This window comes from Gossypium arboreum, chromosome 2, assembly GCF_025698485.1.
Source record: "Gossypium arboreum isolate Shixiya-1 chromosome 2, ASM2569848v2, whole genome shotgun sequence".
Classification (NCBI taxonomy): Eukaryota; Viridiplantae; Streptophyta; class Magnoliopsida; order Malvales; family Malvaceae; genus Gossypium; species Gossypium arboreum.
The window spans coordinates 104500111-104620103 of record NC_069071.1 but is presented as its reverse complement, the minus strand read 5'-3'; the positions used below and the strand labels follow the sequence as shown (position 1 = coordinate 104620103).

At 33.7% G+C, this 119993-nt stretch overlaps 9 protein-coding genes and 2 pseudogenes across 24 annotated transcripts; 1 reads left to right on the top strand and 10 right to left on the bottom strand.

Moving 5' to 3' along the window:
* Positions 1-3917: 3917 nt before the first annotated feature.
* On the bottom strand, positions 3918-8802 carry LOC108467152 (protein NLP2-like). 3 transcript variants are annotated; one of them, XM_017767691.2, is made up of 5 exons: positions 8300-8802; positions 6865-7911; positions 6531-6578; positions 5419-6439; positions 3918-5008 (listed from the first exon to the last, which is right to left on the bottom strand). In XM_017767691.2, exons 2-5 carry the CDS (start codon positions 7702-7704, stop codon positions 4122-4124), a joined length of 2796 nt encoding a protein of 931 aa, XP_017623180.1. In that variant the 5' UTR covers positions 7705-7911; positions 8300-8802; the 3' UTR covers positions 3918-4121. The 3 variants fall into 3 exon arrangements, with proteins under 3 accessions (XP_017623180.1, XP_052881055.1, XP_017623183.1); XM_053025095.1 differs by having other exon boundaries at positions 6865-7859; XM_017767694.2 differs by having other exon boundaries at positions 6865-7730.
* Positions 8803-21157: 12355 nt separating this feature from the next.
* Positions 21158-22193, bottom strand: LOC108466814 (zinc finger protein ZAT3-like). Its single transcript, XM_017767174.2, has one exon. The coding sequence runs from the start codon at positions 22191-22193 to the stop codon at positions 21279-21281; it is 915 nt and encodes a 304-aa protein (XP_017622663.1). The 3' UTR covers positions 21158-21278.
* A 675-nt stretch (positions 22194-22868) lies between these two features.
* Positions 22869-25748, bottom strand: LOC108464398 (uncharacterized). 2 transcript variants are annotated; one of them, XM_017764685.2, is made up of 4 exons: positions 25613-25748; positions 23751-24469; positions 23569-23652; positions 22869-23243 (listed from the first exon to the last, which is right to left on the bottom strand). In XM_017764685.2, exons 2-4 carry the CDS (start codon positions 24451-24453, stop codon positions 23146-23148), a joined length of 885 nt encoding a protein of 294 aa, XP_017620174.1. In that variant the 5' UTR covers positions 24454-24469; positions 25613-25748; the 3' UTR covers positions 22869-23145. The 2 variants fall into 2 exon arrangements, with proteins under 2 accessions (XP_017620174.1, XP_052877309.1); XM_053021349.1 differs by having other exon boundaries at positions 23751-24453; positions 25613-25739.
* A 740-nt stretch (positions 25749-26488) lies between these two features.
* On the bottom strand, positions 26489-31204 carry LOC108467219 (ubiquitin domain-containing protein DSK2a-like). Its single transcript, XM_017767802.2, has 8 exons — positions 30656-31204; positions 28999-29763; positions 28146-28357; positions 27952-28065; positions 27668-27726; positions 27261-27289; positions 26988-27077; positions 26489-26898 (listed from the first exon to the last, which is right to left on the bottom strand). The coding sequence occupies exons 1-8, from the start codon at positions 30891-30893 to the stop codon at positions 26750-26752; spliced, it is 1656 nt and encodes a 551-aa protein (XP_017623291.1). The 5' UTR covers positions 30894-31204; the 3' UTR covers positions 26489-26749.
* Positions 31205-34943: 3739 nt separating this feature from the next.
* On the bottom strand, positions 34944-42348 carry LOC108467288 (ubiquinone biosynthesis O-methyltransferase, mitochondrial-like). Of its 11 annotated transcripts, XM_017767890.2 has the most exons (8): positions 42105-42348; positions 38987-40286; positions 38144-38221; positions 37174-37222; positions 36284-36333; positions 35876-36025; positions 35274-35354; positions 34944-35178 (listed from the first exon to the last, which is right to left on the bottom strand). In XM_017767890.2, exons 3-8 carry the CDS (start codon positions 38207-38209, stop codon positions 35074-35076), a joined length of 501 nt encoding a protein of 166 aa, XP_017623379.1. In that variant the 5' UTR covers positions 38210-38221; positions 38987-40286; positions 42105-42348; the 3' UTR covers positions 34944-35073. The 11 variants fall into 11 exon arrangements, 1 of the variants encoding a protein (XP_017623379.1); XR_008278984.1 differs by lacking the exons at positions 34944-35178; positions 35274-35354 and adding an exon at positions 37737-37905 and having other exon boundaries at positions 35873-36006; positions 36284-36366; XR_008278983.1 differs by lacking the exons at positions 34944-35178; positions 35274-35354 and adding an exon at positions 37737-37905 and having other exon boundaries at positions 35873-36006.
* A 1611-nt stretch (positions 42349-43959) lies between these two features.
* On the bottom strand, positions 43960-47023 carry LOC108461672 (U-box domain-containing protein 15-like). The gene is made up of 4 exons (XM_017761579.2): positions 46313-47023; positions 46089-46205; positions 45280-45702; positions 43960-45192 (listed from the first exon to the last, which is right to left on the bottom strand). The coding sequence occupies exons 1-4, from the start codon at positions 46601-46603 to the stop codon at positions 44137-44139; spliced, it is 1887 nt and encodes a 628-aa protein (XP_017617068.1). The 5' UTR covers positions 46604-47023; the 3' UTR covers positions 43960-44136.
* Positions 47024-48662: 1639 nt separating this feature from the next.
* LOC128285205 (photosystem I P700 chlorophyll a apoprotein A2-like) lies at positions 48663-71665 on the bottom strand (annotated as a pseudogene).
* A 3524-nt stretch (positions 71666-75189) lies between these two features.
* Positions 75190-78423, top strand: LOC108461437 (G2/mitotic-specific cyclin-2-like). Of its 2 annotated transcripts, none has more exons than XM_017761287.2 (12): positions 75190-75486; positions 75602-75701; positions 75918-76056; positions 76143-76196; positions 76316-76361; positions 76497-76649; positions 76743-76862; positions 76975-77064; positions 77253-77474; positions 77550-77648; positions 77761-77939; positions 78036-78423. In XM_017761287.2, exons 2-12 carry the CDS (start codon positions 75653-75655, stop codon positions 78172-78174), a joined length of 1290 nt encoding a protein of 429 aa, XP_017616776.1. In that variant the 5' UTR covers positions 75190-75486; positions 75602-75652; the 3' UTR covers positions 78175-78423. The 2 variants fall into 2 exon arrangements, with proteins under 2 accessions (XP_017616776.1, XP_017616768.1); XM_017761279.2 differs by having other exon boundaries at positions 75194-75387.
* Positions 78424-78567: 144 nt separating this feature from the next.
* On the bottom strand, positions 78568-81400 carry LOC108461426 (SEC1 family transport protein SLY1-like; annotated as a pseudogene).
* A 1465-nt stretch (positions 81401-82865) lies between these two features.
* Positions 82866-91354, bottom strand: LOC108467173 (ubiquinone biosynthesis O-methyltransferase, mitochondrial). The gene is made up of 11 exons (XM_017767726.2): positions 91140-91354; positions 89620-89715; positions 87998-88239; positions 87799-87888; positions 87564-87642; positions 86237-86314; positions 85261-85309; positions 84373-84422; positions 83966-84115; positions 83359-83439; positions 82866-83263 (listed from the first exon to the last, which is right to left on the bottom strand). Exons 3-11 carry the CDS (start codon positions 88222-88224, stop codon positions 83159-83161), a joined length of 909 nt encoding a protein of 302 aa, XP_017623215.1. The 5' UTR covers positions 88225-88239; positions 89620-89715; positions 91140-91354; the 3' UTR covers positions 82866-83158.
* Positions 91355-98949: 7595 nt separating this feature from the next.
* On the bottom strand, positions 98950-103472 carry LOC108463747 (protein LAZ1-like). 2 transcript variants are annotated; one of them, XM_017763650.2, is made up of 8 exons: positions 102897-103466; positions 102735-102791; positions 102044-102152; positions 100923-101107; positions 100741-100829; positions 100141-100402; positions 99718-99969; positions 98950-99624 (listed from the first exon to the last, which is right to left on the bottom strand). In XM_017763650.2, the coding sequence occupies exons 1-8, from the start codon at positions 103032-103034 to the stop codon at positions 99298-99300; spliced, it is 1419 nt and encodes a 472-aa protein (XP_017619139.1). In that variant the 5' UTR covers positions 103035-103466; the 3' UTR covers positions 98950-99297. The 2 variants fall into 2 exon arrangements, with proteins under 2 accessions (XP_017619139.1, XP_017619148.1); XM_017763659.2 differs by lacking the exon at positions 98950-99624 and having other exon boundaries at positions 99784-99974; positions 102897-103472.
* Positions 103473-119993: the final 16521 nt, after the last annotated feature.

The following is a 119993-nucleotide window of genomic DNA, read 5'->3' as shown; positions in this document are numbered from 1 at the left end:
GATGCTTGGTGATGAATCTGGTGGATTCCACTTTCTTGATTTCGATTTCTTCTTGAGTAAACAATTAACTCCTTTGTTTGTTCTTTATTTTCATGATCAGACTCTACACCTTCATCCTCCTTTTCATTAACATTAACATCATTAATTTTTGTGTTAATTATAAATTCACCTTCTCCATTATTAGAATCCCTATGTTGTATATTCCTAGTCTCTTCTTGATCAATTATAGAATCTTCTTTAGTATAATTCCCTCCCTGAAGATTAGAATGAAAATAAGATTTTGTTTCAACAAATGTGACATCCATGGTAACTATAATCTTCCTATCAATTGGATCATAACATTTGTAACCCTTTTTATTAGAAGCATAACCAACAAAGACACATTTTTTGCTCTAGGATCTAGTTTACCTTGGTTGTGAAGATGAACAAAACACTACACCCAAAAACTCGGAGGATAAATCAGTAATCAATTTAGAGTTAGGAAAGCTATCTTTAAAGAGACTAAAAGGAGTTCTATAATTTAGAATTTTACTGGGCATTCTATTAATAAGATATGTAACTGTTAACAAGGCTTCGCCCCAAAGATAACGTGGTACTTGACTAGTGAACATCAAGGCTCTAGTTACTTCCAAAAGATGTCGGTTTTTTCTTTTTGCAATCTCATTTTGTTGTGGTGTATTTGTACAAGAACTTTGGTGGACTATTCCATGTTTGGTTAAGAAAATACCTAATTGGTCGCTAAAAAATTCCCCACCATTGTCAGTTCGAAATACTTTATTTTCACACCAAATTGTGTTTTCACCATAGCATAAAAAGATGAAACACATTTTAACTTCGGACTTATCTTTTAATAAAAACACCCAACAAAGTCGAGTATGATCATCAATAAATGTGACAAACCAACGTTTTCCTGAAAAAGTCGAGACTCTTGAAGGTCCCCAAACATCACTATGAATTAACGAAAAAGGTTTGGAGGCTTTATATTTTTGAGGTGGAAAGAATGACCGATGATGTTTAGCCAATTCACAAAATTCACAATGATATGAAGAAGGACTTTTATTTTTAAATAGATTAGGTAACAAATATCTTAAATAAAAACACCCAACAAAGTCGAGTATGATCATCAATAAATGTGACAAACCAACGTTTTCCTGAAAAAGTCGAGACTCTTGAAGGTCCCCAAACATCACTATGAATTAACGAAAAAGGTTTGGAGGCTTTATATTTTTGAGGTGGAAAGAATGACCGATGATGTTTAGCCAATTCACAAAATTCACAATGATATGAAGAAGGACTTTTATTTTAAATAGATTAGGTAACAAATATCTTAAATAATAAAAATTAGGATGTCCAAGCCTATAATGCCAAATCATAACCTTATCAAAATCAGAAACTGAATTTAAACATAAAGTAGTTGTTGGTTGACTTAGATGGTCGTCTTCAAGAAAGTAAATTCCACCAAATTCTTTAGCATTGCCAATCATCCTCCCGAGACCATGTCCTGAAACTTACACATAGAGGAGTCAAATATAACATGACAATTTGAGGATCTGGATAATTTCTTGACCGATATGAGATTACAAGCTAGATTTGGCACATGTAAAACATCATGTAAAACCAAGGAAGATGAAATTTTAATGATTGCCTTTCCGGCTATTGCCGAGAAGGACCCATCTGCTACTTTGATCTTTTTGTTTCTGCGCAAGGTGTGTAAGTTGAAAAAGAAAATGACGCTAGTCATGTGATCACTAGCTCGAATCAACGATCCATGTGCTTGTTTTACAAGGCTTGACTTTGAAAAAACAGAAAAATCAATACCGATTGGGCAAAGAGGAAGAAGGATTATTGGATGAGTTAGGAATAGAAGAATTCATCCAAATTGTGGTGATTGAAAAACTTGTGTAGATACTCTAATTGTTCCTTAGTGAATGGAGACCCTTCCAGAGAACTTTGGCCCTCATAATTTCCATTAGTTGTTTGGAAAGCTCGCTATCCCCGATTGTGAACCACGACCATTGCCATTCTTTTCCTTCCATTTGTCGGTTTCCCATGGAGCTTCCAACACGTTTCACGAGTGTGCCAATATTTTTTGCAGTGATCGTACCAAGGTTTTTTCTTTTTTTCACTATCATCATTATTTTTAATAGTTACAAGAGCATAATTATCATCATTAGCTTCAAACCCTGGCTTTAACATTACTTTTCTCCTTGTCTCCTCTCTTCTAACCTCAAAAAAAATCTCACGAAGTTTTGGAAGCGGTTTTTTCCCTAGGATCCGAGATCTCACTTCATCAAATTCTTTACTTAAACCAGCCAGAAACAAATAAGCTCTTTCATTCTCTTCTTTTTTCATAACTTTTACACCATCTCCGGGACACTCCCATTCATCATTATAACACTGATTCAGTTCTTGCCAAAGAGACATCATCTCATTATAATAAAGAGTAACTTCTTTTTCCCCTTGCCTAGCTTTCCACAGTTTTATTTTTAACTCAAAAATCTGTGAAGCGTTTTCTAAATCTGAATAGGTGTCTTTCACAGCGTCCCAAACATCTTTAGCAGTTGGGAGAAAAAGAAAAGGTTTACCTATGGAAGCTTCCATGGAATTAATAAGCCACGCAATTACCATAGAATTTTCTGACCTCCACTTGCTCATCTTTGGATCACCCACCGTGGTTGCTCAACTTCTCCATTTAAATGACCTAGCTTGCGCCCATCAATTGCTAATTTTACTGATTGCGACCATTCCAGATAATTCTTGCCATTCAACTTGTGAGATGTCGGTTGAAAAGAAAAGTGAGACGCCTCGTCCCTTGAGTCATTGTACTCTCGGTAGTTGTTTCAATCTGTAGAACTTTTTCCTCTGCTTGATTGTTGGATCTCTTATCTCCAGTGAAGGTTGTTTTAACCATGATGTTACTAGAGATTTTAACCTAGCTCAGATGCCATGAAAGATTTCAAGAGAGATTTGAATAAAATTGTACTTCACTTATTAACTAAAGAATTGAACTTAAATAGAGAAAAAAAAGTCCTAATCCTAATTGGGAAAATAGTTCCTTATTCTAATAAACTACTAAAACATAAAAAGAAAATAGTTCCCTTATTCTAGTAAACTACTAAAAGATAAAATAAAAATATTTCTAGAATATGAATAAAACTTATCTATCCAAATAAGATTTATCTACCTAATTAAATTTAAAATATATACATATTTCAACAAGAATAAGCTAGGTTTGCCATCAATCCACCTATTTGGAAAATTGCTTCTCTTATTTTGCTCTTTGAAAATGGCTTATCAAGCTCTCGAAGATGATGAAAGTTTAAGTGTTATAATATGCTTTTGATATTTTGGATGTCACCCGTGTCTTGTTGATAGAATATACTCTTGAAATGGTCCAAGAAGATTGTTTCATGGTTTGTGGTTCCTCAACCCATACATTATCAATGTTCTTTAAACACTATACTCTATTGCGTGAAAAAAATTAGTATTCCTAGACTTCTGCATCCAATGAAGTTTTTCGTATTCCTCCAAAATGTTCAGCTCATTTCTTATCTTCCTTTTGACTATGTCAACTTGAGCCTCGATTAAGAGCATTTCTAAGGCTTTCCTCCGTTGCATATTTCCAAATACCTCTTTATTCCACCTCAAGAGGAAAGTTTTCTATCAATGAAAACATTGGTGATCCCACCGGCCTCAAAATGATATGGTCTTCTTTGGAGTGGAAGGCTAACTTTAGTGGAAACAAGTACCGTACCATGGTCTAAACAGTGCAGAGGAAGATTGCAAACTGAAATACTCTCTATTTCAAAGAAAATTAGCATTCGCAAAAGCACTGTAACCTCTCCTAAACTTGATCCTTGATCCGACCCCATCTATTATTTGAAGTGCATTGAACCACACTTGAACGAAGCAGAACATTTTCACTACAACAAATGATATCAATTATGCATTCACAATCCTCAGCCAAGTTATTGACCTTCCACCCAATTTGCTTTTATTGCATGGTGTCTTATATAACTCATGATGTATTATTATTTGTTACAAATAATATAGGAAATAAAAATCATATGATCCTAAACAAACTGCTACGACCATCAAATATATCCACAAGGGAACTGATGTTATAATGGGGCACTGCTACCAAATGAACTTCCTAGATTCGGATGAGAAGCTTGATGGAGGGAGATTTTGATTGTGTGGCTTTGAGATGATTTGTATATATCTCTACACTCCTCAAGGTCAGCATCACACGTCAAAAGCACCCACTCGTTATCATCGTCCAAGTACTTGAGACACATTCTGCTGACATCTTCGATTTTGAATCGCTTTGCAATCTCTTGTTGCACATCTCTAAAACCCCAACTCGGTTGCAAGCTGAACCTTATTTTAACTTCACCAAATGTTGCTTTTACTCTGAAGGCACCCCCGGTTCGTAGATTCTGGCCACCAGTTTTTGGCCCTGGTTGTGTCTCCAAAGGTGGAAGCTCACCCAATGTTTTATGGCTTTGGGATCTTGCTAGCAGCTTAGGCTCCTCTTGATTCAACGAGTGCAATTCAGCATCACTACGAGCTCTCTTTAGTGCTCCACCAGGGTCTTCCACTATCAACCCATCTGAACTACATAATGCACTGATACTCGTACTATGCTGTTTCACTCCCATGGAACAACAGGTACTTGAACCAGAGCTCCGGCTGCATGAAGAAGATGGAGACTTCGGAGCAGCAGCTCCTTGGCTGAACATGCAGTTCTCAAGTTGAGGTTCAGATGGCTTTGAATGCCCACTGATCTTCAAAGACGAAGAAGGGCCATTACCAGAAAGGTTTGGTGAGCTAAGTTCCGGGAAGCTTGAGTAAAACGACCCTATTTGAATGGCACCCTTAGCACCTTGGACTGAATCAATCACAAGTTGGAGTTTCCTTAAAGAGTGGCCTACCTTCTTAATTTTCCGAGAAGGCCATCGAGTGATCCCATGGTGCCTGCATATCCTTTTCAAAGTAGTAGGGCACACTGCAATAGAATGAATTCTGTTAAGCTCTCTTTGAGACAAAATGGAACAAACTGCTAATGTATGGATGACAACAGCATTTGCGAATATCAATCCAAAATAAGGTACAGTGACAGAAATGTGGCGGTAAGAATGCAAAGGCAGAAACCGGGCTGAAAACATCATAGAAGGCAAGATGCCTTCCATTGTTCTATGGACACCGTATCTTGAAAATTAACTTTTCATTGTATCAATAAGAACTAGGGTGTCTTAAGTTATATAACACCTTATATATGTATATATACTAGGCTAAATCGATCTCTATCTACAAGAGATGCATTGCTGCATTTATGTGGTAACATTACTTGAGCTATATGATTATTTGAATGAGTAATAATGTGAAGCTTGTAATTCTAATTAAGTATTTCCCTACCACCGATACTCTTGGCAGCATCTTTAAGACTCCCTGCAAAGTATTGTCGAAGAACCTCCAAGCTGATTGTCTTCTCCATCTTGGTTCGTCTCTTCTCACCTGCTCTTTTACTGGGTAAAACGCCACGCCCACCAGAAGAACTGGAGTCACCCCCACCTCCCTCAACACTAGCATTGCTTTCAGCGTTTTGATGAAGCTGCTGAAAATCCGAAAGTACCTCCTTATCATGTAACTCTAATTGAGTGTCTTCCCAATGAGTTGTCACCTTAAACTCTTCTTTTGGTTCTTCCTTTTGATATTCCCACGAGACAGAAACACCTTTACCCTTCTGTTGAGCCTCCATCATGTGGGCAATCCACGATGACTCTTCCGGAGAGTTCTCTTTTGCAGAAGAAACCGTAAATTGAGTTTCTTCATTGTCTGATCTTCCGTCCGATGCAACTACAACTTCCTTAACAGGCAGGATCACTTCTTCCTCCAGCATCTTGTCCACAACTACATGCAAGCTCTGGCAAGCCTGCTGCATAAAACTGCTCAATGAGTTCAGCATCTGCTTTTGTGCTTCACTGTCATGGCAATCTTTTGGTAAGAACAACTCCAAAACAAATTCAACCAATCCAGTAAAAATGCTTTGTAGTGGAATAGCTACAGCACCACGTAATCCAAACATCCTAGCATGGTGAGAGAGAGGATAATTTGTCTTGCTGAAGGCTGTTATATCAGTTGCAAAGCATTGTTTGTTTGTCGTGAATGCTCTACCAACTACACCTTGGCCTCTGAACATGTGGTGCTCCGAGCATGCCTCAAGGAATTCTGAAAATTCTTCATCAGCTACGAAGCAAGCAGCATCCACGGTGGAGACACAATGATAAAAGTTCTCATAAGAATGTCGGCATCCACTTTTACCTTGATTCAGGCATGGAGCCCATGTCAGAGCCAAAGGCAGTTTATATGTCTTGCAAACAGATCTTAGAACCTCGGCTATCTCAGGCAATGCAGCTTGATACAACTCGTTACAAGCCTGTGCATTAGACAACTTCCTTCGGTCTCAGAAACGAATGATAAAATTTTGAACCATCAAAAACTACGGTTTTAAGATACCATTCATTTACCTCGACATTAGGAGGAGTGAAGTTGGGAGAGCTCCTTAGATCAACAGCCTGCATGTGGATATGAATTATTTAGACCCCAATAAACTGATCCATGGCAACTGGCACTTCTGAAAGGTTTTTTTTTTCCCTTAATCTATTTAATTTTCTTTTTTAAAATGAAAAGTCAAATCCTAAAGATACAATACGAGTTTAGACTTTATCGACAACTTTTATCAATAAAAAGCAGAACAAGTCCTAAAACTATATATACAGTTAGTTATTACAGTGTTAACTGATTAAACTATGACAGTTTCAGATGATAAATAAAGAAGAACAAGAAAAAAGAATAGTAGACCTCAAGAGCTTTGCAGACGTGCTCAAGTTCGGGACGATAATTGCTCTTTTGAATAGTTGTGACAATCTCAACAACACCCAAACATGTTCCGTTTGCTCGCTCGAAAACAGGAAGAGCAAGAGATCCTCCAACATTGTACTTCTCTGCAAAGCTAATACGTGGATATTCCTCACTTCTGAAGAAACGAACATCGGGTGTCCACTCAGGCAACTTCTCCAAGAATACACGGCCAGGCAACCCCACTGATTCCTTTGTATCCTCCTCGGCCGGGAAGTTATAGGATTTAGAAACATCTCTAAAGATTTCGAGACTCTTGCAATTCGAATTGAGAGAGTATGGCTGGCCTTCAGTAGTAAGAACATGTTTGCCTTCTCTGTTTACAGGCACCCAGATTTGAATAAGGAGGTCCCTATCTTTTGTAGATTCCTTCAAATATCCAATAGCCTGCATTAGTCTCTCTTTCACGGATAAAGAAGAACCGGATTCTGCGCTTGGTCCTATCCACCATCTACTGCCCAACTCAGTGCCTTGAACTATAAAAGTTCCAGGTTGTAACAATGATGAAGCATTCCCAACAGCCGACCCATCACGAGGGGGAGAAACTGATCTTTCGGTCTCCCCTTGATGCATTTGATGTAAGTTTGCATTAGAAGGAACAGTACTAGACTTATTGAGATCATTAGACGTAGAAGGAGCAGGCTGCATAAAGTTGAAATCATCATTAGTCTCTAACCAGCACCCTTCAAACAAGAGTTCATCCATAAGGTCCAAATCCATGGCAGCATCCACAAAGGTAGAATTGGGCGAAAAGTCACTGGGAACAGCACCATCGCCTTCCATGTCGACAAATTAGCTTGTAACAGAGCCTATATATTAGATTGGAATTGTAAACATGATCATCATCATGAGCCGAAACACAAAAGCACAGTAAAGATGAAAAATAAAAACAGGAATTTCCAGGAAAGGTTCCTTCTGCCAGAATCCAGAATCCCAATCTGTCCGAGGCGCAGAAACATCGTCAAGAAAAAGTTTGTTTTGAATCATGAACTGCAATCAGAAATGCATTTCAGAAGGAAGAAACCTTCCATAGTTGTTCATTCACAGTTAAAATATAAAAACGGACAATAGTACTGCTATAAAATATAGACCTCAATTGTACTTGCAGGTTTTAGTTGACTTAAAACAAATTAATCCACAAGTCAAACCATCAGCTTCCCCATACAATAATCAAACCCATCGTCCTTAGAATTTGTACTATCAATCATTTCTAAACGCCCCCTCAAACATAAACACCATGAATCCCATTTCTTAAAACCCTTAGTTTCATACAAATTCCCAAACCTTACTGTTAAAAAAACAAAACAAAAAACAAAAGCAAAAACCCTCACACATACATAAAAACAAACATACAACGAAAGAAAAGAAAGGGACTCACTTTACAAAGAATCTTTGAGAAAAATAAACCCAGTTTGGTACATTGGGTTTCGTTGTCTGTGTACTATAGAGTTTGAGTGAAGCAACCTAATAAATCTAAACAAAGATGTGTTTCTGTTCAATGAAACTTCCTTCTGTTTTCCTTCTTACAACACCCAATCACATAAAAAGGCATTAAAAAGTAAAAGAGAAAACAAAAACAAAAGCGAATATATATATATATAATACAAGCCAATTTGCAACACAGTGATCAGTTTTGGTTGGACTCTGTGGCGGTGTTATTATAAAAACTACTCTCGGAGTCATACGCGTGAACAGTATTCTCTATATGGAAAACATAAGATCCCACTTCAACAACCAATCAGATTTTGTGTACCACAATGAGTAAAAATGGATAGTAAAAACTAAAACATAAAATCTGGGTGTTTTTTCTCTTTAATTTTGGGGTTATGTTGCTTGTTCTTTAGCCTGCTCAGATTCCCTGCATTTCATCTATATATTTAATGTGTGTTTGTACTATTTTGCTTTTAAATCTAATAAGTGGACTCATTTTTTTTTTTTTTATAATTAAAAACAAAGTAGGTTATGCGAAAGAGATTCTTGACCATACCCTCTTTAATTGAACTTCATTCAGTTGACTGAACGTTCTCGGACAGCCACATATGTAACTAAATTTCATTAATGTATGCTACTTATTTTATAAAATAGATTACAAATTTTTATTTACTTGTACAAATTTTAATTTCCCAATTTTTTTTCATTTGAAATTTAACTCCAAATAATAGATTTTATTTGTAAGATGATAAAAATTTTCAAAATATAATTATATTAAACTACTATAATCACTTGGTTAAATTTTTCTTTATTTTATTTTTATAATACTAAAATTAAATTAATCTATTTAATTAATTAGATTCAATTTTTATAATAGAGTAACTTGTTATGTACTTTCAACCAGCATAAGCTCTAGCGTAGATTTTTATTTTCTTTTATAGTTGAGTTGAGTTAGATATTATACACTATAATCTATAATTTGTTTTGTTTTTATATTATTTATATATATACTTTTTTCAACATTTATAATATATAATATATTTAAAGACACGAGTTTAGAATTTTTTTGAACAGACCAACATAACCATTTTTATTCATTATACTAATGAATTAGACATTTAGATATGTTTTTCTTTTATAAGTTTTATCATTTTATTAAATGAATTTATATACAAACAAATAACTTATATTTTTATTGAATTATTTTATATTTCAATTATTTTGTTTCCATTAACCAAAAATAAAAATATTTTATTACATTATTCTTAAATAATAAATTTTAATTATTTATAAAATAGGTAACTTTATATTTCATATATAAAAATTTATAAATAATATATCTCTATAATCTAATCTACTATATTATAATTATCTTATGAACTATTATGAACTATTATAGTGAATTTATTCAATATTAAAAAATAAATAGTAAAGAGTTTAATTTTTAATATTTCAAATTTTTTATAGTTTAAACAAGAGCTTTAATAATGATTAGGATTTTTTTATTAGCGCTATTTGTGAATGATCAAAATAATTGATATATTTTATTTATGTTTATTATTTATGATTTTGAATAATATTATTTTATATTAATTATGCTAAGTAAAATTATATTCTACTTTAAATATGGTAAAAATATTTTAATTATTATTTAAAATTTTTACTATTATAATATTTAAAATGCTAAATAAGTTAATATATTTTAATTATGTTCAACTATTTGAGTGATGGATTTTATTTTGCACTAATTATATAGATTAAAAACACATTATTTAAGAAGTAATTATAAATTTGACGATAAAATCATATGATTACTTTATAGTAAAGCCAAGAAATAAAATTCTTATTTAATGAATTATATAGACATAATAAAATCACATGCAACGCATGTAGCTTTAGAAATTAGTATATTCTAAAATATGAATTTTATTATAATATTTTAATTATTAAAATAGTTTAATTGTACTTTACAATAAATCTAAGAAATAAAACTATTATTTAATGAAATAGATGAATATAGTAAAATTACTTGTAATGCATATGACATTAAAATTAGTATATATAAAAACACAAATTTTGAGAAAATTTTAAATTTGTACTAGAAAACCCTTTATTTGTTATTATATTACTAAATTGAAATTAAAAATAATTAATCAATATATTATTTAACCATTAATGAAAATGATAGCATATTAAGATAAAATTAATTAACCTGGTTTTATCTTTTAAAAGTTTTACCAAAAAAATATCATAAATTATGTTCATATATTATTAATTAATAAATTTATTAGATGTATAAAATTATTTAATATAATTAAATAAATTTAAATAAAAAATTCTAAAATTTTCTCTAAAAAGTATCATATAGACAACTATAAATTTTATTATTCTAAACAAGCAGTATATGAATATATATTTTCTTTAAAAAAAGGAAGAGTTTATTGCTCTGTGAACTTTTTTTAGTTGGGCTAAAATGGCTAAATGCAAAAGAAATGAAGAAGACATAAAACATATTTATGTATTTATGTATTCTTTTAGAAAAAAATCTATACACTATCATATTTAGGAGTGAATAATCTAAAATACTGAAAATTTTAAAAAAGTTACGAGATTAGACCGATTTTATGAAAACATTTTCAACTGGAAGCGTTTTCCTTGCGTTTCATTTTTTTAGGGTTAAAGTTTTGTTTTTTAAAGTAAAGTTAGGGTATGGTTTTGTGGATTTTAGGATTTAGGGTTTCGTAGGTTTTTTTATATTTTTTAAATTTAAAGTTTAGGGTTTTTATATATTTTAAGTTTTTTATATATATATTTTTATAATTCTTTGATATGTAAAGTTAATAATTATTTAATTCGATGTTTAGAAGCATCGTATTTACACCCATCGTATATTTGAATTATTCGAATTGCAAAATTCAATTCGATTCAAAATCGAAACTTGAACTACTTTGTTTGATTAAATCTTAGTTTTTAATTTTTTTCAATTTTTTTAAAATGCAACTAAGTTTTGATCGTTATTTACAGTGCATTATTTTCGAACATTCAGATAGGTTCAATGCATTATTTTTTCCAATGCATTATTTTTGAACATTGAGATCGGTTCAAAAAATATATCTTGGAAATCCCAGGATATTTCATGGTTGAGTAGGGAAAAGTTTGGAGTTGAAATTGCTAGAGGGAAAACGTTCCATGTAAGATGTGATACAACATCAAGAACAAGGTGAACTTCCACATTGTTAAATCTCGATCTGACAAGTTCAAGGAGAAGTGTGCAATGCGAGACATCAGATGTGCATGGAAAATCATGGCTTCTGTTAAGAAGAAGATGGGGATATGGACCATAAAGAAATACACAGCTCCGCATATACGTGTTGTAACGAGTACTGCATCAAAACTAATTGGTATTTAAAGAGTTGAATTGCTAATTTTAACGTACTCGTGTTGTTGCAAGTATTTCATGGGATTATCCAAAATTAGATTCAGAGATGATCTCAAATATAATACTACCTATAATCAAAGCGAGTCCTAAGGTTTTTGTGTCGATTTTAATTGAAAATATCTATAGCCAATTTGATTACACGTCGTCCTATCATAAGGTGTGGATCGCAAAGCAAAAGGCGTTGGAGAATATGCATAATGGGTGGGATGCGTCGTACAATGATTTATGGCAATTGTGTCAAGTACTGGAGAGGTACATTCCAGGTTGCATAACCAATCTAAGAATGATGCCTACGTACTACAATAACTGATTGTTCCATGGATGTTGAGTGTTCTATTGTTTCTTCTAGACTTTCAAACAATATTGACAAGCATTCCAATACTGTAAGCCATTGGTAAAAATCAATGGTACCTTTATGTATGGGAGATATACCCATCGATTGTTGTTGGTTATGGCATAGAACAACAATCAGAAAATCCTAATGATTGCCTTTACAATAATGCCGGGAGAGTTAATAGACGATTGGGATTTCTTCTTATCTAGGTTGGGGAGGCATGTTTGCCCCAACCTGATATATGTGTCATTTCCAACAAGGGACATGGCATACTGGCCGCAATTGAACGACAAGGAAGCCTTTGAGACCACACACACCATAGGTATTATCTAAGGCATGTTACAGTGAACTACCATGGACAATACAATTATGCAAACTGATCAACATGGGTATGTATTCACCACCATTTCAATTGTTTGATATTTAACCGGTTAGCAGATGTTGAGTATTATGGATTAACTATTCACTTTCTCGATAGGGTACGAGCTCGTTAATTAACAGTGTCGAGGCGGGGTACTTCTCTAATATGTCATTCGATCACTAAACACAATTGTACAATGGAGGTCTACGTTATGGGCACATGACGATAAATCTGGTAGAATACATCGATTCCGTATTGAAAAGAGCATGCCATTTGCCAATAACCTCGGTTGTCAAAGAAACATATTTTCGTTTGGCTGAAGTTTTTCCAAAGTGAGCGAAGAAATAGGTTGGACAAATGCAGGGAGGTTGCATCTGCAGCGATAATGTATTGAGAGAAATTAGGAAGGCTATAGCACGAGCAAACTGTATGTATCCAATGTGTCACTCGTGCAAAGACCTATTGTTTCGGGTTATGGAGTTCAATAGACCAGACCAAGGTATTAACGAGAGAGCATATCGTGTAGACCTGAAACAACGAACTTACAACTGTGGAGATTTGACGCAATTCGTTTTCCCTGCACTTATGCAATTACAGCATGTAACAATCAATGTTTGGATCACATGAACTTTATGGATGAAGTGTACAAACTAGAACACATGTATAACATGTGGAGAAACGTATTAGCATCGATCCCAGAGGAATATATGTGGACGTTTGTATCAAGTGCTCCATTCGAGTTTTTACTCTATAGATCATTGTGTCGCAAATTAAAAGGTCGACCGACATCGACTTGGATACACAACAACATGGACATTCAGGAGAAGTCAAACCAACCGAGCTTATACAGATGGTATAAGAACCCATGGCATACAATGTCGTCATGTCTACATCGACAGAATGATATTAGGACAACACCTCATTAACATATTTATTAATTTTTTAATTCATACTCAAATTTTGAAGTAACTTGTAAACACCAGATTTTATTATACCATACAAAAAAATACAACTTTGTTCTATTGTTCTAATGCATGCTTGATTTAATAATATGAAATGACAATGACAACCAATTTTGATCCAAAAATGATGTTTATTTAAAACATAAGGATGTACAACATCGATACAATAAAAAACATTTCATATTTATTTAAAAATTTACGTCACAAGTACAAAAATAAAATAAATCAATCCAATCTTCGGTCAGAATGTGTACCACATCGGTGTGGTCGACGGTTGTGAGTCAAATTCCTTCTTGGTTCAACCTCTAGTACAGTTTTAGAAGCTATCTTAAATGGATAAGATTTCGTGACTTATCGGGCATTAAGAGACCCCCGATAATCATAAGGATGTTAGTCCAAGCACGTTGTTCTCTTTAGACTTTAATCGAATCCTCATTGAGCACATTGGAATTTCTTTTTAATTAATTCATATCTATCCAAGCTCCATAAATCGTTTTTGGAACCCTCACCAAAAGTTGCTTGTATACATCTCTCCAATCAAATGCGTGAACTCGAGCTGTAACTACATCTCCTCCAGAGTGATAGTACACTCGCTGTATAGAAAATGAAATGTGTGCGTCTCGAGTCTCCACCTTTCCACCAACAAGCTTGCAAGTGTGGGGTCCAATTTACACCCCCGACCGATAAGGGCCACGTGCAAAAATCTAGCATTTCACTAGTAGAGTTCGATTAAGGGTGATGGAGGAGCGGGTAGATTATAAATATACGTATTCAAAATTCGATCTTCCACCTATATATAAAAAAACATATAAAATATTAAATTCCAATATAACAAGAAAATAGTTAAATTAAATTACATTAAATATAATAAAAAATTATTACCATTTGCAATTGATCGACAGAAATGTGCTTGCCATCCAAAAGGATTAGAGATTGTGCTACTGTTAGTTTCAAAAAACACGAAATAAATTGTAATAAAAAAATATTTTACGAAAATCTTAAGACAATTTTAATAAAAAAAAAAGAGTTGAGAGAGAAATAAATTTTGAATGATAAATTAAGAGGGAATAGAGAAATTTGATAGAGATTTGAGAATGTAAGTGAGAGTTGAGATTGAATTGAAGAAAAAATGAAATGGGGAAATTTATATAGAAAAATAAAATAGTCTTTGGAGGGGAGCCGTTAGTCCCAATGACTAATTAAATAGTCGTTGGGGTGAGTGACAGTTTAGGGAAATGCTTCCAGTTGGAAGCGTTTTCTTGCAAATACGCTAAAAACGCTTCTAACTGGAAGCGTTTTTTTTGTAAATTAGTTAAAAACGTTTTCAGTTGAAAACATTTTCATTAAATTGGCCTAATCTCGTAAGTTTTCAAAAAAAGGACCTAATTTAATTTTTTAAAATTTTGGGTATTTTTAAGTTATTCACTCCATATTTAGAGTATTCAAACATATTAGTAACTTATTATATCTATTTATTTATTAGCATCTCGTTAGATAATTTAGGAATAAATATTAAGTATATTATTAATTATTATGTGATAACAAAAAGTAATTTAACCAAATATGTAGTATATTTTAAGTTTCTTTCAAATAAATATGACAAAATTTATTAATATAAAATAATAATTAAAACGATTTTATTAATGACATTTTATTATCAACTTAAAATTATAGGCATATTTCAATAAAAAATTATTAATATAAAATTAAAATAAAGGGAAGGATCCACTTACACAATGTAAAAATTAAAGTAATTCTACGTATTTCTATAATTATTTATATGATTAGTATTTTAACAATCCAACTGTTACTTTTCATGGCCTATTCATGTAGATCATTCATGCCAAATTTGATGTAAATTTAAAACTTCTAACTATTTGTTTTATTTTTAAAAAATCAACTGTTGAATATTTATTAATATATAGAGTATTTTAGATCGATATGATAGGGATATCAAATCGGTTTGAAATTTTACATGAATGACAAGTACAATTATATTGATAAATTCAATGATTGTATCGTTAAAATATTAATCATATAAATAGTTATGGAAGTGTGTAAAACTACTTTAGTTTTTACATTGTGTAAGTGGGCCCCTCCCCTAAATTAAATATAATTATTGTTGATAAATGTACAACAAAGAGTAGAACAAGGAAGAGGATGTGGTGATGTTGAGGAGGTTGGTTCACCTTGAGAGGCAGAGATCTAGAAAAGACAAGAGGACAAGAAAAAAGTTGGGGAGAAGGTTAAGGAGGATTAATGCTCAAGAATTGCTTAAGGGCTCCAAAAGATCATTTTTCCCATTGTTTGAGAGGGTATCTATAGGAGAGATCCTCTTGTCTGTTAGTATGACATGGTAGGTCGTTGCAAAGATGTTTCTATTAGGGAGTACGTGAAGGACATGCACATTGGGGCTCATTTTGTTACGGCAATACAAGGTTGTTATGCTCAAGTGGGGTACAATGATTTTTAAGGGTGTGTGTGAACATTGTGTTCACACTTAAAAAGCGGGTGCCTGTCAAAGATACTTACCAAGTGAGTGGACTATCTATAGAAGTTCGAGGTCCATGTCTCCTAGAAAGGAGTAGGTAGCTTAGGTCCCTTGCTAAATCAAGGGTCAGAGGAAGAGAAGAAGTTCGAGAAGGTTGGCCTCCAAGGCATCGAAGTGGGAGAGGTCAGTTAATGTAGAGTCAAAGAGCTATTTCGCATATAGTTTTTCATTTGACATATGTCCAAGTCTAAAAGGAGGTATAACAATAGTCTCCTCTCCTCCCCAAAAGTCGAAAGATGGGTTACAAAATGGCTTGCCTTGACACACCAAATATTATAAACTAGGTTACAAAATGGCTTACCTTGACACACCAAATATTATAAATTGAGAGAAAGGTGTGTGATTCGGAAGGTACAGTAGTGGGTAGTTCATTACGTTGCAGAAAATGAAAAGTTGCTTAAGTGTTTCTAGAATATTTGTCATAAATGTAGGATTGAATCAATTGCGGCTAGGGAGTAGAGGCAATAATGAGCAACAGTTGAAGGGTGATGTATGGTTAATTGCTATTACTAATGTTTCTATTATCAATTTTCAATATAAAACTACTAGATAGATCATAGTTTCGATAACAAATTCTTTAAATTCTTCAAAGGATACTTTAAATTCTTTCTCTAGTAGTTGACCAACACTTATTAAATTTTGATCAATTTTAGGTACATAAAAAATATTTACTATGTTTTTGTACCTTAAATTGTTGTAATTGCAATATTTCTTGTCCCTTTTGCATAAATATAACCACAATTTCCTATTTTGACTTAATGGCTTTAGAAGGCTTCAAATTCATCAAGAGAGTTTTGTCAAAAGTCATATGATTTGTGCAACCACTAGTAACCAACTAGCTCTTCTGAAGAACTTTTAGTTGAAAAATACATTGTGACAAACATTTATTCTTCCCCGTCTTGATCAACTACATGGGCTTCTTTGTGCTTCTATAGGTTGATTTGCAAACACATGTTCATGTCCAAATTGATTGCATTTGCTACATTTTGCATCCAGTCTCTTCCAACATTCATATGGTGGATGACTTATTTTACCGCAATGCTAACAAGGTGGGTAGTTTTTCTTTGAACTTCTACCTTGCTAAGAGTTTGGTCGTTTGCAGACTTTTCAGCAAATGTCACCGAAGTCTTTCTATCATTTTTTTCTTTTTGTGCTTTCCTACCTCCTCGTGCTTGACTAGCAACAACTCTATCAAAGTAATTTTAAATAAATCTTTTGTGTTTTTAGAGGCGGTTGTTGAAGTTTCATATATTTCAAGCACTGTTACAAGATCTTTTTTCAACCATTTTGGAATCTAAAAAATGAGTGCCAAGCAACTGTACTTTGTTGGCAATGCCAAGTAATTTGTATAAGTATTGTTTAATTGTCTTAAACAATTTCATCCTCCACAACTCAAATTCCTTTATGCTCCGTTTGGGAACATAAATTAGAAAATTTGCATTTAGATTTCAATTATTATGTAAATGGTAAGAATAAAATGCATATATTATGTATAAATTTATTGAGATTAAATCTAACAAATATAAGAAATGTATAAAAACATGGATTTGTTTAATCCAAAAATATTTTAAGGATTGCAACTTCATTATTAAATAGGCTTCTAGCAAATCCATGAATTTGAAAAATGATCATGAATGTTATATTACTAAATAGTTTACTATTCAATTTACACCATTTTTTAAATCCTAATTCCGAAACATTACCTTATTAAATTCAACACATGCATGCATTGTATCCCTTCATTTGAGTTAGTCCTACACTTGTTTGGATAATTTGAGAAACATAATTATCGTGAAACTTGTTGAAACAGTAGCAAACAAGTTGCTTTTGCCTTGGACTTCTTGCCTTTTATTTTTCTTATGGCTTTTGATTCGGACCAACCAGGATAAGTTTTTTTTTTTATTTTTTATAATGGAGGATTTTTATATTCCTTTTCCATGTCCTATGAAAGATCAAAAGCCTCAAAGTAAGTCCCTACTGTTATTGTCTAAAGTTGATAATTCTTATCTTTGAATACATAAAATATTTGGAAAAAAATAGTACTTTTAGTCTCAATTACGCTCACAAATCATTAAGAAAAATAGCTCGATACCAATTAATTTTTTTAAAAAAGTAAGAAAATAATAAAGTAAAAAATTATAGTATTTAAAAGTCACTCTACAATGCTAACTAATACACAAGTGAGTTTCAATTATTCAACTATCAACTCTTTAAGATAGCTAACTTACAATAAAAAATAGATAGTTATGATACTATAAATTAGTAAATATGATCTTGAAGATCCAAAAGTTGACGAATAATTCCCTTTAAAATAGGGATATTTTATGATTATAAATCTTGATTACTAGTGTGATAATATAAGGCAAAGTTTTATTTATTGCACATGTATTATAATAGCTAGACATAAAAAAATAGTTAGTACAATCAGGGGTAAAGTCAGGAAATTTTTTTAAGAGGATCGAAATTAAATCGTAATTATTATGATAGTAAAAATACAATTTTTAAAGGATTAAATCAAAATTTTATCATTTTAGGGGGCAAAGTACAAATTTACCTTTATTAATTTATAATTTTAAAAGTTAAAAATAAAAAATTTTCTATTTTAGGGGGACTGGGACCCCTACGAGCATCCCTAGATTCAACCCTGAGTACAATTTTTAATTTGAAACTAGAAAAATAAGCAAAAAACTCTTATAAAAAAATAGAATTTTTCTTGATTTTTCAAAACAAGTCATATAAATAGCTAAAATTATCAAATAAAATAAATTTATTACTAATTCATATACTAAAATACGATAAATAAATAATACTAGTAACAAAATTAGCATCAAAGCTTGATAAAATTTTTAGTGTCAAAATAGAAATCATAATAAAGCAGATAAGTAGAGTTAATAATTTGACATGTCTCTTAATTATTAAAATATAATATAATGTAAGTCAAAAGATTATTTCAAATGAGGTCTTATTTTTAACCTTACCCATAAAGATATAAAAGAAAAATACTAATTCAATAGTTACAACAAAGATACGTGCAGAAATTGATAAATGGAGACATTGACAGAGTTTTTTTGGACAGATTTGAAATAGTTAGGAAGTTAAAGAGAATAGAATGTGCAACGAGCGAAGGGGCCATTGTTTTTATGCAGAAAATGGTTGAAAAGCTCGGCAAAATGGCTCTTACGTTCTGGGGAAGCCATGACATGACCTCTCCCTCTCTCGGGTTGCCGCATCCAAGCAATAATGCTTTGCTTCAATTTAATACTAATTATTCATTAATTAACAACATTTAATTACGATCATGATTCAGATGTGGAATCCCACTGAGTCATAATTTAGAGAAAGTAAAAGGGTTCCTTAAATCTGATTGCTTGAGCAAAGACAGGCAGACCCATGTTTGCTCTCCAGGAAACAGTACAAGTTTACCTAATAATTCTCAAATCTCCAAACTTAATTATGATAATTAAATCAATGTTTTAGCACATCCCATTGATGACTTCAGCTCTGCTACCCTAAAATATTCCAACCCTTTTTATTTTATTAACTCAACCCCCATTGATGACTTCAGCTGCTACTCATTATTTATTGTTCCTGTTTTTTTAACCTTTCTTTGTAACATGGTTGCTCCTTTGTTTATTTACATAAAAGCAACACAAATCACACTTTTATATATTATTCCTTACTTGCTTTCAAAATATTTCTCTTTTAAAATCCAAATTAAAATTCTATTATTGTATATGGTTTAAATGGCGGATGTGTTGAGGTTGGCTAACCCTAACCACATCTTTCCTCCATTTTTCTTCTTCTTGAGCTTAGCCATTGGTTTTCATGTCTGACATCAAGCATCTTGTCACGTTTTGAATTTTGCATTTCAATTAAAAGTGGGGGTCATTTTATATATGCTTCTAATTGAGCTTCTCTTTTTTTTTTTTCTTTCAAAAGTTTCTCATTTTCTTTTAGTTGATTTCTTCCCACTTTTAATTAATAATTTCTTTTTTTTAGAAAAAGGGGGTTATCAGCTATCAACTCGAAGTGATTGATGTTAATCTAATCACTAATTAAGAGCTAGAAATTAAACTTATCGAAAATGACCAAAACCAAGTAAACTTACTTTATTCTCATGTGGACACCGCTTTTATTCACCTTATATCTTAATATCTGAAAAAGAAAATTAATCTATTCTTTTCTCTTTTGTTTCTTATATATATATATATATATATTTGTAGTAGTGGAACGTTCAAAAAAATATGCAGGTTTTAACCCATTTATGAATGATGATTAAATTTGTATTTGATGATATTTGAGAAGAAAGATAATTGATATTAAAAGTGGAAAGGAGTTAGAAATATGTATTTGAAGAAAAGCAGAACTTGGTAGAGTAAGGAAAAAATATGAAAAAGGTTGTGGTTAGGAAATGGACAAATGAATCAATTAATTTAAGATTGGATAAAGCAATATTTGTTTGTGATGTATTCTTCTCTTATACAATAGGAGAGTCTGAGTTAGTGATTACGTGACGAATGGGCCGTTCATTAGTCAACTCTATCCTTTTTTGTTGAAGGGAGAAAAAAAATGAAAAAATAAAATTGTTGCTGACGATGAAAGGGAAAGGGATTCACAGTGGATATCCCCCTCCCCCCCCCCCCCAAAAAAAAAACATTTTTTATTGTTATTATAGTTTGAAAATGGAGATTCTTCTGCTTTGATAATCAATATAAGTTTTGATGGAGATGAAACCCAAGGTTTTGGTTTTATATATATCTATTATCCTTGACGAATGATTTTCATATTTGGCGATATGGGGAGATGATGGTGGATACCTACCAATTTACTGTCAAACAGGATAACGATGACATGCAGTAGTAGTGGTTGGATACATGAAAGCGCTTAGATAGATACCTGGAACATTATTATTATATGTTGGATTTAGAAATCTGGAATCAGACAAGAATAGTTGACTTTTGCTTCAGCTAAACTCCACTTATTAATAACAGATATATCAATGGTGGCAAGGTGTTTAAATGGAAACCCAGAAATTACATGGTAGAAGAAACAAACTTTTGTTCTTCCTCACCATGTTTACAGTGTGTCAACTTTAGATATCACGTTCATGAACTGTTGGATGAATTAAAGATCAAAAACAAATAAAAATTTGGAAATGTTATTTAAACATAGTACTAAGTTGGGTTTAGTGTTTAAATAAAAAGGAAATCGGTGTCAAATATATGAGTATACAGAATAATTCTAATCCTAGGTTACAAGTCACATACAACTTTAGTTCTTCAGAGACTTAACCTCAAATCCAAAGCTAAGCCTGAGGGATATGAATCATTTTGAAGAGCAGCTGGTGGTAAATTCAGATCCAATCCACAATCTTCCTTTGCTGTCAAAAGGTTGAGTGATGATGCCTCATCATCCCCTTTCTCCCAACGATACCTTTTATGCCCACCTAAGGCTTGACCACTAGACAACAACTTCCAACAAATGCTGCATTTGTGACCCAACACCATCATCATCTTATCCTCATCAAAGCTATGATCCTTGACATCGTAGCCCTCGCTTCTTGTTATCGCGAAACAACCCTTGACATTCTTGTGGCTAGCCCACTGACCCCCTAATGCTTGGTGTGACGCGAGACCTTTCTTGCAACTCGAGCATTCGAAACGGATATTTGCACCCAAATGTTGTGAAAAAGCTTCGGTTTCTTGAACCTCGGGTCGATAACTTGTACCACATTCGCTCTCACTAGCGGTGGAACCATTTGCCAGCATCAATAAGGAGGCTGCAATTTCATGATCGTCCTCAGTCATCAAGGTCTCCACATTACTTGCGGCTTTAACAGGGCGGCAATAATTAGGAGGGGGGTTAATTCCACGCCACTGTCGCTCAGGGTGACATCGCATATGTCCGAAAAGTGCTTTCCATGACCAGAACTTCTTGCCACATTCAGTGCAAGGACGTGTAATCTTTGGTGCAGCAGGGTCAGGTTTTTTGGCATATTTAGGCCTGGAAACGGTGGTGCTAGAACAAGTCGGGAATTGACCAACGTCGACCTTTACTACTTTTGTACGTTTCTTGCGGGGTTTTGGATCATAATTCACAGTATTGCTTGAAGAAGAAGGCAAGTCCAGGACGTTATGTTGGGTAACAGAAGAAAGGAATCGAAACCCATGATCAGAATCAATGTTTTCGTTCATTTTCAGTAAAAAGAAAAGAGAGAAGAAAATATCAAAGAGACAATGGAGAGTTGAAAGAAGGAAAAATTGTAAAAATGGAGGCTGTGGTGTTTTTGTAGGAGTGAGGGCAGTTACTAAGGTTATGGGACAGGGAAGTTATCAAGTGAGCGGTTTTTTTCAGTTAGGATGTTGGAAACATGGGGTGGTTTACATTTGGGTTATGCTTCACTGCTTTCACCAAGTATAATATGTTACTTGGTGCATACGGTAGACCCTATAATCATGCCACTTTCTTTATGGATAAAGTTTCTTTTTTTAAAAAAAAAAATTATTTATAAAGGAATCAAAAGTATATTTAACACACCTCAAAAATAGCCTAGTGTCACAATTGTATTTAAAAAAAAAGTAAATTTAACAAAGATAACTATATTTAAAAAAAAAAAGACAATTATTACCAATGTCTTAATAATCAGATTAATGATCAAACCGTTCAAATCACTAATTTCCAGTTCATGAAACAATATTCCATTCGATTAAGTAAAAAATGGTATAACTAACGGTCAAGGTTCTATGAAAACATTTAACAAGAAGTTTATTCTGTTTCCTGAAAAATAATTTTCGAAAAACATATATCCACTTTGTATTTAGCCAAACCCCATATAGTTAAATCTCAGAAGTAAATAGAAAAGAAGCCAATTTAGCAGGAAGGGCTGACTAGGACAAATATGAGAAAAAAAGGATCATTTCACTACAATATGACAGTACAGTTTGAATTTGATACTTTCCAGCATTTTTTCTAAGAAAAATACACAGATGGATAATCCAAGGTGAAACCCACAGAATAACATAGTCACCCCAGAGTGACCACTGCAGGAAAAAAACTAGGATGAACGAAGAACCAATCACGAGTGCAGCCACTTTCTATGGACCGGTTACAACTTACTACACTGACTACCTTGCACTTGATGCCTTTTCATTTGTGTGACTGATCTGGTTGAGTGGAGGGTGCTTTAACCATCTTCATAGTTCTTCCCATGACATTTAAAATGCTGACACGCTGCAACTCTTTTGCTGGGAAAAGAAGATCAGATTATATCAGATCCACGATGCACAGATGCAGTCATAGGTGCTAAAGGATCAACTAAAGGAAACAGATGGCACCATAAGAATGCTACTAATAACAAAGATTGTGGACATCAAACCACGTCCAGTTACAATATGCTGTCTTGGAAATAACCAATTAATTGCAAAGGTGGTATGTTATAAATATGGTATACATTTGACCTCCTAAAAACTGAATCTTTTTATATCTATACATCCGGCTATACATACTTAAATGCCACCTTTCCGCCCAAAGCCCAAACTACAAACCAAAAAAGAAAGACAGATAAATTACCTTCCTCCAGTGAGAGCTGAATTGATCTTTTTTCCAGCTCAATAGCATGTCTGCTGAGTTCAACTGCAGAAAGACATCGAAGCACTGACAAGATAACATGAATAAATTGTAAATCAGTATTGTAAGAATTTTATAACTGGAAAAGCAGTTTATCGGAAGACTGATTCATCACATGGACATACTCTGGATATAATCCTCTTGATCGGATTGGTCCAACTTTTTCAGTAGCATCTGCAATTGATAATATCGCTCTTCCCAGTGAAGTTTCCTAATTCCTTTCAGGCTATCCAACAAAGGAGAAGTAGTAACAACTGGATGTTGACTGGATTCTGAGGGTGTTAATTTCATAGCAGACTTTCCAGGAGGTAAAGGTACGGAAGGTTTGGAAGATGATCTTGTCAGTGATGCCATTGGTAGTGGTGCAAGAGCTGGAAAACAAGGAACTCTCAACTCCTTTATTTGGGATTTTAGTTTGTTACTTTCCTCCGGTTGTCTAACTTGCCTCATTTGTTGGCAATTACTTGTGCTGGTATAGTCAAAAACACTGCTTTTGCCTAATTCTGCTTCGCATTTTCTCCGGACATAGACAAGGTGCCCATTTGCAGCACAACTGCTTGGAGATTGGCATTGCGAGGGGCTCACAGGACATTCAGGGGATGGTCTCTTAGTTCCAGAAACCTTGATAGGATCAATACCAGGACCTCTATCTTTAGGAAATGGAGAGCTCCCTGCAGAGTTGGGCACAATTCTATTTTCGTTCTGGAGGTCTCTCAATGGTGTCTTCTTTGCACCAGCTGGAGGTTGCTTATCACAGATGGGTGAGTTATTCTCTGGGTTCAGCATTCCATATTCACTGAATTTAGGGTCTACCGTTTGTTGAACCATCTGATGATGTTTGATTCTGGTAAGACCATGGTCATCATAAAAGAACCCAATTTAAAACTAACCACTCAGTTCTTGAACTAAAGAAAGAAAAACAGCTTTTTGGAGACATAACGTCTGCAACCTGAATGACTAAATATACCTTTTATGCAATCTATTACATATGCTTACCATAAATAACCAGTAGAGCTCAGATTTGGCTTAAAGTGGAAAAAACAATTAAGTCAAACGAAGCAAATTCCAAAGCTATGATCAGTCCCCAGTAACAGATCAGAAAATTGACCACGCACATAGAAGAAAATCAAGCAGGCCGTGGCATCATAACTTGGACAAGAAAGGCAATACAGTAGACAGTATGAAACTAAATGGATGTTTTATCTGATTATGAAAATCTGAACTTAATTACCAGTACATCTTCTAACTATTAACAACAACCATAGACAACGAACGTATCGGTACTTGGGCTGTAACTTGAAACCAAATTAAAAATGGAACTTGTATCATTTGAGAATAAAGTTTATACTAAAATGCATTTGAAATTGAATCCTCATGTTTAAGATCAATATTTTTTTCAATTCCAAACAAAGCATGACTGTAGGTTCCCAAGGAGCTCCATTGCATCCTCCACGCATTTAGGTTTAACTTTCTTTTCACAGCAATAAGAAACAGACTTCGCATACCAAGATGTGACAGTGGTACAATTAATTTATTGCCAGTGACATTGAACGAAGAATATTTTGAATAATAAATTGTAGAATTGTGGATTACATCAACCAAAAGCAGAAACTAACTGGAAAAAACAGAAAGAATCAAAGGTGGAGACAAACATATGCAGACTAACAACACCATTCTTTCAATTTCTCTTTGATTCTATAAACAGAAACACATTACAGACTGCAAAATTCTAAAGCCCCAGTAACCTAGGCATTACATTCAACACAAATAAATAAAAAATGTTGGCACATAGGATTTGTAAAATGCATTGAAATTTGAAAGAATACTACCCATTGAATCAAAATGCGGAAATTTGAACAAAAATCGAAATATTTATACAACTAAGAAGGTTGATCAAATTCTACAAACTCAAAATTACCAAACAAAATTAAAACAAGAGAGATATGAAGAAAATCTAGAAATAAAACAAAGTCGGAAAGACAGTTACCTTAGCTCATCGAAAACACGGAGGAGCGAAAGTGAGAATGAAAGATAGGTTTCAAAAGTAAGGAACTTTGCCTCTAAACTGGGTAGTTCAATTTACCGTTTAGTCCTCTTCACTTTTCTTTATTTTCTAGTTTATCTAACGAGTCTTGGGAAATTTCCAATGTGACGCCCTAATCTTTGGAGTATTTCTGAAAGTTCCCCAAAACTTTATAGCAATTGTTTATATCACTCTTAATCTCAAATCAATACTACAAAATTATTGGATTTGTTTCTCAAAAGCAAACACTACATTTCTTCAATAGGAGTGGACGGATTGGCGCGCATTTTTATGGACTTAAATGCAACTTCAATAAGTTCAAGCTAAAAGTTTAAATCGTCAAATAAATGTTTCCTAGTTTAAATTCGATAGCTTAATCACTTTAATTAAAAATTCAAAATATATTTAAAATTTAAGAATAATTATATTTACAAAATTAAAGACAAAAACAACCAAAAAATATTCAATTTTTTTGTTAAAAATAAAATAATTTCTGGCTTTTTTGGTTTTCAACTTTTGATTTTTACCGACTTCTAATTCAACCCAGTCCAATTCTAACAATATTATATAATTATTACTTCTTATCAAGAATCTTAAAAATCGCACTTATCAAAAATATTTCACCATTAAAACTCTAAAAAGAAAAACTTTACCATCAATCTATTAATTAGTCAAAGGTGAAAATTTTAATTATTATGTCCATGTAAGTGCCACTTATCAATCCACGTCCCTTTATATACACAGGACATGACACACTAACATACATGCAACTCACAGTTCATCGACTCCGTAGAATCGAACAGCAACAGAGTGCATGAATTGAAGATGCTGGAACCATCCTTTTAAAGTTCTCAAAATTAATCCAATGTGTGTATGTACACAGCCAAGTGCGTGGGCAAAAGATGGAATGATCCAAGAATACGCATAAGCCTATATATCAAGTTCTCTGGGTACATCATCCTGTTTACCACGTCATTAAACAGTAAACGTGTGCCCAAAAAAGGAATCAGCATAATCTGTGGTTTTGCTAAGTCAGCAGGCCGAATCAACTAATCTTACATCACAGTTCTTGTTCAAATTTAAAAGCATTATCTTGAGGAATTACTGCCCCGGGTTACCTAGAAGTCTCTCAACCGCCGCATGGACATTTCCAGCAGTAGCACGTAGTGCTCTGATATTCTCTACCGTATCGTAAAACCCCATTTCTTGTAATTGTGATAATTGTGTAGCGTAGAGTTCTTCTGGGGGAACTGGAAAAGAATGAAGATAAAATTAGTAGCGGCTCATAAGTGTAGCAACTCTGATTCATAAAGACGCAGAAACATATAAGAATGCTAACCATCAGGTTGGTTGGGAACACTCAGGCTACCAGCACCTAGACCACCAAACATATTCATTAACGACTCCAGACCAGCAGTACCTGGAGCTCCTGAAAATGCAATTAAACCGAATGAATGTGTAAAACATAAAGATATATGAAAGAAGAGCTGGTAACGGAACGTGGCAAAGGAAACTAGAGAGAGCCCTTGATGGTTCAAGGAAGTTCTCTTTGTGCCCTTTGTATAGAAAATTCATAACTACAGTTTGGACACTTTTTTTTTTTTTTTCGTACCTGTAGTACCACCAGTCTCTGATGAATCCCTGCAAGAAAGCCAAGAAGTTGTAATCATTGAAGCGTGAATCATAAAAGGCACATTAAAACCTATGAAGCTAAAAATATGCCAAGATTAATCATCTTAGGGCCAAATTACCATATAAAAAACAGAGAGAGCTTAGAGAGCTTCATTCTATTTTGAAATCCCTCAAAGGGCCCAATTTAAAACAATATTTCAGAAATAATTATCTAATACTGTTGAATAGGGTACAAGATATCTACAGTTATCTAAAAAACAGACATATAAATCACTTAAGAACACAAGTCTGATATGCATGTATTGTACTTAGGACAACCTCAAAATGCAAAAAGGCAATTGATGCTTTTGTTACCAATGGAATAGATGGAGGTGTACTATCACTTACCGGGTAGTTTGTTGTTGATTGAGCTGGGATAGAAGTGATTGCTGTAAACCTAGCATTTGCTGCAAGAAATAAAAGAAAACAAGGGAAAGGTAGGAGACTTAATGTCAAAATAGTGCTTGTAAACAAAAATCTGATACTATCCAGTATGGCAGCCTTAACATGCCTAGAAGACCACGTGAGCTAGATGACCTTATAGAAAAGAAAGATTCAAAACCATTAAGTCATGTAAGAACTAAGCATTTATTACGAGAGAGCTCAGAAATGCCTAACAGCATAGAATATACCTGCATTGTCTCGGGTGAAAACATCTGATGAAGTACTTCTGGGTTTTGCATCATTTCTCTCAATTGAGGATTCAAATCAAACATTCCGCGTAGTTGCGGGTTGAGATTCATAATCTAAAAGTAAAAACAGACTCTTAACAAGATGGACCAAACCAAAATGAGAATCTCTTAACCTAAGTGATTCTTGAAAGTACCTGATTCATATATTGGGGATTAGACACTATGCTCTGCATCATCTGTGATAGAGCTGGATTTTGCAACAATTGAGTCAACTGAGAAGCATCTGGCATTCCATTCATCATGGGTGGTACATCCGGAAGTCCAAGGCCTCCCAGACCACCAAGACCTGGTGCCCTAGCATCTCCAGCAGGATTTGACCTTGCAGTAGCATTGGTCTGGGTGCCCCCTGAGAATTTGTAACATAAAAATTTTCAGTATTTTTAGTACATATTTTCAACAGTAGTAAAATGCATTTAAAGAAGACAAAGATTTAGATTTCTGCTTCACCATACATTATCCATGCTGCAATTGTGGTAAAACAGTGACGGATAAATCAACTGAAATTACAATAAATTTTTTTTCTTCTTCCTAAGTATAAAGGAATCCCATTAATATTGGAAAACTTCAAAACAAAAGATTAAAGTAATTCAAAGTCAAGCAAATATGGACAGCAACATAAATATTAGACGAGTTTCAAACAAATCATAAATCCCACAACCAAATAAACTTAGTATAACATCCATTTTAAACGATTCATATATTCTAGTTCAGTCAGATGTATTAGTTTCATGCACCATCTGTGGTAAAATATTATAGGATACATCACTTTAGCTAACTGTTCAAAATTTTCCAAACCATTAGCTTTCAGGATTATGCTTCTTTACATATTCTTTTTCTAGCTGACCAGTAGCATTTTTATTTCTACTCAGCCTTTTCTCTCTACCATAGGATTGTATGTGCATATAATAAAAAAATGTGCACATTGGACCACAGAGTATGGCTATTCAGAAAAGATGCTTTAATGAAGTAAAGAATGCCGAAACTTACCACCACCAACAGTGTTTCCCCAAGGATTAGGAAGAGGATTTGTGTTTGGGGAAGTTTGTCCATGAGTGGTTTCAGAACCATTTGTAGAAGTGTTGTTAGGTGAACCCCTAGCTTGAGAATCACCTAGATTGCCCAATAGAGCAGCAAATGGGTTTGAGCTCGGACTATTTCCATTATTTCCAGCCATAGTTGTAGCATTCATAAATGGTTCCTGAACATTTTCATACATACGCCTAAGCATGTTAAAACCCTCGGGAGAGGATTCAATATTACTCATAGCCCTGTCAGTGTTCCGCATCATTTCACGCATGAGCTCAGGGTTCCTTGCAGCTTCTAACGTCTGCCGAAGAATACTAGGATCATTAAGTATATGCCCAAGCTCCGGGTTTTGATCAATAATCTCACGCATTTGGGGATTGCTCGCAATCAAACTACGCATTAACTCTGGGTTATTCATCAAACTTTGAATAGCAGGTGTATTCATTAGTTCGCTCATCATGTTTGGATTTTGAGTTAGTTGCTGCTGTACTTGCTCAAATTCAGGAAGTCCAGACCCAAACAAACCCAAACCTCCATTGCCACCAAGTGCATTAAGTCCAGGGAAAGATGATGCTCCCAGACCAGCACCCTCATTAGAACCAACACCCCGTGTGACCCCTGGAGTAGAATTAGGAGTTGCAGTATTTGTGGTAGCTGCAGGAGGAGGTATAGATGAAGATGGGGCAAAACTACGAACCATGTGGACGGTATGATCAGCTTGCAAACCTTCAATAAGGGTGAAAAGAGTGAAATGGTCGAGCAATCATTAAGGATTATGTGCAATATCTGGGTGTACAAGTTACAAAGTTGCTTCCAACCCTCATATGAAATAGATTTATCTTCTAAAGTAATCATTACATAGGCATAATTTATTATTTTCAGTTGTTAAGGCATCATGATAGCAATTAATGAGCCTTCAAATATATAACAATGTATTATTAAGTTATCAAATACAGCTATTTCAACTAATCATTTTTGGGTTCAGACCTCATAAAAATTTTATGTATAAAGCAAGGGAATATTCAATGTAACCTAGAGTTTATGTGCTTGGATAAAAGAAACAAGGGCTTAGCAAGCACATGCACAGCATAATTCTCGTCCCCTGTTTAAAGAGCTTCTTATGTCAAATGCTAAAATTACTTGATAGTTTCCCAACCTCCTTCAGCTAGGAAGCAAAACCAGCATAACTCATCAACCAAAAAAAACTATATCATCAGTTCTCAGATGACTCGCAAATCAAAGGTAGTATTAATGGCTTAAGCTTACAAATTCTAATTCTTCGGATTACATGGATATAGTGATCCAACAGAAAACATCTGTGATCATGTCACAATCTTCAGTGACTCCTGAATAGAAAATGAAATACATGGCCATCTAAATCAGATCAAAAACAGCTCAACAAAACAATGCCAACCCATCAAAATTTGCATTTTCTCAGAGTAATAATTTCGTAAAATAAGCATTTCATTTTTACTGATACTTTCAAAACTTACAATTCAGTACTTCTTACAAGTTTCACCATTTTGAATTATTTCTATTATATTTCTATCGATATAAGAAATAAACCAACCTATATTATAAAAAAGGGGGAAAAAATCTAAAGGCGGTTAGAACTTACCATAACTTTGAAGGGTTTGGTCGTCCTTCAAGACTCGGCCTTTATAAATCAAACGTTGCTGATCAGCTGGGACATCGCAATTCTGAGCCAAAAGAGATTTGAAAACTCCAACGGTTGATTCGAGGCTGGTCCTCACCGTAAATTTTGTACCGTTTGAGCAGCGGATGTTAACCAGCACTCCCTCATCTTCTCCACTGGTACCGAGTCGTGACTCACTCGAATCGCCTTCCCCACCCATAGCCTCCCTTTCTCAGATCGACAACCCTAGAAATTTGGATAAATACGAAAAAAAAAAAAAAGAAATTCCTTTCGCTTTCCTTCTGTATAACTTTGTATTTCCCTTATATTTAGAGAATTAAAAGTATATTTAAAAATAAATGAGATATCAAAGTATTTGGTTTATTTTATAAAAATAAGATGAAAAAAGAAAAAAGAGATTTTTAATTTTAGGCTTGAAGAAATATGGGATTCCAATTTGCAAGTTTCGCACCAACAACGTTATGTTTGGGGTTATACTCCCATTATCTTTTTTATCTTATCTTTATATATTACAAACAACAATTTAATTTAATTTTTAAAATAGATTTTAAATTTATTAACATGATAAAACTTCAAGGTTTGATCTTTAATAAAAGATATTTTATTTTATTTTATTAAAATCAAAAATTAATAAATTTACAATGAATTGATTTCACATCTTAAATATAATAAATACATACATATATACATACATGTATTTTCTTTTGTACTGCTCACTTTACTTTGTTAAGATTAATGCTTGGCTTGTTAGGTGTCTGTTTTGATGGTACCTTGGTAGGCCAAAATGTGTCTATTTTCCCCTCTATTTATTGTTTCCTGTTTTACCATAGTATGTAAAGCCCTTTTTTTTTTTATTGTCGGGATTAGACATGATGATTGATGTGAAATTTTTACGTTTGACTTGAAAAATAATCTTAAAATTCTGTTCAAATTTAATTTAGATTGAAAATATTAAATCTAAACTCCACCAGCTTGTATTATTATTTTATATAAATAATAATATATTATATATATTAAAAATATTAAAATAAATATTTTTCAACAAATTAAAAATATATTAAGAAAATTTTATAGTTAAATAACATTAAGTTATAACTTAACAAGCAAATGTCTCTAAAATAGTAGTAAAATTAACAATAAAATAAAAATTATATAATATCTAAATAATAACAACAAAATAAGAATAATATAATAATAAAACGACAGCAAAACAATAATAAAATTGCAGCAGAAAGAAATCTTAGGATTATTCAAGCCAATGTCGGGCCAAAACATCCTACCCAAGACCCAATTAGTATTATTTTTTATCTAAACTCATTTATTGAGACTATATTTTTTGTTCAAATATTCTCATTTTTCAAGCAGACCTTCGAGCACATGATTAATTCTAATTAGGATGTGTCACAATTATAATCTATATTTGTTGTCTACTTTCTTTGTTCAATGAAGAAAATAAAATTTAATATTTAAACCAATGTGAAGATTTTTTTTTATCATGTAATTGAGACTAAAATATAATTATAATTATAATTTAATAAATTAGTTTATTTTTAAAATAATTGATAAAATTTTCTCCTTTCACGTAATTCATAATTTTTATTAATATATGCGCCGAAAAAATTGTAATGATAAGTTCAATTGTTGGGCCAATCTGATAAATTGGGGCCATATGTTTGAAAAATCACAACACCAAATAAAAGTTGAAAACCAGAAAATTATTTAACATAAATTGAATTAAAATTTAATTTATTGCTAAAACACAGTAATTAGGATTTGATTGAATCTATCCTATTTTTTATATCAAACAGTGTATTTCAAATTCTTGAAAAATATAGGCTATTTCAAGTTTTTTATCACGTTAACTTAATTTAAATAATAATTCATATTTTTATAATTTAATTTATTAAATGTAAAGTAAAATGTTAGGTTTTTTTTACTCTACTAATATTAAATAAATAATTAGTTACTGAAATAGGCAAATGCAATAGTACCCTTCAGTGTCACCTAACACACCGGCGGCACCATCTCACTTTCCCACCAATCATTCAGCCATCATTAGTTTTTTTTTTTTTTAATGTTTTGTCACTATGACAGACGGCATTGCTAATATTTTTAACCATCTTATCAAAAGAATCAATTTGTTATTTTTCTAACTAAAAATTTATTAAAAATATTATCAGTGCTGAATGATTAGGGAAAGTGGAGTGGTGTCATTGGTGTGTTAGGCGGCACCAACGAATACTATTGCATTTGTCTATTTCGATAAATAATTTTTTACCTATTCTATTTTAGTAATTAATTAATTATTTTATATTATTAGGTAAAAAGTCAAAATGTTAGCTCAATTGAGTTTTATATTGAATAGAATTCTATGTATAATATATAAAAAAATATTAAAAGAGAATTTATCATTGTTAATGACAGGTAATTAATCTTTTTTACTTTATACATTTGATTTTTTTAATTTTAATTTATATAATTTTTAGTTTTAGTTTTACAATATTCATTTTATAATTCTTTAAATTTAGAATTTTTCATATGTTATCTTGTGGGAAGATTTCCTTGAGAATTATTTTGATGAAAACTCTATTGTTTACATTGTCTCGAGAGCTTTACTTTACAACTGTATATTTCTTTTTTTATATTTTTATTGTAAGAATTGTATTAGTGTTTGAATTACAAATAGATATATATTAATTATGTTAATTAATTTTTATTTTGAATAATGTTACTTTACATTAATTACATGAAGTAAAATTGAATTGTACATTGAATATATTAAAATGCTTTAATTATGATTTTAATTTTATTATTATAATATTTAAATGTTAAATAAATTATTATATTTTATTATATTTAACAATTTGAATAAAATTAATTTTACAATAATTGCATTAATTAACAGTACAATATTTAAAAATTAAATAAGAATTAGATCACATCCAACACATATGACAATAATAATTAGTGTTAAAGTGAAATTGAATCAAAACTAAATGAAAGCTAATTTTTCTAAATTTTGAATTTTAGAAATTTATTTTTGATTCATATACTAATGAATTAATTTTAATTATTTTGATAACATATTCAATTGTTTTTAAATGTTAAAGGGTTAAAAAGTTTTTAGCAAAAAAAGAAAAAGAAAAATCAATTAAGCTCGTATAAAAAATATATCCAAATGAATTTTTTGTAATGACAAAAAATAACTAGGCACTTTCAATAATAGTAATTGTCATTGACGTGGATGTTAACATGATCAACAAAAGCAATGAAAAACTTATACATGGCATGCCACGTGGATGTACAATGATGTGGCATATATTTTAAAAATAAAGAATATTTAATTTTTTAAAATGTAGGTTAAGAATGAATTTAGACAAATATACATTCATGACCCTCATTTATTTAAATTCATTTTGGAAGTTGTTATTAAAAATATATAATTTATTAAAATTCCAAGAAAATTATAAAAAATTAAAAATGATTAAAAAACATAAAAGTAAATACAAAGAATTATTTACTAATTATTAAAAAGTTATAAGAATTATAAAAAAATTATAAAATATAAAATTCAAATAATTAGATAGAGACCTCTCCATGAGTCAGGCCACCAGACCCGCACAAAAAGTGAAAAAAATCAGATAAAATTATAGGCCCAAAAAATAAGCTTACACAAAAAATAAAATTCATTTAAAAAATAGACCAAGCCTCAAGTAAGAATTTTTTGACTAGAGCCCAATCCTAACCAAATTTGCAATAAAACAAAAAACTATTAACCTTTTTATGTTTTGTAAGGATTTTTTGAGTAGAGCCCAATCCTAGCCAAATTTGCAAAAAAACATAAAACTATTAACCTTTTTATGTTTTCTTACAATTTTTTGCTGTTTCCTGTCATTTTTTTTGTTTTTTCACAATTTTATTATCATTTCACTTTTATATTGTTACTATTTTATTATTATTAATTTAGATATTACTTAACTTTTATTTTATTGTTAATTTTATTACTATTTTAAAAATATTTACTTGTTAAGTTACACATTATTTAAGTATACATAATTTTTAATTTATTTATAAGTTGTTGGGAAATATTTATTTTAGAATTTTTAGAATTTTTGATGCATATATTTATATAAAGGATTTTAATATGAGAGAATTAAGCCAATTTCAAATTTTAACATTTTTATCCTGTCTAGACTTGGCAATATTTTAAGCCTATTTTTTGAGATGGTCCTAACAAATTGGCCAAAAATTTAATTTGGGCCCAACCAAACCCATAGGTATATTCATTGAAATGTTTCAAGAAAACTTATTTCAAGAAATCGAATTTGCAGCGCTACGTTGTTCCACAGTCTGGCACACCTTAACAACCCTATTCTTCATTACTTTTCTTTAGTACCATAAGCAATAAAATTTACACTAATATCATCCAATAGTGACCATCTCCCTGTTAAAGGGTTGTACACAAATCCCGCCATCTCTTTCACCTATTCACCCAACAATTCAGCAGCGCAGAGGTTAGTCATAACGCACAATGGTTAGTTCAGTTTCAGATATCAACGGGATTGCTTGGTTTGCTTACATCAACCCCTGCACATTTTAAAATCTTGGTGAGTTCTTCTGGGGTCAGGAAACTCGACCATTGATGAGTACCTTTAGGTAGCTGCATAAAATCAACAGACGATATGAGTTACAAAGCATATCTTAGAACCAACAGTTTTTTAAAAATATAAAAAAAGGTATGGTTTCCATTATTTTTGGAGGTAATAGCTTTGTCTTTGCTAGTTTCAGGGACAATAGCTACACATGTATTCATATGTCAATTTCTCCTTACAATGCTAATCTGTTTCAATACAAGGTCCCCTAATGATTTGCAGGACACTGAATCCAAGTTCTGAACAACACTATTTCATTGGAATTTTATATTTGTAATATTGTGTGGATAAAACTTCAAACCCATGTTCAACATTTTAGCCTATGAATTAAAAAATGTAGATATGAAAAAGCATCGAAATAAGATCCCAATTAGATCAAATTTCAAACAAGATGTGAATACGAAAAGAAATCCTAAAAGTAAGGGTTAAATCTCTACAAGGCATTTGTATAGAACAGATACATAATTACATATCAAAATAGAAAAAGAAAAAAAAAAAGTGTTGTACTTAAAAGATGACAGAATCATACCCATTGTAGCAGGTACTCTGCTGCAACAATGGCAGTTGCATATGATCTCATAGAGCGATTAATTGTTGAAACAACAGTAGCTCCTTCATGAGCAGTTAATGCCGAGAGAGCCTTGCAGAATTCAGCAGCATCTGCTACGTGCTCAATCACCTTAAGTAAAAGTTAATAATTTACCCAAAAAAAAAAAAACAACACAACTTTACAACGAAAAGTATATAAAGAATTAGCGAATGACCAAGGTATGTGAAACGCTAGATAACTTGAAATCTTGAACAGACCATAAAAATGCTCGTAGCAGTAATGAGTGCATCATTATTACACCAAAATAAAAAATGTAGCAGTCTTTAAACAATCAATAGAGACAAATGGAGGGAGTGAGAGAGACGTAGTTGTCCAGAGAGTGCATACCTCTAAAGCAATCAATGAATCAAACTTTCTCTGCTCTTCAACCAGCTTTTCTGTTCATGAAAGTGTATCCACGTAAGCTATCACTAAAAATAAACAACAAAAAAACTCAGGAAAGGACAGAAAACTCAAAGAGTTCCGTATGATTGTTTAACCAATCCAAATTTTCTATGTTGTGACAGTTATCAAAGTTCACCAATCAATTATAGTGGCAAGCATCTATAGATACGAAAGAACAAATATCCATCACAGACATCAAGAAGAAAATGGTTATGATTTCAATTGTCTTCAATATTTTTCAGATGACAACAGGGGAAAATGAAGTTACCAAAGACTACAGCAATAGCTGTATTTATGGGTTTCACACAAAAAATATGTAGTAAGAGGGGAAGAGAGCGCTAAAGAGATCACATTGATGGAATACTGATTCCAAGAAATCTAATGTTCACCACCAACCAAAGAATTTTATTACAGTTCTGGTAAATTTGAGTAAAAAAACCCAGCTACAGAAAACTCAGCTAGCATTTATCCTTTTTTCAATTGTAAATTTTCCAGGTTATTTGCTCCGACAGTTCACCCACCAAAATCAAGTTCCTAGTAGAGGGCTACTTTGAGAGAATTTTACATATGGCAGTTCTATCATGATGATTTTATTTGCATGAGAACTACTAAATTTGGCTGCATGTTCTCATTCACATTTCAACCCGATTCAGTGTCAGAGACACAGCCCAACAAGTACTTTGTCCTGATGTCCTCCACATCCACATTCCACTCATCCAGAAACATCACCATCTCAAAAGGTTTAGAAGTTTGAAAAAGAACAGAAAGCAACGCTCATTTAACTAATTATAGATCTAGATTAGCAGAGAGATTAACCTACAGAAGAAATGTACCTGCTGTTGTACAAAAGTATTCAATAGTTGAAGTTGTTGGATCCAAATTCTGTAGAGGAAGGTATATCATAAAATCCAAGTTCAAGTCTAGAACACAATAACATGAATGAGTTACAGGCACTCAGGACTGTAAACTTTTAGACTTGTAATTTGGTGCAATAGTATTCAGATAAAAACGATTCATCTTAAAAAATTTGTAGCAGGAAGTAAATATATATAAATGATAACATATGCCAAATTATTGCTGGAAAGAAAACTCAAGTCACACTCTGCTTGCTTAAGAAGTAACATTTCGAAGAGGGAGCCTTTCAAATGATGGGTCCAGATATTTATTTCAAAAGAAAATAAATGAATGATAGGAATGAATGGATGAAAGAGACAGATGGACAAGGTAGGAAACCATTAATGTGTTTAGGATGATTTTATAAATTGAAAATAACTTGGAAACTGTTTCAGATATTGTGGAAAAGCTAGAATGATTTGATTATTGAGTATAAACCTGTTGCTTAAAACTTGAAGACTTCTTTACATGAAAAATACTCAACATATATCCACTCACCTACCTAACCAGCTAGTTCTGCCACGGTAGAACCAGGTAAGAGCTTTCCATTTCAAGAAGTTTTCATATAATGTAAGTCATGCCTGATTAAATAACAGAATCTTGTTTGACCTTATTCTTTCAAAGACAAGTAGAAAGCCTTGAGACAACACAATATCTTCAAAACCATAGACCTAAAATAGAGTTATCATTAAATAAGCAAATAATAATCTTTTCTTTCAACCCCATGTGCAGTTATAACTAAAATCAACCTAAGATTTAGACATGCTCAGGCTAACATGAATGGAACAAATAATGCTGCAAAAACTGGAATATTTCTAGTAATAAGAAAATTATGAAAGACTACACTTGCATGTACAAAAAATAACACTACCAACATATCATGAAATGGTTGAAAAGAAAATAACATACAGCATGAAGACGGGCAATCTTGATGTTTTTCTCTACTGCATCAATTCCAGTGACAGTTGCTCCCATTCGAGCCAGCGGCTGAGAGGATAAAGGAACATTATAGATACCAACAAAATAGAAGATCTAACTTTAGCAGTTTGTATCAATGTCTACTAGGAGAAAAAAGCAAAAAGGGAAAAGGGAAAAAGGAAAGAAAGAAAAAACAAACAAAAGTGGAATGAAGCATCATAGCATCCATTAATAAATATATGAAATTTAAAAAGGTTATTTTCCTATTCAGATGCTTGATGTTTCGTAAGTAGATGTAACTATCTTAAATTCTGCACAAACTCCTCAAAAGAATGATAAATTTAAAAGGAAAATGAAAAAAAAAAAAAGCATTTAGATCAATCTTTCTTCAACCTTAACATAGTCAAATCAAATATAATAGCTACAAACAGAATAGTCTTTTCTGATAACACCTGAAAATATATAGTAGGTTTCCAAGTCATCACCTCTTTGGGGTTAATATCCAAATAACAAACTTCACTAAGAGTAAAAAAAATATGCTCTTGATCTTTTATTGCATGGAATTAACAACCATGGACTTCATTTGACTATAATGAGAATCTTGACATTTCAAAATATTACACATCTGTTGGATGATTTATATATCCATAGAAAAAGCGTTTTTAAACTTAGTTGAGTTGGAAGACAAATACTATAGAGATGCTGTTTTCATAGTTTTTGTAATTGGATTATATTCAGCCATTTTTAAATTTAATAGGAATAATTACATTTGAAAAAGAAAAACTTGTCTTAGTTCCAAGTAGTAAAAGATCACTAGCTTATTTGGGTACTAACCTTCTATTTTTCCCAAGTGTTGTGCTTCTCTTATTTGAATGGCATAGGTACGCGCAGGTGCTCTAGCCTCTGACTGATCAGCAATATCTTTCATACCCGAACGAGTAGTCCCAGTAGCACTATTTTAGCCCGAACGTCTACTTCTCTGAGAAGTAGGCAATTGCTTTTTTTTCTGCTCTTCCTTTACTTTTTACAATTGAGGACAATTTCGGATAAAATGATCAGTTGCTCCGCACTTATAACAAGCCCCTACTTTACTTCTACACTCGCCAAGGTGGTATTTCTCACAATATCTGCATTTAGGCTTAGGAGTATTTTGCACACTACCCACACTAACAGTGGGTCTAGTAGATACCACGTAATCAGGTTGAATCATCTTGTTTTTATTTGATTGTTCAGACATTGAGGTAGCTCGACTGAAATCATCTTTAGACTTTTTAGCCGGCGATGCCGAAAATGTTTTAGAAGAACCTCTTTTATAAGATTCTCGATTCTGTCTATCCCTTTGCATTTTTCGATTATACAACTCTTCCATTTTCTGTGCATGATCTAACAAAACAACAAATTCTCGAATTTCATTGCCTCCAATCATTATTTGGATTTCATCATTCAACCCTTCTTTAAATCGAAAGCACATTTCTTCTTCGGTTGGCACAATTTCTCGAGCATATTTACTGAGGTATAGAAATTCACTTCCATACTCAGCTACTGATCTGTTTTCTTGGCGCAACTCAAGAAATTCTCTCTTCTTCTTATCTAAATATCTTTTACCGATATATTTCTTCTTAAATTCAGTTTGGAAAAATTCCCAGGAAATTTTCTCCTTTGGCACTACAGCCACTATTGTCGACCACCAGTTATATGCTTCCTCTTTCAGTAAAAAAACAGCACATCTAAGATAATCATTAGGGGAGCAAGCCATTTCTTCAAAGACTTTTATTGTATTTTGAAGCCAATACTCGGCTTTAACTGAATCATCTTCCAACCTACCTCGAAATTCTTCAGCCCCATACTTCCGAAGTTTCCCAATCGGAGTACGTTTACTAGATTCATTCACTGGTGGAGGTGGAGGTGCAACCGGAGGCACTATAGGCGGTACAATAGGGGATGGAGGTTGTTGAGCCAGATTTCTTTCTTGCATAAATTTACTGAACCACTGGTTCATATACTCAAAGAACATATTTTTAAGTTCTTGTTTCAGAGCCGGAGGGATTGGGACATTACTACTCGTCCCATATTCAGAAGCCGGTGCTCTACTATTGACCTCATCATGGTTAGCACGTTCAGATCCGTCTGACATCTTTACAATATATAAAAAAACAAAGGTTAGATAAGATCACACACATCATAGATTTATATGGAATGTATTTCTAGACATTTCACACGCTATATTGAATTCGAGAATCGACAAAACCGTAGCTCTGATACCACTAAATGTAACACCACTAACCCTTATCTGTCACCGGAACAAGGTTACGAAACATTACCGGACTTTTCAGATCAAATACAAACATTTCATATCAATTAACATATATATCAGAAACTAATTATAGTCACTCATATTGTCCCTTATATGAGCCATCGAGACTCAAAATACGCACTTAAAATGAATCGGAACTAAACCAAGAATTTAGAGAATTTTTTACAAAACTTCAAAATTTTTCCTAGGTGCAAGGGGCACAAGCCTGTGCGGTCAAGCTATGTGCCCCACTTTGAATGTCCACACAGCCTAAAACACGAGTGTGTCTCTTGACCATGTGAGCCACACGGCCTGGCCAAACGGGCGAGTTTTCCTTACACTTAGGAAAAATTTTAAAATTTTGTGAAAATTTTTTTGAGTTCCCGGTTTAGTTCCGATTCATTTTAAGTGCGTATTTTGAGCCTCGAGGGCTTATATATGAGACAATATGAATGACTATGATTAGTTTCTAATATGTATGTTAATTGATATGAAATATTCGTATTTGATATGAAAAGTCTGATAATACTTCATAACCCTATTCCGGTGACGGATAAGGGTTAGCAGTGTTACATTTTTGAATTTGTTAAATTTGGGGGCAACATTGTTTTGAGGTTCAAAAACAAAAATAGGGTGTTGAGAACGTAAAACAGAGAAGAACTGAGCATTGGAAAGGTTTATTGGAAGGGAATAGAACCACCTGACGTTGGGCTAGGAACATTGTAGGAGCCATTATAGAAATAGGTATCTGTTGGAGCCAGGAAGAGAGGCTTAGGGTCTAGGGTATAAGTTAGACATTTAACTTCAATTAGTAGGCTAGCCAACCAGGATCAAGCCCATGAATTTTTTTTTTATATATATTTCCAAATAAGAATATTGAAAAAAATAAAAACAAAAAGTCCAAATCTTTTATGCTACTTTACAAAATAATAAATAAAAGGCCTAATTGCAAATTTTGCTCTTAACATTTGACTGTTATGTAAATTAGTACTGATTCTTTTTTTCCCTATTGCCACCTTAATCTTTTAATCTTTATCAAATAAATCAGAATTAGATGTGGCAGTTAGTTGACTAATGGTCAACTATATTTGCTGATGTACATGTACTTAATTGTAGACTCGACTATTTTATCATATATATCACATCAAAAATTATTTAGAAATTATAATTTTTTAAAAATTTTCAAAAATGTGAAAATTTCTGTAAATTAAAAAACTATATAAAATTTTAGAAATTCCTATATTTTATAAACATACTTTCAGATTAAAAATATTTTATAAAAACCAAAAATCAGGAAAATCCAAATATTACAGAAAACTCATTGAAATGTTTGAAGAAAACTGATATGGATTAGGGTTGCAGGGGAAAGAATAAAACTGAGCAGTGACATATTGCAATAATCAATGCAATTAATGTCATTACTTTGCTCTCTTACGTCTTCTTCAACATTATTTTTATTTCTGAATTTTGTTTTGACGCCTAACTTTATTTTTCTCACCAAATTCTACAATCACATTTTATGTCCTTTTCATTCCATCCTTCAAGTCATTGCTTATTCCTCTTCTTGAGAAAATTTATAAATGAAATTAGCAAAATAATTGATTGGTAAATGGTTACAAGAACGGACATAAATCGTCAAATGAGGAAAAAAAAACTAACCAGTTAAACGAGAAATTGGAGGCCGGTGGTCGGTAATCGACGGTAAACAGTTGACGGTGCTTGACCGGTACTAGACAGTGGTTAGGACAACTTGAGAGTCGAGGGCTGGGGGAATTGGGGGAAATTATAGGTTTTGACGTTTTGGGAAATTTGAAACGGGACTTGGAAGTCGATGGCTGTAAGCTTCAATTGGGGGAAAAATTTTTCTTTTAATAAATTGGGCATCGAAGAATTTTCTTTAAAATTTGTTGTGGTTTTATATTGGGCTTATACTTATATGTCCAACTTTAAAGAGAATTAATAAAATTTTTATTTTCATTAAAAATTGGATAAATTATAATAATATTTAATAGTATTTAAATTTTCATATTAAAATTAATCATAAATTAAATTTTAAATTTCAAGTTTTATCTATTATATTATTGTCAATGGATCTATTATTTAATATTTATATTTATATTCTTATATTAAACTTCCGATCGAGTTGATGATAAGTCAACTAAGCACCAATTTAATTAAGAAATTACTAAAATAATATTACTTTATATATTAACAAATATCAGTATAAGGATATTTTTGTCTTTTCATATTTTTAGTAAAATAATACTATAACAAGATTTGAACTTAAGGTTTAAGATCATTAAAATAACAAATGTGCATTATCATAACTTAGTTGTATAGGGTTACATATCATTACTAAATCTACTTTAATTATATAATGTTAATTGTATATATTATAATTGTTGATACATAATGTCAATGGAAGTGGAGAAGGAGGAGAGGGGGTGATGTTGAAGAAGGTTAGTTCACTTGTTCTAAGGTCGAGAGTCGAAAAAGAGTTCCCCTGCTATGTTAGTCTTTGGGGTATTTATAGGTAAGTGAGGGTTCTTATCCAATTATGCCACTCATTGGATCTTGAATGACCCAAAAGAGAGTCCAATTGGGTCTAAATTGATGTAAAGATATAAGTATAATAATATTCGATAAAGTTAGTTGCACATTTAGAGTTTAAGATTACGTATCATTAATATACAAATGTACATTATAGTGACATAGTTGTATATACTATATAGGGTTACACATTATTACTATATATGGTAAGGATACAAGTATAACAATAATATATGATAATGTTAGCTACTATAAATCTACGATAAAGTTAGTTACATGTAGGGATGATATCAGTTTGTTTTGATTAGGTTTTAGTGTTTTTTTTAGTGTCCATAATAATTCAATTCAGTTGGTTTGGTTCTTGATTTTTATTGTTTTATTTTTTATTTCAATTTTTAAACTTTTTTTCTAGAACTTTTAAATTATTTTCACTATTTTAAATATAAAACATTTTATATAATAAAATAAAAATGATTTATTTATGAAATAAAAATAGAAGTCGGCTTGGTTTTGTGTAATTACAGATTTTAAACTTGCATTGTGTAAACCGTCCAAATATATTGATTCAAATAATAAAAAGAATAATCTCAAATTATTGATTGAGTCTTAACTCAATTGATATCAACATTATTACTAGTGCAGAAGCACGTGAGTTTGAGTGCGTTAAAGCACATTATCCTTTTATTTAAAGGTTAAGGAAGAGTTACGAATTAAACATATTTATATAAAGGTTAGCAAGGGGTTATGGATTAAACATATTTATAGCCTTCTCTTGTGAAAGGTCATGCTAGAAGCAAAATGATAAACATTTTGTAACCCTTATTCGGATTGGATATTTGCGAATATCCGATCTGTAATCCAAATTGTTGTCCCTAAATTAAACATTTTTTATAGCATAAGTATTTTTCTAGTTTTAATGTGTCACTATCCAATCTATTTATTAAGAAATCATTTTTCAAGAGAGTTATCTTTAGAAAAACAAAAATACATTTTAAGAATATTAGAAAAAAACCAAAAACAAGTTGTTTGAACAACATAACTGACACAAAAATCACAATCTCTAATACGTTGTGAAGCTGCAAATTTTACAAAGACTGAAACAAGCGAAAATATATTAGCAATTGGAACCATTTGAGCAAGTTCAAGGAATATGTTCACACTTACTCATATGTTGTAATAACGAATTAGCTTTTCTTTGAGCTCTGTTTGTTCCAGATATGGAGATTTCTCTTAGGGGTTCATAAACACCAAACTGGAGAGCAGCTAAAATAAGGGATGAATTGTTTAACCCCAACTCTAGCAGAACTGAAACCGCACATTCCTTGTTCTTGGGGGTCCCGTTTCTAATGATTTCTACCAGAGTTTCGATGAATGACAATCGACCGATTTCATTCCGGCCCTCGGGATGAGATGCAAGAAGTAACAAGATGGAGAGTGCTTCATCAATCATACCCAGATTTTTGTCATCCAGTAAATGAAGTAATGGTGGTATAATGCCAGCTTTAATGGCTCTGGACTTGTTGGCTTGGTTCAAAGACAAGTTAAAAAGTGCAGTGGCTGCATCCTTTTTACCCCTCATTGTCCCGTTTTTCAACAGAGCTACTAATGGTGGGATCCCATTGAAGTTCCCTACAAGAACTTTGTTCTCATCAAGCATTGACAAGCTAAATAAGGCTGCTGCAGAGTTCTCTCTAGCTTCATCAGTTCCATTTTGCAGTATCTCAATAATGGCAGGAATAGCTCCTTCTCTAGCTATAAGCCTTTTGTTGGTCTCATCAATTGATAAGTTCAAGAGGGCAGTGACAGTGTGTTCTTGAATGTTGGAATCTGGATAAGATAATAGCTGAACTAAACGTGGGATTCCTCCATCGTTGGCAATGAAAATTCTGTTCTCCGGATTCTCTTTCGAGAGCATACGGATCTTCACAATGGCATCTCTACGCACATTTGGCTGACTAGAAGATAGGTTTAGAACCAATGAAGAGATTTCTTCCATGATTTCTGCAGAATAATTAACTGAAGATGCATAACTATCCTTTTTGGGCAGTTCAAGGTTGTTCTTCTCACACCATTGCAGAATAAGGTTGCGGAGTGCGAAGTTTGGTGCTAGAGACAAGTTTTCTAAAGTTTGTCCAGTCTTTGGACAGGTTCGATGGTTGGAATTTAACCACTTCCGAATGCTGTCTCTTTCATAAGTCTTCAACCATAAACAAAAACAAAAAACCTTTTCTCAGTTTGCTTGAAAGAAGTGGAACATTAATAAATGCAGTAATGTGAGGATTACCTGTCCAGTTGCTACAATAACAGGATCTGTCATGATTTCCAACGTAATTGGGCAGAGAAATTCATGAGGTACTAAAGGAGATTGACATGTTTGGGGAGTTCTAGTTGAAATAGGACCATCAAGTGAAACGGTTTCATCAATCCCTGCAATTTGCTTGAACTTTCCCAGGAGATCTACAATTTGGTGCATGGTTTCATTATATCCACCTCTTTGCTTTACCAGTTTTGCGATAGCTGTTTTTTCAGCTTTCAACTCTGCAATGGTATGCAATTCTAGCTTGTTTGCCAGCCTTTCAAGTATAGCAATGTCTGCATTCCTTTCATCTTTTTTAGAGAAAATCACCATCATATCCATTGCTAACTCCATATCTTGTGTATCTGTCCTCCTCTTTGCTCTTTTAAGTTGCATTCGCATTAGCTCAACCTGAAGGAATTCAATCAAAAAACATAACCACCCTTTTATTGAACAAGCTAAAAGGAAAAATGGGTCTTTTCCAGGGCCTAATTCACAAACTCAACCAATGTAATAAGAAGTGTCACAAGTACAAGCGGCTAATTGGATACACTCATTTCCCTGTGCTGTTTAATGCCGTGCCTGTAATCTGGCATTGTCCCGATTGTGGACACGATACGGTGCGGCATGGAGAAACGAGAGTATCTATCTTGTCCATCGGTTGAAACAATGATTAAGAACTAAACCAAACCAGGCAATGATTCATTGTATATATTGATTTAACAATGTGAAAAAATGGGAGTTCAAGCAATCTATTTAGAAAGATGAAATTAAGATGCACATAAATGAAATATTACTTGTTCTTTCACTTCAATTGAAACTCCAAGTTTATCATAAGGGATGTCATCAAGCGCGTGGTTTACTTTGTGATAAACAGCATGAAATCTACACATCACCGCCTCACTTTCCATTGCCTAATTTTAACAAACAGAAAAAATGCAACATCTTGAATCAGCCAAATGAAAAAATTGAAAAAAATACAAATAAAGTAGGCAAATCAATCGGCATTATAAATGATTACCAAATATATCTTGCTTCCATAGTTACAAGTCTTCAACAGCTTCTTTGCTCCAAGCAGTGCTTTCTTCAAGTTAAGCAGAGAATTCAAGCCCAAACCCGAAACTGAGTAATCAAGCTCCATTATCTCCTCTAAAAGTGGCACCAAAAGCTTCAATCTCCTCACCAAATTCAAGCACTCCTTCCTTTGAGTTACCCTGAATCCAGTGTAGGATCCAACCGTCTCTATCACCTCCATCATTTCCCTAACTAAATCACTCGATGAACTCGAATCCATCACAATTTGCCTCTCCATTTCTAACCAACAAGCTTAAATCCCCAACGGGTATTCAGAAAATTTGTGATCTTTGAGTAAAAAGAAAAAAAAAGGGGGGTGTGTCAGCAGATAGTGTGAGCATTAATACAATGAACATGGTGATTTTCTTTTTTTAATTTGGCGGTTTTATTGATGAGGATGATTAATAAGGGTTAGTTCGCGGGATTTCCGGTTTACTAAAATTGGAATCAGCAAAAAAGATGTAATTGAAAGCAAACAGTACTGCTCTTATTACCAATGCTAAAATTTTGATTATGTTTTTTTACTGAAGATTTTGAGTTAGAACATGAACCAATATTAATCAAATTTTGAAGATCTTATTTTTATATAATAATAATATCAAATAAATTAACTAAAATCAAATGAATCTAATGCTAAATATTGAGATACCAAGGTCAAAGACAAAAAGAAAAGGGAAATAATGGAGTTCACGCGGTTTTTTGACATTGTGACGCGTATTCACGTGCAAATCCTGTTTTACAAACTGACCCACGCTCTACATCTCTATCTCCAACTCATTCAAGCCTTCGGAATTTCATTTCCCTTTTCATCAACTCCCCTCATGTTTAATATCCTCTCCTCCGTTTATGTCGTTTATGTTTGGAGTTTCATAATTATTTTTTTAATAATTTTATTTCTTTAAAGTTTAAACTTTAAGTTCTTTTCTCTTTATCGTTATACCTAATTATTTGTTGATAAACTTATATTTTTTAATACTAAATATATTTATTATATCTACTAACTTTAAATAAAAAGTTACGAATAATTAAAACTTATTATTATTTCTATTGAATAATTATATCACTATTTATAAGAGTAAAATTTTATTTGTACGATACACTTAAAATCATAGAAATAAAGTTTCATTTTGTTTTTCTCACCATATTTTATATTTCTAGATTATTCTATAAAAATTACAGTAAAAATTTTTATAAGAATTGATATCCTTACTATACTCCGCTTAATACTCAAGAGATTATTTTTACCAATACAAAATATAAATAGTCATTAAACTTTATTGTATCTTCAAAGTTTATTTATCAATAATATTTTTACACACATGTGGGACAATATTAAAAGATAACATTAATATATCTTAAAACCTTCATTAATTTGTTATAAATTTATTTTTATCCTCACCTACCACCAATATAACTTTTAAGTTTGAACCTGAAATTGAGGGGTTGATCATATCACGGATAGTTATGAATTTTTGGTACAAAAAAATCATCATGAAGGCACAAGAATTCGGTGGTACATCATTATTTGATTGGATTTCATCAATCTAAATTGACTAATTGTCATATCAAAATCGCAAAACTTTAATTTAGGCAAAAAAGGGACTCTAAGTTAGTAATATTTGAGATTGGTTTAGATATGAAATTTACTTGATTTTGTTATTGTTTAATAAAATTCACACCCAAATTTCGATTGAGAGTTGAATCTTTTACCATCTTCACTAAAACAATTCACAAAGTCAACGGGAAACCTTGGAAAAAAAATCTAGTACTTATGAATTAAATTTATCTATTTTATAAATTTGAAAAGTTAATTATTCATATTTTATGAATGGGATAATTACAAAAAATTCCTTTGTCTCTCAACTTTTATTTCGTCTATCAATATGGTACTCTCATTTAACTGTGTTAATTTCTGATGCAAAATGATACATGTTCCAATAAAAGAATGATACCTAACACTTTGGGTCAAGGATATCTTAATATATATAGTAGTGGAGAATTATAGGACAAAAAATAAATCCACTTGGTTTTAGACTTGGTACAACCCAAACTCACCATTCTCTTTAGTTTGCATAGCATAAAATGTATTTCGAAGGTCTATAAGAAGAAAAAAAAAAGACTGTATCAAGAATTATGTAAAAAAAATGAAACTATTTTCTGGTGTCGAAGGAATTGCACGTATAGAGATTAAAAAAGACTAGATCTAATTCAGGTGATAATCTATATGAGATTTCCTAAACTATTAATTGATAATAAGCCACAAAAACTTGAAGAACTACAATTTCAATCAATTCTTACTAATATCTGTGCCAATAAATTAAGAACATAAATCCGTAAGATGTCCAAATAAGAACATCCATGCCCAGGCTATTAAACTATTCATACTAATTAGGTTATGTCCATTGATAAGTTGTGAAGAGTTTAACCATAGATAATCTCTTAACCATCCCATCAAATAAGTGGAAGATTCATTAAACTGTGAGACGTTACCCTGCCATAATATGATGTGTTTTCAATGCCAATAAAAAGTAACCCATCCAATGGTATTTAACATCCAAAAAACTGCCAAATAAAATGTGTCCCATGCCGAAATTTCACAAGTACACCCTTGCCCCGGACCATCACAAGAAAAACTATAACCGAAATCCCTTTTATCTGGCATTAACTTGGAACTGCGAGCAACTAAAGAGCCCTTTACTAAGATCAATGTAGTTGTATGTAAACCTAGTGTAGCACCCCAAACCCAGCCCAGAAGTTATGGCCGGATCCGGCATGCCACATCAAAAACGTAAAAAAAAAATTTCCATTCTAAGTCCAGAAAATCATACTTGATGTTCAAAAGATTAATTCATTAAGGGTTAAAGTGAATGGAAGTCGTGCACCGTAGGAAACAGGAAAAGAGGTGGTGAGTCTATCGGATCGCTAATACCAAGCTCCTTCGGATCCAATCCTAGACATGCATACCGCCATTGCCACACCTTAACGTCATGGATATTTCTAGGAAACCGATTCGATTAAGTCATTTTAGGAAAAGTGATTAATTTTGGAAAATACTTTCATTGCGGAAGCTTTGCTTATTGTCGTGTTATTTGGAAATCAACTGTTGTTTTTGAAAACGCGCCTAAAGCTATCCAATTTCAACATTAAAATAAGTATTATTGTGATGTATTCAAAATTGACCCTAGTCGGGATGTGGTTTCGGGACCATTAAAACCGAGGCATAAAAATAATTTAAAATTTATTTTGATGCCTATGATATGTGTTAATTTGTGTATGACATTTTGATGTTTCAATTTAGAATTATAAATGTGAATTTCACTAGAAAGGACCTAGTAGTAAACTTTGAAAGTATGATGGGGAAATGTGTGATGACTAGTTGATCATGCATGCAAAATAAGGGATTTGCATGTCAAATTTCCCCAAAGATGGTATAGTGGCCGGCCATGACAAGGAATATGGGCAAGGAAAACATGTTATGACATGTTTTGTTAATGCATGATGTGATAAATGATAAAAAATTAAGCATGTAGGAAGAGAAACAAAAATCAAAATTTGCTCATCCTTTCCCCCTTTTGCCGTGAGTGAAAGAGAAGCAAAGAAAAAATTTTGTTCATCTATTTTCTCTTCTTTGGCCGAAAATACTAAGGAAAAAGGAAGGATTTTTGCTTCATTTTCTTTGTTTAGAAGAGATCTAGAAGGAAATTTGGCTAAACTTGCATCAAGAGTAAGGTATGTATGAGGTTGTGTTATGAGTTTCATGCATGTTTTAGTTGCTAACTTGATGTTCATGTTAGCCATGGTTCAAATCCATGTTATGCCATGGGAATGGTATTTGGCCAAAGTTGTTATTGTGTTAAAGCCATTGCATGCTAAATGTGAAGCTTGCTAATGATGCATGCAATGATGGATTTTCTACTCTTGAAATTTCTTGTAGCCATCTTGAGTAAGACATTGAGTTTTCTTTTGTTTAACCATGATTGAAGTTGAAAGGGCATGATTGTGATGTATTCGCCATGATGCATTCATGAGCATGGTTCATGCTTCTTGCATGTTAGTAAAATTTGTGTTTTGGATGGCTATGGACACCTTGAAATTCGCCTTGCACCTATATGTGTATATATGATTGCACATGATATTTTGATTATGAAGAAAGTGATAAATATGTTGTTTAAAGAAGAAATTTGTTGAAGAATGTTGTGAAATTTGCATGTACAATCGGCCTAGTACACATATGATGTGAAAATCTTGCAATTTATTGTTGATTTTGTGCAAGTATGACTAAGTATAATCGGCCACATGGGGGAATTATTGTGCATGCATTCGGTTAGAGGCAAGCTTAATGATGCCTATTCTTGACTTAGGTAATCGGCTACCTTGTTGTGAGCTAAGGCCGAATGTGTGCGTAATTAAAGAAAATTGACTAAAGTGCTTAGTTATGTGATGTTGAGTCAATGATATGTGTATTCGCCAAGGCTAGCAAGCGAGACTTTAATGAATTGAATTTGTTTGAATTAGCTCAAGAGCTTAGAGGGCCACAATTGGATAAGGGAAGGAAAAAGTGATCGATTAGCCGTCGGTTGTTTCGACAACATCCGAGGTAAGTCCTCAAGAAATGACCCTACTCGAATTATGTGAAATGAAATATGGATGTGTAATGATTATTGATTTATGTGTGTATGAGTATTTGAATGATACCCGGCTAAGTCCCGAAGGCGATTATGCAAGTGATATGTTTGTGTTTGAGCCTTAGTAACGAAAATGAAACATGGATGTGTAATGATTATTGATGTATGTGTGTGCATGAGCAATTGAATGATATCCGGCTAAGTCCCAAGACATTTATGCTAGTAATTATACCGGTTAAGACCAAGGCCATTGTGCTAGTGACCACATCCGGCTAAGACCAAGGCATTCGTGCAAGTTGTTAAATCCGGGCTAATACCAAGGCATTTGTGCAAGTCGTTCTATCCGGCTAAGACCCAAAGGCATTCGTGCATGTGGTTATATCCGGTTGTATTCAAGAAGCTTGGGCTGAAGGTGAGTGTTGGTTGCTGTAATAAATTTAATTAGTACGCCGAAAAGCCCAAAGGAAAAGGTATGTTTATATGTGCATTGGAAAAGTCGATATGTTTGAGTAACATTCGCTCAATCGACTAACGAATTTTCAGCTATTGAATTGGTTGATATCTTGTGAAAGTATACAATGATGAAGTGTGAAGCAAGTATGATTATGTGAATGTGTATTAATGAAATGATTCATTTGGCTATGTGAATGTAATGCCTTAGTTAAAGCTGATTTTATTGCTTGAGACTTACTAAGCATAAAAATACTTACCCCGTTGCTTTGGCTCTCTGTTTTATAGATTTTGCTCGTTAGCGATCGGATTCGGGATCATTAAAGTCAAGTCATCTACACTATCAAAGCCTCCATTTTGGTATAATTTTGGTTGAACTTTGAAATGGCATGTATAGGACTACCCTAATGTTGAAGGTCATGTACCTTTCGGTTTTGTGTAAGCTTGGATAGCCATGCGAAAATGGCTTATATACGTTTTAGTATGATTCTATAATAGTTTGTATGATAATCATTATGGGGTATGAAATTGTCTGAAAGGATTAGCCATTGGAATGGTTAATCATAATCACACTTTGTGCTATGTGTGCAAAAAGGGCCATTTGAATCGTGGAAATCATGAAATAGGTAATGGTTACTTTGAAAACAGATGCTGGCAGCAGCAGTGGTATGGTTTTGAAAAATCACCAAAATTTGTAGGAATGGTATTAAATAATGAATAAATTATATAAATGAACCTTAATGAGTCTACTTTCATGTGGAATAAACGAAACGGTCATAGGAGTTACATGTTAAGAGATATTAAAGCTATTGTGAGATAGGGCCAGAACGGTTTCTGGGTCCCCTGTCGCAACTTTAAAAATTTATTATAAATTATCCAGAAAGAATTAGGAGTCATGCCTTATATGTACAGATTCAATTTTGAGTCTAGTTTCATTAGAAACAAACGGAACCAGTATTAAAGCCCTGTACAGAGAGATATTCAAGTTGTAACGCGCGAAGGTCAGAGCAGTCGATCCCTGTAACATGGGTGACTTTAACTAATAAACTGTACAAATTGGCCCAACCAAAAATTCTAGAAATAAATCCATGGATGGATATATGAGTCTAAATTCAGGGAAAATTTACGGAATCAGTTTCCGAGTTTTGAAACTTGAGATATGATTTTTAAGGTGACAGTGACGCAGATTTCCAGCCTGTCTAGAAATGTCAAATTGGTGGGTGAAATATGTGGATTTGGCTTGTTAACCCCTCGTGTCCGACACCGACGATGGTCTCGGGTTCAGGGTGTTACAATTTTATTGGTATCAGAGCCACGGTTTAGTCGATTCTAGGACTACCGTGATATGTTTGGGGTCTAGCTATACATGCCATTAAATGATGAATTGATAGTGTGGTGATTTCTGACAATTTGACTTTGTGTTTGTTTATAGCAATGGATCCCGATCCCAACCGAGCAATAGCTGATGATGTGGAGAGTGTGGCGCCTGCTCCCGCGCAAGGGACAGCGCTGGCGGACTCTCAACCTATGGCCAGCAATCCGATGATGAGGCTAGGCAAGCCTTTTATAGTGTGATGAATGATTGGTTCAACCAATACATTCGAACTAACACTACTGTTCCACAACCTCCATTCCCGACTAATGCAACCCAAGACCTACAATACCTCCGTAATTAACCAAATAAGGTCAAGTAAGCCCCAATCGACAGAATTCGTAAACATGGGGCCACTGAATTCAAGGCTACGGATAGCGACGATGCCGAGCAAGCTGAATTTTGGTTGGATAACACTATCCGGTGCTCGATGAGCTATCTTGTACACCGATGAGTGCTTAAAGTGTACCATCTCCTTGCTACATAATTCCGCCTATTATTGGTGGAGTACTCGACTTGTGGTGCCTAGAGAGCAAGTGACTTGGGAATTCTTTCAAACCGAGTTCAAAAAGTATATCACCGAGATTCATCGACCAAAAGCGAAGGGAATTTCTTGATCTTAAGCAAGGTTCTATGTCGCCATCGACTACGAATGAAAATTTGTGAGGCTTAGCCAGACGCTGCGAGAATGCATTTCGTCCGAAGCTATTATGTGTAAACGCTTCGAGGATGGGCTGAATGATGATATAAGGATGTTCGTTGGCATTCTCGAAATACGAGAGTTCGTAGTACTTGTTGAGCGAGCTTGTAAAGTCAAGAGCTTAGAAAGGAGAAACAAAAGTTGATGTGGGAACTGGAGAATTCGAAAAGGTCCTCGGAAAGTCTCTTCAACAGCATCAAGAGATTTCGAGATGATGTGAGCCGGTCTAGAGGCGCCGGCTTTTCTAGACGAGGACGCGATCGACCCCTGTGACCACACGAGTCACTTTGATCGCCATGGTGGAAATGATCGCCGAGAGAGGGCGGAGTGTTCGCATTGTGGCAAATGGCATTCGGGAGCTGTTGGTTCCGTGATCGCCTCGCTATAAGTGTGGATCGGCCGACCACCTTATGAAGGATTGCCCGAGGTTGCTTGAACAAAATGTAAGTCAGAGTGGAAACCCGAGTGCTACCACTGCTCGAGGTAGGCCACCTAGAAATGTGGGCAATGTTAGTGGTGGTCAGAGAGGATCTAAAGATGCTACCATCAGATCCGAGGCTCGTGCTCCTGCTAGGACTTATGCCATACGCGCACGCGAGGATGCTGCCTCACCAGATGTCATTACCGGTACTTTCACTCTTTTCAATACTAATGTGATTGCTTTGATTGACCCTGGTTCTACTCATTCTTATATATGTGAAACCTTAGCATCCAAGAAGACTTTGCCTATTGAGTCTCATCGAGTTTGTAATTCGGTGTCAAACCCTTGGGTCATTACGTGCTTGTCAACAAAGTGTGCAAGAAAAGTCCCTTAGTGTTCCGAGGTTCTTGTTTTCCCGCGGACTTGATGCTTTTTCCGTTCGATGAATTTGACGTTATTCTTGGTTTGGATTGGTTGACCATGCACGATGCGGTTGTAAATTGCAAGAGCAAGACTATCGATTTGAGGTGCGCGAATAACGAGATAATTCGGGTTGAGTCTACGGACTTAAAGGGTTACCAATGTAATATCGCAATGTTGGCCCGAAATATGTAAGAAAAGGGTGCGGCGTACCTTGCGTATGTGCTCGATGACAAGGAATCGTAAAAGAAACCCAAATCAATGCGTGGTTTGTGAATACCGAATGTTTTCCGGAAGAATTGCGGGTTTACCACTGCTCGGAAATAGAATTTGGCATCGAATTGGTACCGGTACCACTCAATTTCGATAGCTCCGTATCGTATGGCACCAACGGAATTAAAAGAGTTGAAAGCTCGGTTGTAAGAATTGGTGGATAGAGGTTTTGCTCGCCGGGTTTTTCACTTTGGGTGCGCCGGTGTTGTTTGTGAAAAGAAGGATGGAACCATGAGGTCGCAGATCGACTATCGTCACTTAATAAAGCGACGATAAAGAACAAATATCCGTTATCACAGATCGATGACTTGTTCGATCAACTGAAGGGAGCCTCGGTGTTCTCGAAAATAGATTTGAGATCGGGCTATTATCAATTGCGAATTCGAGATTTGGACGCACCCAAGACCGCCTTGAGCGAGATATGGTCACTATGAGTTCCTAGTGATGCCGTTTGGGCTTACTAATGCCCTGCGGTATTTATGGATTTAATGAATCGGATCTTCGCACCATATTTGGATCGATTCGTAGTCGTGTTCATTGATGACATCTTGGTCTATTCAAGAAATGAGATCGAACATCTTGAACACCGAGGTTAGTAATCGCAAATTTTACGGGATAAGCAATTATATGCTAAGTTCAGCAAGTGTGAGTTCGGTTAAGAGAAGTTAGCTTCTTGGGTCATGTGGTATCAGACGGTATTCGAGTCAATTCAATAAAATTTCAGCCATACTTAATTGGAAGCCTCCAGAAATATTACTCGAGGTTCGAGCTTTTTGGGCTTGCTTAGGTTATTACCGACGATTTGTAAAGGTTTCTCAACGATAGCCACGCCGATGACGGTTACTCCAAAAGGATGTTAAGTTCGAATGGACGGAGAAATGTCGAAAAGTTTCGATCAACTGAAAACTTATTTGATGAAGCCCCAATTCTAGTGCAACCCGAATCGGCAAAGAGTTTGTCATCTATAGTGACGCCTCCCTACTTGGGTTAGGTTGCGATTGATGCAAGAAGGTCGAGTTGTGGCCTATGCGTCGAGGCAATTAAAGCCACACGAGAAAAATTATCCGACCCATGATCTCGAATTGGTCGCCATCGTATTCGCCTTGAAGATTTGGCGACATTACTTATTTGGTGAGAGGTGCCATGTGTACTCGGATCACAAAAGTCTCAAATATTTGATGACCCAAAGAGACTTAAATCTGCGACAAAGACGTTGGCTCGAGCTGTTAAAGGATTATGAGCTGGTCATTGACTATCACCCGGGAAAGGCGAAAGTGGTTGCGGATGCCTTGAGTCGTAAATCATTATTCGCTTTACGAGCGATGAATGTGCACTTGTCCGTTCAATCCGACAACGTGTTAGTAGCTGAATTGAAAGCCAAACCATTATTGATACATCAAATTTGTAAAGCTCAGAAGGTCGACGATGAGTTGGTTGCAAAACGGGTCGAGTGTGTTCCGAACAAGGAATCGGAGTTTCAGATCGATGATGACGATTGTTTGAGGTTCAGAAGTCGTCTGTGTGTTTCAAGGAATTCGGAACTTATTTCGATAATTCTGAACGAAGCCCATTGTAGCCGAATGGCAATCCACCCGGGGAGTACGAAGATGTACAACGATTTGAAACGTCGATTTTGGTGGCATGGTATGAAACGAGACATCTCCGATTTTGTTTCGAGATGTTTAATATGTCAACAAGTGAAAGCGGAACATCAAGTGCCTTCAGGATTACTTCAGCCGATCACGATACCCGAGTGGAAATGGGATCGAGTCACAATGGACTTTGTGTCCGGACTGCCATTGTCAGCAAGTAAGAAGGATGCGATTTGGGTTGTTGTTGATAGATTGACTAAGTCGGCTCACTTTATCCTCGTATGCGCACGGATTTTTCATTAGATAAACTAGCTGAATTGTACGCTTTCGATTGTGAGATTACACGGGTACCGATTTGCTGTGTGTCGGATAGAGATCCGAGGTTCACCTTGCGATTTTGGAAGAAATTGCAAGAAGCTTTGGGTACCAAGTTGCATTTCAGCACCGCCTTTCACCCCCAAACCGATGGTCAATCCGAGCGGATAATTCAGATACTTGAGGATATGTTGAGATGTTGCATCCTCGAGTTCAGTGGTTCATGGGAACGGTACCTACCTTTGATTGAATTCGCTTACAACAATAGTTTTCAATCAAGTATTAAGATGGCGCCTTACGAGGCTTTGTACGGGCGTAAATGCCGTACACCATTGTTTTGGACCGAGCTCGGTGAAAACAAAATTTTCGGAGTGGATTCGATTAAAGATGCTGAATGAAAGTAAAAGTAATCCGTGAAAGTCGAAAATAGCCTCCGATCGTCAAGTCGACGCGGATTTGAAACGAAAGGACATTGAGTATCGTGGGAGATAAAGTGTTTCTTAAGGTTTCGCCTTGGAAAAGATACTCAAATTCTACCGTAAGGGCAAGTTGAGCCCGAGGTTCATTGGACCATATGAGATATCCGAGCGAAGTCGGTCCAGTGGTATATCGTCGATTTTGCCCCCGAACTCGAAAAGATTCACGATGTCTTTCATGTTTCGATGCTTGACGCTATAGATCTGATCCATCGCACGTGATTAGTCCATCGGAGGTTGAAATTCAAGCCAATATGAGTTATGAGGAAGAACCGACTCGTATCCTATCACGTGAAGTGAAAGAGTTATGAACAAGCGGGTTCCGCTAGTGAAAGTGTTATGGCTCAAACACGGATAGAAGAAGCTACTTGGGAAACCGAGAACTCTATGAAAGAGTGATACCCAACCCTATTTACGGTAAGATTTTCGGGACGAAAATTTCTTAAGTGGGGAGAGTTGTGACACCAAAATTGACCCTAGTCGGGATGTGGTTTCGGGACCACAAAACCGAGGCATAAAAATAATTTAAAATTTTATTTTGATGCCTATGATATGTGTTAATTTGTGTATGACATTTTGATGTTTCAATTTAGAATTATAAATGTGAATTTCACTAGAAAGGACCTAGTAGTAAACTTTGAAAGTATGATGGGAAATGTGTGATGACTAGTTGATCATGCATGCAAAAATAAGGATTTGCATGTCAAATTTCCCCAAAGATGGTATAGTGGCCGCCATGACAAGGGAATATGGGCAAGGAAAACATGTTATGACATGTTTTGTTAATGCATGATGTGATAAATGATAAAAAATTAAGCATGTAGGAAGAGAAACAAAAATCAAAATTTGCTCATCCTTTCCCCTTTTGCCGTGAGTGAAAGAGAAGCAAAGAAAAAATTTTGTTCATCTATTTTTCTTCTTTGGCCGAAAATACTAAGGAAAAGGAAGGATTTTGCTTCATTTTCTTTGTTTAGAAGAGATCTAGAAGGAAATTTGGCTAAACTTGCATCAAGAGTAAGGTATGTATGAGGTTGTGTTATGAGTTTCATGCATGTTTTAGTTGCTAACTTGATGTTCATGTTAGCCATGGTTCAAATCCTTGTTATGCCATGGGAATGGTATTTGGCCAAAGTTGTTATTGTGTTAAAGCCATTGCATGCTAAATGTGAAGCTTGCTAATGATGCATGCAATGATGGATTTTCTACTCTTGAAATTTCTTGTAGCCATCTTGAGTAAGACATTGAGTTTTCTTTTGTTTAACCATGATTGAAGTTGAAAGGGCATGATTGTGATGTATTCGCCATGATGCATTCATGAGCATGGTTCATGCTTCTTGCATGTTAGTAAAAATTTGTGTTTTGGATGGCTATGGACACCTTGAAATTGCCTTGCACCTATATGTGTATATATGATTGCACATGATATTTTGATTATGAAGAAAGTGATAAATATGTTGTTTAAAGAAGAAATTTGTTGAAGAATGTTGTGAAATTTGCATGTACAATCGGCCTAGTACACATATGATGTGAAAATCTTGCAATTTATTGTTGATTTTGTGCAAGTATGACTAAGTATAATCGGCCACATGGGGGAATTATTGTGCATGCATTCGGTTAGAGGCAAGCTTAATGATGCCTATTCTTGACTTAGGTAATCGGCTACCTTGTTGTGAGCTAAGGCCGAATGTGTGCGTAATTAAAGAAAATTGACTAAAGTGCTTAGTTATGTGATGTTGAGTCAATGATATGTGTATTCGCCAAGGCTAGCAAGCGAGACTTTAATGAATTGAATTTGTTTGAATTAGCTCAAGAGCTTAGAGGGCCACAATTGGATAAGGGAAGGAAAAGTGATCGATTAGCCGTCGAAGTTGTTCGACAACATTCGAGGTAAGTCCTCAAGAAATGACCCTACTCGAATTATGTGAAATGAAATATGGATGTGTAATGATTATTGATTTATGTGTGTATGAGTATTTGAATGATACCCGGCTAAGTCCCAAGGCGATTATGCAAGTGATATGTTTGTGTTTGAGCCTTAGTAACGAAAATGAAACATGGATGTGTAATGATTATTGATGTATGTGTGTGCATGAGCAATTGAATGATATCCGGCTAAGTCCCAAGACATTTATGCTAGTAATTATACCGGATAAGACCAAGGCCATTGTGCTAGTGACCACATCCGGCTAAGACCAAGGCATTCGTGCAAGTTGTTAAATCCGGGCTAATACCAAGGCATTTGTGCAAGTCGTTCTATCCGGCTAAGACCAAGGCATTCGTGCATGTGGTTATATCCGGTTGTATTCAAGAAGCTTGGGCTGAAGGTGAGTGTTGGTTGCTGTAATAAATTTAATTAGTACGCTCGAAAAGCCCAAAGGAAAAGGTATGTTTATATGTGCATTGGAAAAGTCGATATGTTTGAGTAACATTCGCTCAATCGACTAACTAATTTTCAGCTATTGAATTGGTTGATATCTTGTGAAAGTATACAATGATGAAGTGTGAAGCAAGTATGATTATGTGAATGTGTATTAATGAAATGATTCATTTGGCTATGTGAATGTAATGCCTTAGTTAAAGCTGATTTTATTGCTTGAGACTTACTAAGCATAAAAATACTTACCCCGTTGCTTTGGCTCTCTGTTTTATAGATTTTGCTCGTTAGCGATCGGATTCGGGATCATTAAAGTCGAAGTCATCTACACTATCAAAGCCTCCATTTTGGTATAATTTTGGTTGAACTTTGAAATGGCATGTATAGGACTACCCTAATGTTGAAGGTCATGTACCTTTCGGTTTTGTGTAAGCTTGGATAGCCATGCGAAAATGGCTTATATACGTTTTTAGTATGATTCTATAATAGTTTGTATGATAATCATTATGGGGTATGAAATTGTCTGAAAGGATTAGCCATTGGAATGGTTAATCATAATCACACTTTGTGCTATGTGTGCAAAAAGGGCCATTTGAATCGTGGAAATCATGAAATAGGTAATGGTTACTTTGAAAACAGATGCTGGCAGCAGCAGTGGTATGGTTTTGAAAAATCACCAAAATTTGTAGGAATGGTATTAAATAATGAATAAATTATATAAATGAACCTTAATGAGTATACTTTCATGTGGAATAAACGAAACGGTCATAGGAGTTACATGTTAAGAGATATTAAAGCTATTGTGAGATAGGGCCAGAACGGTTTCTGGGTCCCCTGTCGCAACTTTAAAAATTTATTATAAATTATCCAGAAAGAATTAGGAGTCATGCCTTATATGTACAGATTCAATTTTGAGTCTAGTTTCATTAGAAACAAACGGAACCAGTATTAAAGCCCTGTACAGAGAGATATTCAAGTTGTAACGCGCGAAGGTCAGAGCAGTCGATCCCTGTAACATGGGTGACTTTAACTAATAAACTGTACAAATTGGCCCGACCAAAAATTCTAGAAATAAATCCATGGATGGATATATGAGTCTAAATTCAGGGAAAATTTACGGAATCAGTTTCCGAGTTTTGAAACTTGAGATATGATTTTTAAGGTGACAGTGACGCAGATTTCCAGCCTGTCTAGAAATGTCAAATTGGTGGGTGAAATATGTGGATTTGGCTTGTTAACCCCTCGTGTCCGACACCGACGATGGTCTCGGGTTCGGGGTGTTACAATTTTATTGGTATCAGAGCCACGGTTTAGTCGATTCTAGGACTACCGTGATATGTTTGGGGTCTAGCTATACATGCCATTAAATGATGAATTGATAGTGTGGTGATTTCTGACAATTTGACTTTGTGTTTGTTTATAGCAATGGATCCCGATCCCAACCGAGCAATAGCTGATGATGTGGAGAGTGTGGCGCCTGCTCCCGCGCAAGGGACAGCGCTGGCGGACTCTCAACCTATGGCCAGCAATCCGAATGATGAGGCTAGGCAAGCCTTTTATAGTGTGATGAATGATTGGTTCAACCAATACATTCGAACTAACACGGCTGTTCCACAACCTCCATTCCCGACTAATGCAACCCCCGCACCTACAATACCTCCGGTAATTAACCAAATAAGGTCAAGTAAGCCCCCAATCGACAGAATTCGTAAACATGGGGCCACTGAATTCAAGGCTACGGATAGCGACGATGCCGAGCAAGCTGAATTTTGGTTGGATAACACTATCCGGGTGCTCGATGAGCTATCTTGTACACCCGATGAGTGCTTAAAGTGTACCATCTCCTTGCTACATAATTCCGCCTATTATTGGTGGAGTACTCGACTTGTGGTGCCTAGAGAGCAAGTGACTTGGGAATTCTTTCAAACCGAAGTTCAAAAAGTATATCACCGAGATTCATCGACCAAAAGCGAAGGGAATTTCTTGATCTTAAGCAAGGTTCTATGTCGCCATCGACTACGAATGAAAATTTGTGAGGCTTAGCCAGACTGCGAGAATGCATTTCGTCCAAGCTATTATGTAAACGCTTCGAGGATGGGCTGAATGATGATATAAGGATGTTCGTTGGCATTCTCGAAATACGAGAGTTCGTAGTACTTGTTGAGCGAGCTTGTAAAGTCAAGAGCTTAGAAAGGAGAAACAAAAGTTGATGTGGGAACCGGAGAATTCAAAAGGTCCTCGGAAAGTCTCTTCAACAGCATCAAGAGATTTCGAGATGATGTGAGCCGGTCTAGAGGCGCCGGGCTTTTCTAGACGAGGACGCGATCGACTTCGTGACCACACGAGTCACTTTGATCGCCATGGTGGAAATGATCACGAGAGAGGGCGAGTGTCTCGCATTGTGGCAAATGGCATTCGGGAGCTGTTGGTTCCGTGATCGCCTCGCTATAAGTGTGGATCGGCCGACCACCTTATGAAGGATTGCCCGAGGTTGCTTGAACAAAATGTAAGTCGAGTGGAAACCCGAGTGCTACCATCGCCGAGGTAGGCCACCCAGAAATGTGGGCAATGTTAGTGGTGGTCGAGAGGATCTAAAGATGCTACCATCGATCCGAGGCTCGTGCTCTGCTAGGACTTATGCCATACGCCAAGACGCCGAGGATGCCGCCTCACCGATGTCATTACCAGTACTTTCACTCTTTTCAATACTAATGTGATTGCTTTGATTGACCCCGGTTCTACTCATTCTTATATATGTGAAACCTTAGCATCCAAGAAGACTTTGCCTATTGAGTCTATCGAGTTTGTAATTCGGTGTCAAACCCTTGGGTCATTACGTGCTTGTCAACAAAGTGTGCAAGAAAAGTCCCTTAGTGTTCCGAGGTTCTTGTTTTCCAATGGACTTGATGCTTTTTCCGCTCGATGAATTCGACGTTATTCTTGGTTTGGATTGGTTGACCATGCACGATGCGGTTGTAAATTGCAAGAGCAAGACTATCGATTTGAGGTGCGCGAATAACGAGATAATTCGGGTTGAGTCTACGGACTTAAAGGGGTTACCAGATGTAATATCAGCAATGTTGGCCCGGAAATATGTAAGAAAAGGGTGCGAAGCGTACCTTGCGTATGTGCTCGATGACAAGGAATCGAAAAGAAACCCAAATCGCTGCGTGGTTTGTGAATACCGGATGTTTTCCTAAGAATTGCGGGTTTACCACTGCTCGGGAAATAGAATTTGGCATCGAATTGGTACCGGTACCACTCTAATTTCGATAGCTCTGATCGTATGGCACCAATGAATTAAAGGAGTTGAAAGCTCGGTTGTAAGAATTGGTGGATAGAGGTTTTGCTCGCCCGAGTTTTTCACTTGGGGTGTGCCGGTGTTGTTTGTGAAAAGAAGGATGGAACCATGAGGTTGTAGATCGACTATCGTCACTTAATAAAGCGACGATAAAGAACAAATATCCGCTATCACAGATTGATGACTTGTTCGATCAACTGAAGGGAGCCTCGGTGTTCTCGAAAATAGATTTGAGATCGGGCTATTATCAATTGCGAATTTGAGATTTGGACGCACTCCAAGACCGCCTTTAGAAGCGAGATATGGTCACTATGAGTTCCTAGTGATGCCGTTTGGGCTTACTAATGCCCTGCGGTATTTATGGATTTAATGAATCGGATCTTCGCACCATATTTGGATCGATTCGTAGTCGTGTTCATTGATGACATCTTGGTCTATTCAAGAAATGAGACCGAACATGCTGAACACCGAGGTTAGTAACGCAAATTTTACGGATAAGCAATTATATGCTAAGTTCAGCAAGTGTGAGTTCGGTTAAGAGAAGTTAGCTTCTTGGGTCATGTGGTATCTCGTGACGGTATTCGAGTCGAATTCAATAAAATTTCATCCATACTTAATTGGAAGCCTCCAGAAATATTACCGAGGTTCGGAGCTTTTTGAGGCTTTTGGTTATTACCGATGATTTGTAAAGGTTTTCAACGATAGCCACGCCGATGACGGTTACTCCAAAAGGATGTTAAGTTCGAATGGACGGAGAAATGTCGAAAAGTTTCGATCAATGAAAACTTATTTGATGAAGCCCCAATTCTAGTGCAACCCGAATCGCAAAGAGTTTGTCATCTATAGTGACGCCTCCCTACTTGGGTTAGGTTGCATATTGATGCAAGAAGGTCGAGTTGTGGCCTATGCGCCGAGGCAATTAAAGCCACACGAGAAAAATTATCCGACCCATGATCTCGAATTGGTCGCCATCGTATTCGCCTTGAAGATTTGGCGACATTACTTATTTGGTGAGAGGTGCCATGTGTACTCGGATCACAAAAGTCTCAAATATTTGATGACCCAAAGAGACTTAAATCTGCGACAAAGACGTTGGCTCGAGCTGTTAAAGGATTATGAGCTGGTCATTGACTATCACCCGAGAAAGGCGAATGTGGTTGCGGATGCCTTGAGTCGTAAATCATTATTCGCTTTACGAGCGATGAATGTGCACTTGTCCGTTCGATCCGACAACGTGTTAGTAGCTGAATTGAAAGCCAAACCATTATTGATACATCAAATTTGTAAAGCTCAGAAGGTCGACGATGAGTTGGTTGCAAAACGGGTCGAGTGTGTTCCGAACAAGGAATCGGAGTTTCAGATCGATGATGACGATTGTTTGAGGTTCAGAAGTCGTCTGTGTGTTCCAAGGAATTCGGAACTTATTTCGATAATTCTGAACGAAGCCCATTGTAGCCGAATGGCAATCCACCCGGGGAGTACGAAGATGTACAACGATTTGAAACGTCGGTTTTGGTGGCATGGTATGAAACGAGACATCTCCGATTTTGTTTCGAGATGTTTAATATGTCAACAAGTGAAAGCGGAATATCAAGTGCCTTCAGGATTACTTCAGCCGATCACGATACCCGAGTGGAAATGGGATCGAGTCACAATGGACTTTGTGTCCGGACTGCCATTGTCAGCAAGTAAGAAGGATGCGATTTGGGTTGTTGTTGATAGATTGACTAAGTCGGCTCACTTTATCCCTGTGCGTACGGATTTTTCATTAGATAAACTAGCTGAATTGTACGTTTCTCAGATTGTGAGATTACACGGGGTACCGATTTCTGTTGTGTCGGATAGAGATCCGAGGTTCACCTTGCGATTTTGGAAGAAATTGCAAGAAGCTTTGGGTACCAAGTTGCATTTCAGCACCGCCTTTCACCCCCAAACCGATGGTCAATCCGAGCGGATAATTCAGATACTTGAGGATATGTTGAGATGTTGCATCCTCGAGTTCAGTGGTTCATGGGAACGGTACCTACCTTTGATTGAATTCGCTTACAACAATAGTTTTCAATCAAGTATTAAGATGGCGCCTTACGAGGCTTTGTACGGGCGTAAATGCAGTACACCATTGTTTTGGACCGAGCTCGGTGAAAACAAAATTTTCGGAGTGGATTTGATTAAAGATGCTGAATAGAAAGTAAAAGTAATCCGTGAAAGTCTGAAAATAGCCTCCGATCGTCAGAAGTCGTACGCGGATTTGAAACGAAAGGACATTGAGTATCAGGTGGGAGATAAAGTGTTTCTTAAGGTTTCGCTTGGAAAAAGATACTCAAATTACCGTAAGGGCAAGTTGAGCCCGAGGTTCATTGGACCATATGAGATATCCGAGCGAGTCGGTCCAGTGGTATATCGTCTGATTTTGCCCCCTGAACTCGAAAAGATTCACGATGTCTTTCATGTTTCGATGCTTCGACGCTATAGATCTGATCCATCGCACGTGATTAGTCCATCGGAGGTTGAAATTCAAGCCAATATGAGTTATGAGGAAGAACCGATTCGTATCCTATCACGTGAAGTGAAAGAGTTATGAACAAGCGGGTTCCGCTAGTGAAAGTGTTATGGCTCAAACACGGATAGAAGAAGCTACTTGGGAAACCGAGAACTCTATGAAAGAGCGATACCCAACCCTATTTACGGTAAGATTTTCGGGACGAAAATTTCTTAAGTGGGGAGAGTTGTGATACACCCAAAATTGACCCTAGTCGGGATGTGGTTTCGGGACCACAAAACCGAGGCATAAAAATAATTTAAAAATTTATTTTGATGCCTATGATATGTGTTAATTTGTGTATGACATTTTGATGTTTCAATTTAGAATTATAAATGTGAATTTCACTAGAAAGGACCTAGTAGTAAACTTTGAAAGTATGATGGGGAAATGTGTGATGACTAGTTGATCATGCATGCAAAAATAAAGGATTTGCATGTCAAATTTCCCCAAAGATGGTATAGTGGCCGGCCATGACAAGGAATATGGGCAAGGAAAACATGTTATGACATGTTTTGTTAATGCATGATGTGATAAATGATAAAAAATTAAGCATGTAGGAAGAGAAACAAAAATCAAAATTTGCTCATCCTTTCCCCTTTGCCGTGAGTGAAAGAGAAGCAAAGAAAAAATTTTGTTCATCTATTTTTCTTCTTTGGCCGAAAATACTAAGGAAAAGGAAGGATTTTTGCTTCATTTTCTTTGTTTAGAAGAGATCTAGAAGGAAATTTGGCTAAACTTGCATCAAGAGTAAGGTATGTATGAGGTTGTGTTATGAGTTTCATGCATGTTTTAGTTGCTAACTTGATGTTCATGTTAGCCATGGTTCAAATCCTTGTTATGCCATGGGAATGGTATTTGGCCAAAGTTGTTATTGTGTTAAAGCCATTGCATGCTAAATGTGAAGCTTGCTAATGATGCATGCAATGATGGATTTTCTACTCTTGAAATTTCTTGTAGCCATCTTGAGTAAGACATTGAGTTTTCTTTTGTTTAACCATGATTGAAGTTGAAAGGGCATGATTGTGATGTATTCGCCATGATGCATTCATGAGCATGGTTCATGCTTCTTGCATGTTAGTAAAAATTTGTGTTTTGGATGGCTATGGACACCTTGAAATTGCCTTGCACCTATATGTGTATATATGATTGCACATGATATTTTGATTATGAAGAAAGTGATAAATATGTTGTTTAAAGAAGAAATTTGTTGAAGAATGTTGTGAAATTTGCATGTACAATCGGCCTAGTACACATATGATGTGAAAATCTTGCAATTTATTGTTGATTTTGTGCAAGTATGACTAAGTATAATCGGCCACATGGGGGAATTATTGTGCATGCATTCGGTTAGAGGCAAGCTTAATGATGCCTATTCTTGACTTAGGTAATCGGCTACCTTGTTGTGAGCTAAGGCCGAATGTGTGCGTAATTAAAGAAAATTGACTAAAGTGCTTAGTTATGTGATGTTGAGTCAATGATATGTGTATTCGCCAAGGCTAGCAAGCGAGACTTTAATGAATTGAATTTGTTTGAATTAGCTCAAGAGCTTAGAGGGCCACAATTGGATAAGGGAAGGAAAAGTGATCGATTAGCCGTCGAAGTTGTTCGACAACATCCGAGGTAAGTCCTCAAGAAATGACCCTACTCAATTATGTGAAATGAAATATGGATGTGTAATGATTATTGATTTATGTGTGTATGAGTATTTGAATGATACCCGGCTAAGTCCCAAGGCGATTATGCAAGTGATATGTTTGTGTTTGAGCCTTAGTAATGAAAATGAAACATGGATGTGTAATGATTATTGATGTATGTGTGTGCATGAGCAATTGAATGATATCCGGCTAAGTCCCAAGACATTTATGCTAGTAATTATACCGGTTAAGACCCAAGGCCATTGTGCTAGTGACCACATCCGGCTAAGACCAAGGCATTCGTGCAAGTTGTTAAATCCGGCTAATACCAAGGCATTTGTGCAAGTCGTTCTATCCGGCTAAGACCAAGGCATTCGTGCATGTGGTTATATCCGTTGTATTCAAGAAGCTTGGGCTGAAGGTGAGTGTTGGTTGCTGTAATAAATTTAATTAGTACGCTCGAAAAGCCCAAAGGAAAAGGTATGTTTATATGTGCATTGGAAAAGTCGATATGTTTGAGGAACATTCGCTCAATCGACTAACGAATTTTCAGCTATTGAATTGGTTGATATCTTGTGAAAGTATACAATGATGAAGTGTGAAGCAAGTATGATTATGTGAATGTGTATTAATGAAATGATTCATTTGGCTATGTGAATGTAATGCCTTAGTTAAAGCTGATTTTATTGCTTGAGACTTACTAAGCATAAAAATGCTTACCCGTTGCTTTGGCTCTCTGCTTTATAGATTTTGCTCGTTAGCGATCGGATTCGGGATCATTAAAGTCGAAGTCATCTACACTATCAAAGCCTCCATTTTGGTATAATTTTGGTTGAACTTTGAAATGGCATGTATAGGACTACCCTAATGTTGATGGTCATGTACCTTTCGATTTTGTGTAAGCTTGGATAGCCATGCTAAAATGGCTTATATACGTTTTTAGTATGATTCTATAATAGTTTGTATGATAATCATTATGGGGTATGAAATTGTCTGAAAGGATTAGCCATTGGAATGGTTAATCATAATCACACTTTGTGCTATGTGTGCAAAAAGGGCCATTTGAATCGTGGAAATCATGAAATAGGTAATGGTTACTTTGAAAACAGATGCTGGCAGCAGCAGTGGTATGGTTTTGAAAAATCACCAAAATTTGTAGGAATGGTATTAAATAATGAATAAATTATGTAAATGAACCTTAATGAGTCTACTTTCATGTGGAATAAACGAAACGGTCATAGGAGTTACATGTTAAGAGATATTAAAGCTATTGTGAGATAGGACCAGAACGGTTTCTGGGTCCCCTGTCGCAACTTTAAAAATTTATTATAAATTATCCAGAAAGAATTAGGAGTCATGCCTTATATGTACAGATTCCATTTTGAGTCTAGTTTCATTAGAAACAAACGGAACCAGTATTAAAGCCCTGTACAGAGAGATATTCAAGTTGTAACGCGCGAAGGTCAGAGCAGTCGATCCCTGTAACATGGGTGACTTTAACTAATAAACTGTACCAATTGGCCCGACCAAAAATTCTAGAAATAAATCCATGGATGGATATATGAGTCTAAATTCAAGGAAAATTTACGGAATCAGTTTCCGAGTTTTTAAACTCGAGATATGATTTTTAAGGTGACAGTAAAGCAGATTTCCAGCCTGTCTGGAAATGTCAAATTGGTGGGTGAAATATGTGGATTTGGCTTGTTAACCCTCGTGTCCGGCTAATCGCGATGGTCTCGGTTCGGGTGTTACAATTACCTATCTTAGTAATACATATTAAAACCATCAAAATAAATAAGCGGCCTTATTACATTTAAAAGCCCAAAACCTCAAACGTAATTAAAAGGATGTCCAGTTCACCGAAGAAAATCAAACTTTCGAGCGGTGGCCACTCAATTCCCTCACGACTCCAAGCCCACTATGGTTGGGGATTTCTGCGTGGATGAAAATAAAAGGGTGAGTTTGGGGAAACTCAGTGTAAGGAAAACCCATTCAAAGCCCAAGTCACTCAAGCCTATTGGGCCTAAGCCCATTCAGTAATAAAGTGGTCTTGGGCGAGCCTTTTTCAGATTACAATAAACTTGGCCTTAGCCCTTATTCAGATAACAAGATGGCCCATAGGCCCGTTTCAAAATACATGCAACATCAATAACATATGTAAGCCCATTTGGGGAGACTACTCAACCTACTAACCACTACACTCCACCGTACCAGCCCTACACTCCATGTGGGGAATAGCTCAACCTACCAAATTTAACACTCCACGATTAAGCAGCCTTGCTTTGCTCGCTTATCAAAGAATTGAGGCAAAGCCTCCAAGACGTGGACAAGCCACTTTCAGATTTCTCCGTCAATATCCCATCCCATGCATCGATTATAACAACATGGCATGCAATAAATAACAACATCAAACATGCATTTAGGTCAATTTAACCCTAAGGGTATTTCGGTAATTTTGCACCTAGGGGTATAACAGTAATTTTCCATGTATAGGGGTATTATAGTAATTTAGCTACTTTTAGGGTTTTTCATGCATATTCCTACTTTTCACGTACTAACAGAATCACGTACCGAGGGTTCTTACCGAATTGGGCCCGTTGGCCCATTATTCCAATTTTGGCCTATTAAGCCCAAAAATATCGAGGGCACAAAAATCATGCACTTTGCAGTCCAAACATTGCAGCTTACCAAAAACATTAATCGATTTACCTCACGAGCATTCGCACACTCGCAAATCTAAAAAATACCGATTTTTGGCATTTCGACTTTTCGGCTTTTATCGATCTAAACTAAGAAAGAGGGTGTTAGTTACACACCTATTTGCGACGATATGCTGACGAAATCCACACACGAACTGCCTACAATTGGATTACTAACACGTTAATCTAACTATTCAAATACAAACTACGTATTAACCCCTTACAATATTCGGCCAACCACACCTACAGATCATAGTAAGCTTATAAGAAATCAATAAGCAACTCATTAACAAATTTTTGTCAATGTTTGCCACATAATCATAATTTCACTGCAAGCTGTCTTCCTGAGCAACAGTCACTGAATCATTTATAACTGGAGCTACGAAACTCCAAATCAAGTGCCGTTAATTTTCCCTGAAAATAGACTCATATATCTTCTATCCATAAAATTTTCAGAATTTTTGGTTTGGCCAATCAATACCAGATTTTTCTTAAAGTTTCCCATGTTTCACTGTTTGGCTAATCTGACCACTCTTCATTACGAATAAAATTTCTCATTGTACAGAATTCAAAATATGTTCACGTTTATTCCATTTGAAACTAGACTCATTAAGCTTTAATTACATAATTTATGCAGCTTCTAACTCATCTCCCACAATTTATGGTGATTTTCCAAAGTCACATTACTGCTGCTGTCTCAAGCAGATTTATTACCAAATCACTCTTTCACACATAACTTGCATGCATGTTATTTAAACATGTATATCACCAATCAATCATCACATATCTATGAGTTTACTTAAGTATAGCCTCCATTTCATCATTTTAAAGCACAACATGTTAGCCGATTTTTCCCTTTAGCATCTAAGGCACATGCATGCTCATTTGTTTGGCTCAACTTCACCTATCTTCCATTTTTCATCAAAAGAACATGAAACAACAACCATTTCCTTCATTTTAATTCATGACCAAATGCTCACAACACAACCAAAAACCAAAATATGCTTCAAGAGTTAAGGTAGAATCAAGAAGAACTCGTGAACATCAAGATAGAAGCAAACTACCATGAACTTACCTTCAATTTTCTTCCCCAAGTGATCGAACATTCAAGAGCTTTCTCCTCTCCTTTCTCTTCTTTAACTTTAGGCTATGATGAACAAAGATGGACAAAAGTTTGTTCTTTTCACTCCTTTTTCTTTTAATAAAATTTCATATTTCATCCATTTAATTCTTTAATGCAAAAGACATGAAATGCCCATCATGGAACATTTACCTAAACCATTATCATGGAACATTTATCTAACCCATTATCATGGAATATTTACCTAATTCATTATCATGGAACATTTACCTAACCCATTATCAATTTGTACCATGAATTATGGATATCAAGTGCTCATATTGTCTACAACAACATGATGGCTGGCCACTTCATGTAAAATGGGAGGTTTGTCATGCAAATCCTCCTATTTTGCACTTCTATGTATTTGGCCACTTCAATTTAGCCTATAGCATTTTTAAACATTTTCACATAGGTTCTATTTCATAATTTCACCTCCTTTTTCTTATGGAACAAAAATTAACCAAAATTGTCGGGCTCTATCTTAAGCTTGGGCCTTCTAGAGGCCCACTAACATAATTAAACCTATGCCAACATTTATAAAATTCTTGAAAATTGGGGCGTTACACCTAGAGCAATAGCATGATGAACCAAGAAATCTCCAAAACCTATTGCTAAAAATAATAAATTACTATTTTCATTAATAGCATTTAACCAGCCAGACAACCATATGCTTTGACGCGCATTGAATGGTAGGCCATTCATTGAAGATAAAAGCACATCAAACCCCAACTTAAACAGTTAAAAAAGAGGACTTTAAAAAAACTTCTCCTTTTTGTCTAAAAGCCAAAAGTAAAAAAGAAAAAAAAATTGTTCTTTTTGCCAGTAAAAAGAATGATTTATTTCTATTTGTTTCTTCAAATTTTCTCCTCTTTATTCTCTAACATATTTTTCTCGCTTTTCTTAAATCCTTTGCTTATTGTTTTTTCTCAATCAGTGTCTTTTACCATGCAAAGAGCTCCCTTTGAGCTATAAGAATGATTCATCCCAATAGCTAAATTTTGAGAATTTTAGGAAACTCGATTGGGATTAAAGAATCAATGATTTTTTTTGTTTTTATTGTATTTAACTTAATTGTTGGGTTTTTATTTTTTGTTTTAATTTACTTAACTCGATTGGGATTAGGGAATAACGATTTCTAGGTTTTCATTTTTTGCTTTAATTTGTTTAACAAATTAATGAGATTATTGGATTTGAGAAATTGAGTTGTTGTTACACTTCCTCGACCTAGGTTTACTTGAGAAAAGTCATTATTTGAGGATTAAGGGAAGCCCGAAAAGGAGTTGGAAGAGAAGTATAACACCTTAACAATTATAGTGTCACTAATAGCAGTATTTCGAAAGATAAATAGTAAGTTTTCTCAAAAATAATAATTTATCGATTGAATAATAATAGTAAAGTAAAAAATTTGAATTGGACAAGAATGAATGGATAGTGAATTTTAGTAAAAATTAAATCGAAAATTTATGAAAAATGAACTAAAAAGTGTAAATTTAGTAAAAAAAACTGAATTTAATAATAAAATGTTGAAATTGTAGTTGAGATGTATAACAAGATGAAATTCGGGATTTTCAAAATTTGAATTTTTATTTAATTATTGTTTAAATGTTAAATGATTTTTGAGGTTTAAATGTTTTATTTATTTAATTAGAGACTCTTAGCATATTCTGACAAAAAAATCCATTGAAAATAACACTTGACAGTTTATCATTAGGCTACATGTTAAATGGTATAAAAATTAATACAGTTAAATAAAAGTACCACATTGATAGTCTAAATAAAAATTTAGGTACCACAATAGATAAATTAAAAATAGAGGTACGACATTAAAATTTTTTTAAAGAACAGACAAAATTGTGATAAAGTAAAAGGTAAAGTAAAATGTTGAGTCTCAATTTCGGTGCCATGATACTTAGATTGCAATCTTATAATATCTTTTAACAATGATAATGAAAAGCTCATACTTGTACCGCCTTTCCTAATTGCATCATAAGCGGCAGCGTATGCTAAACTTTGAATATTAGGAATTATCTATCTTATCCTAAAACAAAAAAAAAAAAATAATAATAATAATAATAATAATAATACCTAAGTAAAATTGAAATTAAAATTTAATATCCTCTAATTTATTCATACTTATTGGTATACCAGTTCAACAGATGTGGAATAAGATAGAGTTGAGTGGTTAAATTAGAAGAAAAAGAAAGGCCCTCCCTTTTGAGATGTCTATTGACTTTTATTAAATCGGGTCGAATCTTGAATCGAATTTTAAATTGGACTATAATTATATAACATTACTAAAACAATTACAAATTTAACATATTTAATTGTTAATATTATTTAACTTTTTGCAAAGAATTTATATAATTCATGTTATATCCTCATTTATAATTATAGTGTATGAAATATTAATAACAATAAAAATGAGGGTTGTCAATCTAAGATTTCTTTTGAAGTTACGTAGAATTGAAATTGAAATTAAAACTTATGCTAGAAATATTGAATGTGGGCTTGCAATTTATATAATATATATATATATATTTAGAATTTTTATTAATTTATGAAAATTTAAATTAATAATATTAAAATAATATTTTGGTCCTAAAATAATAAAAATAATTTAATCTATTAAAAATATAAAGATATAAACTATTAAAATAATAAATTTATATTTTTATTATCATAAAATTTATAATTTAATTCTAAAATTTCTGACTTCTTTTTGTCAACTAATTCTTATTTTTTATCTGATTTAAAAATTAATTAAAAAAAAAAAAAAGGAAAACAAGGAACGTGGGCGTCCCGAACTACAAGACGCAGAGAAGAAGAAGGGAGGGTGAGGCGATTTGCGTTAGGTAGGTTTGAACGCAAGAAGAAGGGCTGCCTGCACAGTGTTAAGTCCATGAAGCAAAGGACAGGGGGCGTGGGTGGGGGATCCTATCCAAGGCTTCTTCCTCATTCACCCCACCATTTCCGTTGGAATGGGGCCGCCATTAAAACTAAAGTTGGAGCTGAGAATCAAATAATGGTGCCAGCTCATTTTGCCTCTTCCTTTACGTAATATAAGAATATAGAATCAATCAATGAAGTTTAACTTCACCTTCATATTTTATTTATATTTCTACACTCATGTCACATAATTTAAGGTAAGTTTAGATGATAAGTTTAGATGAACGATTGAGTGGTACATTTAGTTTCTTTTTGTCTTATGTTATATTATTTAATATCACTATTATTATTATTTTACATTAACCACAAATAAACGTATCATCTCTCTAAATTCACTCATTGTATAATATCTTTTGAAGGTTTAATATTAATTTTTTATCACTCATATAGTAATTTAATTGGCTAATTTCCTTTATGAGTTAAATAAAATGTTTATTTTAAAAAATTTATTACAAAATTTGGAACATAAATTACATAATAATAACTGTAGTATTCTTACATGATTTAATAATTCTTAGTAATTAAATTTTATTATTTGCAAGTGTTTTAAGACTTGCATATTATATTTTAACTAACAAGATTTTAGACATTTTTGTTCATCTAAATTCTAATCTCATAAATTTGTTGAACAATACAACAATAAAATAACTTAATCTAATTTAAAAAAATATTTTAATATCTCATTTAATTTTTCGTCTCTTTTATTTTTGAACTTATTTTTTTGTTAAATCATCCAAAATGGATGAAAAAGTTAACGATAACTTTGCTAACATGATATACACGCGAATGACATGTCAACATTTAATTAAATTTTTTAAAATAATTTTTTATACTTTTTAATAATTTAATGATTTTTATTTTTCTGCATTTTTAAAATTTTTAAGATTTAATTAAATGCTGATGTGTCATCCACGTTTTTACCAAGTCGGCAAAGTAAAAAAGAAAAAAGTTAACTTTTCCATCTATTTTGAGATGATTTAACAAAAAAATGCTAGTTCAAAAGTTAAAAGATGTGAAAAATTAAATGGGGGGCTAAAATGATTGTTTTAATAAAATTAGAGGGCCAATTAAATAATTATGCGAAATTAAACTTATCCAAGAATCAAATTATTCAGGGATTCAATTAAATTGAATTATCGATCTCATTCAACGGAATTTAGATCGGATTCAGATGGGACTTTTGATAAATTTGGTGAAGTTGGACTTAAATAATAAATATGTTTTATTTAGTTTTAATTTTATAAAATATAAAAATAAAAACAATAATTTTTCTAATTCGTTATATTAAAAACATTTTCGAACTTTAGAAGACACGAGGGGCCGAGTACACCAAAAGTCCAAAACCCAGATATTGCCATAAAGTATAGGGGCCTATCTCAAACATGAACATAGTAAAGGGATGGAAGTAATAATTTGACAAAAACCGAGTTCTCAGCTCTTTTATAGTGGAGAAGAGCGTAAGCAGGGCTCGATATTAAGCTCCTGGGTTCGATCCAGACCCCACACAGCCGAAAAGGCTTTTAACAACGTGGCTTAATTTTAATAGTCTAATGAACCATCGTGACTTTTTTTTTTTTTTTTCCCAATTTTATTTACATCCAACGGTAACCATTTACTAGCCGTTGAGGTTTCAAATAAAAAGAAGGATTAATGTGCAAAAACACACAAACACACACCACTTGTTGGCTCTTTCCTAATTCTTTTCCTTTCCTTTTCATCAAACAGAGATAGAGAGAGATACAAGGCTTAATCACTGGGGGTTTGTCTCGTCTCCCCTTCCTTATTGTTTTCAATATCAAAATTAAGGATTTGTTTTAGTTTTAAATTTTCATGATTTTACAGTTTCGTTTAAGTAGAGGTGATCAAGTTAGCTTAGTTTTCTTTATTTTTTCTTCCATTTAATTCTTTTAGAAAATGGGTGTTTTTTTTCCAATGAATCTAAAGTTTGTTTGATATTCTTGGTTCTCTTGAAGGGTCTTGGAAGTGGGGTTTTTAGTCTTAAAGAAAACCAAAAGAACAAAAGAATGAGAAGATCAAAGGAGAACAATCCAGGTTCAATTGCGGCACCAAATGGTAAGCCTCTTTTATCATATGATCAGTCCTGACTAAGTCCAGAGTGGAGTCAGGTCGGATCCCATTTGTAGGTTCAAATCCTCTCAATGCTGGAACTTGACCTTGCATAAGGGACATCGAGCTCCTTGCTACTCTACACTACCTGTACACTTGTTCCATTTTTCATGAATATTTTTTTTCCTTTTGTTCTTATTGGAATCTTTTGTAAACTGAAAGATGGGCTGAGAATGGGTGGTGCCAAGATGGTAAAGGACATGGAACAAAATCAAAGAAGGGCTCTGAGTAGCATTAATCAGAACATTATAGGAGCTTCACTCCACCACTCTGGTGTGGTTAATAAAAGAGAACTTCCAGGGTACTTTCAACTGTCAAAATTCCAAGCTCCATTATTACAGTTTTCTTTGTACTTCTTGGGATTGACTTGAGTTGTGTCTTACACAGGAAAGATGAATTTTGCAATAAGAAATCAGCTTTGGAACAAAGATCAGACACTAGGTTCTATCTAGTTTGCTCTTTGTTTTTTGCTTTTCTGTCCTTTATGCTTTGACCTCTTTGTTTTTTTTTTTTGGGTAAATTTTCTTCAAAAACTTAAATTCTCTTTTTTATATGTTTAGGAGTTTGGCTGTTGAAAGGGTTAGCAACCAGCATCACTTCCTAGAAGTACTATCTATACTGACCACATATTGTGGAAGCTTTATGATTTCCAATAAACTATTTGTTAAGCAACTTCAAATCACTGTAGAAACCAAAACAATAGGAAACTAAATAGAAATTGTTGGATTGAATGTATTGAAGGACACTAAGAACCAAAGTGAGTTGGCAGTGAAGCCCGGTGGTCTAGACGATTTCGAAATCGTTGATGTGGAACAGTGTGGGGAGGGTAATGATGTTACACTCCCTATGTTTGTGAAACACACAGAGGCAGTCTTAGATGAAACTGATGAAATGGTATGTGTATTTATTAATTGTTGAAAATGGTTATTTTTTGGGAAGGCAAAGCAGCATGATTGCTACATCATCTTTGCATTGAACAATATACAGGACATTGAAATGGAAGATATGGAGAACTCTATCATTGATATTGACTGCAGTGATTCAAAAGATCCTCTTGCAGTTGTTGAGTACGTAGATGAAATCTATGCTTACTACAAGAAAACTGAGGTAAGCTTTGATTTAAATTTGCCAATGAGGCAATTTATGGCAGAGTGGATGGAGAAACATTCTTTGGAATTATTGGTCTTTTGAGTTTCTTATTTAGGGTTCATTTGTGCAGGTTTCTTCCTGTGTTTCTCCAAATTACATGGACAGGCAATTTGACATCAATGAGAAGATGAGGGCCATCCTCATTGATTGGCTCATTGAGGTATGGTCTAACCTTAGTTTGTTTTCTTTTTCCTCAAGGCAATTAGGGTGCAGCTATCAAGAATATACTTTGCATGCAGTAGAACTGTCTCATTGGAAAGATGTGCTACTACTATTGATTTGAAAAATTTGTACTTAATTGTTGTTCAAAGTATGTCTAGAGATTACTAACGATATCATTTTGAGCAGGTTCACTACAAATTTGATCTTATGGAAGAAACATTGTTCCTTACTATCAATCTCATAGACAGATTCTTAGAGCGTTGCACTGTGATCCGAAAGAAGCTTCAATTGGTTGGCATGACAGCCATGTTATTAGCATGCAAGTATGAGGAAGTTTCTGTCCCAATAGTGGAGGACTTTGTTCTGATTTCAGATAAAGCATATACGAGGAAGGATGTTCTAGATATGGTAATTTCCTACAGCAGTCCTGTATTTTCCTTGCATTTCTCTAGGCATATTTAATAGTAATCTCTATGTTTCTAGGAGAAATTAATGGTGAACACTTTACAATTCCACATGTCTGTGCCAACTCCATATGTTTTCATGAGGAGATTTCTCAAGGCAGCACAATCTGAGAAAAAGGTAGATAATTCATTAATGGATTACTGTTTGTTAAACCTTTTTTGTTAGTTAAGCCTCACCCAAGAAAAAAAAAAAACTGATAAGATATATACATTACCCTGTGGCATACCAGCTTGAATTTCTCTCGTTCTTCCTGATTGAGTTGAGCATGGTTGAATATGAAATGCTCAAGTTTCAGCCATCTCTGCTAGCTGCTGCAGCAATTTACACAGCACAGTGCAGTCTTTTCCGGTTCAAGAACTGGACAAAGACCAGTGAGTGGCATACTAAATACACAGAAGATCAACTGCTGTAAGTTATTATATTTGGATTGCTAGGCTTGCCTAGCTTTATTTGACCTTTGTGTAGAACACTAATGAAGGATGCTTTTGTCATGCATGTCAACAGGGAATGCTCAAAGTTGATGGTTACTTACCATCAGAAAGCAGGATCCGGAAAACTCAAGGGAGTACATAGAAAGTATAGTTCATACAAGTTTGGATATGCAGCAAAAACTGAACCAGCACTATTTCTCCTAGATCCCTGACGCAACTGCTTGATGACGGTTCATGGGTTGACTATTTTTTAAGTATCTAATCTCGATTAAGGAATTTCCAGTTGCAAAATCTAGCAACACCTAGAAACAGAAGATGAGTTCTTTTTATATTATATGTTCATGCAAAATCTTGCAGACTGATCTTTGAAAATCATTCGTGTTACTCTTAATTGCCTTCAAATTTAATATGTGACTTATATTTTTGCATAATAAATTCAAACATAAAAAGAATCTAAAGGATACTGTGAATTGATTCTGTGATTTCTTCTCCTTGTCAGAAGGGAAATATAATCAGTGATTTGCTAATCTAGCGCTGATATATTATTTGAGAATATAAATTATTGTCGCGTCCAAAAATGGATTTTATTGAGACAAATGATCTCGTTGATCCAATCAAGTAATCAAAATTTATTACCATAACCATGAGCATGTGCATTCACACCACCAATCAGGAAAGAAATTACACAAATGAATCATGTTAAACGCACAATAAGTGTCCTGACATTTTTCCAAGAATACAATTACAAAATTACACAAATGAATCATGTTAAACTCACTGTAATGGAACAAAAATATATGTTCTTCTAATTAGTTGAAGGTTCAAATCACGATTGAAACCAGCAAGAAAAAATAAGGCATGGGTGCTTAGATAATCACCTTTGGATCTGCGTTTACTTGGTAACATGGCATGGTATCTCCATTTTGCATGATGCTGCCTTCTTTATGCACTTGACCAGCGAATAGTAGGCTCTGCAAATTAAACAACAGGCTGCATTAATGGCTTGCTGAAGAAGTAGCAACAGAATTGCCCAATCCCATCCTCTGCCCCAACAGTGAGAGTTGCTCAACAAACTCCATTCCGGTTAAAATTTCCATATATAATATGCTTGACAGGTTGCTGATGCCGCACAAGGTCTTGCAAGCTGCCATACTCCCCGTAATTTCCACCACCAATCATGAACACAATAGCTTCTTTAAAGGGTCCTTTCAGATGGCTACTTCTAGTTCCAGAGCTCGATTTAGGGGCACGAGGATCAAATACAAGGTAAGAATCAATTTCAGGGTTTGGTTTCCCCTCCATCAATACTTCCACAGTCCTGGTCAAAGCCAACTGCCTATCACTAGATAATAGGTTCTTCACACCTGCTGTGACAGCACTAATTGACAGGCCATAGAGCTTCTCAGCCCAATCAACAATGTTATTTCTACTAGCAGAATTTGCTGACGCCAATGAAACATTCAATGACTTGATCTTCTTTACATACTGAAATGCACTCGTATCAACCTCAGATTCTACTATTGCTGCTTCCACTGCTTCTGCTTCTGCTGGATTAATGGTTTCGGAAGAGATAATATACATTATAGCAAAACGCAGCTTATCCATCTTGGTACCTTTTCCCTTAAGTACAGCCAACAACTCATTTCGGTCAAAGCCACCTCTCACCATCATATCATTCTCCTTCTTTACATAAGAGTCAAGAGATCTCTCCTTTATTTCACCCAAGAGCACTGTTGCAATGTTTGTGTGTTTATCAATGACCTGCTTCCGTTCGGTCAGTTCAGGCAGGGAGTTCACTGCATTCATTAAGTGCTTTGTGTTCTCAATCAAGTCTGTCCCGTCAAACTATGCTCCTGCAGTCCCACCAGTCCTTCTATTCACCTCATCAACATCTTTCTTATATGTGTTCAACTGGGTCTTAATCTCAACAGCAACTTCAGGGAATTCCAATGATCCATTTGCCATCCAAAATGGGTCTGACCTATCCAGCTCATATGATTTCATACCACCTTTCTCTCCTGGCACACTCAACCTATTAAGCTTCAATCCAAGAATATCATGTACAAGTGGGCGGTACCTAAAATCATGTTGTATCGCAGCCGACAACTCGAAGTTCCTATCAAACATACACAAAATTGGACACTGAAATGAGCTCGCAAAACTCCCACTTTCAGAAAACAATTTGTTCTTTGACAACAAATGATCTCTCAACTTCTGATCCAATGCCGAAGCAACCAACTCTGCCGGTCCACCACGCGGGCATCTTATTATGGGAACCACAGCCAGTGTAGCCAAAACACAAAATAATCCACTAACAATCCTCTCTAAAATATCCTCGATCTCTTTATCCCCTGCTGATGGATCATTCAATTGCACATACGTAGACTTCTGGGACAATGAGAACAAATTATCCTCCAACGACACAAACTCCAAATACTGATCATGAACCTTCGAAATCTTATGGATTGAATCTGAATTCAAAGTCCCGGAAGCCAGATCCTCCAAAAGCGGCCTTGGTATAGACGCAGAGAAATTCAAATGGAAACTATCATAGAGAGAACGCGAAGCATCTGCTACGATTCTCTGGATATTAGATTGATTACGCTGAACAAAGTAGACAGCTGGTACATCATGGACAGGTTTCCGATCTTTGTCAATAAGGAAGTATAGCGTAACACCGTGTTTTCGAAGATCCTTGAAATGTATCAAAGGGGACAGTATATTCTGACAAAATTTGTCATCAATCAAAATCTTGTAAACCTCTTTATTAGCAGTTCCAGTAGAATTCGCAGGTTGATTCAGATTAAGCATTCGGATTATACATTCTGTAAAAGCAAACCAAAACAGCCAATACGATCAAAGCTCCAAAATGACAAGATCAAAATTCAACAGCCCAGTAAAGGAAGAATCAGACAAAACTAGATCCGAAAGGTTATAAAATTTAACAAAACAATTGGTAGAATAACGCTACTTTTATAGATTCACATTCAAAGAACATATCAAATTTAACAAAATTGTAACAGGGTGAAAATGGGAGTTCGATGCCACTGCATTTACATGAAAATCTAGAAAGAGAAATGGAATGGGGGTACTGGTAATTCAGGGGAAACGGAAGAAGAGAGATCAAAACAGAAAATTACCTGTTTGTTTCTGGCGAAGATTGAGAGCCATAGGAGACTGGAAAACTGAGGTCTTTGAGTACAAGTCTCAAATTTGTTGCATTCATTTGGTGATATCTTTGGAAAACTGAGCTCGTCTCCGTTTCTCCTCGTTACAAATTTGAGGGACTGAAAGTGAAATCCATCCATCAAAAGAAAAAGGCTTTATTCATAGTTTAGGCCCTAAACTATAACAGCTTTTTTATTTTAGTACCTAAATATTTTTGTTGCTCTTTTTTTTTCCCCTTTTACATTCCGTCACACGGCAACATTATAAAATTTAGGCATCCAATTATAGATTTATCAATATGACTTTCATGCAGATTGGAGTTTATCGATCCATAGTTTATCATTGATACATTGATTAATCTTTGTCTCACTTGGATTAATTATTTTGTTTTTTTTTTTTATCTTTTGAATTTTTATAACATTTTAGAAATGATATGTTTTTATTTTTATTTTTTTAAAAAATTTGAATTGATTAATCGTTGACTCACTTTGATTGTCATGCTTCATTGTTATATTTTTTACAAGATTTGTCGGTTGATAATAAGTTAATTGTTTATGCGATTGAAAGGTTCGTAAATTCGTTGAAATATTAAAGGGAAAGTGCCGAAGGGTTAATCGAAACCGTATGAAGCTTACTCTTGTCTTTAGTAATGAAAGAAACATTCTTGAGATGTAGCCCAAGTTTATGCACTGCTTGTTTTACAGTCATAGAGGTATGAAATTTGGAAGAAGGGGTGCAGAACCTTTCACTTCTAGTAGCCATGACTGTGACGCTCCAATTAATGAACATGGTAAAATTTCTAATCCAAAAAGTAGCACTGTTTCGACGCAAACATCAAATTCTTTTTGTTACTGATGGTAACAAAGCATGTTAAGGAACCATCAGTTGTTACTACAAGCATTCTTAGGTATGATCATATGCACTCCATGAGGATATTAACTTGTGTGAAAGAACTACCGTTACCTCTGATCCCAACTTCATCGCTTTAGACGAGCAGGTGCTAGGAAATTTAATCTAGTATCCCCTTATGCTTCCTCAGTGGAATGTGATTGTTAGTCTGGTAAGTTGTGCCATTTAAACTATTTATTGACATGAAAACAAACCCCAAAGAGAAAAGAGCAGCAAAAGAATAAAAAATGTCACAAAAAAAAAAAAAACAACAGCATAAAAAATATTTTGAGTAAATTACAGTTAAGTGACTACAAATGAAGAGAAAGTCTCTCTTTATGGTTGAATTTCCCTAAATTCAAAGGTACATATTGATTTACATAACAGTTAAAATTTGTACTTATCTACAAAATAAGAATTACACTCTATACATTAAGATATTTCACTAGACCACTAAAGCTTTTAAGTAGATGAACTTTTTTATATATTCCACTAAATCTCATTTCATCAGTTGACATCCATAAAATATTCCGTGAACATTGGCAGTGAGCTTTCATCCACCAGTGACAATTGCCAAAGATGTTTTCATCTACATTCTTTGATTTGATTCCATGTCAAACCATTTTAGCATCTTCTATACGTAAGACAAATTGCGAGAGTCCAAGCAACCTTTTTGATCTATCTCTATAAATCTTAATTCCTAGAACATAGACTGCTTCCCTCTAATCTTTCATGGAAAATCGAGCCGTTCTAGTCTACAACATAGTTATATCGTTTCCCATCATTAAAATGTCATGGACTTTAAATATTAGCTTGACACAAGGAAATCCACCAAGATCTGCACCTATTTCGAATATTTGATTATTTCCTTATAGTCGCATGTTTATTGATAAATACTCCAACATTACAAACAAAATAGGAAGTTTGACAATACAACAAATCAAAAAATAAAGATACATTAGAGAACTTCAACCATGTGATTTAATTAAAAAAATAAAAAAACTTCATTATGCGCATACCATGATTCAAAAAGGGCGAGTGGACGCACTAGAAGTGTGCCTCATCAAATGAGGCTCACTCAAAACGAATTTGCGGCGCTACGTTGTTCCACAGTCTGGCACACCTTAACAACCCTATTCATTACTTTTCTTTAGTACCATAAGCAATAAAATTTACACTAATATCATCCGATAGTGACCATCTCCCTGTTAAAGGGTTGTACACAAATCCCGCCATCTCTTTCACCTATTCACCCAACAATTCAGCAGCGCAGAGGTTAGTCAAAACGCACAATGGTTAGTTCAGTTTCAGATATCAAAGGGATTGCTTGGTTTGCTTACATCAACCCCTGCACGTTTTAGAATCATAGTGAGTTCTTCTGGGGTCAGGAAACTCGACCATTGATGTGTACCTTTAGGTAGCTGCATAAAATCAACAGACATTATGAGTTACAAAGCATATCTTAGAACCAACTGTTTTTTAAAATTATAAAAAAAAAGGAATGGTTTCTAATTTTTTTTTTTTTGGAGGTAATAGCTTTGTCTTCGCTAGTTTCAGGGACAACAGCTACACATGTATTCACATGTCAATTTCTCCTTACAATGCTAATCTGTTTCAATACAAGGTCCCTTACATGATTTGCAGGACACTGAATCCAAGTTCTGAACAATACTATTTCATTGGAATTTTATATTTATAATATTGTGTAGACGAAACATCAAACCCATGTTCAACATTTTAGCCTATGAATTAAAAAATGTAGATATGAAAAAGCATCGAAATAAGATCCCAATTAGATCAAATTTCAAACAAGATGTGAATACGAAAAGAAATCCTAAAAGTAAGGGTTAAATCTCTACAAGGCATTTGTATAGAACAGATACATAATTACATATCAAAATAGAAAAATAAATAAAGTGTTGTACTTAAAAGATGACAGAATCATACCCACTGTAGCAGGTACTCTGCTGCAACAATGGCAGTTGCATATGATCTCATAGAGCGGTTAATTGTTGAAACAACAGTAGCTCCTTCATGAGCAGTTAATGCTGAGAGAGACTTGCAGAATTCAGCAGCATCTGCTACGTGCTCAATCACCTTAAGTAAAAGTTAATAATTTACCAAAAAAAAAAAAAAAACAAATTTACAACGAAAAGTATATAAAGAATTAGCAAATGACCAAGATATGTGAAACGCTAGATAACTTGAATCTTGAATAGACCATAAAAATGCTCTTAGCAGTAATGAGTGCATCATTATTACATCAAAAAAAAAAATGTAGCAGTCTTTTAAACAACCAATAGAGACAAATGGAGGGAGTGAGAGAGAGACGTTGTTGTCCAAAGAGTGCATACCTCTAAAGCAATCACTGCATCAAACTTTCTCTGCTCTTCAACCAGCTTTTCTGTTCATGAAAATGTATCCACGTAAGCTATCACTAAAAATAAACAACAAAAAAACTCAGGAAAGGACAGAAAACTCAAAGAGTTCCGTATGATTGTTTAACCAATCCAAATTGTCTATGTTGTGACAGTTATCAAAGTTCACCAATCAATTATAGTGGCAAGCATTTATAAATACAAAAGAACATATATCCATCACAGACATCAAGAAGAAAATTGTTATGATTTCAATTGTCTTCAATATCTTTCAGATGAAAACAGGGGAAAATGAAGTTACCAAAGACTACAGCAATAGCTGTATTTATGGGTTTCACACAGAAAATATGTAGTAAGAGGGGAAGAAAGCGCTGAAGATATCACATTGATGGAATACTGATCCCAAGAAATCTAATGTTCACCACTAACCAAAGAAATTTATTACAGTTCTGGTAAATTTGAGTAAAAAAACCACGACTACAGAAAACTCAGCTAGCATTTATCCCTTTTTCAATTGTAAATTTTCCAGGTTATTTGCTCCGACAGTTCATCCAACAACATCAAGTTCCTAGTAGAGGGCTACTTTGATAGAATTTTACATATGGCAGTTCTATCATATGATGATTTTATTTGCATGAGAACTACTACTAAATTTGGCTGCATGTTCTCATTCACATTTCAACCCGATTCAGTGTCAGAGACGCAGCCCAACAAGTAGTTTGTCCTGATGTCCTCCACATCCACATGCCACTCATCCAGAACGTCACAATCTCAAAAGGTTTAAAAGTTTGAAAAAGAACAGAAAGTTACAGATCTAGATTAGCAGAGAGATTAACCTACAGAAGAATTAAGCTTAGAATGTACCTGCTGTTGTACAACAGTATTCAATAGTTGAAGTTGTTGGATCCAAATTCTGTAGAGGAAGGTATATCATAAAATCCAAGTTCAAGTCTAGAACACAATAACATGAATGAGTTACAGGAACTCAGAACTGTAAACTTTTAGACTTGTAATTTGGTGCAATAGTATTCAGATACAAAAGATTCATCTTAAAAAATTTGTAGCAGGAAGCAAATATATATAAATGATAACGTATGCCAAATTATTGCTGGAAAGAAAACTCAAGTCACACTCTGCTTGCTTAAGAAGTAACATTTCTAAGAGGGAGGGGGAGGCTTTCAAATGATGGGTCCAGCTATTTATTTCAAAAGAAAATAAATGAATGATTGGAATGAAAGAATGAAAGACACAGATAGACAAGGTAGGAAACCATTAAATTGTTTAGGATGATTTTATAAATTGAAAATAACTTGGAAAATATTTCAGATATTGTGGAAACGCTAGAATGATTTGATTATTGAGTATAAACCCGTTGCTTAAAACTTGAAGACTTCTTTACATGAAAAATACTCAACATATATCCACTCACCTATCTAAATAGCTAGTTATGCCATGGTAGAACCAGTTAAGAGCTTTCCATTTCAAGAAGTTTTCATATAAAGTAAGTCATGCCTGATAAAGTAACAGAATCTTATTTGACCTTATTCTTTCAAAGACAAGTAGAAAGCCTTGAGAAAACACAATATCTTCAAAACCATAGACCTAAAATAGAGTTATCATTAAATAAGAAAATAATAATCTTTTCTTACATCCCCATGTGCAGTTATAACTAAAATCAACCTAAGATGTAGACATGCTCAGGCTAACATGAATGGAAGAAATAATGCTCCAAACACTGGAATATTTCTAGTAATAAGAAAATTATGAAAGACTACACTTGCATGTACAAAAAATAACACTACCAACATATCATGAAATGGTTGAAAAGAAAATAACATACAGCATGAAGACGGGCAATCTTGATGTTTTTCTCTATTGCATCAATTCCAGTGACAGTTGCTCCCATTCGAGTCAGCGGCTGAGAAGATAAAGGAACATTATAGATACCAACAAAATAGCAGATCTAACTTTAGCAGCTTGTACCAATGTCTACTAGGAGAAAAAAGAAAAAAGGGAAAAAGGAAGGAGAGAAAAAACAAACAAAAGTGGAATGAAGCATCATAGCATCCATTAATAAATATATGAAATTTAAAAAGGTAATTTTTCTATTCCGATGCTTGATGTTTTCGTAAGTAGATGGAACTATCTGAAATTCTGCACAAACTCCTCAAAGGAATATAAATTTAAAAGGAAACTGAAAACAAGCATTTAGATCAATATTTCTTGAACCTTAACATAGTCAAATCAAATATATTAGCTACAAAAAGAATATTCTTTTCTGATAACACCTGAAAATATATAGTAGGTTTCCCAGTCATCTTTATGGTTTCCATGTTACCTCTTTAGGGATAATGTCCAAATACCTAACTTCACTAAGAGTAAAAAAAAAAAAATGCTTTTGATCTTTTATTGCATGGAATTAAAGACCATGGACTTCATTTGACTATAATGAGAACATTGACATTACAAAATATTACATATCTGTTGGATGATTTATGTATCTATAGAAAAAGTGTTTCTAAACTTAGTTGAGTTGGATGAAAAATACTATAGAGATGCTGTTTAATAGTTTTTGTAATTGATTTATATTCAGCCATTTTAAAATTTAATAGGTATAATTACATTGGAAAAAGAAAAACTTGCCTTAGTTCCACGTGGTAAAAGATAACTAGCTTATTTGGGTATTAACCTTTTCTTTTTCCCAAATTAGTTGACCAATCAACCATTTCCACTGCTCTCTGCCCAAGCTCATCTTGATCCTCAATAGTTGACCAAGTGCAAATTTAAAAGACAATAGAGAACCTCATAATATCATTTTGTTATAGGGTTATGCTAACGAATTCTTCCATAGATGTCCTGAAATCTAGATTACCAATGAATGGAAGTAATGTAAAACAGTCAAATGCCTAAAGAGGATTAATTGCTACAGTAGCCCATTCAATAAAAAGGCACTAAACACTAGATTTTCAAGAAATCTGAAGTAACAAATAGAGATGTCATTTAATGAGAATGCCAACAAGATTTTATGTGAGTGCTCGTTGGAACTTTTCAATGAACAAGGCAGGGACTAACTAGAAATTGATGCTCTTCCAGATTAAATGATGTTAAGCATGAAAGAATATTAATTATAAGAAAAATGAATTCCAGTGGCAGACATGTGTAAGTACCTCTGACAGAATACCACCACCGCAACCGACATCAATAAACCTTAGTCCTTCAAAGGGCCTAGCAGAGAGAGGATCCTTTCTACAATAACAAACATGCACAAACGAATGCAATTAGGGATTAAATTGAAAATTTCCAAAACATGATAAATGTCAAAATCAGTATTCCAAAACACAGTTACAAAACAAGTTCAGCTAGTAAAAGATTCTGTCTTTTTGAAACACAAGTGATATATACCGGAAATGTCGACAAAGAGTTGAGCGTAAAAAAGCGAGCCTGGTAGGATTCATTTTATGCAATGGTTTAAATGGTCCTTCAGAATCCCACCTGGACATAATAAAGAAGTTTAAAAAAAAAAAAAAACCAAAGCAACATCTTAGAGCATTTCAAAGTCTTTGTTGAATAGAACTGAAATAATCCCAAATTTTTTTCTGACCAAGTATCGGCAATTGCAGAGAACTTGGCGAGTTCAGGTTCCTTCAACGAAGAGGGAGCTGAAGAAGCCTTTTCGAACTTGTTAGATTTGGGGCCAACATTGTTTTGAGGTCCAGAAACAGAAACAGGGTGTTGAGAAGGTAAAGCAGAGAAGAACCGAGCATTGGAAAGGTTTCTTGGAAGGGAATGGAACCACCGACGTTGGGCTAGGAACATTGAAGAAGCCATTACAAAAATAGGTATCTGCAGGAGCCAGGAAGAGAGGCTTAGGTTCTACGGTTTAAGTTAGACATTTAACTTCAATTAGTAGGCTAGCCAACCAGGATCAAGCCCATGAATTTTTTATTTTCATATATATTTCCAAATAAGAATATTGAAAAAAATAAAGACAAAAAGTCCAAATTGTTTATGCTACTTTAAAAAATAATAAATAAAAGGCCTAATAGCAAATTTTGCTCTCAACATTAGACTTTTTGTAAATTTCGCACTGATTCTTTTTTTTTTTCCCTATTGCCACCTTAATCTTTTAATCTTTATCAAATAAATCAGAATTAGATGTGGCAGTTAGTTGACTAATGGTCAACGATATTTGCTGATGTAAATGCACTAAAATGCAGACCGGACTATTTTATCATATATGCCACATCAATAAATTATTTAAAAATTATAATTTTATAAAAGATTCAAAAATGTGAAAATTTCTGTAAATAAAAAAAATTATAAAATTTTAGAAATTCCTAGTTTTTATAAACGCACTTTCAGATTAAAAAATATTTTATAAAAACCAAAAATCAGGAAAATCCAAATATTACAGAAAATTCCACCAGATCTGGAAGCTGATATGATAGGTGATTAGATACTAATTTTTAATTACTTAAAACCAAAAATCAGGGAAAATCTAAATATTACAGAAAATTCCACCAGATCTGGAAGCTGATATGATAGGTGATTAGATACTTATTTTAATCTACTTAGGTAATTAGATATATGTATATACAGATAAACAGAAATATATACAAATATATACAGTCAAGTCTTACTTGCTTTTTTTTTTTTTTTTTTTTGCTTCATATTTTTACTTCAGTTGATGTGGCAAACTAAGTTGTAGCCGATAAGATTGGATCAATATTAAATTCGCTTCTTAACCTTAATGGTATTTTTTTCCCTACATTCCTATATTTTCCTATGACCCTAAAACAAAATCAAACCTTCTTGATCTTGAAAACTGACAAGAATTTTTTCATTATTACATCATAAAAACAGCATGCCTCAATTTTTTTATTAAAGCATAACCGGAAGATTTAAAATTTGTTAAATTTAAAGAGCAAAATCACAAACAATAACAAAAAATTGGAAAAGCATCCTCCTTTAGGAGGCAAATCTTTATTGAACAAAAATAATACCTATAGATCCAATATAACAAATTATTAAATATAATGCAAACCAAACAAACCAAAAAAAATAAAAATAAAGACAGCACACCTAGATATAATTCTGGAATGAGGAAACAATTAAAAAGGAGCCAAATTTATAAAAAGCGTATCTCTGATTTTGCTCATGAACCACAAAAAAACTAAATTTACTATAAAAGAAAATAACCCAAAATAAATTAAAACAACCAACCTTTCAGATTCTGCTCACTATTCTTCCGTCTTCTTCTTCAATTGACAAAAGGACTTGCCTCTATAATTTCAAACTAAGTTGAATCTTGATACATATCTGGAAAAAAGTTTCTTAATCTTAGTTCCATATATCAACCATGGAAAACTGATATGAAACATAATTAGATACTGATTGATTAAAGTTTTGGTCTTTAAATTGCAGTCGTAATAATACTAACAAAGTAAACAATTAATATTTCAGGGAAGCTAGAGAGAGACTTTATTCAACGATGGTGAAAGCGAAAATTTCAGAATGAATTCTCAAGTCAAATCAGGACTGCCAAGAAGGTTGAAAATAATTCAAAATTAAAAATACTTGAAATTAAAATAGGAGTTGACTGAGTGAGTGAATAAGGCATTAAAAGTAATACAAAATTAAAATTACCACTCCAAGGTTGAAAATAATTCAAAAGTAAAAATGATCCAAAATTAAAGTAGGAATTGATTGGTTGAGTGATTAAAAGGAGGTCCTAACTGAATGAATTGAGGTTGAGTAAAAGCCATTCGCTTGAGAACAATTCGGCGATTGGAACTCGATCTGGGATTGGGATCTTAGGGCACTGAGAACCTACTGTATAGTACATTCAAGAGTACTAATCATAAAAAATGTACAGAAAAAAAGGCACACCCTATTCAAGGCCCTGATGGTCACTCCCCCCGCGCTCTACTACAGGAAAGCTAGCCTGGTTGATCCACTACACGCTAAGAAGCAAGTCCCGACTAACTAAGTAAATCCGGGTTAGACTGAAAGTGACCAGAAATTGCAATCTTCTTTCACAGACTACAGACTAGCGATAGTTAAAAGAACAAAAAAATAAAAATATCATGATAACATTTTTTTTGAAACAAATTACATCTGTAATTAGATTGATAAGAAAACATTATCTTACATCTAATTTGAAACATATAACTACTCAGTGTCTGCGAATATGTATACAACAAAACAGCATTCAAAGTAGAAACTATATTAGCAGAACAAGTTGAAAATAATTAGTGACAGATTAACACACTGACAAGCATATTGCAAAGCTCAAAAACATGACATGATTTGAGTGAAAATTATCAGAAAGTGGAGCCAACTGTAACCTAATCAACAAGAAGGTTTAAGAGTGAACAGTGAGGAGAGTTTGTAGCTGAACATGCTAAAACTCCATAAGTAGCCAAAGTTGGGAGCTATACTTCATGATAAACACTGCAACCTGCAGTCCATGTTAAAAAGAGTATAGAACCAAACTAAATAAATAGTCTTGATTTTGGCTCAAACCATCCTGATTCCCAATTAAAATCGAAATCAAAACCCAGTAAACTCATCTCCTCTTTTAAAATATCCCAAACGATATCAGTAAAAACCCTAAACCCAAACTGATTTTAAGCACGAGTGAATGATATTGATAGTATGTACTCAAAAATCCAGTCAAAATCCAGTCAATACCGAAGCTGATAGAGGAAAGGAAGCAATTAAAGAACTCAAACTAATCTTACCAACAATCTTCGATTTCTTTGGGTTCTGACTAGTTGCTAGCTTTGATTTCGACAAACCTTCACGAATTGCTTCAGCTTGGGGAGAACGGAATTTTTTAGAAGGGAGAAAACCCTTTTTTCCTCTTCTATTCCCTAAAATAAAATGAACTAAAAATTCAATAAAAAATAATTTTCCATCGTTATTTTTGGCCTAAATTACTGATAATAAGTCTTTTTTATCGAGAAGTTAGGAAAATAGGTTTATTTGGCGAATATAACTTTTTTCTTTAGTTTTATTTTTTTATACAATTAGAACTAGATTAAAATTCCCAAACATGAGTGTATCAGAACGCTGATAAAAGGCTCTTCTAAGCAAGTAAGGGAATACGTTCAATCTTCACGGTTTGACAGTTTTCCCATATATGCCTCTTCTCCTGAACAGCTCGTTGCTCTAGAAATCCTAGTAGAATTTCCAGCAGAATGGAAACAAGCAGGCTATACCCACATCCATTTTGGTGCTATACGTCTTGCGCTAAATTATCATGGAACAATACCAGTAAACTGTTAGGCAAGAATAGCATTATTGGATTCTAGATACTTAGAATACCAAAATGCTCGCATAGCAACGATTGAAGCAACACTAAACTCGGATGGTGATGGTAACCTCTTCCAAACTTCACCATGGCTCGGCGGACCTAATCTTACCAAAGTGCTTTAAAGGTCCAAGTCCAAATAGCAGGAGCTCCACAAATAGCTTCACTATAATCTGCTACCCTTCATTACCGATTGTTTATAGAATCCAAGATCACTCTTTTAACCTTTCAAACCACGGGACAGAAGATTCCTTGCTTATCTCAGTAAACACAAATGGCCAACCTCATTGTGTCCATGTCCCCAGGAAAATTCCCAAAAAAGAGCTCATAAAGTTACTCCCAGAAAAGTGGATCACGAACTATGAACAGTTCCATGAACATAGTGAACCGATCCAATCAACCCTGAGCCAAATTACTTCAAAAGGAGATGGAACCACTGAAATCAAATTTGACCACAGCCACCTTCAACTAAAGCAGCCCAATTCAAGCATTTTCTCAACACAGCTGATGATGCAGCCACTTGAAAGTCCGGCCCAGTTGCATGACAAAAGAAACCCAGATTGTTGTTGTCCACTATGTGAACCAGGCCCAGAAAGAGATCTGATAGAAAGCTTCTCTACAGAAGGAAGGCCTCATTACATGTTTAAAGACCTCATTCATGGACACCGCCCATGGGCTTTAAACTGTTCATGTGAATTATGTACCGATGATGACTCGCATGCCTATGTTGATGCCATGGATAAAACAGCATCCAAACCAGGAAAAAAGAAAAACAAGAAGAAGTCTTCTCAGGACGAGTTCTACAAAAGGTGGATGGCGAGAGATCCAAATATTGGACCACTTGGTGAAGATAATGGTAAATATGTTTACCTTGTTGATTATTCAACCTATAAACCTTTACTGTAAGTATGTGTTCCTCCTGAACCTTGTAAACCATCTTCTCCTCCTCCTCCTAAGATGATTTTCCATCCCCGAAAAGCAATCCAAAACACCAAAACCTTTCTCCTTACCATGTTACAAGAAAATAAATAAATGGGTAAAAAAGAACCCAGATTTTCTTGAACCACAAGACCCAATCCCCACTGCCTGCATGATTAAACCAACAACCTCGACAATGTCATATGACAAAGAGTTTCCACCACTTGAAGAATACTCAAGTGAAAATTATGTCCATGCCCCAAAATTTCGTCAAAAATACAAACCAAGACTCAGGAACACCACCAAAGATCGGTCTTTGCAGAAGCTACCCTCAATTGGCAAACTGAAAATGCCATTGCTCAAAATCACATCTTGAAAAAGATTGATTCAAAGATCTCAAAAGTTGAATCCAAAATGGATGACAACACAAAGATGATCGGAGATCCGATCCGATTATTACAAAAAGATGGATGAAGTAGCAAAGCAACCAAGAAGACTGACAAGATTTCTTTTCTCACCGCACAAAGAGAAAAGAAATTCGAAACTTAAAGACCAAATCAAGACTCTCCAAGAGACGGGAAAGATTCCTGAACCTGCACCAAGACGAGAAATAATTGAATTGTTTCCTTCCGTCAGAAAACAAGGTCTACTCCCCGCAGAAGGTGTACAGATTACTTTCCCAGAACCTTCCAAACGTACTAAACCAAGTACGTATGAAATCTTCCTAGAAATTAAAAAACAGCAAGCAAAAAAGAAAGAAAAGATGATTGCAGAGCAAATGGTTACTGAACCTAGTGACCAGAAGGAAGAACAAACCCAGAAAAAACTGGGAAAAAGACCAGTTTCTGAAGAAAAGACGCCACCAACTTCTCCACCAAAACAAACTCCAAAATCTTTGATGATCCAAGAAGATAAAGAACAAAATCCTTTATCAAAACTTTTAAAGGATTATGTAAAATCTTCAACTCCAAAGATTTCGGTCATCCAAGATCAAGAATCCAGTGATGAATCTGATGAATCTGACAAAAGCTCAAGTTCAGAAGAAACCAGATCTGAGTCTGAAGAATCTGAGGAATTATCATCCCAATCGAAAAATGAAAATTTGGGAAAAATACTACAGACCACCACAAAAGTAGAAGAACCAAGTGATGATGAAATGCAAGAAGAAGGTTCATCTTCGACACAAAGGCATCCTCCAAAGAGTTCTATTGGAAGAATCACGTTCACTTTAGATGATCTACCACCATCAAGATGGCCAGAGAGAATCCAAGAATTCCATTCTTGGCTTGAAACACGAAAGCTTACTGAGGACAGCAACTACAACATTCTCATGGAATTTGTTTCCAGATTCACAGGAATGCTCAGAGATTGGTGGAACTCAATTGATCAGCACAATCAAATGCAATTCTTAGTACTTCAAGACTTGGCGCAACCCATCAGAATTATCCATCAACATTTCGTTGGAAATCCTGATGATTTGCTCACATTGAAGAGAAGAGAATTTCACAAAAGAAAGTGCTGTTCGTATTCCAGAAAAGATTTGGAAAAATATTTCAAAACAATGACAAGATTATTCTGTGCTTTGGGACTCAATCCAAACCTCAAGCCAGTAATTCTTTCATCCCTTCCTAATCCAATCCAAGTTGCAGTCAATCAGGCTCTCCAAACACAAAACAAAGACATTCTCCAAATAACAGTTGGAGAACTTCAACAAGAAGTCTTTGTTGCCCTGGAAGACATTTGCAACAGAAGGATGATATTCAAAGATTATCTTCATGGTGATAAAAAGATTGATAAAGCTTGTGATGATTCTCATCTGAAGATCAAATGCCCAAAAGACAATCATTTTTGTGACTGTCGGACGAAAAAGAAAAAACACTTCAAGAGGTATCATGATTATTCGAGAAGAAGAAAGAAGATCAAACCCCGTTGGAGATACCTTAGAAAAAAAAGGAAACCTACAAAGTCAGACCGTTGCTACATTTGCAATCAAAAAGGGCACTTCTCGAAGAATTGTCCAAGGAACCAAAAAGGCAAAAAGATTGCTCAGATAATGAAGAAGTCTGGAATAAAGATTCAAGACGATAATGATATCGAATCTGTTTGCTCTATTGAAGATCAACCATCAGAGAAAACAATTTGTGCTATCCCAGTTTACGACTCGGCTAGTTACTCAGAATCAGATTACTCTGATTCTCTGATGATACAAGCTAAGGTACAAAGCAGAACCATTGACAGATCCATTGATGAAGCAATTTCAGCCCCACACATACCGGTAAAAATCTATTTAGACAAATATAGTAAACCCATTACTATAATTGCCTTCATAGACACTGGAGCAGCTGAAACAATCATGAATCCAGACGTCTTGCCAACAAATTGGTGGAAGCCTCACACAAAATTTTCGAATCACCTCAAATGTTCCTTTGATCACCAAGATAATCGCAAGCCCATTACCATCCAGTTTTTCCCAAACCGTAGTATCACCACTACAAGATTAGGATCGAAGCTCCTCGAAAAGACATTGTAATAGGCTTTGACCTTTACAAAAAGGCCCAATACCTTAGAATCCTGCCTCAAGGTATTAGGTACAAAAACCTGTTCCAGCCCTTTGTAAAAATCCCAAAACTGTTCCTCATCAAGCCTGAAAAAATCATCCCCATTATCCAAAATCTGAAAGCCCAATCCTGTGCAGAATCCCATTCAGAATTCTTGAAAAAATGCCCAAATCCTTTATGGAAAAATCTGGATTTCTTTATCCAACTTCCATTCAAAAAGAATGAAGACATCAATCCCACAAAGGCCAGCCATCAAGGAATAAATCTAGACCATCTGCTACTCGCGACAAAGGAATGTCAAGAACTGCAGCAGCAAGATCTGATTGAAGTATCAGATTCTCAATGGGCATGTGAAGCTTTTTATGTGAACAAAAGATCAGAACAGCAAAGAGGAAAATTAAGACTGGTAATAAATTATCAGCCTCTTAATTATTTCCTTCAAGACAACAAGTTCCCTCTTCCAAATAAAGATTTGCTTTTCTCTAGTATTGCAAAAGCAAAAATCTTTTCAAAGTTTGACCTCAAAGCAGGATTTTGGCAATTGGGAATCAATCAGGATGACAGACCCAAGACAGGTTTCTGTATTCCCAATGGACACTTTCAGTGGAAAGTCATGCCATTTGGATTAAAGACCGCCCCTTCTTTATTCCAAAAGGCCATGATAAAGATCTTCCATCCGCTAATGGAAAATGCTCTCATCTACATTGATGACATCTTACTCTATAGTGAAGATGAAGAATCACATGCACAGCTCCTTGAAAGTTTCAGCACCCTCATCTCCAAATATGGCATAATGTTATCAGAAAGGAAAATGCAGATAAACAGGTCAGAAATCCAATTCTTAGGAATGGATATCAAAGAAGGCAAGTTTTCTCCAAGACCGCATATTGCTCAAGAGCTTCTCAAATTTCCATCAAAGAATTTGTCTTACAAGCAAGTCCAACAATTTCTTGGGATAGTCAACTATATTAGAGACTTTATTCCTAAAGTTTCTAAATATACTAATCCCTTAAGAAAATTGCTGAAAAAAGACCCTCCTCCTTGGTCCTCCTCACAAACAAAAGCCCTTCAGAAATTAAAAGAACTGTCACAAGATCTACCTCCTTTGAAGATCCCCTCAGAAGGAAAAAGAATTCTACAAACAGATGCCAGTGACAAATACTGGAGAGCAATTCTCTTTGAAGAGATTGATAGAAAAAGATATCTCTGTGGATACAAGAGTGGAAGATTTTCTGATGCAGAAATCCATTATCACTCTACATTCAAGGAAATACTTGCAGTCAAAAAAGGTATTACAAAGTTTGAATTTCATCTTCGAGGATATCAATTTCTGATAGAAATGGATATGTCCTCATTTCCAAAAATGCTCAAGTTCAAACAAAAAATAGTCCCTCATCCACAGCTTCTTAGATGGGCAGAATAGTTTTCTGAATTCTCATTCGAAGTTAAGCACATCCCTGGCAAACAAAACATTCTTGCAGACTTACTCTCCAGGCCCAAAGAAAATCCAAAAGTCCTAGCCTATAAAAGAGTTTATTGGCCTGCACCCATCATGATGTATAGACCCTATTCCTCAACATCCACATCACCTACTCCTTACACCTGTCACCCCAAACCTTCACCTGAATTCCCACCGAGGTCATCACTCTTGTAGAAAAAACTGTTTTCACCAGAAAGCCAAAGAGATGATGCTCGAATACCAAACCCAAATTTTCAAAAATTTTGGAGGTCTTGTTCTCAAACCTTGGGGAATCAATCCTGATTATCCTTTTATCCACCCAATTAGGTTCGAATTTGTTGAACAACCAAATGAATTAAAATGGTTTTTATGGTATCTTACCCATCTTTATCATATCGCCATTCAGTTCAACACAATTGACCTTCTTTATTATTTGAAAAAAGCCATTCGAGGAAATATTGAACCAGAACATCAAAATTTCTTTACTTTTCTCAGTTGGTTTCATCCTCTACCACAATGGCTTCAGATAATTGAACAATACTGCAACCAGTCAAGAGGTACTTATGGAAGTTATATCATTATAATTTTCTATAAGCCTCAGTACTTTGTCAAATGTGGAAAAGCAACTCAGCTTAACTCTTTCCCCTCCTCTTGGGTTCATAAAACCCTAGAAGATGAAGTCTTCAAAGATAAGACACAATATCGAGACCTTCAAAAGTTTCTGTGCCAACTCAACAGAACTGTTCCAATTGAGATATGGCCACCTCCAGATATCGATGCACCATGGGACACTTGGCCTCAATCATACACTCCTTATCATCTAGAAGTGTTGGATGCCCTCCGTGAATATCGAAAAAACATACCTGACCCCACTGAATGGTCACAAGATTACCCGTGGCAATACAGTCAAATCAATCTGGAAAAAATGGAACTCAATGATGAAAAAGATGAAGAAGAAATGATGTGCAACAGTGAAGATTCTCTGGATAGTGCGCAACTACCCCACTCAAACGCCAACAGCTGAAGATCTACTTTACTTTATGTCTAATTACAGTTTGTTTGATATGTGAGTCATGTGTATATGATCTTATCTTAAAGACTATTAGTATCTGAAGCTTATCTAAAGCTACTGTAATATTATCTTGTCGTATTACATCACCTTTGGCTATAAAAGGATGATGAGTCCTCTCATGTAAGATAAGAAGCCGAAAATAAAAAAAATCCTTAGTTGTTTTTCTCATCATGTCTTTCTAAGTTTCCTCTTATTTTCTCTGAATCCTCTTCTTCTTAGAATGTTTTAGATGAGTTATCCAAAGAGCGTTAATAAAGTATGCTCTGTGCTTGCCATTATTAATGGATCCTGCACATCAGAAATATTAAACTCCAGAATGATGTCAATCTTGTTGTGATTAATATAAGATTCTTGAGTCAGGACCTTGTAGCTAAAAGGCAGTGCCTGTTGAAATGCCCGTGTGGATTAAGGGCTTAAGTGTTGGCATAGCATACCTGCTACATCTTCTTGATTCTGGTTTCTTCTATTAACTCACACCCGCATACAAAGTTTTAAACATTGATACTCAGAACATAAGTCCTCTGTTTTTGTCAACTAAATCAAAATCTCTTCATTAACATTTTAAATTTAAAAATAAAATAATGATTTAAATTCTTGAAATTAAAATATAAGGATTAAATTTTAACAATTTATTAGTACAAATTAGTGCATAATTTGTGAATATCAAATTAAGAGATTAAAAAACAAACAAACTATAAAACAAGAATGGTAATCAACTGCACGGATTAAAAATATATTATGTTTTAAATTTTTTATAATTTTTCCAGAATTTTTTATTTTTATATGGTTTATTTATTCAGGAAATTTTATATTTTTAAATGATAATGGATCACCATGAGTCAATTATTCAAATCTAATTTATTGGTAAAGTTTACAAACAAACTACATCAATTCATATAATTGTGTATGATGTTAAGATAAAAATCTTTACTTTTGTTAGCTATACCAAAGTGTTGATTGATAATTATTTAATATATTTATTTTATAATAAAAATATAAGTATATTTATAATAATTTAAAAATATTAAATATTAAGTCTTGGTTGAATTAAAAGATTCAAAGTATTCCCAATGGTGGCATTGAAATTTCTAAGAACTTGGTTTCAACCTTTACTTTTCTTGACTGTATAAACTATAGATCATTTGGGCACTTTTTAGCCTTTCCTAGCTTGAGATATACATTAAAAACAGTTTCAAGAAATATGGAAGAAAACGATGATCCATGTGGAAAATGATTTCAAATACCGTACATATATATTCAGAGCCAGAATACAAAACAGCTGTTAGTGTGTTTATAACTCTCTTTTTTTTCCTGGGCAATGGTTTCCAGACATTACTCAAGCTTGATTCGACCTGAAAACACTTGTCTAGACGGACTATAAATAGAACAATGATTTTAAAATTTCAGGAAAGTGAAAGAAGAAAGAAAGTTCTTCTACCGCCTTAGGCAGAAAATAATGAATGCTGTTAGGCATGTGAAGCAAGCCAGCAGTCCAGAAACTAGTAGGAGATGACTATTTTAAGCCATCACAAGGTGTGTTTGTAGTTCATCATATAACCACAATAATTCATATAAGCTTTTAATCCTTTGTGACCCATCTACGGCCCCTAATAAGATATCCGCCAGAGTTTAGATAGCAGCTACTGTCTCCACTTTCCGCACTGGTAGTGCTTCCCGAATTTTTAAAATGTTTCTTTCCCCTTGCTACCGCACTATCACTCATGCTCCCAGTTAAGAGGGGATCGTCTATTCCACGAATTACCCTCGGTTCGGCAGTGGCAATGCAACTATCATCCTTTGTCTTTCTCCGGTCTTTGATCTTGTGCAGCTTCTCATTGAACTTGGTAATCCCCTTCTCAACTGGCTCAACTGCTTGGTTTACAGTAAATTTTACATCATTTACGATCTGCACAACAAAAGAGCAATTTCAACAATATTAAATAATGTCCACTAATCTCCACTTACAAAGTGGCCTGTTAGTATAAACAGAAAGACTTACATATTCACCACCACCAATGAATACGTCCTTCACACTTTCTTTTATGGTCATTCCACTTCGAGCCTCTATGTCAGGCTGCGGTAAGCGTAGTTTTGTGGGTCGCTCACTTTCCCTAATCTCATCAGGATCCGGAGCGCAATCAACACATGCATAGTCTCCAAGGACTGAAACACTTCCAGGAATGGGATCTCCCATTAGCTCATATGGTTTGGAAGGGAAAACGTATAGGTGAACAACAGAAGCAATGCCCATCTGCGCTGGAGGAATACCATGACATGTCAAAGTTCTGTATTAGAATTTGCAAGCTGTTTGAGATTACATACGGATAGGTAAATCTTCTGCTTATTTATTACATAGTTGCATTTCATATCATAAATCAAAGTACGAACTAGAAGAAATACATTGGTGATTGAAGACATCTACCTCTATACAAATGATGAAGTCTTGGACACTTGACTTCAGATGCAACCCTTCGGTAACTGGATGTCTAAACAGATCAAGAGCATAAAAAAGGGCAATCGCCACACCTTGCCACCAAGTCAAAAATACAATTGATTTAAAAGTCAAAAACTTGGCCAATGGTTTTATGGGTGCCAGTTCGTCCTTTGTAACGGTATAAAATTGAACTAAACAGTAAAAAGCCCATGTTTGACTGAAATTGAGAACCACTGCCATATAAGGATATCTGCACAATCAGGAAACAAATTGCCAAGATAATGAGAAATTTCTTAAGAGGGGCATTCAAATATTTCTGTTTCAGTAATGAATGTTCACCATTTTAAATGCAAGAATGGAATACTAGAATATTTTAAACACAAACTTGGGCTCACAAGTGAAACAACATCATAAGTTTAGGTTTTAGGTGGCTTGTTGCTTAGCGGGTGAAGCACCAAAAGAGGCATCGATGTGGATCGCAATCTTTTATAATTACTTTCTTCTAACCAGAAAAAAAGATCTTTCTACGGATAAATCACACAAAATCCTCAATATCACCAGCAACATTCTACATTAAGATCATCTTACCCACATTCCCAGTTGAATTCTCCTTCACAATACACACCAAAAGCTTCAAGAATTACTGCTAAAAGAGCAGTCAATATCTTGATTATCATCTGTTAAGGAAGCCGACAAGTCTATTAAAAAAGGAAACCAACAACAAAATAAAAAATAAGTATTTCATTTTCTTCAAGCTAAAGAGAACTTACATATTGAACAATGCCGAACTTGACAACTTGGTAAAACCATCGACCAAGTTTCCATGGTTTTAGGAAATATTTCATAGGAAATGGATGCTTAATAGTTCCTTTTTCACAACTGTGTCCCAATAGTGGAGTTTTAGAACTTGCACGTCCCAATCTTCTCATGAAAGCAATTGTCCTCTCTTCCCCACCTTAAAGCAGAAATTGAAGGAAAGATTCCAAAAAGAAAATAAATTTTCTCAACATCAGCCACAACTATAAACAACATTAACGCTGAAAAATGAAGAGCATTAGGAAATATAAGGGAGAAGAACGATGCAAAATGAAATATTTAAAATTATCCTGTGCTATCAGAGTACAAAAAAACTATTACTGCACTTTAACGCGTGTACTGTAAAATAGAGCTTTGGAAAATCCATAAACCATAAATTCATATATCTTGGACTAACTTTAATTTATGAATTCTGTAAAATAGTTGTTAGAATTTTAGATCCATAATGTCAAATACATGAAGAGAAGAAAAATATGTATAAATAAGTTTGACATAAGTACAGAACTATCCATTTTTCTTTCAAATCTCTTTAATGATATCCTTTTTCTCAATGTCTGTGCGTCTTAATGCATGTTATTTCAAATGTTTGTCATCATTAACTCAATGCAAGACATTGCTAGCACCAAATAACTTTAAAACTAAAGCCACTAGTTGGCTAGTAATTGAAACAGCCTATGGTCACCATGTAGAACGTGCAATGTCGAGTCTTGAGCTGGTCATCAATGCTAAAGGGAAGAGCTGCAAATCACATCCTGTACCTTGCTTATTAACAAAGTAGTGTATATTCCTTTTAGTGATTAAGGGGAATTATGATTATGGTATGTAGACATCAAAAGAACCTATATATTCTTAAACAGTTAAGATATGAAAAAGTCAAGTGTTGAAATAACTATTCAATGACATTGAAAATAATATCTGGACGTCCAAAATTCAGATTCAAGGGCATAAGCAAAGCAAACAACAAAGACAATGTCACCACAGAAACTATAAACTAAATGAAATATCGTGCAAGGCTGATCTAGAGATAAGAAATAAAATCTTTATTTGAAGTTCAAGGTCTTTGAAATGAACATACCCAAGCAAGCAACAAGGTATCTTCCAAAGCAATACATCGCAAATGATTCATAGCAATCACGTAGTATCGAACAATCAACACTAATTGATGGATGGACCAATGATACAAACTGTTAAAATAATCCAGGTTAGTAAGACTGAAAATAACATATAAGTACACCAGATGCATGGTGCAAAATTAACATGTTGCATGCTATGCCAAAACTATGCTCAAAACTTAAATAGTAACCTAAATTGAATATAGGTCAATTTTTTTATGAACAAACGTATCCAACTAACAACCACACCTTTCAATGTAGATTAACTTCATAGCTTCAAATAAGCATGTTAGCAATATTAAATTAAACTGTAAACTGTTGAAGAGTCATAAAAGGAGTCACAGGAGTCTAACAACAAAAATTCCCACTACAAGCATCTTTAGAAGCAAAAGTTTCCAGCATTGATTATAAAACATTTAGCTAGTGAATTCACTCAGGTCCAGAAAATGGAGCAATAATAAACAATAATTTTAAGCATTGTAAAAATTTTAATTTATAATGATTTTAGCCTTACATTATTAGAGACTCTTATTTTAATCAAACAAAATAGAAGAAATTAATGCAAAACACTAGGGAGTGTCACGATCTGAATTACATAAAATATGTATCTATAAGATTCAAATGCTTCCATTCAACTAATACAAATAAACTCACCGATTCTACAGAATAGCAAGGAACCATAAGAACAACTCCGATCAAGAACTTTTGCTCCTGTCAATCCAAGAACACATAATTTTTTTTTTAAAAAAATGCAAAACCAAATAAGGAAAAAAAAGAAAATTTCAATTAGAAAAAAAGAAAAACACAAAAACTTACCTCAGGATTTTTGTATGAAGAAAGGTGCTCGAAAATAAGAAACAATGAAAGGGAAATTGTTATGATTGAAAAAACTCCAGCAACAAAAGTTGTCCAAATAGGAGGCGAATAGCCCAATAGATAATCTGTAATCTTCATCGGTTACTACACTTTCTCTCAATTTGATGACAATCAGCATAATTCATTCAAAATAAAAATGTTAGAAATCAAACAAGGATGATCGCCTTTTCCATTTAATTCAAAAAAGGAAGGTTTGAATTGAAACGAAACGGAAATTTGAAAGCACAAGAAAAAGCTTTGATCGATTGAACATGGGGGTCCAAAAACGCCAAAAGTGAGTCGAGACTCAGAATGAGAGATGAAGCTTTGGCACGGACCCCTCACGTGTTCATGTTCTAACCGTTATCCGTTACTTTACGTTAATGCCTCTGCCTCTTCTCTTTTTCTTTTTTTTTTTCTTTTTTTTGCCAAACGTAAATGCCTCTTTAGAATTTAGAGAATTTCGACTTTTCACCTATGTTTCAAAAATTGGGCTGGTGTTCGATTCAATTTGATTGATTGGATAGATGGTCCAATAACAATTGATTAATTATATAAATTCATATAAAATTTAAAAATTATTATAAAAAATTATTTGAAAAGTATATTGATGGATACTAAATCCAATCGATTCCACCAAAATATTATATTTCACTTGCCCAAAATTTTGTGGGAGTAACGTAGAGAGATAATAAAAGTTTAGTTTGCTTTACTTTAATACCACCCATTTTTTAGCATCTTGCATGGAGACCTTCATGTTTTTGAAGGGATATAACATGCCATCAATAATGTTTCAGCCCAACAATTATAGTGTAATTTTACATTTAAAATCATTGAATTAAGTCAATTGAGTTTTACGTCGATTGGCATCAACTTTATTGCCAATACAGGAGGACGTGGGTTTATGTGTTGAAACGTATTAGTCTTCTATTTAAGGGTTGGGGAGGGATTATGTATAGTTCTAGGCATTGTATAAAAAAGAGCATATATGATAAGAACCTATAATGAGATGACATAATTGTCGAAAATATCCTTAATGTTTATGGGTTTTGAGTTTGAGTCCTTAACCTTGTTTTTTGGATTGACACCCTCAACGTTACTATTTTTCCGGAAATCAACCCAATTTTAACAGGAAACATGAGTTAACCGTCAGTCAAACTGCAGGTTGACGAAATAGCCTATGTGGTGTGCCGCATAAGCATGAGGTCATAGATGATGTCATCTATAAAAAATGTTTAACAAAATTACTTTTTTGTTCAATTTGTTTCCATCTTTGTTCTTTTCCTCTTTCTCACTTCCCCTCTAGCTGTTGTCGTCATTGTATCCAACCATCGATCGATCAGACTTGCTACTAGGACTTCTATTACCCACCTTCGAATAGTTAAGGGAGCCATAGTGTTTGCTAGTTGAACCTTGAGAATCATCTCCGTCAGACTTGCTACTAGGACTTCCATTACCCACCTTTGAAGAGTTAAGGGAGCCATAGTATTTGTAACACCCCTAACCCGTATTCGTCATCAGAACAGTGATACATAGCATTACAAGACAAATAGAATAGTAAACCATTCAATTCATACATCAATGCGAACATAATCTAATTACAATCAAATACATTCATAATGTCCCTTAATCGAGGCCTTAAGGCCCTAAAAATACTATAAAAATAGTTTGGGACTAAATAGGAAACATTTGAAAATTTTTGGAAAAAGTTGAAAATATTTGGACTACATGGGTTACACGGTCGTGTGGCCAAGCTGTGTAACTCACATGGCTGAGACATACACCCGTGTTCCAAGTCGTATGGACATTCAAAATAGGGACACACGGTCATGTCCCAGGCCATGTCCATACCTGTGTAACTCACTGACTTGGGTTACACGGTCAAGCCACACGCCTATGTGCCAGACAGTGTGCTAGGCCGTGTAACTGCCTGACTTGTATACCTTGAACCTACAAGGGACGGATGACCGTGTTGTATGGTCGTGTTCACACACGGCTGAGACACACGTCTGTGTCTCAGGTCGTATGGCCTTAAAATGAACCTTAAATCACATGTTCATCATTTCAAGTTTGCTTGGACCATGAGAAACTCAAACACCAACCAAAATACCATTTCAAAATAACATTAATCGAGCCAAAAACACATCAAAACCAACCTAATAAGTGTCTAACCAATGTACCCTCATTAGTACCACAAGTATATACAATTTTTCAACAAAAAAAAACATTGATTCAATTCACTCAAGCAATACATAATCAAAATACCTATCAAAGGTACCACAATCACAACAATTCAATTATATACATACCATACATACTAGCATAACAATTATACCTCATTCTCGAATAATATGTAAGTTGGTTATTTACACCAAATATTATTCATAATATTTACATAAGCCAAACATTAACCAAAACCGCACAAGAGCCTATACATGTCATATAATCTGAATTAAACGTTTTAAATACTACCGAGATAAGTTGGATAGTGTGACTTGGGTGCCGGTCCGATTGTCCAACCTTTCGAGAATCTACAATGACATTAAACAACACAAGTAAGCTTAATGAAGCTTAGTAAGTTTGATGAGTTAAACAATAAATCTTACCGAACTAACTATACTAATTCAAACAATAATAATCATCTAAGAGAACTACCTGTCATTCACAACTTCAATTGATAAATTCATCCATGTTCAGATCAATATGAAATAAATAACATATCTTTCAAATTCATTAAACAGATTACCTTACCGAGATTTTCCATCCATAAAATGACTTACAGGTAAGAGTATATTGTCAATAGAAGCTCATAAGAGTTGGTCCTCTTGAACACGTCAACAGAAGCTTGAAAAAGCTAAATAGAAGCTCAAAAGATCTGATCCACCCGTATCCCCTCAAATAGAAAGTATAACACGAGAGTTCGCAACAAATGCTGAACCTCGGTTCACTTGGGTAATATACTGATATCTCCTTCCAATGTCATCTCCACTCCAAACCTCCTGTAATACACCAAAACACGAATGTACTCTAATCCCGCGTTCAATCCAAACTGAGTATCAAAATCAATAATACATGTCAATTTACTATTCAATATCCATAATTAAAAATAAATGTATAAGTTATTCAATGGTAATCTACTCAATAATTCAAAATGATATTAAATTCTAAATTGTACGAACTTACCTGGATTGAATTGTAGTAGTTTCAAAAGTTCAGGGACTATTTCGCTATTTTTCTTTTTCCACGAGGATCTACAGGATCTTGATCTAAAATGTAAAATTCTTCCTTTATCAGCATATATTTCATTTCCAAACCATTTTACAATTAATACCCTTTTATTTTTCAAAATAACATAATTGCCCCAAACTTTTACAATTTTTACAATTTAGTCCATTAACTCGAAATTCATTAGATTAACCAATTTTCTCAAGTCAATATTTTATCCAAATATAATAGGCCCTAAAATATCCCCTAATAAACATCAAATTCACTATCAAACCCTAATTTTTTGACATTTTCACAATTTAATCCTAAAATCAAAATTTAACAAAAATCTCTTTACAAATTCATCAAATAGCATAATCAAAGCTCTAAATACATGGTATTCATCAATACCATTCAATATTCATCAATGGAAACTTCCAAAATTTTTAACAGAATAAAAAACGAAGGTACATGCTAGATGGACCTAGTTGCAACGATATCAAAAACATAAATATTACAAGAAACAAAAAATAAATTCACTTACATGCAATGTTTCTATGCCTAGCCGGTTCTCAAACCACCATTTTAAGACAATTTCAATTATGGAAGAAGTGAAAATGAAGAAGAAAGGTATTGTTTTACTATTTGTTAATAATTTTGTTATAATTACAAATTTGCCATTAAATCTTATTATTTTATTATTTTCCTTTAATTTGCCGTCCCTATATTTTAATTAAGGCTTAATTATCACTTAAGTCCTTCCTCAATCAATAATTAAACCATTTAATCACTTAAATGCATTAATTAATAGTTTTGCACATTTTTCAATTTTGTCCTTTTCTCTTAATTAACTATCTAAACGTTAATATTTCTAAACCAAACTTTAATAAAACCTTGATAATACTCTGTAAATATTTATTAAAATATTTATGACTCGGTTTATAGAAATGAGGTCACGATACCTTATTTTTTAAAACCACTTGACTTTAAGGTCATACTACTTTAACCTAATTATTCTTTCAAATAGTATAATTTACCAATTCAAAATTTATTTTTTTGTCGAATTTGTGGTCCAGTAACCATTGTTTCCGACACCACTAAAAATTAGGCTGTTATAGTGTTTGCTAGTTAAACCTCGAGAATCCTCTCTGTGAGACTTACTACTGAGACTTCCATTACCGACCTTCGATTCCCTTCCTGATATCAAAGTGGGAGCCTTCTAGTTTGGTATCCTAGAGAGTGGTAGTTGTGAAAGTTGAAGACCAGTGTTGGTAATATCACTATCGGTGAGTTCTTCCTCATCTTTTCTTGACCGTAAATTGTATCTCAGCTGATTTCGACCACCTAACTCTAGCCGATATTGATCATCGCAGTCGTCTTGACTCAAAACTCTCACTTTTGCTCCCCTCTGATAATATATGACTCTATTGACCATTCTTCCTTATTGATGAGCAAGGTCCCTTAACCGATAGTGAGATTTGAAATGCAGAAGGAATAACCTTTTCATTCATTGAAATCGATTCTCTCATCTACCCAGCATGCAGTTCAGTCCCTTGACTTTTGGTCAAATCCACCATTGAATCTCTGCTGAGTTCCTGCTTTCTCGTGATGACACTTCCCTGTTCTTTTTTGTTTAATGAAGAGCTAGAATTTGAAATCTAATTTTTAACAATTCTCCCTCCCTTTTGAGTTTTACCTTTAGCTAGAATACTACTAACCACTACACTATTGATGATGATGAAGGAAGGAGGATGAGGATAGAGATAGAGATGGAGAAGGTTTTGGAACATTTGTGGTGAGATCGACGGTGAGGAGTGAGAGGGAAGGGAGCGGTGGTGGGGGTTGGGACGATGAGGAGTGAGAGGGAATGGGTAAGCATTTCGAAATTGATCAAGCATCATTGATACGTCATTTACTTGCAGTTGACTGACGGTTAACTCACGTTTCCCATTAAAATTGGGTTGATTTTTGAAAAAATCGTAATGTTGAGGGTGTCAATAAAAAAAAGATTAAGGTGTCAAACCCAAAACCCATAAACATTGAAGGTATTTTCAAAAATTATGCCTAGTGAGATTAATGTTAAAAAAATTCATCAAATTAATCACACTCATTAAGGTAGGACTTTTCACTAAAACATTTTGTCGCGGAGTATTTGGTATAAAAAATTCAAACATTCTTACTACTCAAGATCACATGAAAGGGTCTAAAACTCTAATTATATAAGTACCATTCACAAGTATTAAATTGTTTGATATATTTAATTTTGTTTAAAAATCGTTACTTAAACATGATGAAATCATAATCTTCAAAACAATTTGAATGAATTATGGCATTAATCGTACAACCATTAATCAAATTGAATGGATTATATAAGTAATTATGCAATCGTTATCCTAGTCAATAATTTATAGAATTAGTCATACAATCATTGATCAACTTGAATCGATTCATGTACAAATGTAATGATATTGTAGTGTTCAAATAATTTGATCAATTGTATATTCTTCTAATTATTGGAGTATTGATGAATTATACATTCATCTAGTTATCGGTGTAATCAAATGAATTATGACATTAATCATACAACTATTAATCCAATTGAGCTAACGGTCAAACCAATCAACTAATAGTTTTCGTTAACAGAAGGGGCCAAATGATTTTTTTTTTTTGTCACTGAAAACTCAATTGGGTGCATTTTTTTTCTTAAGGGCTCAATTGATGTTTTTACTAAGGACTTTTTTGACCCTTTAGCCTAAATTGATTAATTTAATTTGATAACTCATATTAATTATTAAATTTTTTATATTTATAAACTTCATAAATAATTATGTTATATACATAAAAGCAATAATATATACACCTGACGATTTTATTAAAAAAAGACCCATTTACTACTTTATTTACGAAAATGGGCCACTTTAAACTTTATTTACCGGAATGGGCCAAAAAAACCCAAAACACGCCTACATGGAAATGTTTGAAGGAGAAATTTCATAAAAGCGCACTGATGGAGATGCCCTTTCCCCGTGTCAACAAAAATGCGCTGATGTGGACACACTTTTGCCCATTCTCGAGTTAAATTTTCAAAAACGATAATTTTTTTAAATATTATAAAAATAGACCAATTTTTTTTTTGAAAATTTACGAGAATAAACCTTTATAAAGGCTTAAAGTGGAAACACTATTTTTTTATTATTTTAAGGTGTCATCAATTAATATGAAAATAAAACTTACAAAGCAAATCTTTATATAGACACAAAGTCTTATTTTTCTTATTTTCTTAAGCAATGTGGGATATGAGATATGTGTATATATAGGCTCATGAATAGGTTTGTTGCAGCTTGTTACTAAACAATGTGAGATTTCTTCCTCTTTTAACTAACAACATGAGATTAAAGGCTACACTATATTTTATATTTTTTACAAATAGAGTTAAATTTTTTACAAAATGTTAACATTTGTTACATTATAAATAAAATTTTAAACTCTATAAGTAAAAAATCATAAAATATAAAATGAGTATGGTAAAATATTAAAAACAAATATTTAAAAATTACTAATAATTGAGTTATCATTTTGTAAGTTTTATAATTCGATAGCCAAAAATCATAGTTAAGTGACTACTAATGTAATTTAATCTAGATATAAAAATATGAAAATAATTATTATATTTTATGTATATTATATATTTCTATAAAAAACTTTTTAATATAATTATATACTATGTTTAAATAAATTATCTATCGAGTCAAAATACATCTAAAATAAATTTATTAGCATTCATTAGGTGATAAAAATTAAATTAAAATTAGGATTAAAAATTAATGAGTATAGTAAAATATTAAAAATAAATAAATATTTAAAAGATATATCTATTTTTAAAATTACAAAAAATACTATTTAAGTACCAAATACTCACCATTTATTTATTAATCAAACATTCATAACATAACATAAAATATATAATAATAAAAATTAAAAGTACAACTCCTAAATTTAAATAATGGAAAATTATTTTAAAATTAGAATTGCATGGATATTAACTTCAAACATTTAAAATTGAATAGAAGATTATCGCATGTACAAGTTTCATATGTGCAATTTATTCTTTTTTAATAGCCATTTAATCTCATGTTGTTAGTTAAAAGAATAAGGAATCCTACATTGTCTAAGAATAAGCTACAAACCTATTCATGGCTCTATATATACACATATCTCATATCCCACATTGCTAAAAAAAACAAGGGAAATGAGAGTTTGGGTCTATATAAAGATTTGCTTTGGAAGTTTTATTTCTATATTAATTGGTGACATCTTAAAATAAAAAAAATAAAAAAATACTTTGAGCCTTTATAAAGGTTTATTCTTGTAAATTTTTTAAAAAATTGGTCTATTTTTATAATATTTAAAAAATTACCTTTTTTAAAAATTTAATTTGAGAATAGGCAAAAGCACGTCCACGTCAGCTCGTTTTTGTTGATACGGGGAAAGCGCGTCCTTGTCAGTGCGCTTTTATGAAATTTCCTCTTAAAACATTCACGTAGGTACGTTTTAAGTTTTTTAGCTCATTCCAGTAAATAAAGTTTAAAATGACTCATTTCTGTAAATAAAGTAAGAAATGGGCTTTTTTAGTAAAATAGTCTATACACCTACTATATATCTTTTATTCGATGAAACTTCACGATATGAATTTATTATAAGTTTACAACAATTATCTTTTTATAATAACATATTGTTATTAATGTATAACAACTGCCTCCTTATATCCGGAGCAAAATATTAGTAAGCAAATGGGTTTGTGTATTACAATTTTATAAAAGCTTCCATTCTTTTTAAATTTTACTCCTTGAAAACTATATTTCCTTCAAAAGTTAGGATTTTTAAAAAATATATTAATATATTAAAAATTAATTATATAATTTTAAGAAATTATAAAAAACTACAACTCATATTTAAAAACTAATAAAAATAAAATTTTATTCAAATAAATATAATTTCTCACTTAGTATCTATATATCTAGTTTTAACATTATTTCACAGCTTTTCAAAATACACTAAAGATAGATACAGACATTAATTTTTCCTTTTGTTAAAAAAAGTTATTAAAAAGGGTAAAAGCTAGTAATCAATTTAGAAAACGTTAAATTATTAATATTTTCATGCATCACATTTAAAATAAAATCAAGAGGTTAGGATAAAAAAAGTCAATAACTATTTTTTCTGCGATCAATCACTTTATTGCGTTCTCAATGCACATGTTCAATATCAATATTTTAATTTTGATGTAATAAGTCTCAAATGACATATAATTTTAATTATTATATTATTAAAATACTCCATGTAGTGCTTTCAAACAATTTATTTCTAACAACACATCCGGAGCTGTTTCTTTTTTTGTTTGCCTAACTTGGACGACTCGTGAATGCATAGCAGTAAACAACGACCACCGCTACTAACAAGAACAAGTAGACAAAAGAGGCGAGTGTAGAGTAGTAGTGTTCTACAAACAAGCTCAACACTTTCAAACTTGAAAAGCACTAATAAAAGTCGATAATGAACACTCGAAGGCGTAAATGTATTAGGTACTAGGCAGGTCCTTGGTCCCTGCTTCTTTTTCTTATTGAATTTTATTATGTATTTAGAAACAGATTTTAAATTTTAGGCTTAAACCTTAAAATCTAAAAAAAAAATCTCTAATAAAATATCATATTTAATTGCTACTTTAAATTATAAATTGCGATGATTTAAGTTTTTAAATATATATATATATATATATATATATATATATATATTTTAAGTTTTCATGTTCCTTTTAAGTAATGATTTCACACTTAAAAAAATGATAGACATTAAAACTTACAGAGTAAATTATTTAGTTGGTCACTATTTTTAAGGTCTCTTCATTTTAATTACTTAATTGTTAAATTTTGTATGGCGTCACATTATTTTCATCTTCTTATTTTGGTCATCTAATTTAAAAATTATTTTTATTTTGGTTACCTTAAAAATATCTTTTTTTGAAGTGTTGATTGAAGTAAATAAAATTAAAAATTAAAATAAAAAATAGAAATTAAAATAATATATTAAAATTATTAAATTATACTTGTTTATCACATTATAAAAATTTTAAATTTTTTAATATTAAAATTTAAATTTCTAAACATAAAAATCAATAATTAAAAGATATAAAAACAAGTGTAAATATACATCATTAATTTGAATATATTAAAATATTAATTAAATTTAATTAAAAATAAAATTATTTTTATTTTTAAGATATTTATCAGAATAAATTCAATAATTAATACGCCCGTTAAAAAGATAAACACTGACAAGGAATTTTAAAATTGATGCGAGAATTGAATTGTGGAGTATTAGTTGAATGTTTTTGTACTCTGATGTAATTCGGTGATGGAGAAAAATTACTTTTTTTTTTTTTTGTTATGAATGCATTTCGATGAAGATACTGAAATATCTTATGAACTTGATAGGAAGTTGTAGATAATGGACCGATGGTGACTAATGAAATGATTTCCTTTTGAAATATTTAAATATTCATAACCATTCAATATTCTCACGCCACCATATTTACATTTTCACGCCAACTCACTTATAAATTATCTACATTATTTATTTTAAAAATACTTATATTATTATCAATAAAATTTCTTATATTAATCAGGTATTAATTCAGTTAATAAATTATAAAATGTTCGTTCATAATTAAAATCAATCTTATTATTTTAAGATATTTTAGTTTTTATTTTAATAAAATTAAGAAAAACATGCATAAAGTGGAATTTGAACTGCACTAATTGAATTAATAAAATCTTAGATTTACTACTCAGTCATAATTTTATTTTGATATTTTTTAATATGCATAATTTACTGTCTCCACTAGTTGTTTATATATTATTAATAAAATCCCTAACTAAGTTTATATCACGGACTACTTGGGAAATTATGAAAACGTCATTCTATAATTAAAATAGGTCATATTATTCAAGCTATTTTAGTCTTTTAATTTTAACAAAAATTAAGAAAAGTATTCATATAGTAAAATTTGAACTCATGCCAATTTGATTAATAAAGTTTTAAATTTACCACTTAACTATAAATTTTACTTAATGTTTTTTAATATTTTTTAATGTGCATAATTTACTATCTCCACCAGTTGTATATATAAAATAATTTTATTAATTGAGTTGGTCTCGAAGTTAACTCGATACTAACTCACAATTAATAACAAAACCATGATAAATAATTATAGTGCATTTAGTATTGTTTATCTCTTGTATTTATGTATTTAAATGTCGTTTACTCGTAATTTAATCTAATTTTTAAATTTTAATATAGTACATATTTAATGTGTTATTACGATTAATTAGTTTACAACCATACGTATGATATTTTTAAACATACATTTGTATTCTAAATCTATGGTTTCCACAAGTAAACGCGTATAATAGGATTTCTAGTAACAGTAAAGTATTTAAAAATAAAGGCTTATATGTCAAAAAGATCTTTTAAGAAAATGCAAAAAAAAAAAAATCAATTAAGCTCATTTTGTTAACTAAAACAATCAATTAAGCTCATTTATTAACGATTTTTATCATTGACCACGTTGATTGTTAAAATAAATTGACGAATCAATTAGATGGTAACACGTGGTAGCTTCTGGTTTAATCTAATATTTTTCCCATAAAATTATAAAAATCATAAAAATAAAAAAAAGTAGAAAAATAAAATTATTAAATATAAAAATTGATATAAGCTTATTAAAATTATAAATTTAGTAAAGCTTATTTAAAATATTTAAATTAAAAATGTATTACAATTATTAAAAATTGTAAAAATATTAAAATTGATATAAATTATAAAAAATATAAAAAGGTCATAAAAACTTGAAATAGACTGATTAACTTGTAATTAGCAAGGGTATTGGTTCGAGGAAAGCCATTAGATTGGTAGACCCAAGAATCGGGAGGTTGAACCTATTGTTTTTTTAATATTTTTATTAAATAAAAATTTCATTATCCAACTATTAGCATATGTCAAATTGAAATATTCTAACTAAGGTTTTTAAAACCAGATCGATGGTTGAATTGATTAGGCCACCGGTTCGCTAATTCGACTGATTCGTCTAGTTCATTTAAATGAAAATTTTAAAAAAATAAAAAAAATAAAACATCGGTTCAACCGTTCGGTTCCCAGGCTAACCAATCAAATTCCTTTCTCGAGACTGACATCCTTACTGGTTTTGATCTAATCTGTCCAACCAATTGATTTGGTTCAATTCAAGTTTTTATGATTTTTTTATAATTTTTATAAGTTTATATCAATTTAATAATTTTATGATTTTATATAATTTTAATAAATTTTTATATAATGTTACATATTTTAATATGTTTTATTAATTTTATATTTTATATAATTTTAATAAATTTTATATAATGTTATATATTTTAATATGTTTTATTTATTTTATATTTTTATATAATTTATTAGTTTTTTATATTTTTATAATATTTAAAATATATTTATATATTTATATCAATTTTCATTTTTTAAATATTAATATTTTTGATAATTTCTTCTATTTTAATAATTTTATGATTTTTCAATTATTTCTATGGGAAAATATTAGATTAAACCAGAAACTATCATGTATCACTATCTAATTGATCTTTCAATTTATTTTAGTGGTCAACATGATCAATTACCGAACCATTAAGCGTAATGTAATTTAATTTTCGGTGGTATCGAAGCGGTGATTTGAGATCACTAAATCCGATAAATGAGTAGGAAATATTATTAATTTAGTGAGTATAAGTTAAATGTGAAGTTAGAAAAAAATTAAAATAGTGAATAGCGTACTAAAATAAATATTAAAATAATTAGAATCGAAACGAGGTATTAAGACCTCGGGAATTTTAAATCGAGCCATAAATATTTTTATAAATATTTATGGAGCGTTAATAAGTTAATATTAAAGTTTCGTCAAGAAATTTTAAAGTTCTGATAGTTAATTGAACAAAAAGGACTAAATTGTATCAAATGCAAAATTGTGAGAAATGATTAAATAGCTTAAATGATAAAAGAAAGAGGGTTTAAAAGGAAATAGACCCAAGGTCTCTTTGGGCTCGACGGCAAGGCATGAAATCAGCAAGAAAATAAGGAGAATTAAGGGCAAAATTGGAAAATTACAAAATTTACTTAATAAAGCTAGGACTAAAGTGGAATTATCTAGATTTCTCTTTATTTTTCTGCATTCTCATCAGCAAAAACACCATGGAAGAGTTCTTTCAAGCTGTTTTTTCATATTTTTACTTCAAGTAAGTTCAATTCTTAATTATTTCTTGAAATTTTTGTGTTTTTGTGACTTTTACAACTAGGTCCACTTGTTGAATTCATTAGTTTTTAATTCTATGAAAGAAATTTAAAGTTGCTATGAATATGTGCTGGAACTATATGATGATTTGGCATGGAATTAGAGCTTTAAATTGTTTATATGCTGATTTTATTGAAAGAATTGAATAGAAAGTGAATGTTTAGGACCTAATTGTAAAAGAGTTTGAAGTTAAAGTTTCATGTGAAAATTCTGAATTTCAATAGTTATGAAATAACTTCTAATGTCTAGGAAAAGTATTAATTGAGAAAATTATCTTAATTGAGGGGTTAATTGAGTAAGGACTGAATTGTATGAATTGTGAAATTTGGGGAAAAATAGAAGTCAACACTTTGCACTAAAACTGTTTCGGACAGTAGCAGTAGTCTAACTTTTAAAAATCACCAAAAATTTTAGAAATGGAATTAGAGGATGAATAAAATATGAAATTAAAGCTTATTGAGTCTAGTTTCTTATAGAATAAATTATGTAAGCAATGGAATTGTAAATCATGAGATATAATAAATTTTGTGAGACAAGGTCAGAATGATTTCGGGTTCCCCTGTTCTGAATTTGAAAAATCATCAAAAATTGGATAAAAACAATTAGGGACTTAAATTTATATGTTTAGAATCCTGAATGAGTCTATTTTCAAGAGAAACAAACGAGGATATCATTCGAATTCTGGACGAGAAGATAATTAATTTTTAGTGAAGAAGGGTTGGAACTGTCAGACAGCAGAACAGGGGAGACTTCAATGAATAAACTGTATTAATTGGCCCAACCAAAAATTATGAAATTTTTATGGCAAGAAAACATATGAGTCTAGTTTCTGGGAAAATTTATGGATCTTAATTTCGAGTTCTGTAGCTCAAGATAAAAATGATTTAGTGACTATGACACGGATAGACAGCTTGAATATTCACATAAGTAAATAGTGAAAATTATGGATGATGTTACTTACAAGTGTGTTATTTATACTAAGGATGTGGATGGAGAGGAGGAGGAGGAAAAGTAAATATATATATATGAATGACTTGATCACATGCCCAATTATAATCGATAAATGTTGAATTAGAAATGATATAATGTTTTATTTGGAATATTTATTATGAAATTATGAATATTGTTATAATACAAAAATCGTACTTGTGAGTTTGTATAACTAAATTTTAGTGACCATTTGTTAATTTTATGAATTTCATGATGTGTTATTTTATATGTATTGATGATAAAATCGCGAATAATGTAAAAACATGAAAATTGAATAAATGATCAAATTGAGCATTACAATTCAGTGACAAGATGAATTGAAGGAAAAGACCATGGTTGGACCATGGCAACAAGTGATAAGTGATAGCTTCGGCTACACTTATCTGATCAATGACAAGTGAAAGTGATAAGTGATAGCTTCGACTACAGTTATCTGATCAAGGACAAATGAAAGTGATAAGTGATAGCTTCGGCTACACTTATCTGATCAAGGATAAGTGAAAGTGATAAGTGATAGCTTCGGCTACACTTATCTGATCAAGGACAAATGAAAGTGATAAGTGATAGCTTCAGCTACACTTATCTGATCAAGGACAAATGGCAAGTAAAAAGTGGTAGCTTCGGCTACCTGATCATCGGCTACTTGATTAGTGAAAAATGGTAGCTCCGGCCACCTGATCAGTGAATAGTGATAGCTTCGGCTACAAGTGACAAGTGATTTCTGTGTAAGACCATATCTGGGATAAGACATCGGTGTGATATGGGTATAAAATGTAAGACCATAGCTGAGCTATGACATTCTAGTGAAAAGACCATAGCTATGCTATGGCATCAGTGATTGTCAGTGAAATTCAAATGCATCTGCGGTGTGCACCAATTCCGTAAGATGTTCACTAATTTGAAAAAGTTTGGTAAGTATTACATGGAATTATGTGACATAAGGAAATACGAGTTAATGAGACATGAGCATAAAACCCGATTGATGAATGAGTTCATTTGTGATTATATATTTCTACGCCTTGAGTGTATTATCCGTATGAATTGGTATTCCAAATGAGTTAATGAGAAAACTTCTAGTATGAAATAATCTGAGTTCGAAATGAAATATCATGAAAACGTACCTGAAATACATTGGTATGTCTTGTATATGCTATTTGGATTCATGAATGTGGAAAGTAAATGTATGTGGAAATAAGAGATGATGATATTTGTACATGGAATTTATTGATGAATACGTACATCCAAATTTATATGATAGATTTTAGTGTACATTGAAATTGGGCTCAATAAGTGATTTGGCAATTTAAATCATGATTGGCAGGAAGAGTTAGTGAATTGCATATTTATGAATTGTTACACGTATTTGTCTGAAATATGAGGAAGTGATGGTAATTGATACATGTAAATTTGAGACTATGATATATATATATAAAAACATTGAATATGTTTGATAAATGTGTTCATTTATAACTACGGAATTATGTACCTCATGTGTGTTATTTGCATAAAGATGATATTTCAAAGACTTTAGTGAATAAAACTTAAATACGAAATAGTATGAAATCGAGAAAAGTTGTTATGAAAATGTATTTAAATTATCTATAAGTGTTTCGTGCTTCTCGGTAATGCCTCGTACTCTATTCCAGCGACAGATACGGGTAGGGCTTGTTACATTAACGGAGGGACTTAAGTAGATACAAATTTAATACAGGGACTTAATTGATTTTTTGCATTTTCTTAAGGGCTCTTTTGAGAAAAAAAAGACTCTCTTATATCCAGTTTACTAGCATTCTCAGCTCACCTAAGCAAAATAAATTAATGTAACATCCCAAAAATCGGGTTGGAAAAAACTGGGTTTTGAAAACCAAGTATGGTCATCATTCGATTTTGAGTTTAGATTTTGGAATTTTTTGACAAGGAAATTGATCTGGTTCAGGTGTTTTGGTCATGTGTGAGAGGTTCTTGGTTTTAACCCTATTTCTTGAAATTTTGTTATTTTTATTAAACCCTTATTCTTGATCGCCTGGCATAAGTTCTAATTCCGATAAACTAATGACAAGAATAAACTTGTTGGTTTAATGGTTAAGTGTTTGTATATCCTTTGGTCTTGTGTACATAATAGGGAAATATTTTGCGTCATTTCGTAATTTAGTTGGTTTGTTTGATTTGTAAAGAAAACAAGTTAATTAACTTCCGAAAGGGATATTCAGAAGGTTCTCTTCTCCTTCTAGTTTTTTTTTTGCTTCTTTAATATTATTTTTTTCTCTTTTCTTTCTTCTACTCCATTATTCCGTCGTTGAATCCCTTCTTTTTGTTATTAATCTTCAATCAAACTGTAAATGCCTTTGTCAAGTTTATTTGTTTGAGTTTGATGATGGTCGAAGTTACGTTTAGTTCTTTTTGTTGGAATGGATTCTAAGTTGTGTAAGTCTTTGTCAGATGAAGTTCTCAAGAGTAACGTTCTTTCAATGTTCTAAGTATGTTGTTGATTTCATGCGAGGGGGACGAGAAGTCATCCTGGTTGTTTCTGCATCGAATCGGTATCAAGTGCGTACCTAAACTCCCTATCTTTGCGAATTTTGAATGCTGAAAAATGTGGCTATCGACGTCACACGGACAGGGACATGGCATGTGCCCAGGCCATGTGAGCCACACCGGTAAGGACATGGGCGTGTCCCCAGGCCGCGTGACTCACTGTTTATGATTTAGGACCACACGTGCATGGACATGGGCATGTGCCTAGACCGTGTAACTCATAGTTTATGATTTAGGACCACAAGAGCATGGACATAGGCATGTGCCCAAGCCGTGTGAGCTACACGGACAAAGACATGGGTATGTGTCCAGGCCGTGTAACTCACTGTTTGCAAATTAGGACCACACGGGCGAGCATATAGGCGTGTGCTAGACCGTATGGAGCCATACGGTCCAATTCTCCAGGCTGTGTGCTATTGGTTATGTGTGCGAATTATCTAGGCACGATCTGTATTCTGTTAAGTTTGTCGATATGCCTCTGCATCACTCTATTGATGAGGAATATACGATATCTGAACATGTTAGACTGATTGTTATTGATTCTGATTTATAACTGTGCATGTGATTTCATGGCAAATCTGATATGGTCTGTTGAGGTTTGATAAGTCTGTTTTACAAAACATGGACTCCCATATTTACTAATTCTATTATTGAGAGATAGCATAACTTACATTCTCATTACTCTAATTTTGCAATAGCATGCCATGACACATTGCATGGGACTTGGGTTAATGTAAAAGGAGGAAGTTTCTAACAGTTTAATGATTTGCATTATCTGGTGGTTTATCCACACTTCTATTTAGGCAGTTCGACTGTACTGTAGTGGCTTGACCACATGTATTCGATCTGGTAGTTTTAATTGCAAAATACTGGTGGCACTGTCCACAGTTATCTGTTGGTGTGATCTGGTTGGACGAGTTCTGGGGAACTCTATTTCG

Coding starts and splice junctions, on each gene's coding strand:
- LOC108467152 (XM_017767691.2), bottom strand. CDS start 7,704: ATGGAAGGCGATGGTGCTGTTCCCAGTGACTTTTCGCCCAATTCTACC. Junction 6,579..6,864: donor ACGTCTGCAAAGCTCTTGAG/GTCTACTATTCT, acceptor ATCCACATGCAG/GCTGTTGATCTAAGGAGCTC. Junction 6,440..6,530: donor TCACTCCTCCTAATGTCGAG/GTAAATGAATGG, acceptor TCTAATGCACAG/GCTTGTAACGAGTTGTATCA.
- LOC108466814 (XM_017767174.2), bottom strand. CDS start 22,193: ATGAACGAAAACATTGATTCTGATCATGGGTTTCGATTCCTTTCTTCT.
- LOC108464398 (XM_017764685.2), bottom strand. CDS start 24,453: ATGGTTCAACAAACGGTAGACCCTAAATTCAGTGAATATGGAATGCTG. Junction 23,653..23,750: donor TCAAGAGGATTATATCCAGA/GTATGTCCATGT, acceptor TTATCTTGTCAG/TGCTTCGATGTCTTTCTGCA. Junction 23,244..23,568: donor TCAGCTCTCACTGGAGGAAG/GTAATTTATCTG, acceptor TTCTTTTCCCAG/CAAAAGAGTTGCAGCGTGTC.
- LOC108467219 (XM_017767802.2), bottom strand. CDS start 30,893: ATGGGTGGGGAAGGCGATTCGAGTGAGTCACGACTCGGTACCAGTGGA. Junction 28,066..28,145: donor ATCCCCAATATATGAATCAG/GTACTTTCAAGA, acceptor TTTTACTTTTAG/ATTATGAATCTCAACCCGCA. Junction 27,290..27,667: donor AATCAACAACAAACTACCCG/GTAAGTGATAGT, acceptor GCTTTCTTGCAG/GGATTCATCAGAGACTGGTG.
- LOC108467288 (XM_017767890.2), bottom strand. CDS start 38,209: ATGGGAGCAACTGTCACTGGAATTGATGCAGTAGAGAAAAACATCAAG. Junction 37,223..38,143: donor AGATTGCCCGTCTTCATGCT/GTATGTTATTTT, acceptor CTTCCTCTACAG/AATTTGGATCCAACAACTTC. Junction 35,179..35,273: donor TAAAATGTGCAGGGGTTGAT/GTAAGCAAACCA, acceptor TTGGGTGAATAG/GTGAAAGAGATGGCGGGATT.
- LOC108461672 (XM_017761579.2), bottom strand. CDS start 46,603: ATGGAGAGGCAAATTGTGATGGATTCGAGTTCATCGAGTGATTTAGTT. Junction 45,703..46,088: donor CAATTGAAGTGAAAGAACAA/GTAATATTTCAT, acceptor GAATTCCTTCAG/GTTGAGCTAATGCGAATGCA. Junction 45,193..45,279: donor TTATTGTAGCAACTGGACAG/GTAATCCTCACA, acceptor TTATGGTTGAAG/ACTTATGAAAGAGACAGCAT.
- LOC108461437 (XM_017761287.2), top strand. CDS start 75,653: ATGAGAAGATCAAAGGAGAACAATCCAGGTTCAATTGCGGCACCAAAT. Junction 76,057..76,142: donor AATAAAAGAGAACTTCCAGG/GTACTTTCAACT, acceptor TGTCTTACACAG/GAAAGATGAATTTTGCAATA. Junction 77,475..77,549: donor GGAAGGATGTTCTAGATATG/GTAATTTCCTAC, acceptor CTATGTTTCTAG/GAGAAATTAATGGTGAACAC.
- LOC108467173 (XM_017767726.2), bottom strand. CDS start 88,224: ATGGCTTCTTCAATGTTCCTAGCCCAACGTCGGTGGTTCCATTCCCTT. Junction 84,423..85,260: donor ATACTGTTGTACAACAGCAG/GTACATTCTAAG, acceptor TTTCATGAACAG/AAAAGCTGGTTGAAGAGCAG. Junction 83,440..83,965: donor CAGAGTACCTGCTACAGTGG/GTATGATTCTGT, acceptor GATTTTATGCAG/CTACCTAAAGGTACACATCA.
- LOC108463747 (XM_017763650.2), bottom strand. CDS start 103,034: ATGAAGATTACAGATTATCTATTGGGCTATTCGCCTCCTATTTGGACA. Junction 102,792..102,896: donor CTTCATACAAAAATCCTGAG/GTAAGTTTTTGT, acceptor TTGGATTGACAG/GAGCAAAAGTTCTTGATCGG. Junction 101,108..102,043: donor ATACCTTGTTGCTTGCTTGG/GTATGTTCATTT, acceptor TTCTGCTTTAAG/GTGGGGAAGAGAGGACAATT.